The following is a 141,316-nucleotide window of genomic DNA, read 5'->3' on the forward strand; positions in this document are numbered from 1 at the left end:
TCCAGAAGCCCAAAAGTGCTGGTTGCTTTGTTGTCTTAGGTGAAGGAGAACTGGCGGTTTTCTGCCCCTTGCTTTTATAGTCCAGTGAAACTGTGAAATGGATTCTTCTGAAGGCTCCCCCTCAAAGTAAAGTTTACTCAAGCTGCGAGGAAGGTGACGTGGAGTCAGGTGGTGATGGAGGCTCCATGCTGTCTTCCCCCCCTCCCCCCGCGCTGCTGTTTGCTAAAATGCAAATTGTTCAGTTTCCTGCAGTCTCCACCCCCTGTTGTCTCGATGGTCCAGTTTACTGCCTATATGCAAATTGAGGCAAACCCACTTCCCTTTGTTTATGTTAGACCTGTTTAACAACTTTACTTAGGCAAGGCTGGCAGGTCTTAAACATGTGCAAATAGCATCCTACAGGGAGTAACCATAACATTACAGATAATGGTGCTACATACATTGTACCATGATGTTATTGACCAGTGAGTGAGTTATTAGTTTTCCAACCACACCTCACAAGGCCTATTTTATACAATTATTACAATGGTGTGTAGGGTGTGAATACAGGGTGCCTAGCTCACAGTCACTCAGAGAACTGCCAGGTCTAGAACCTGATGACTGTTCGTGTTAAATCAGATGGAGAAAAAGGATGGAGAACTCCAGCTGTCGCAAAGACAAAGAATTCAGTGCCCAGCTCTTATGTGATTGAGACCAGCAGTGGAGAGTTCAACAGAAACCATCAACATCTACAGTTTGTTCCTCAGAAAGAGCAATTAATGGTTTAAACTCTCTACAGCTGGCAGATGGAGAACAAGAAGATTCCAGGATTCCATACTGACCACAGCCGTGCATCACAGCTAATGGACAACCCGACGAGCGAGTTGTTCCATGTTTGGGTGTCTAGTTAGAAAACAAATGTCTCTGAATCGTACATAAGAACATAAGAATGGCCATACTGGGTCAGACCAAAGGTCCATCCAGCCCAATATCCTGTCTGCCAACAGTGGCCAATGCCAGGTACCCCAGAGGGAGTGAACCTAACAGGTAATGATCCTCTCGCCTGCCATCCATCTCCACCCTCTGACAAACAGAGGCTAGGGACACCATTCCTTACCCATCCTGACTAATAGCCATTAATGGACGTAACCTCCATGAATTTATCTAGTTCTCTTTTAAACCCTGTTATAGTCCTAGCCTTCACAATCTCCTCAGGCAAGGGGTTCCACAAGTTGACTGTGCGCAGTGTGAAGAAGAACTTCCTTTTATTTGTTCTAAACCTGCTGCCCATTCATTTCATTTGGTGGCCCCTAGTTCTTATGGGAACAAGTAAATACCTGATAGCGATTGTGAGGGGCAGGAATGTAGAACTTAAAGGGGGAGATGGAATGGGATGTAAGATGTATTGTACAGTTCAGCAGGTGCTGTGTTGAAAACACCTTAGTTAAGCTAACGCCAGCCAAGCCTGGCAGCACAGCAAAGGATCTGATACTGATCAGAGCTGGTGTGTATCCCACTTAGAAGTAGGCTCTGTAGCCAGCCCCTAGCTGGGACGGGACCATGACATCATCCCCCCAGCTGAGTAAACACAGGGAGTTCTCTTTATATTTCCCCTAACCCAGCCCCTGCTCATTCATCATACATCGTTTGATCTGTCAGGATCTCAGGACAGACATTAAGTAGTTAATCCTCCTGGGAGGTAGGTGGGTCCATGTCATTAGCCTCATTAGGAATAGGGAGTGGGAGGAACAGACCGAGGGGATGTTACCGGCCTGTGATTACACACTCAGGGTAGATTCAGCCCCAAAGTAACTCCATTAAATGAGAAGGGGTACGTGTGGTCTCCAGTTGGGAGCAGAGCCAGCATCAGCACACTCGGCCTCTGGCCCCAGCCCTCTGAACCCCCTGCTCTTTGTAGCAGCTTTCCTGTACGGAGGCACCACTGACGAACTCACTCTTACAGGCACAGGTGCCAGCCCCGCCCTGCCCTGTCTCTTCCCGCCCCATTCCACCCCCAAGCGTGCTCTGCCCCCCCAGCACCTCCTGCACGCACTGAACAGGGGAGCTCTGCGATGGGGGGAGGGGAGCTGATGGGTGGGGGCTGCTGGTGGGTGCTCAGCACCCACTGTTTTTTTCCTGTGGGTGCTCCAGGCCCAGAGCCCCCACGGAGTCAGCACCTCTGCTTGCAGGCTTGGTCACCTTGGCAAGGATCCCTCCCCTCCCCGTCCATACCTGAGGCCTCTGCGAGATCTCCCAATTGCACTGGCCTTTTTAGCTGCCATGCACCGCTGTGCACTCCTGTCAAATCTCCCCCCCTCGGCCATGCCTGCTGCCCAGGTCTGCAGCTGGAGTCTTCCCCCAGCTGCCATAGGTGCATTTCTCCAGGGTGACTTGCTGAGGCCAGGCACTCAGCGTGGGAGAGCTGTCCTGCCCTGCCGTCTGTGGTTAAGCAAGACTTCTCCAGCCCTGCTGGTTGGGGCCTGGAGGCTTTGGGTCCCTGACACCCAGCACCAGAGAGAGCGTGCAGACTTGGGTGGGGAGGGCAGGAGCAGCCCAGCCTGGTGCAGAGACCCCAGCAGCAGGAGGAGTCCGAAGAATGTAGAGGTGTCTCCACAGGCTCCGGGGGACGGAAAGAAGCTGCGTTAGACAGACAGAGAAGTGACTGGGAAAAGAGACAGATGCTTTTATCCAGGGGAAATAGTGCTTGGTCCTTCCTTGGGCTCCGGGCAGGCCACAGCAGCACTAAGGGGGTGACCAGGCTCCGTCTCCAGCCAGGCCTCAGCCTCTCGTTCCCCCCGTCACAGACACGTGCAGGAGGGAGGGAGCCTGGACCACGAATGTGACGTTTCCCGCCGAGCCGACGGCGTTTCCGGTCAATGGCACGGTGGAGGTGACATGCACCGAGAAGCCTGAATCCGGGCCGTTCCCTGCAAAATGCACAGAGCTGAAGGACCGCGGGGCAGTCTGGGATATCAGCGGAGTCCAGTGTCTCAGTGAGTGTGCGGAGCCTGGTACACCCCCCGTGCCCACCCCCCAGGCATGGGGCCAAACCTCCCCAGCCAGCCCGGGCATGGGGCTGCCGCCAGTTGCGGGCAGGAAATGGCCAGGGAAACCGGGCCGGTGATAACCAGCCCCTGGAGATCAGTGACGTGATGCCGGGGCTGGGAGACCTGGGGGTGGGAGATCTGGGAAGCGTGACAATGGGCAGAGAAAAGGGGAACCCACTCCCTCAGCCTGCTGAGAAACCCGTCACAGGGCTGTCACCGTGGGCCCTCCCCACAAACACAGGCTTCCTCCCCCCGGTGCACACGGCTCCCCACCAGGCCCTGAGGCGGCTGCTGGCGGCTGTGGCCGCAGCCTGGCAGGAGTCTCCGCTGGGCACTGCTGGGCAGCTCTGCGAGGAGCGAAGCCCTGAGGCCTGGGAACAGATCTCAGCATTTCTCAGGGTGCTTCTTCCAGCACCGCTTCTGAGAGCGGCCAGGCCCGGGCCTCCCGGACACGCGGTCCCCTCCCTGCCCCAGACTCGCTCCCCGAGCCTTCCCCGTGGTCACAGGCCCCTTCGTGCAGGGCCGGCCCCCGCACCTGTGCGATCCTGGGGCCAGCTCCCCAGGGCCAGGGGCTGTCAGACCGTAGGGCAGACGCCCCCATGGCCGCTCTCCTGTTCCTTTCCCAGGGATGTGCAATGATTGGGTGAGGCAGGTGGATTTTGACCCTGCACAGACGGAGTTCGGCGTCGGGGCCGAGGGTCGGGTGACCTGTCGTCAGCAGTTCCAGCAGAACTCGTTCAACGTGACGTGCAGAGAGACGGCGTCGGGGCTCTTCGAGTGGGAATTGGGTGCACACAAGTGTCTCAGTGAGTGCGGGGAGCCGGCCCTGGGGCTGGCCGGGCGCCGTCTGGCCAGGGGAGGCTCCAGCCAGGCTGCTGAGAGGCCGTGGGGAGAGTCCTGCTGCAATGAACAGCTTCCCCCCCATGGTGTCCCCGGGGGGGCAGGCGCGTGGGTCTGATGCCGGCTCCTGGCCCTGCTCCCTGTGCAGGAGTAGCAGAGACCAGGAACACCGTTCTCCCCACGGCCCAGTGGGGCTGACTGGTCTGCACTCGCCCTGCCCACGGCGGCCCTGAGCGTGTGAACGGAGTAAATGTACCTGAGCACGTGGGGCCCAAGGATCTGGGGGGGTGGGGGTTGTGGGAGTATTTTCAAGCTGCAGGAGTGGGTCCCAGGAGCCACCTGGCCCACGCCCTCCAGGAGCCACTCGACCACGCCCCCTGGGAGCTACCTGCCCCCCAGGCCCCGCAGGGTCCACCAGCCGTACCTAGCAGAGCAGGAGCCCTGGCCGGGCGCCTCGGAGCCCCCTCGTTGCCTTGCAGCCGGGCTCAGAGAGCGCCCCGCGTTTGCTGGTGGTGCGCAGGGGCCTACAGCCACGCGAGGTGCCCACCAGTGCACCCCCAGGAGCCTGGCGTGGCCCTGTGCCCTTCCGCGGCTCTTCCCGGCCGGCCCCGCAGGGCAGGCTGCGTCTGGGGGACGTGCTGCTGTTCTCCGCTGTGGGGCCCTGGTGTCAGCGAGGCCAGTCTGGCCAGCCTGGCGACAACCTGGCAAGGAGCATCTGTCCCGCTCCAGCCTCTGGCACCCGCTCTAACTCCTGTGACCCCGCGGCAGCATAGGGCCCTGGGGGGGGCCTGCCCTAGCGTGCACAGCAGTCTGGCCCTGGGGAAAGCGGCCAGCGAGTGCTGGGACCTGGCTCCAAAGTCGAGGCCGGCTGCGAGCCCATGGGCTAGATGGGCTGCCCTGCCCTAGCTAGCGTGGCCGTGGGCGGTGGGGCTGGGTCCCAAGCCACAGCAGACCCCGCTCTGCCTCCGCGTGGGCAGGGAGCTCTCTGCAGCACCCCGGGGACGCAGACCGATCCTCACTCCCCCGGCAGAGGGCACCGCCCCCCAGACAGACCCACGCTGCCAGCACTGCTGGGGGCACAGGGCTGTGGCTGGCGCAGGGACCGGATCCTATTTTCTTTCTGACCCTGCCGGCTCTCGTTCTGTTGCTTGCAGGAGAGGCCCAGGCTCCCCAGCGCGGGGGCCGGGCAGTGGCCGTGGCGGTGCCCGTGGTCCTGGTGCTGCTGGCCGCAGGGGCCCTGCTGCTGTGGTTCCTGCTCTCCAGGTCAGTGTGACTGAGTGGGTCCCAGCCTGCCCGGCCTCCCGCTCCCTCCCCGCCCTCCCGCCTGCGGGTTTCCTCCGCCCTGGGAGGGGCTTTCCCAAACGGCTCACTGTGCCCACAGTTCATCTGTGTAGCCCGCCCTGCCCCCGGCTTGCCTCGCCTGCCCCCCGCCTTGCCTAGCCTGCCCCCCTCCCACCCTGCCCCTGCCTTGCCTAGCCTGCCCCCCGCCTTGCCTAGCCTGCCCCCCTCCCACCCTGCCCCCCGCCTTGCCTAGCCTGCCCCCTTCCCACCCTGTCCCTGCCTTGCCTAGCCTGCCCCCTTCCTACTCTGCCCCTGCCTTGCCTAGCCTGCCCCCCGCCTTGCCTACCCTGTCCCCTTCCTACTCTGCCCCCGCCTTCCCTAGCCTGCCCCCCACCCACCCTGCCCCCTGCCCAGTCTGCCCAGCCTGCCCTGGGCATTGTTACACCCACTGGCCCCTCTGGTTTCCGCAGGCGTTGGGAGCTCTCTGGGGCCGGCCGCGTCTCCTGCAGGCTGTGCCCGCGCGAGGAGCTCGGCAAGGAATCCCTGCAGGCGCGGCTAGCGGCTCAGCTCCCCCCGCCGGGCCGGAGCCAGCCCTGGTGTAGACGGGTGTTGGGATTTCGACCTCTGACGCCTCCAGCTCTGTGCACAATGGGCCCAACTGCAGCACGGGTATTTGATGAGCAAGGGGCTTGGCAGGGTCTGTCCCTGTCCTCCACCACAGCCCCTGGGACTCCCGGCTGCCCAGCCCAGCACAGGGACCCCCGACGCCCCAGCATGGAGCTGTCACAAGGTGTAGAAAGCCAGCTGGGCCCTTTGCCCAGAGGCTCCCCCTCCCCCAGTGCTCCTTTTCAGCCGGGTGCATGGGGGGGCCGCAACGGCCCCGTCCCATCAGCTCAGGACGTCCCTCCCGCTGTCCCCAGGAAACGCCAGGCTTCGGCGAGCTGCCCTGCCAAGGACACCGGGGAGGCGCTGTACACAGGTAGGAGCCATCCGCACCCACCCGTCCCCTGCTCCTGGGCTCCACCCATGGGGCTGAGCTGCGTGGGGAAGGAGCGCGAGTCCCTCCCAGCCAGACTGACGGAGTCCCCGGGCGATGCTCTGGAACTGCTCCCCATGAAGCCAGTCAGGACGCTGGGGAAGTCTCCTCTCTGTGAGCAGCCTGTCTGCAGGACACACAGCTCCCCCGGCTTCCCCCTTCCTGGGTCTGACCTGGGAGCATTCAGCCTCCTCTGCCCCTCTGTGTGCTTCCCACAGCGAGTCCGCTCAGGCAGGGTCCTGGGGCAGCCAGAGGGTCCTGCCCCTCAACTCCGCAGTCAGACGGGACTCTCAGCCAGCCAGTAAAACAGAAGGTTTATTAGACGACAGGAACATGGTCTAACACAGAGCTTGCAGGTGCAGAGAATAGGACCCCTCAGCTGGGTCCATTTTGGGGGGCAGTGAGCCAAACAACCACATCTGCCCTTCACTCCATGTCCCAGCCAGCCCCAAACTGAAACTCCCTCCAGCCCCTCCTTCTCTGGGCTTTGTCCCCTTCCCGGGCCAGGAGGTCACCGGATTCCTTTGTTCTCCAACCCTTTAGCTCTCACCTTGCAGGGGGGAAGGGCCCAGGCCATCAGTTGCCAGGAAACAGGGTGTCGGCCATTCTCTGTGTCCAGACCCCTGCACACACCTGCCCTCTAGGGCTCTGCAAGGATCATACACCCTTACCCCACCCTCTAGATACTTAAGAACTGCCTAGGGGAAACTGAGGCACCCCCACACTATTCAGAGGAAACATTAAGAACAGTCCCACTTCGTCACACACACTTCCTCCTTTCCCAGACACACAGCTTGGGACCTCTTTCTCCTTGTCCCAGCACACAAGGCTGGTCACAGACAACTGCTTGGAGATCAGGGTAGCTCCCTCCATAGGCAAGTCAATACCCCTGACAGACACAGGCACGTTTCCTTCACTGTCCCAATTCTCCACCCAGCTAACAGGTAAGGTCCAGGGACACTCATCTTCCGCTCTCCTCGCCTTCCCACCCTGCTGACTAGACACAGCCATCAGCTCACGAGGCTGCCTAGGCTCATCCAGACTTTCCTTACCCAGCACCTTGCCACTCCCCACAGATCCCCTGCCCTGCCCGTGTCTCCCCCACCTCAGCTGGGGTCTCAGCTCCCATTGTGCTCAGTGCTGCCCTTGCTGTCCCAGTGGGGGTAGGCAGCGAGCTCTCTGCTTTCCTCACTGCATCAGAGCCAGCGTGAGCCCCCTCTCTGGTGTGCAAGGGGGGTGGGGAGCCCCAGGGGTCTGGTTACAGGCAGGCAGGTATCCTGAGCTTAGCAGCTCCTCCCCGCTGCCAGCCAGGTCATCTGCATTTTCACTGACCATTTCCCTGTCCACCGATTGGATCCCTGGATTCAAATTCAAACCCTCAGCAGTTACAGGAGCAGGGCCTGGATCCTGTCCCAAAAAGACACCATCACCCCATAACAGGGTCTCGCAGCTGGTATCCTGGAGAACCCCAACGACCAGCCAGCCCCACCCCTCCTGGATCTGCACAGGGATCTGGGCCATAGGCAGGGCGAGGGGCTTCATCCCTGGGACCCTCACCCAGCTCACACAGCCCCTCTGCATCTGAGGCTGCACCACCCAGGGCCTGACACCAGTTCTCTGTCCCAGGAACTCGCCACCCCAGGAAAGTCTCCCCATTGACCATCACCTTCTGCTCCCACTGTGGGTCCGAGGGGCCCGACCCCAGGAGACTCTACACAGACCTATAGGTCGGGGTCAGGAGTGGGAGCCTGTCCACCTCCCCACCCATCTGGCTGATGGAGTGTGTGGCCTTGGGACCCAGCAAGGGAGCTAGACACCAGGGCTTTTCTGCAGGGTACCCCTGGTTCAAATGGCCAGCCTGCTCAAAGGCAGTGAGGTGGGCATCCACATCCCCCTCTCCTTAACCAGGGCAGCAATTTAGTCTCGAGGTTCCCTGCGGAACTGGCCCCCCGGGATCTATCCCCACTCACCCCCGGGGAGGTCCCCTAGGCCTCTCCGCTCCCCACCGCCAGTTCATGCTGCTGCTGCTTCTGCAGCTCTTTCTCGGGCTCTCGCTGTCTCCCATGGTCCTCTTGCTCTCTCGGACTCAGCTCCAATCCCGTCCGTCTCCGATCCCCGAATGGGGAACCCGATCGTGAAGACCCCCGTCTGGTCGGGGACAGGAGTCTTGGCGATGCCTGGCTCCCACTCCAGCTGCTCCCAGATCCTGTTATAGCCCCATTTGGGGTCAGGAATCTGTTCCTTAGAGTGGTCATCCTCCTCCAGCTGCACGATGAACTGTGCTTTGGTGAACTTTCCAATGCTCAACCCTCTCTTTCTGCACAGGGTTACAATGTCCTTCTTCAGGAGATGGTGACAGGCCGTCACTCCACTTTTCCCAAATTGTTGTGGACTCACAGGCCTGTGTGCTCTCAGCTCCCCACGGTCTCCAGGGAGAACCCCTAGTGTGCCAGCCCTTCTCGAGGTCACCACCTCTTTGCCAGGGTCGAGCTGCAGACTCCTCCGCCCCTTGGACTGCTCACTGCAATCCCCAGGGGAACCCTGTTACTGCAAAAGTCCTTCTTTCTCCCAGGGCCAAGCCGCAGGCTCCTCCGCCGGTGACTCACCACAGTGCCCAGGGGGACCCCATTACTGCACAGCCCTTCTCGCTGGTCACACACTCCCAGGGGTTAACCGCCCCCCGAAACCGCTCCTCTCTGAGCCTTCAGCACGCCTGGTCCTCGTCAATCCCTCTTCGTTTTACTGCTCCCCAGTCATTTACTGCAGGAAGCGCTGTCCATGGGGTGCAGTAGATCCCACCGCTCCCACCAGTTGTCACGGAGTCCCCAGGCGATGCTCTGGAACTGCTCCCCATGAAGCCAGGCAGGACTCTGGGGCAGTCGCCTTTCTGTGAGCAGCCTGTCTTCAGGACACACAGCTCACACAGCTTCCCCCTTCCTGGGTCTGACCTCGGAGCATTCAGCCTCCTCTGCCCCTCCGTGCGCTTCCCACAGCAAGTCCGCCCAGGTGGGGTCCTGGGGAAGCCAGAGGGTCCTGACCCCCAACTCCGCAGTCAGACGGGACTCTCAGGCAGCCAGTAAAACAGAGGTTTATTAGACGACAGGAACATGGTCTAACACAGAGCTTGTAGGTGCAGAGAACAGGACCCCTCAGCTGGGTCCATTTTGGGGGGCAGTGAGCCAGACAACCCCATCTGCCCTTCACTCCATGTCCCAGCCAGCCCCAAACTGAAACTCCCTCCAGCCCATCCTCCTCCTCTGGGCTTTGTCCCTTTCCGGGCCAGGAGGGCACCTGATTCCTTTGTTCTCCAACCCTTTAGCTCTCACCTTGGGAGGGGGGAAGGGCCCAGGCCATCAGTTGCCAGGAAACAGGAAAGGAAACAGGGTGTCGGCCATTGTGAGGCAGCAGGGAGGGGGGAGTGTTGACCTGGGAATGTGCCCTGGGGATGGGAGACCTGAGAGCCTGTCCCCTGAGCCAGGAGGGGGAGGGGGAGGTGACACCTCTGCCCAGGAATGTGAACAGAGGCTGCAGCAGGGAACCTGCTGAGTGGGTTTAGTTTCAGTTTGGGGCTGGGTGGAGGAACACAGGGAACCCCAAGGCTGGGGTCTAAGCTCCCTGCCCCCCAGAAGGACTTGACTGAGGGGTCCTGGGGGTACCCACAAGCTCTATTTTAGTTTGTGTTCCTATTGTCCAATAAACCTTCCGTTTTACTGGCTGGCTGAGAGTCACGGTGAATCCCAGGAGGAGGGGTGCAGGGCCTGGACTCCCCCACACTCCGTGACAGCCATTCTGTGTGTCCAGACCCCTGCACACACCTGCCCTCTAGGGCTCTGCAAGGATCATACACCCTTACCCCACCACCTAGATACTTAAGAACTGCCTAGGGGAAACTGAGGCACCCCCACACTATTCAGAGGAAACATTGAGAACAGTCCTGCTTCATCACACCTCCCACCTGCCCTGGGCCGGGAGTCCAGCCCCCCATAAGGAGGGGGAGTCAGGGGAGGTTACAGCTACCCCTGAGCCATCTGGCGCTGGCCGGTGCCCTAAGGAGCAGCTCCGGAGCATGTCAGCCGCGGTGCGGCTCCGTCAGCCTGCCTGAGCTCTCCCGGCTCCTGCCCCAGGATTTAGTAACATGGGGCTCCTCGGGAGGAGCTCTTCCAGGGTCGTTCCCCTCCCTCCCCGGGGGGAGCTCTGCCAGGGGTATTCCCACCCCACACCTCTCTGGAGGGACCTTTGCCCAGCCCCGGGGCTCAGATTCCTGCCTCGGGCCAGGGTCTCCACAGCCCTCCTCCCTGAGCCCTGGCTGGTGTCGCCAGCCCGCTGCACCCAGGGTCTATCGCGGGCTCTTCCCTGAAGTTCCCTGCTCCAGGCTTCCTGACTGAGCGTTATAACCCACAGTGCATGGTCCCCTGGCTTCGGTGCCTGGCCCCGGTGCCAGCTGGGTCTGGGTATCCTTCCCTGAACTCCCTGCTTAGGGGCCAGGCCTTGGAGCAGGGCGGGCTGGCCCGGGCCTCCTCCTGCCCCGACAGGGGACAGTCTGCCCTGGTCCGCCGGATTACTGGGCGTGGGTGGTGGCTAAGGGCCAGACCCAGGCCGCAGATCCTCTGAAGACCCCTGTACCCTGCTGCATCTGGAGGGCACCTGCTGGAGCATGCCCTGGCAGCACATGGCTAACGCTGACTAGCACTTGGCCACCCTCGGCGCCTCTCCCTGGGGCAGGCGGCTGGTCGATGCTCCTGGCAGGAGCTCTGGGCGTCTCCACTGGGCCGGGAGCTGGCTGCCAGGGTCGCTGTGCTCCAGGCAGCTCCTCTCCCCAGGCTTCTCCCAGTGCCACCGGTATTAGCCCCCAGGAACACCAGGGACCATGGGGAGCAGGGTGATGCCCCCCCACCCCCCCAAGGATGGCACCAGCCACACGCTGCCACCGAATCTCGCCTCTCCTGTCTGCGTCCTGCTCCGGCCCCTCCTGCCCGCTCAGCGCAGTGAGCGTGCTTCTGCGTCTCCCGCCCCCAGAGCTCCAGCCCCGGGACACGCCAGACGTTTACTGCACGATCCAGACGCCGGCACGCGGAGCTGCAGGTAGGACCAGCACAGCCTCTGGCTGGCACGCCGCACCCAGGGCCCCGCCTGCAGGGTCCCCAGCTGTCGGGGGTTGGGGGACGGGTGCCGACTACGACTCTGCTGGTCCCACTAAGTGCCCCAAGTCCCAGAACACCCCCCGCTGCCCCACACGTGGCAGAGACATGGCGCAGCGCCATGCTGCAAGGAGTCCCCCCTTTGGGCTCCGCGAGAGGGGCCAGGGCAGGGCGCGGGGTGGAGGCGAGGCCCTGTATTTACCTGAACAGCTGTAGTGGGGAGGAGGGCTGTGCAGGTGTGAGGCTCCCCAGGAGTCCCGACCAGGGGGACGCGCTGCAGGGAGCTCCTGGGGTGACCAGGACAGGTGCCTGGTGGGAGACGCTGGCCCAGAGTCGTCTAACTTCATCCAGAGCCGTTCCGCTGTGACTCCGTGACACCCAGACCTGGCTCTGCACACGCAGCCCCCAGCACGGCTGCCCGTTGCAGAGCAGCGCCAGGACCCCGCTCCCCTCGGCACCGTTGGCAGAGCAGCCGGGGCCCACCCCGGGGATCGGAGGATGAACAGAGGCCCCTGAGCTCCAGGGGATGGGGAGGTTCTGCTCACCCTGAAGGGCCCACAGCTCAGTGCTGGTGCTTCCTCACGCCAGGCCGGGCGCCGAGGAACACGTCTGAGTAAAGAGAGGAAATGCAGGAGCTGAGGGATCTGGGAAGGGGCTACGGGGCCTTTCCCCTCCAGGGCGCTGGCCCCAGCTGTGTGCCCACTTCCTCACCAGCCAGCCCCTTGCGCCACTGTACACCCTGTGCAGAGGGGCAGGAAACGCTGCCACATCCCCGGGCCCAGGCGGTGCCGAAGCAGGCCCCAGCCCCTCTGTGCCGGAGCCAGCCCGTGGGGAAGGGCTGCTGCCCTTGCAGCAGGATCTGGCTGGGCAGTTCCCGCCCCTGCCAGCAGCAATGACCGTGTCTGGCCGTCTGCTGCAGTGTCATGCTGCCGAGCGCGAGAGGCCGGCCTCTCGTGTGGCTGCACCCAGGCTACGGCGCCCGGTGCGGGGACCGGCTACTGGGGCGAGCTGGGGGCAGTCAGGAGAAGCAGCGAGATGCCCGGGGAGCTGGAGCGATGGCTAACAGAGTGAGAGGGACCCAGCGTGTGCGAAGGGGAGATGTCAGAACCGCTACCGCTGCCCGTCTGGCTGGCCGTAGCGACGACGCTTGCCAGCAAACCCACCCCCCGCCCCCATGCACGACCCAAACCCTTCGCTGCCCCTGGAGCTCGAGCCCATGAGGTTCCACAGGCCCATCCCGCCAGGCGGGCGTCTCGCGTGGGAGCGTTGACTGCGCTAAGGTTCAAACACACCGTTCCCTGGTCCCGTCTGGGGATCCCCCAGCTGTGAGCTCCTCCCTCCACAGCTTCCATAAGTCACTTGTGGGGCAGCCTCCCGTCTCTCTTGGGCCAGCTCCTGAGCAGCCCTGCCGGCCCCAGGCAAGGCTAACTGCCCCTTTTCCTGGGCCAGGTGCCCTGTTGTCTCCCGTGCGCGAACGCGGGGCCAGGGCTGCGCATGGGAGCTGTGGGCGTTAACCCAACTAGCAAGAGCTTGCTATGAGACCCAGAAAAGTGAATGTCAAATGGGGCAAATCCCCGTTACCCCAAGAAATCCAACGCCCCCCCCCCCCCTTCACTCAACCCCTGCGTCGGGCTGTCTTGTGAATCAGCGCTCCAGCACTCCCTCTGGCTCGGCTCTTGGTCCTCCCCCGTCCTGTGTGGCCCCCGGGGAGTGTGAAATTAAACGTACTGGATGTAATTGGGGTAGGAACTAGAGGGGATCTGTGTCTGGTGTCTCGCGCAGCGATTGGTGCACAAGAGCAGAGGTAGGAATTGTTCGGCACCCGAGGGGAAAAAACAATTACCTGGGTCTAGAAGGGACCTTCTGGCTCACTGAGCATCGAAGAATCTCAGCACCGAACCAGGGTGGAACTTTGGAGCATTAAAAGACACTGCTGAAAAGGGGGGTCCCAGGTGCTGGTCTGGTGAATTCTGACCCACAGCCCAGGGAAGGAGCTGACCCTCCCGGCAACAAGACACAGCGAGGAGAGTCGTTACCCACCGACACCTTCCACTGCACCCACGCGAAGCAGCAGAGAACCCGTGCACTGAAAGCTGCACGCCAGCTGGTCAGTGCCCAGTGCAGAGCTGCCTCCTCCCGGCCCGGAGACAGGCTAGAGCCCTGCTGGCACTAGGCAGATCTCTGAGCTTTGCTGACGCCCTGCAGGGAGCCTCTCCCCTGCCCCAGCTCACAGGCCAAAGGACGGGTGGTGAGATTTCAGGTCAGAACTTGGATTTCTCTGGCTTGTTCCTAGCAATAACTGAAGGTTCACTTGTTCAGGCGACACTTTAGCGAGACCCCAAGCTGGAGCCAGGTGTGGGCTCACCCTGTAAGCCCAGGAAACGTGGCGCAAGAGAGCTTTAAACTGAGCTTTAATCGGCTGCTTTTGATGTTTAAACTTGTCCCATTTATACCAAGTTGTTCAAATGGCAGCGCCCAGCCTCTGGGCAGTGCCTGAAGACAAGTGCAACCTTAGTCCCTAGCGCGGCCTGGAAGCGTATTAATGCGTCTGAGCTTTGACAGAATTGATAACTAAGGACAATAAGGCAAGAAACAGGGCTCTGGGGGACTGGGTTTTCCTTGGAACAGCTGCTGCCCCAGCACTGGACCGTGTTCCTTGCTTACAAGACGACAGGCTGGGCTACACCCACAATGTGGGTTGAACTGAGGTGAAGCTGGTAAAGCGAGGGCACCGTTCCACAAGGCAGCAGATCGGTGTGTGTTGCTGGTGTCCAGGAGACACGGGATCAGGCCTGTGAGTGTAACAGGGCAGGGTGTGTGAATTACCAGCCTGCAGAGGGAAAGCACAGGGCTCGCGGAGCCCAGAGTGGAGTGCTCGTGTTGACAGCAGCCGGGACTTTGGGAGAGTTTTCCTGGTGGGCATGGCCAGGGCTCCCTCCCACTGTGAGCAGTGGTACTGATTCCCCCCGGACACCTCGGCTACCCCTGAGAAGTCACAATGCACATGCACTCTGGCTCCAGGTAAGTTACCACCCAAGTCCCTGGCTGGACAAAGTCTGGGATAACAGATTCAGAGCATCCAACCCACTCCCTGGAAATGAGCCCCAGAGGAAACCGTCTGCTTCAGCCAGCAGCGTGGGCTCCAGGGTACGGCGTGTCAGGAGTCCAGAGCGTCCCAGCTGGCACCACCAGGGCCCTTCTCATCTCTGCCAGTTTCCATGGCCCTGGCTCGCTCCCCAGGACACGGGCTTCTGCCCGGGCACAGAGCAGTACAGAGGTGCCACGAGAAGCAGCAGCAGCAGAAGGTTGCGACTCGAGAAGGTCCCGACTCGAGAAGGTCCCTCGCTCGCCTCTATTTGAAATTCCCATAGATTTTGAATGAGTCCAGGTAGCTCAGGGCTAACTCGTAGCAGAACGTGTATTGTTCCTGGGGAGAGAAGGCTGCACGTCAGCACCCCAGGTGACAGGCCCAGACCCACCCGCACATGCCCCTGCTCTCGCTCCTCACTGTGCAGGGCTGGCTGCGGGTCTCGCAGCTCCTAGTGACCCATGCTCAGGTGTGTCCCCCACTGCCAGATCTAGGGTCAGAAACCCAGCCTCCATCAGGAGCCCGGTCCCCAGCCGCAGCCTCCCTGAGCCAGCCGCGGCAGGAGCCCGGCCCCCAGCCGCAGCCTCCCCGAGCCTGAGCCTGCAGGAGCTCCCACTCCTGCCGTGCTGTCTTGGCTCTAACAGAGCCCATCACCGTAGCCTCTGACGTGAAGCACAATCCCAAGAGGCCGCAGGTCTCTCTCCCCCCGCCACGCCGAGGCAGCTGGGGCTGGGGTTTGTTTCCCGCTCTGGGAGCTCTGGAATCAGCCTGGGCCCAAGGAGCTGGGGAGGGAGCGACTGAGAGCAGCGCACGGGACGCCAGGGGCGGCAGGACTGTTGATTGTGTGACTGTCCCCGGGTCGATTGGGGCAGTCCCCGGGGCTGACTGAGCTGTGGCTCCTGGCCTTGAGGCTGGCAGCAGGAGCACCGGCCTCTCTGGGCCAGGCTGGGGCACTTACCACGTCCTTGATCATCTGCCGTCGCCGGCGCTTCAGCATTCTCACCGCCTGCGAGACGTCCAGCAGCCCCTCGCTGCGGATCTGCTCGCACAGGAAGGTGGCAGCACAGAAGAGCCCGCAGCGGCTGGCACCGTCCCTGCGGGGGAGAAGGGAAGTGCAGATCGGTGCAGGCCAGGAGTCGCCCAATGGCACCGAGCTGCCAGTGGCCAGACTTGTGACTGTTCTACATGGCTGGTGCACCAGGGAGCTGCAGCCCGGGCTGTGGCTGGGGCGGGGCAGCCTGGGCTGCCACGTCTTGGGCAGGGGTGCCCGGTTTGCATGCTCCCGCCAGCCAGCCAGCCAGGGGGCTCGCAGAAGGCAGCCCTGGGCACTGTGCTGGATGGTTTGGGTGCGAGTCCTAGGGGCGGGAGCAGAGATGGGTCTGCTGTAGAGAGGCCATTCCAGCTGACGAGGACCTGGAAGCTCAAGGGTCTATCAACTATAAGGAGGATCTGAATGAATTCTCCCCTGACAGATGGCTGGGGGTGGGTGCGGGGGAGAGACCTCAGGACCAGACTGTATTTACATGAACACCCTACTCTTCCTAGGTATCCAGCTGTGATGTTATTGACATGAATCGTGGCCATATAGATCATTGTTGCAACCAAGGTCCTGTCGTGGCACCAAATCTTGTACAAAGGAGGTCAAGTAAGGTGTCTAAGACACGGTTATGGTTTGCTGGTTATGATGATGCTATCTGGGTGCAGGTATCATTTTTGTATTTAAAGTTATAAGTATTGGCTCTGTACTGTCTGTATTTCAAACTTGTGCTGTGCTTCTGGGGGACACCCCAGACACGTTGGTGTCAGCTCTGCCCAGCCTGCTGGATGGCCCATTAAGGACCATCAGCTACACACCTGACCCATTCAGAGAAGGCAGACACGCCTTGGGACTCAGCGAGGCATGCAGGGACCTGCCGATGGACAGAACTCTGAGGCTTTCAAGCCATGTGCTGGGCAGCTTGTGTTTGGAATAAAGGAAGCATAGGCCGCATGGCAAGAGACTATACAAGGCAGCTGCATCTTCTCCATTTTGTCTTCAGTCCTGCTTCTTACCTCTGGAGGGACTTTGCTACAAACTGAAGCTCTGAACAAAGGACTAAATGACCCATCCCAGCTGTGGATGTTCTCCAGAGACTTGGTTTGAACCTGAAGTTTATTCCATCCCTGCTACAAGCCTGAACCAAGAACTTTGCCATTATTGTATGTCATTGATTCCATTTAGCCAATTCTAGCTCTCATCTATATTTCTTTCTTTTTATGAATAAACCTTTAGATTTTAGATTCTAAAGGATTGGCAACAGTGTGATTTGTGGGTAAGATCTGATTTGTATATTGACCTGGGTCTGGGGCTTGGTCCTTTAGGATCCTTTTTTCTTTTACTGGGGTATTGGTTTTCATAATCATTCATCCCCATACGAAGTGGTGCTGGTGGTGATACTGGGGAACTGGAGTGTCTGAAGGAATTGCATGTATGACTTTTGCTTAGCCAGTGGGGTAAAACTGAAGTCCGCTCTGTTTGGCTGGTTTGGTGTGCCTTAGAGGTGGAGAAACCCCAGCCAAACAGAGCGGACTTCATTTTTTTGGCTATAACTGCCCTGCTCCAAGCAATTTGTCCTGAATTGATACTCTCAGTAGTGTCCCGCCAAAGGCCGCATCGTCATACTAGCAGACAGAGGTACGTTGCTCAAAGTGATCAACGATGGCTTTTGTTGGGTTACAAATCACTTTAGTACTGAATGCAGCGGGAGTGAAATGCTGTTATCCATGTTGTTGTCTTTATTGTATGAGTAAAGGGGAGCAGGGCTGTGCTCAGCCTGCCCCAAATGAGGGGGTCGCCCTCAGCTGAAAGGACCTTGTTAAGCCAGGGGCTCGAATGCCAGATCCCCATGAAAGTAAGAGGGGTGGGCACATGTGTCCCAGCCAGGGGGGGTTGGATTCTCCCTAAAGGTCCCTGGACTGGTTTAACCTGTTCCCTCCACTGTTCAAAGAATAGAGCTAAATAGGCTTTGTTAGGCGCCTCTTTGTTCTGTTAAATGCCCAGTCAGAACTGGAACGGGTTGCGGTAGGACTGTGTTTCTGCCCTGCCTGCTAAGAGCTAAAACCACTGAGAGCTGGAATCCCTTGAGATGGGGCAGCCTGCACAGAGCTGGCAATCACTCAGAGACGGATGTGCCAAGGTCACAGCCGAGAGGCAGGTGGCAGCAGAAGGCGACTGACAGAATCATAGAATCATAGAATATCAGGGTTGGAAGGGACCTCAGGAGGTCATCTAGTCCAACCCCCTGCTCAAAGCAGGACCAGTCCCCAATTAAATCATCCCAGCCAGGGCTTTGTCAAGCCTGACCTTAAAAACATCTAAGGAAGGAGATTCCACCACCTCCCTAGGCAACGCATTCCAGTGTTTCACCACCCTCCTAGTGAAAAAGTTTTTCCAAATATCCAACCTGAACCTCCCCCACTGCAACTTGAGACCATTACTCCTCGTTCTGTCATCTGCTACCATTGAGAACAGTCTAGAGCCATCCTCTTTGGAACCCCCTTTCAGGTAGTTGAAAGCAGCTATCAAATCCCCCCTCATTCTTCTCTTCTGCAGACTAAACAATCCCAGCTCCCTCAGCCTCTCCTCATAACTCATGTGTTCCAGTCCCCTAATCATTTTTGTTGCCCTTCGCTGGACTCTCTCCAATTTATCCACATCCTTCTTGTAGTGTGGGGCCCAAAACTGGACACAGTACTCCAGATGAGGCCTCACCAATGTCAAATAGAGGGGAACGATCACGTCCCTCGATCTGCTGGCAATGCCCCTACTTATACATCCCAAAATGCCATTGGCCTTCTTGGCAACAAGGGCACACTGCTGACTCATATCCAGCTTCTCGTCCACTGTAACCCCTAGGTCCTTTACTGCAGAACTGCTGCCTAGCCATTCGGTCCCTAGTCTGTAGCTGTGCATTGGGTTCTTCCGTCCTAAGTGCAGGACCCTGCACTTATCCTTATTGAACCTCATCAGATTTCTTTTGGCCCAATCCTCCAATTTGTCTAGGTCCCTCTGTATCCTATCCCTGCCCTCCAGTGTATCAACCACTCCTCCCAGTTTAGTATCATCCACAGTCAGCTGGTGACCGAGTGGCTGGTGCAGCGGTGAGCAGAACGAGCAGCTGGCAGGGCAGCCAACTAGAGCATGTGCTCAGAGGCCAGAGCAAGCCAGATGCCTTCTTCCCCGGGTGGCAGGGGAACTCAAACAGCTGCGCCTCTGAACCCTGGGTCCTCACTGACCCAGGAGAACCCCTGTAAGTGGGGTGTGGTGAGGGAGCAGAGGGGGGCATAGAAAGGGAACTGTTGGTTGTAGATCTCAAGAACATGAGGCGGAAGCTCTGCCCCACGCACTCTGGGTGGGTGTCCTGCTCACAGTTTATGTTTATGAATCTTGTTTGTGGCATTTTCCCTAATTAATGTCGGGTGACTTCCCTCCTTTCTTTAAAAGTTTCTTTGCTACACTCAGACTCTGTGCTTGCGAGAGGGGAAGTTTTGCCTCTCAGAGGTGCCTGGGGTGGAGTGTAATTGTCCCAGGTCACTGCGTGGGGGCTCGAGCCGGTTCTGTGTTGTATCGATGGAAAGGAACCCCCAGGTATTGAACCCAGCCCTGCTTATGGTTGCTGCCAGCTGCACCTGGCAGAAGGGTTCCACAGCCATCAACGGTCCCAGTCTACGCCAGCCTCCCCCCGGGAGAGTCCGTGCCAAGCGCCCGCTGTGTTGAGCCACCTCCTGCTGCAGGGCTTGGGAGTGAGCTCCTGCTATGCTCGCCGACTCCGCACTGGGCAGAGCCAGCCTGTCGCACCAGGGCTGCCCGGCCCAGAGCCCTCACTCACCAGCAAGTGACAAGAACGTGGCTGTCCTGGCTTGTCCGCTGGCTCCGCTCCACCTCCCCCAGCAAGCTGATGATGGTGCCAGGGCATGGGGGGAGTCGCTGCTGCATGGGCCAGTCGTCTACTTGCCAGAACCTGATCTCCAGCGCGGCCTTCTTGGGCTAGTGAGGAGACAGGTGAGGAGGGGAGGAACCGCAGCAGAGTCAGCCTCGGGCAGAAAGGAAAGCCTCACAGTGAGGCTGGTGGGAAATTCAGGGAAGGCTAATGGGCAGAAAGGGGGCAGCCCCAGAGAGGGGAGGGGGCTACATGCCAACAGACCTTTCCACAAGCTCAGCCATTGGCCCCCCAGCCCGAGGACGAGCTATGGGACTGGGACAGGGCCTAAGTCGTGTCAGACCCTCATGCAAACCTGGGGGAGCGACCTTCCCAATGGTGACAGCCTGCGTCTCTGAACAGCCTGGCTCCGGCCCACCACAGAGCCACAAACCAGACTCCAGGAAATGTGGGGCTGGAAGGGACCTTGAGAGGCCGCCAAGTCCAGCCCCCTGCGCTGAGGCAGGGCCGAGTTACCCTAGACCATCCCTGAGAGGGGTTTATCCGACCTGGCCTAGGACCTTCCAGTGACGGGATCCCACAACCTCCCTTGGGAGCCTCTTCCAGAGCTTAACTACCCTGAGAGTCCGAAAGATTTTCCTAATAGCTAATGGACAGCTCCCTTGCTGCAGATCACGCCCATCACTTCCTGTCCTACCTCCAGTGGCCATGGAGAACAATTCATCCCCATCCTCTGTATAACAGCCCATAGCATTTGAAAACTGTTCTCAGGTCCCCCCAGTTTTCTTTCCCCAGCCCTGAACATGCCCAGTTATTCGAACCTTCCCGCACCGGTCAGGTTTTCTCAACTGTCTCTCATGTGTGTTGCTCTCCTCTGGCCTCTCTCCAGCTTGCCCCCCCCTTTCCCAAAGCGTGGGGTGCCCAGACTTGGGCACAGGACTGCAGCCAAGGCCTCCCCTGGCCAAGTAGAGCAGGACAGCTGGAAGTTACGATACTGTCTGTGGGCCCTGCCTTCTCTCCAGCCTGGCTGCCGGGCTGCCCTTCGCAGAGGACGGTTCTGAAAGGCGGGACTCACCAACACCCTCCCCGCCCAGTCCCATCCTCTGAGGGGCAGTGATTGCTCTCTAGGCAGGCGAGGGCCCAGCCCTGCTCCGAGGGTCCCACCTGGAGTCCCTCAGGGCCCTGGCCATGCGAGGGTCACCCTCTCAGGGCAGCGATAGCGTCTCTGATCTCGGTGGTCGGATCAGTAGCTAGCCCTGAATCTCAGCTCTGAGCTGGGTCTCCATTGACCTGGGAGCCCTGCTTGGCCACCTCGGGCTCTTCCGGGGACCAGGGCCCTGAGGGCTGATCTCAGAGGAAGACCCAGGACCATCCCAGGGGCAGGGCCTACCTGTTGCCTGTTGGTTACAGCGAGTGTGCGAATGGTGAAGCCAGCTCCCGGCTCCTCTGAGATCAGCTCGACGTGGAAACGGCCGTAAGAGGCCTCTCCGTGCACAGGCCAGAACGCCAGGTATGTCTGGGGAGTGAACACACGGACCTGCTCACAGACGTGTGCTCACGGGGCACGCACGGACCATGTACACGCAGTCACACGCCTAATGCCGGCACACAGAGCAGTGTTCTGATGCACAAAGCATCCCCCACCCCCACATGTGCCCACAGACTGGCCCGGCCAGAGACAGGGCACACACAGCCTGGTGTCCTCACGCATGTACACTCAGACAGCTACAGGAACCTCTGGCGGCTCTAGCCAGGGTCCACAGGTGCAACTGCAACCTCAGCAATCCGGCCAAGATGTGCACCACCATGGATCCCACTCCACGGGCCGGGACCGCGCAGCTCCACTCGGGGCTGGGGACTGGCGGGCGCCCCGGGCGGGGCTCAGGTTACACAGGGCAGCGGGGAGGCGAGCCGGGCTCTTCTACGTGGCTGGCAGGCCGGGGAGCTGCAGCATGGGCTATGGATGGCGGGGGAGCCTGGGCTGCCACAGCTGCATGCCAGGCACCCTGCCGGCAGGGGGGAGCAGAGCGGGAGGTAGCCACCCGACACGCATAGACACACGGCGTATCCCCATCTCTCTGCAGACGGTGCCAGTGTGTGATGGTGAGAGGGGAGTAAGCAACAGAGCCCCAGAGCCAGCCAGACAGACAGACACCATCCCCCATCCCCAACCCCACTCCACACACGACTGCCCCCGCCCTCCCGGAAGCACCCAAGCATCCCTGGCACCCTCCGTTGCCTGGCCTGGATCTGTCCCACCGGGAGTCAGAAAGGCAGCTCTGGGGGCTACAGTGTGGGCAGACAGCCCCACAGCAGGGAGGGACACCCCGTCACTGTGGTGAGGAAGGGAGGTGGGGGTTCTCCTGCAAGCTCCAGCAACTAAGCTGCTCGGATCAGGACCCCTTGTGACGAAGCGGGACTGTTCTTAATGTGTCCTCTGAATACTGCAGGGGTGCCTCAGTTTCCCCTAGGCAGTTCTTAAGTCTCTAGGTGGTGGGATAAGGGGGTGAAATTGTTGCAGAGCAAAGGGCCAGGCTACATAAATGTCCGACACTCTGTCTCCTGGCAACTGATGGCCTGGCCCTTCCCCCCTGCAAGGTGAGAGCTAAAGGGCTGGAGAACAAAGGAATCCGGTGCCCTCCTGGCCCGGAAAAGGAACAAAGCCCAGAGGAGGGGGGGCTGGAGGGAGTTTCAGTTTGGGTCTGGCTGGGGATGTGGAGTGAAGTGCAGACGTGGTTGTCTTGCTCACTGCCCCCAAAATGGACCCAGCTGAGGGGTCCTGTTCTCTGCACCTACAAGCTCTGTGTTAGACCATGTTCCTGTCGTCTAATAAACCTCTGTTTTACTGGCTGGCTGAGAGTCCCGTCTGACTGCGGAGTTGGGGGGCAGGACCCTCTGGCTTCCCCAGGACCCCGCCTGAGCGGACTCGCTGTGGGAAGCGCATGGAGGGGCAGAGGAGGCTGAATGCTCCGAGGTCAGACCCAGGAAGGGGGAAGCTGGGTGAGCTGTGTGTCCTGCAGACAGGCTGCTCACAGAGAGGAGACTTCCCCGGAGTCCTGCCTGGCTTCGTAGGGAGCAGTTCCAGAGCATTGCCCGGGGATGCCGTGACACCCCTCCAACCCCCGTTTGTGCTACGAGCCCTCAGCTGGCTACCCCGACCCTCAGCAGGGTGTGCCAGGGCCCTGCTCCGAGATGCTCATGCCCCAGGGCTGGCAGAGCCCAGAGGAGGCCCCGTGTGTGCAGGGGAGATCGCAGCAGGGCGCACAGGGCTGACCTGGTCCAACTCCTCGATGCAGTTCAGCATGACCAGCGCGGTGCAGGTGTAGTCCCAGAGCAGGGCCCAGAAATCCACCAGCGTTTCCCTGAGCGGTAGCTGGGTGACGATGACGTTGTCTTCTTCCGCGTAGGTCTGCAAGACAGACAGACCCGGTGGGAGCCACCAGCCATCTCCCCTGCTTCAGGCACTACCCAAAGCCTTCACCCCTCCAGCCATGCTGCTGGTCCCAGCCCTGCCATGGAGGGGACTGGCCAGGGGCTCTGCCGAGAGGAAGCGTGACCCAAACCCAGGAACACACAGGCTGCCATGCTGCCCCGGACCATCTCCCCCCAGCCCAAGGGGGCCAGCCCAGCTTCAGGCTCTGAGTCCCTCCTGCCCCCAGCCAGAGCCGCCAGGGTCCCCAGCCCAGACACAACGACAGGGCTCACGCTGTGGGGCAGGGCCGCTCCAGGAAGCCAAGGGCAAAGGGGTGGATGCGGCACAGCTCGGCTGTGGGGGGGAGGGCATGAGGCACAGCTGGGCTGGGGGGAGGGGATGCCGCAGAACTGGGCTGTGGTGGGATGGGGGGATGCCGCACAGTTGGGCTGGGGGAGGGCGAGCGGGGAGGGGATGCGGCACAGCTGGGCTGGGGGAAAGGAAAGGGGGAGGGGAAGCAGCACAGCTGGGCTGGGGGAGGGGAAGGGGGAGGGGATGCAGCACAGCTGGGCTGGGGGAGGGGAAAGGGGGAGGGGATGCGGCACAGCTGGGCTGGGGGAGGGAAAGGGGGAGGGGATGCAGCAGCTGGGCTGGGAAGGGAAAGGGGGAGGGGATGCAGCACAGCTGGGCTGGGGGAGGGGAAAGGGGGAGGGGATGCGGCACAGCTGGGCTGGGGGAGGGAAAGGGGGAGGGGATGCAGCAGCTGGGCTGGGAAGGGAAAGGGGGAGGGGATGCGGCACAGCTGGGCTGGGGGAGGGGAAAGGGGGAGGGGATGCAGTACAGCTGGGCTGGGGAAGGGGAAAGGGGGAGGGGATGCAGCACCTGGGCTGGGAAGGGAAAGGGGGAGGTGATGCAGCACAGCTGGGCTGGGGGAGGGGAAAGGGGGAGGGGATGCAGCACAGCTGGGCTGGGGGAAGGGAAAGGGGGAGGGGATGCGGCACAGCTGGGCTGGGGGAGGGGAAAGGGGGAGGGGATGTGGCACAGCTGGGCTGGGGGAGGGGAAGGGGGAGGGGATGTGGCACAGCTGGGCTGGGGAGGGGAAGGGGGAGGGGATGCGGCACAGCTGGGGGAGGGGAAAGGGGGAGGGGATGCGGCACAGCTGGGCTGGGGGAGGGGAAGGGGGAGGGGATGTGGCACAGCTGGGCTGGGGGAGGGGAAGGGGGAGGGGATGCGGCACAGCTGGGCTGGGGGAGGAAAAGGGGCAGGGGATGCGGCACAGCTGGGGGAGGGGAAAGGGGGAGGGGATGCGGCACAGCTGGGCTGGGGGAGGGGAAGGGGAGGGGATGCAGCACAGCTGGGCTGGGGGAGGGGAAAGGGGGAGGGGATGCGGCACAGCTGGGCTGGGGGAGGAGAAGGGGGAGGGGATGCGGCACAGCTGGGCTGGGGGAGGGGAAGGGGGAGCAGATGCGGCACAGCTGGGCTGGGGGAGGGGAAAGGGGGAGGGGATGCGGCACAGCTGGGCTGGGGGAGGGGAAGGGGAGGGGATGCAGCACAGCTGGGCTGGGGGAGGGGAAAGGGGGAGGGGATGCGGCACAGCTGGGCTGGGGGAGGAGAAGGGGGAGGGGATGCGGCACAGCTGGGCTGGGGGAGGGGAAGGGGGAGCAGATGCGGCACAGCTGGGCTGGGGGAGGGGAAAGGGGGAGGGGATGCGGCACAGCTGGGCTGGGGGAAGGGAAAGGGGGAGGGGATGCGGCACAGCTGGGCTGGGGGAGGGGAAGGGGGAGGGTATGCGGCACAGCTGGGCTGGGGGAGGGGAAGGGGGCGGGGATGCGGCACAGCTGGGCTGGGGGAGGGGAAGGGGAGGGGATGCGGCACAGCTGGGCTGGGGGAGGGGAAGGGGAGGGGATGCGGCACAGCTGGGCTGGGGGAGGAGAAGGGGGAAGGGATGCAGCACAGCTGGGCTGGGGGAGGGGAAGGGGGAGAGGATGCGGCACAGCTGGGCTGGGGGAGGGGATGCGGCACAGCTGGGCTGGGGGAGGGGAAGGGGGAGGGGATGTGGCACAGCTGGGCTGGGGGAGGGGAAGGGGGAGGGGATGCGGCACAGCTGGGCTGGGGGAAGGGAAATGGGGTGGGGATGTGGCACAGCTGGGCTGGGGGAGGGGATGCGGCACAGCTGGGCTGGGGGAGGGGAAGGGGGAGGGGATGCGGCACAGCTGGGCTGGGGGCGGGAAAGGGTGGAGGGGATGCAGCACAGCTGGGCTGGGGGAGGGGAAGGGGGAGGGGATGTGGCACAGGTGGGCTGGGGGAGGGGAAGGGGGAGGGGATGTGGCACAGCTGGGCTGGGGGAGGGGAAAGGGGCAGGGGATGCGGCACAGCTGGGCTGGGGGAGGGGATGCGGCACAGCTGGGCTGGGGGAAGGGAAAGGGGGGAGGGGATGCGGCACAGCTGGGCTGGGGGAGCGGATGCGGCACAGCTGGGCTGGGGGAGGGGAAGGGGGAGGGGATGCGGCACAGCTGGGCTGGGGGAGGGGAAGGGGAGGGGATGCGGCACAGCTGGGCTGGGGGAGGGGAAGGGGGGGGTGCGGCAATGCTGGGCTGGGGGAGGGGAAGGGGAGGGGATGCGGCACAGCTGGGCTGGGGGAGGGGATGGGGGAGGGGATGCGGCACAGCTGGGCTGGGGGCGGGAAAGGGTGGAGGGGATGCAGCACAGCTGGGCTGGGGGAGGGGAAGGGGGAGGGGATGTGGCACAGGTGGGCTGGGGGAGGGGAAGGGGGAGGGGATGTGGCACAGCTGGGCTGGGGGAGGGGAAAGGGGCAGGGGATGCGGCACAGCTGGGCTGGGGGAGGGGATGCGGCACAGCTGGGCTGGGGGAAGGGAAAGGGGGAGGGGATGCGGCACAGCTGGGCTGGGGGAAGGGAAATGGGGTGGGGATGTGGCACAGCTGGGCTGGGGGAGGGGATGCGGCACAGCTGGGCTGGGGGAGGGGAAGGGGGAGGGGATGCGGCACAGCTGGGCTGGGGGCGGGAAAGGGTGGAGGGGATGCAGCACAGCTGGGCTGGGGGAGGGGAAGGGGGAGGGGATGTGGCACAGGTGGGCTGGGGGAGGGGAAGGGGGAGGGGATGTGGCACAGCTGGGCTGGGGGAGGGGAAAGGGGCAGGGGATGCGGCACAGCTGGGCTGGGGGAGGGGATGCGGCACAGCTGGGCTGGGGGAAGGGAAAGGGGGAGGGGATGCGGCACAGCTGGGCTGGGGGAGCGGATGCGGCACAGCTGGGCTGGGGGAGGGGAAGGGGGAGGGGATGCGGCACAGCTGGGCTGGGGGAGGGGAAGGGGAGGGGATGCGGCACAGCTGGGCTGGGGGAGGGGAAGGGGGGGGGGTGCGGCAATGCTGGGCTGGGGGAGGGGAAGGGGAGGGGATGCGGCACAGCTGGGCTGGGGGAGGGGAAGGGGGAGGGGATGCGGTGCAGGGGACTGAAGCTGATCCGTGGGGACCATCTCCTGGTGCCGAGGCCGGTGTGTGGGGGAGTCCCAAGGGAAGCCTGGTGCTCAGCAGCCCCAACGGTTGCAGGTGGTGCCCTGGCACACAGTCTGAAGGGCTGGGGCTGGGGCGCTCCGGGGGCTCGCTGCTCGCGCCCACGCTCGGGCCAGACGGAGCCTTACGCCAACAAAGACTGCGTTGATGTAGCCGGGCGAGCCGTCCGCTTTCAGGGAGGACATCAGGATGGGGCGGCTGCAATCCGCTGGGAGGGGAAGGAAGGAGAGAGGGCGTGTCTGAGCCAGGCGGTCTGCACACAGGTACCTCACCCGGGCGGGAGCCCCCGGCGGGGGCCGAGAAGCACCGTGTGCAGCTGCGCCCAGCCCCCCAAAGCTCACAGGGCCTGTGCCTGGGGCCTGGCCCAGCGGCGCTGCGGAGGAGCAGACCCCTTCCGCTTCCAGTGTCACGGCCTCAGCGCTCGCCGCACACCGTGCAGGGGCAGGATGCTGGTGGCACGGGGTGAGGGTCTCAGCTGGTGGATGCTGGGCGGGGCTGGGCCATGAACGCAGAGATCTGGCCGGCGCCCTTGGCAGAGGACTGCCTGGGAGCTCTCCCAGCCGGGGACAGGGGCTGGGAGGGCTGAGAGGCACAGCACTCCCTGGGCTGCGAGTCTCCACAGACACCTGCCAGGGCCTCGGGAAAGCCAGGTCCCTGCGGGCTCCCGGGCCATGGTGCCCACACAGTGCCCCAGGCTAGGCCTGGCCCCACCGTGTTACCTGGCAGGATCGCCGCCTTGCGGTTCTTGGGCTGGTTTCTGGGCTGCTGGGCCTCCTTGCATGGGGAGAGCTGGAACAGTTCGGAAAACTTCTGCAAGGCCTGCAGAGCAGGAGGGTGCAGCAGCGTCAGCTCCCAGCCGTGGCTCCCTGCTCCCACCCGAGACCCGACAGCACCATGCCCACGGCCTGCCTCCACGCTGCAACTCAGTTGCCCCGGGCCTGACAGGGCGGACTGAGGGGTCATGCCACGGAGTGGATCCCACCCGACTCTCCAGGGGCCGGGCCCCGTGGGCCAACGTGGAGCAGCAAGCATGAGGGGGACTCTGCTGTTCAACACGTCAGCAGAGGGGCTGGCAGAGTGGTCCCTCCTCACTGCACACAGCTGCCTCCCAGGCAGCCCAGAGAAGTGCAAGGCAAGTCCATCTCAGGCAGAGCTGGGTTCCGGTGCTTGGCCTGCACCAGGATCGTCAGCACCAATCCCATTGCAGGATCCTTGTAATAAGCAACAGCCTGGGATGCTGAGCCCCCGACACGTCCCACGGAGCTACCGACACGTCCCACAGCCCGGGAAACGCTGCTCCCGGACGACACGGAGCAACCGACACGTCCCACGGCCCGGGAAACACTGCTCCCGGACGACACGGAGCAACCGACACGTCCCACAGCCCGGGACACGTTGCTCCGGGACGACACGGAGCAACCGACATGTCCCACGGCCTCGGAAATGCTGCTCCCGGACAACACGGAGCAACCGACACATCCCACAGCCCGGGAAACGCTGCTCCCGGACGACACGGAGCAACCGACACGTCCCACAGCCCGGGAAACGCTGCTCCCGGACGACACGGAGCAACGGACACGTCCCACGGCCCGGGACACGCTGCTCCCGGACGACACGGAGCAACCGACATGTCCCACAGCCCGGGAAACGCTGCTGCCGGACGACACGGAGCAACCGACACGTCCCACAGCCCGGGAAATGCTGCTCCCGGACGACACGGAGCAACTGACACGTCCCACGCCCCGGGACACGCTGCTCCCGGACGACACGGAGCAACCGACACGTCCCACGGCCCGCGAAACGCTGCTCCCGGACGACACGGAGCAACCGACACGTCCCACGGCCCGGGAAACGCTGCTGCCGGACGACACGGAGCTACCGACACGTCCCATGGCCCGGGAAACGCTGCTCCCGGACGACACGGAGCAACCGACACGTCCCACGGCCCGGGAAACGCTGCTCCCGGACGACACGGAGCAACCGACATGTCCCACGGCCCGGGAAACGCTGCTCCCGGACGACACGGAGCAACCGACACGTCCCACTGCCCGGGAAACGCTGCTCCCGGATGACACGGAGCAACCGACACGTCCCACGTCCCGGGAAACACTGCTCCCGGATGACACGGAGCAACCGACATGTCCCACGGCCCGGGAAATGCTGCTCCCGGAGGACACGGAGCAACCGACACATCCCACAGCCTAGGAAACGCTGCTCCCGGACGACACGGAGCAACCGACACGTCCCACAGCCCGGGAAACGCTGCTCCCGGACGACACGGAGCAACCGACACGTCCCACAGCCCGGGAAACGCTGCTCCCGGACGACACGGAGCAACCGACACGTCCCACAGCCCAAGAAACGCTGCTCCCGGACGACACGGAGCAACCGACACGTCCCACAGCCCGGGAAACACTGCTCCCGGACGACACGGAGCAACCGACATGTCCCACGGCCCGGGAAATGCTGCTCCCGGATGACACGGAGCAACCGACACGTCCCACGGCCCGGGACACGCTGCTGCCGGACGACACGGAGCAACCGACATGTCCCACGGCCCGGGAAATGCTGCTCCCGGACGACACGGAGCAACCGACACGTCCCACGGTCCGGAAAACGCTGCTCCCGGACGACACGGAGCAACCGACACGTCCCATGGCCAGGGAAACGCTGCTCCCGGACGACACGGAGCTACCGACACATCCCACAGCCTGGGAAATGCTGCTCCCGGACGACACGGAGCAACCGAGACGTCCCATGGTCCGGAAAAGGCTGCTCCCGGACGACACGGAGAAACTGACACGTCCCACGGCCAGGGAAACACTGCTCCCGGACGACACGGCGCAACTGACATGTCCCACGGCCCGGGAAACCTGCTCCCGGACGACACGGAGCAACCGACACGTCCCACGGCCCGGGAAACGCTGCTCCCAAACAACACGGAGCAACCAACACGTCCCACAGCCCGGGAAACGCTGCTCCCGGACGACACGGAGCTACCGACACGTCCCACGGCCCGGGAAACGCTGCTTCTGGATGACACGGAGCAACCGACACGTCCCACGGCCCGGGAAACGCTGCTTCCGGATGACACGGAGCAACTGACACGTCCCACGGCCAGGGAAACGCTGCTCCCGGACAACACGGAGCAACCGACACGTCCCACGGCCCGGGAAACGCTGCTCCCGGACGACACGGAGCAACCGACACGTCCCACGGCCCGGGAAACGCTGCTCCCGGATGACACGGAGCTACCGACACGTCCCACGGCCCGGGAAACGCTGCTCCCGGACGACACGGAGCAACCGACGCATCCCACAGCCTGGGAAACGCTGCTCCCAAACGACACGGAGAAACCGACACGTCCCACGGCCCGGGAAACGCTGCTCCCGGACGACACGGAGCAACCGACACGTCCCACAACCCGGGAAACGCTGCTCCCAAACAACACGGAGCAACCGACACGTCCCACAGCCCGGAAAACGCTGCTCCCAGACGACACGGAGCAACCGACATGTCCCACAGCCCGGGAAACGCTGCTCCCGGACGACACGGAGCAACCGACATGTCCCACGGCCCGGGAAACCTGCTCCCGGATGACACGGAGCAACCGACACGTCCCACGGCCCGGGAAACGCTGCTCCCAAACAACACGGAGCAACCAACACGTCCCACAGCCCGGGAAACGCTGCTCCCGGACGACACGGAGCTACCGACACGTCCCACAGCCTGGGAAACGCTGCTCCCAAACGACACGGAGAAACCGACACGTCCCACGGCCCGGGAAACGCTGCTCCCGGACGACACGGAGCAACCGACACGTCCCACAACCCGGGAAACGCTGCTCCCAAACAACACGGAGCAACCGACACGTCCCACAGCCCGGAAAACGCTGCTCCCAGACGACACGGAGCAACCGACATGTCCCACAGCCCGGGAAACGCTGCTCCCGGACGACACGGAGCAACCGACACGTCCCACGGCCCGGGAAACCTGCTCCCGGATGACACGGAGCAACCGACACGTCCCACGGCCCGGGAAACGCTGCTCCCAAACAACACGGAGCAACCAACACGTCCCACAGCCCGGGAAACGCTGCTCCCGGACGACACGGAGCTACCGACATGTCCCACGGCCCGGGAAACGCTGCTTCTGGATGACACGGAGCAACTGACACGTCCCACGGCCCGGGAAACGCTGCTTCCGGATGACACGGAGCAACCGACACGTCCCACGGCCAGGGAAACGCTGCTCCCGGACAACACGGAGCAACCGACACGTCCCACGGCCCGGGAAACGCTGCTCCTGGACGACACGGAGCAACCGACATGTCCCACGGCCTCGGAAATGCTGCTCCCGGACGACACGGAGCAACCGACACATCCCACAGCCCGGGAAACGCTGCTCCCGGACGACACGGAGCAACCGACACGTCCCACAGCCCGGGAAACGCTGCTCCCGGACGACACGGAGCAACCGACACGTCCCACAGCCCGGGAAACACTGCTCCCGGACGACACGGAGCAACGGACACGTCCCACGGCCCGGGACACGCTGCTCCCGGACGACACGGAGCAACCGACATGTCCCACAGCCCGGGAAACCTGCTCCCGGACGACACGGAGCAACCGACACGTCCCACAACCCGGGAAACGCTGCTTCCGGATGACACGGAGCAACCGACACGTCCCACAGCCCGGGAAACGCTGCTCCCAGACGACACGGAGCAACCAACAGGTCCCACAGCCCGGGAAACGCTGCTCCCGGATGACACGGAGCAACTGACACGTCCCACGGCCCGGGAAACGCTGCTCCCGGACGACACGGAGCAACCGACATTTCCCACAGCCCGGGAAACGCTGCTCCCGGATGACACGGAGCAACTGACACGTCCCACGGCCCGGGAAACGCTGCTCCCGGACGACACGGAGCAACCGACACGTACCACGGCCCGGGAAACGCTGCTCCCGGACGACACGGAGCAACCGACACGTCCCATGGCCCGGGAAACGCTGCTCCCGGACAACACGGAGCAACCGACACGTACCACGGCCCGGGAAACGCTGCTCCCGGACGACACGGAGCAACCGACACGTCCCACGGCCCGGGAAATGCTGCTCCCAAACGACACGGCGCAACCGACACGTCCCACGGCCCGGGAAACGCTGCTTGCGGACGACACAGAGCAACCGACACGTCCCACGGCCCGGGAAACGCTGCTGCCGGACGACACGGAGCAACCGACACGTCCCACGGCCCGGGAAACGCTGCTCCCAAACAACACGGAGCAACCGATACGTCCCACAGCCTGGGAAACGCTGCTCCCGGACGACACGGAGCTACCGACACGTCCCACAGCCCGGGAAACGCTGCTCCCGGACGACACGGAGCAACCGACACGTCCCACGGCCCGGGAAACGCTGCTGCCGGACGACACGGAGCAACCGACACGTCCCACGGTCTGGGAAACGCTGCTTCCAGATGACACGGAGCAACCGACACGTCCCACGGCCAGGGAAACGCTGCTCCCGGACAACACGGAGCAACCGACACGTCCCACGGCCCGGGAAACGGTGTTCCCGGATGACACGGAGCAACTGACACGTCCCACGGCCCGGGAAATGCTGCTCCCAAACGACACGGCACAACCGACACGTCCCACAGCCCAGGAAATGCTGCTTCTGGACGACACGGAGCAACCGACACGTCCCACGGCCCAGGAAACGCTGCTCCCGGACGACACGGAGCAACCGACACGTCCCACGGCCCGGGAAACGCTGCTCCCAAACGACACGGAGAAACCGACACGTCCCACGGCCCAGGAAACGCTGCTTCCGGACAACACGGAGCACTAAGGCACAAATGGGGGGTGACTTGTACAATGTCACAAAGCAAGTTCAGGGCGGCGCAGGACCCAGGAGCCCTGGCTCCCAGCCCCCTGCTTTCCTGGAGCAGGGGAGAAGGCAGAGTCCTAGACCCTGGGCCAGCCCCGTGGTTCCTCCCACAGGTACCTTGAACTCCCGCGAGAACCCGTTGCTCTGCGTCTGGGCGTCGGGCTGGCGCAGTAGGCTGACGTGGCTAGGGACGCTCTCCACCAGGACCCCGGTGTTCCCGCACAGCAGCCCCTCCAGCAGCACCTCGTAGAGGAAAGTGTACTGCTCCTGGGGAGGAGAACGCAGGCGTCGGCCCCAGAGCCCAGCCCACCGCAGGGGGCCGGCGCATGGGGCCAGAAGGTGATGCCTGGTGCTGCGGGGAGCCCAGATACCATGTGCCATCAATTGCACCCTGAGGGCAGGCTGGAGACTCACCCCTACACCAGGCACGCTCGCGCCAACAGAACAGACTCTTGGCACATTTCTCTTGAAGGGGGAGAGTCCCCATTTTCTGTCCCCACCCCCAGCCCATCCTTTGGCCCCACATGGTGGAAATCCTCCCTTTGGTACCAGTGGCCTGAGCGCAGCCCCCCTGAGCCTGCCAGTGCTGCCCCAGATGCCAGACAGACCCTACAGTGATGGGTGCCCCAGACAAAGCAGTTAGAGGGATGGGTTACTGCCACATTCTCACCACCCAGGCCACATGCAGCCAGGGCGCCCTGTGTCACGGAGTCCCTGGGTGATGCTCTGGAACTGCTCCCCATGAAGCCAGTCAGGACTCTGGGGTAGTCGCCTTTCTGTGAGCAGCCTGTCTGCAGGACACACAGCTCACCCGGCTTCCCCCTTCCTGGGTCTGACCTCGGAGCATTCAGCCTCCTCTGCCCCTCCGTGCGCTTCCCCCCAGCGAGTCCACTCAGGTGGGGCTCCTGGGGAAGCCAGAGGGTCCTGCACCCCAACTCCGCAGTCAGACGTGACTCTCAGCCAGCCAGTAAAACAGAAGGTTTATTAGACGACAGGAACATGGTCTAAAACAGAGCTTGCAGGTGCAGAGAACGGGACCCCTCAGCTGGGTCCATTTTGGGGGGCAGTGAGCCAGACAACCACGTCTGCACTTCACTCCATGTCCCAGCCAGCCCCAAACTGAAACTCTCTCCAGCCCCTCCTCCTCTGGGCTTTGTTCCTTTCCTGGGCCAGGTGGTCACCTGATTCCTTTGTTCTCCAACCCTTCAGCTTTCACCTTGCAGGGGGGGAAGGGCCCAGGCCATCAGTTGCCAGGAAACAGGGTGTTGGCCATTCTCTGTGTCCAGACCCCTGCACACACCTGCCCTCTAGGGCTCTGCAATGATCATACACCCTTACCCCACCACCTAGATACTTAAGAACTGCATAGGGGAAACTGAGGCACCCCCACAATATTCGGAGGAAACATTAAGAACAGGCCCACTTCGTCACACCCTGCTCACCCTGCAGCCCCTCCGGCAGAGCGACACCATCTGGGGGACAGTCCCACCTGCAGCCGTGCCCCCTCCAGGGAGCCGTACCAGCAGAGCCGTGGGACATGCTCATCCTCATGCTCCAGAGGAAGGTGTGGGGAGCAGGGAGTGGGGCAGATTTGACCTGGGGATGTGTCAGGGGAGTTTCATTGGGAATGGGAGACTTCCCTTGAGGGAAGAAACATGAGTCTGTAACCTGAGCCAGGAGTGGGGGTTGGGGCGAGGTGACACCTTCTGCCTGGGAAACTGGACAAAGGCTGGAGGAGGAGCTGTGGGGAGGCTGGGGGAGATGGCTGGAGGGGTTTCCAGTTTTGGGGGAGTTGGCTGGGGAAGAGGAGGGAGCCCCAAGGCTGGGGTCTAATCTCCTGTCCCCCAGAAGGGCCTGACTAAGGGATCCTGTTTATGCCTGCAAGCTCTGGTTTGAACTGTGTTCCTGTCGTCTCCAATAAACCTTCTGTTCTACTGGCTGGCTGAGAGTCACGGTGAATCGCCAAAAGTGGCGGTGCAGGGCCCTGACTCCCTCTAATGCCATGACAGAAGGAGACAATCCCCCTGGATCCTGCCCTGGGTGCAGGCCCCCGTAACCCCAGCCAGGTGATCAGTTCCCTGCAGGCACATGTGTGAGGATTCCCATCCCAGGAGAACCTGTGGGAGCTGGGTACCTGCCCAGGATGCTCTCAGATCCCAGCTTGGGGGTTCCGCCAGCACCTAAGTGACCCAGAACTCTCCTCAGAGACAGGGTCCCAAAATCTAGTCTCTAGGCAGCCTCAGTGCTGGCTCCCTGCAGCTGGGCCACATGCCGCGTGGTCGGGCTGGCTTTGCAGGGCCATATCATAGAATCATAGAATATCAGGGTTGGAAGGGACCTCAGGAGGTCATCTAGTCCAACCCCCTGCTCAAAACACGACCAATCCCCAATTAAATCATCCCAGCCAGAGCTTTGTCAAGCCTGACCTTAAAAACTTCTAAGGAAGGAGATTCCACCACCTCCCTAGGTAACGCATTCCAGTGTTTCACCACCCTCCTAGTGAAAAAGTTTTTCCTAATATCCAACCTAAACCTCCCGCACTGCAACTTGAGACCATTACTCCTTGTTCTGTCATCTGCTACCACTGAGAATAGTCTAGAACCCTCCTCTCTGGAACCACCTCTCAGGTAGTTGAAAGCAGCTATCAAATCCCCCCTCATTCTTCTCGTCTGCAGACTAAACAATCCCAGTTCCCTCAGCCTCTCCTCATAAGTCATGTGTTCCAGACCCCTAATCATTTTTGTTGCCCTTCACTGGACTCTCTCCAATTTATCCACATCCTTCTTGTAGTGTGGGGCCCAAAACTAGACACAGTACTCCAGATGAGGCCTCACCTATGTCGAATAGAGGGGGACGATCACGTCCCTCGATCTGCTCGCTATGCCCCTACTTATACATCCCAAAATGCCATTGGCCTTCTTGGCAACAAGGGCACACTGCTGACTCATATCCAGCTTCTCGTCCACTGTCACCCCTAGGTCCTTTTCCGCACAACTGCTGCCTAGCCATTCGGTCCCTAGTCTGTAGCTGTGCAATCCATGCAGAGGGTCCCTTGTGGGGGGAGTGTGACAAAGTGGGACTGTTCTTAATGGTTCCTCTGAATAGTGTGGGGGTGCCTCAGTTTCTCCTAGGCAGTTCTTAAGTATCTAGGGGATGGGGTAAGGGTGTATGATCGTTGCAGAGCCCTAGAGGGCAGGTGTGTGCAGGGGTCTGGACACAGAGAATGGCCAACACCCTGTTTCCTGGCAACTGATGGCCTGGGCCCTTCCCCCCTCCCAAGGTGAGAGCTAAAGGGTTGGAGAACAAAGGAATCAGATGACCTCCTGGTCTGGGAAAGGGACAAAGCCCAGAGGAGGGGCTGGAGGGAGTTTTCAGTTTGGGGCTGGCTGGGACATGGAGTGAAGGGCAGACGTGGTTGTTTGGCTCCCTGCCACCCAAAATGGACCCAGCTGCACCTGTCCTGTTCTCTGCACCTACAAGCTCTGTTTTAGACCATGTTCCTGTCGTTTAATAAACCTCTGTTTTACTGGCTGGCTGAGAGTCACATCTGACTGCGAAGTTCGGGGGCAGGACCGTCTGGCTTCCCCAGGACCCCGCCTGGGCGGACTCGCTGTGGGAAGTGCACGGAGGGGCAGAGGAGGCTGAATGCTCCGAGGTCAGACCCAGGAAGGTGGAAGCCGTGTGAGCTTTGTGTCCTGAAGACAGTCTGCTCCCAGAGTGGAGACTTCCCCAGAGTCCTGACTGGCTTCATGGGGAGCAGTTCCAGAGCATAGCCCAGGGACTCTGTGACAACTGGTGGTAGCGGTGGGATCTACTGCACCCCGCGGATGGCGCTTTCTGCAGTAAGTGACTGGCGAGCAGTAAAACGAAACGGGATTGACGGGGACCAGGCGTGCTGAAGATTCAGAGAGAGACGGTTTCAGGGGCTGGTTAAACCCTGGGAGTGTGTGACCAGAGAGAATGATTTTTGCAGTAACAGGGTCCCCCGGGGGATTGCAGCGAGCGGTCCCAGGGGCGGAGGAGTCTGCAGCTCGACCCTGGCAAAGAAGTGGTGACCTCAAGAAGGGCTGGCACTCTAGGGGTTCTCCCTGGAAACCGTGGGGAGCTGAACGCACACAGGCCTGTGAGTCCACAACAACTTGGGAAGAGTGGAGTGACGGCCTGTCACCGTCTCCTTAAGAAGGACATTGTAACCCTGTGCAAAAAGAGAGGGTTGAGCATTGGAAAGTTCACCAAGGCACAGTTCATCGTGCAGCTGGAGGAGGATGACCGCTCTAAGGAACAGATTCCTGACCCCAAATAGGGCTATAGCAGGATCTGGGAGCAGCTGGAGTGGGAGCCAGGCATCCCCAAGACTCCTATCCCCAACCAGACGGGGGTCTTCATGATTGGGTTCCCCATTCGGGGATTGGAGACGGACGGGATTGGAGCTGAGTCCGAGAGAGCCAGAGGACCGTGGGAGACAGCGAGAGCCCGAGAAAGAGCTGCAGAAGCAGCAGCAGCATGAACTGGCAGTGGGGAGCGGAGAGGCCTAGGGGACCTCCCCGGGGTGAGTGGGGATAGACCCCGGGGGGCCAGTTCCGCAGGGAACCTTGAGACTAAATTGCTGCCCCTGGTTAAGGAGGGGGGGATGTGGATGCCCACCTCACTGCCTTTGAGCAGGCTGGCGATTTGAACCAGGGGGACCCTACGGAAAAGCCCCGGTGTCTAGCTCCCTTGCTGGGTCCCAAGGCCACAGACTCCAGTCAGCTAGATGCGTGGGGAGGTGGACAGGCTCCCACTCCTGACCCCACCCTCTATGTCTGTGTGGAGTTTCCTGGGGCCAGGCCCCTCGGACCCCCAGTGGGAGCGGAAGGGGATGGTCAATGGGGAGACATTCCTGGGGTGGCGAGATCCTGGGACAGAGAGAACTGGTGTCAGGCCCTGGGTGGTGCAGCCTCAGAGGCTGAGGGCCTGTGTGAGCTGGGTGAGGGTCCCAGGGACGAAGCCCCTCGCCTTGCCTATGGCCCAGATCCCTGTGCAGACCCAGGAGGGGTCGGGCTGGCTGGTCGTTTGGGTTCTCCGGGATATCGGCTGCGAGACCCTGTTGCGGGGTGACTGTGTCTCTTTGGGACAGGATCCAGGCCCTGCTCCTGTAACTGCCAAGGGTTTGAATTTGAATCCAGGGAACCAATCGGTGGAGAGGGAAATGGTCAGTGAAAATGCAGATGACCTGGCTGGCATGGGGGAGGAGCGGCTAAGCTCAGGCTACTGGCCTGCCTGTAACCAGACCCCTGGGGCTGGGTGGGAAAGAGAGATGCTCCCTGCCCCCTTGCACACTGGAGAAGGGGCTCAGGCTGGCTCTGATGCAGTGAGGAAAGCATCGAGCTCGCTGCCTGCCCCACTGGGACAGCAAGGGCAGCGCTGAGCACAATGGGAGCTGAGACCCCAGCTGAGTGGGGGGAGACACAGGCAGGGCAGGGGATCTGTTGGGAGTGGCAAGGTGCTTAGTAAGGAAAGTTTGGATGAGCCTAGGCAGCCTCGTGAGCTGTGGCTTTGTCTAGTCAGCAGGGTGGGAAGGCGAGGAGAGTGGGAGATGAGTGTCCCTGGATCTTACCTGTTAGCTGGGTGGAGAATTGGGACAGTGAAGGAAACGTGCCTGTGTCTGTCAGGGGTATTGACTTGCCTATGGAGGGAGCTACCCTGGTCTCCAAGCAGTTGTCTGTGACCAGCCTTGTGTGCTGGGACAAAGAGAGAGAGGTCCCAAGCTGTGTGTCTGGGAAAGGAGAAAGTGTGTCCAGCTCTTCTTTGTCTGTGGAGCAGACAGAAGGGGCCTTTCAGCCTTTGATGGTTGAGGAGAGTGCAGTTGTCTCAGAGCTGGTTCTGGATTCAGCTAAAGCCCAGGAAGGGAAGGGTCCTAAGTTTGTATCTGCTCGGGAGAATGGCCCTGTAACTAGGTCACATCCAGTTAGTGTCTATGTGAAATCCCAGAGACCAGACAATTCTGGTGCTTGTATTTTGCCTGTTGCTCGTGTGTGGCTGGGAAAGGGTGTCGCAACTCTGTCTAATCAGGGTGAGATCCTAGCCAGGGCACAAGGAGAGCATGAAGGTGATGTGATTGTCTTACCTACTGAGGGTGTGGAAACCTATAGCAAGAAGGAAAAGATTCCTGAACTTGTGTGTGGCAAAGGGAAGGAGAATGCTTCTGACCTTTTATCTAGGAAGTCTGTAAGTTTGCCTGAAAGGGGATTGTGTAGGAATCCGCCGGATGGGCCAGAGGTAATTCTGGATGTAAGGGAGACCCAGAAAGAGTCTGTTGTTGCTCAGGAAAGTGTTCCTCTAGAGCAAGCCCTAGGTAAAGAGGGTAAGAGCAGAATTTCTGTGAGGGATGAATTGTTGCACAGAAAAGCCCTCCGGAAAGGAATTCTCATGGAGTCTTTGCAAGCAGTTTACTGCAACTGAAGAGTGTGAAAGTGATTTAATCAAGAAAGTTTCAGTTCCTAACGGCCAGAAATTTTCTGTTGTGAATGGATCCACTGACTTTCCTGTTGAAGGATCCAGTGTGGAGAGCTTTGAGAAGGTCTCAGATGAAGTGAAAGCTGTTAAGAAAGTTAAACAGTCCTATAACCAAGTGGCTGTGTTTGGCCAGCTTGTTGGGGAGAAGACCCAATCCCAGTTTGACCCCCTGGGTTTTGGGGTGGCCAAAGGGCACGGGCCGCATAAACCTTCCCACATGCGGCCTGCGAGTGCTATCGATCATCCCTGACCTAAGGGAGGGCGTGAAACTGGAAGGGCCTGGTGTAACTCCTACCAAGGAATGGGAGAGATGATGGGGCATCCATGGGAACGTTGGTGGCTTCGAACTTCCCCAGGCCACCAGCTAATGTGACTCTGCTCAGTTCGATCTCAAAGGGGGGAGAGATGTGACAAAGTGGGACTGTTCTTAATGTTTCCTCTGAATAGTGTGCTGGTGCCTCAGTTTCCCCTAGGCAGTTCTTAAGTATCTAGGTGGTGGGGTAAGGGTGTATGATCCTTGCAGAGCCCTAGAGGGCAGGTGTGTGCAGGGGTCTGGACACAGAGAATGGCCAACACTCTGTTTCCTGGCAACTGATGGCCTGGGCCCTTCTCCCCTGCAAGGTGAGAGCTAAAGGGTTGGAGAACAAAGGAATCAGGTGACCTCCAGGCCCAGGAAAGGGACAAAGCCCAGAGTAGGAGGGGCTGGAGAGAGTTTCAGTTGGGGGCTGGCTGGGACATGGAGTGAAGTGCAGACGTGGTTGTCTGCCTCACTGCCCCCCAAAATGGACCCAGCTGAGGGGTCCTGTTTTCTGCACCTGCAAGCTCTGTTTTAGACCATGTTCCTGTCATTTAATAAACCTCTGTTTTACTGGCTGGTTGAGAGTCCCGTCTGACTGCGAAGTTGGGGGGCAGGACCCTCTGGCTTCCCCAGGACCCCACCTGGGTGGACTCGCTGGGGGAAGCGCAGGGAGGGGCAGAGGATGTTGAATGCTCCAAGGTCAGACCCAGGAAGGTGGAAGCCGGGTGAGCTGTGTGTCCTGCAGACAGGCTGCTCACAGAGAGGAGATTTCCCCAGAGTCCTGACTGGCTTCAAGAGGAGCAGTTCCAGAGCATCGCCTGGGGACTCCGTGACAACCGGCCTGAGCCCAGACCCAGGAGCTGAGCTCAGCAGTAAGGGGGTGGAACCCTGAAAGTACCTGCCCTTTGAATTGGGCACTACGGGCGGGGCAGGCAGCAAACCCCGGCTCGGCGGCACAGGGAACTCGACTGAGCTCCTCACCTTTGTTTGCACCATGCTGACCCGCTGCTCCCGCAGCCGCTGCACGCAGCGGAAAACATCCACGCTGCCCTCGGCCCGCGCCATCTTCAGGAGGACGTCCAGGGCGATGAAGGTGCCTGTGCGGCCGATCCCTGCGCTGGGGACAGGGGAAGGGAGTGAGGCGCTCGCCGGGCCCTGGGCCTGTGCCCCACCCCCAGCCCTCTCTGCCCAGTACCTGCAGTGCACAAGCACGGGGCCGGCAGGCGCCTCCGACAGCCTCTCGTTCACCATCTCCACCAGCTGCAGAAGCCGGGCCGGGTTGCTGGGGACCCCGTGGTCTGGCCACAACAGGTAGTGAAAGTGCTGCACGTTTCTCGGGAGCGGAGAACCTGCCTGAGGAGAGGGCAGACGGGAGAGGGGAGGACGGAGGGTTGTCGAAAGGGCAGCGGGGGCGGGGAACTGAGCAGGGGCTCCCAGCACTCAGAACTCCCTCCAGCACCAGCAGCCCCCGAGGCCAGGCTGCTGGGAGCCCCGGAGCCCTGGGAACAGGGAGCTGCAGGGGAGTCCCTGCACCAGGAGGGCTGGGGCGATGGAGTGGGGCTGGCTGGCGGGTGCAGGCTAGTTTCAGGGCCCAGCCAGGCTACGCTCCACAGGCTGTTTGGATCTAGAGCCACCAGGGCCCAGCCATACTGCAGGGGCCGGTGCGCTCGCCTTTGGGATTTGCCCACAAGCAGCTCTCCCATCTGCGCAGGCCAGAGACAGGGCAACAGCTGGAGCTGGCTGCTGGACGGGCTAACGCACAGGGTGTTATTCTCCAGGGGCCTGCCTGCATCTCCCGGGCACAACAGCAACACAGGGCATGCCCCGCATCCAGGATGGGCCAGGTCCCCAGGTGAGTGACGGGTCAGCAGCTCCTCCCAGCCAGCTGCTGGGCCCCGGGAAATGCCCACACCCCTGGAAATGCCTGCTCTCCAGCACTGAGTTTATACATGCTGCAACAGCTGCTCTGGGTTAGGTTTGCTTGTGCATCCGATGAAGTGAGCTGTAGCTCACGAAAGCTCATGCTCAAATAAATGGGTTAGTCTCTAAGGTGCCACAAGTCCTCCTTTTCTTTTTGCTTGTGAGTGTATCATGGGCCTGCAGAGGGCGCTCCCGGCCCCTGGAACCTTCCCCCATGCCCCCCCCCCCCCCGACACATTGCCGTCCACCCCCAGCTCTGCGGAGTCCCTGGGACCCTGGAGGGGCAGGACTGCCAGGCTGTCGGTAAAGCCCAAGGAGGCTCTGCCCCTTGCCCGCCGCCTTACCCTCTGCAGGCGGAAGGTGCGTGTGACCAGGCTCGTGGTTGTCCAGGTGTTGCTGAGAGTCACAGTGAAGTCCCCGCAGACCTGCTCGCCCTCCGGCCAGTACTGCTCACACTTGGTCTGTTAACAGCGGACGACTCCTGAGCACTGACAAACCCCCACTGTGTGCCCCCCACCCTGCGCAAGGTCTGTGCTGGTGAGTGGGGATGGGAGCCCCTGGCAGGGAACAACCCTGGCCTGCCCTGGCCTGGGCATGCCCAGGACACCAGCCAGGGGAAATGTCTGGCATCACCATGGTGTCACAGGTGCTCCCTACACTGCCCACACCTGCAATCCCACTGTACTCCTCCCGGCATGCCGGCCAGCCTCCTAATAGCTCCCCAGCCATGCTGAGAGTCGGGAGGGGAATGGCCCCATCCCCTTCCCATCCACGGGCGCAGGGATCACCCCATGCCAGGCCCAAGGATCGCTGGCCCCTGACTGGCAGGCAGATGTGCTGGGAAGTTGGTCTGCAATTTCTTCCCCTCTCCCCGCAGCTGCCGGAGGCACTCTCTCTTTCTCCACCCCCATCTCCATCTCTCCACCCAGGACCGGGGTTCCTCTCAGTGCACCGTTCCCTTAGCCTCCCCCTCTCGTGTCTCTGCTAAGCTCCCCCTTGGTGCCCCAGGACAGGGACCCCTCCCAGAGTGCATCTCACCCTGGGCTGGCCTTCCCCTGCCGCGTGGGGACAGCTATGCAGAAGGGAAAGCAGCAGCCGGGGTCCCCAACAGCCTGGCTGGGCTGGGCGAGACCTGGCTGGCTGAGGCCCCAGCGGAGCGTGGACCCCGGCTGGGAGGGGCTGGGGTGTCTGAGGACCTGGGCCCCAAAGAAAGCTGGGTTCTCTACCTTGTTTTGCTCCACCAGGCCCGTTAACATCACAATGACCGAGACCTTCTCCTGCCAGATCATCTGCCAGAAATCCCCCACGGTGCCAGGCAGCGGGCCTGGGGGAGAGGAACATACCACGTCAGTATCCCCATGCTCCTGAGCCAGGGCGGGGGCGCCATGCCCGTCCTAGGGGTCAGGGAGGGACTGAGTGAGTGCACCGCCGGGACCCGGGCAGCTGGCATGCTAATGGACCAGGAAGCCCAGTTACGCAGCCCATGAGCCTGTCCCCGAGGACTCCAGCTCAGAGCAATGCACAGCAGCCGGGCAGCCCAGAGAGCACAGTGGCTGAGGTCAGAGATGCCAGGGCCCAGTGTGGGGGCTGCCCAGCCGCTGGGCACAAGGGGGTAGGGCGGGGGTGAGGATGAGCCGGGGGGGGGTGTCAAGGCAGGTGCTGCTCTCAGCTGTTTCCCACAGTCCAGTGACCAAAGGGGTAAGTACGTTCTCTGCAGTAGCACGTGATTTGGCTCTGAGCTCAGTACCAGGCGGATTCCGTGGGCGCGGGGGCTCACGCTGGGGCATCTCCTATCTGCATGGGAGCCTGGAGACCAGGACCCGGGCGCTGCACAGAGCCAGGGGGCTGGGGGCTGCAGGGGGTGGCATCTGGAGGGGGAAGCTCCCAGCACTTTCAGTGACTAGCGCCGTGAGCCCCTGGGCACATGGCAGCTGTCTGCGCGCCTGTCTGTGCCTGTCTGCGCCTGTCTGCACGCCTGTCTGCGCACAGGTCTGCGCCTGTCTGTGCCTGTCTGCGCCTGTCTGCACGCCTGTCTGCGCGCAGGTCTGCGCCTGTCTGTGCCTGCCTGCACCTGTCTGTGCCTGTCTGCACGCCTGTCTGCGCGCAGGTCTGTGTCTGTCTGCGCCTGTCTGCGTGCCTGTCTGTGTCTGTGTCTGTCTGCGTGCCTGTCTGCACCTGTCTGCGCCTGCCTCTGTCTGTCTGTGTCCCTGTCTGCGCTTGTCTGTGCGCCTGACTGTGCCTGCCTGCGCTTGTCTGTGTCTCTCTGTGTGCCTGTCTATGCCTGTGTGACGAAGTGGGACTGTTCTTAATGTTTCCTCTGAATAGTGTGGGGGTGCCTCAGTTTCCCCTAGGCAGTTTTTAAGTATCTAGGTGGTGGGATAAGGGTGTATGATGGTTGCAGAGCCCTAGAGGGATGTGACAAAGCGGGACTGTTCTTAATGTTTCCTCTGAATATTGTGGGGGTGCCTCAGTTTCCCCTACGCAGTTCTTAAGTATCTAGGTGGTATGTGCAGGGGTCTGGACACAGAGAATGGCCGACACCCTGTTTCCTGGCAACTGATGGCCTGGGCCCTTCCCCCCCTGCAAGGTGAGAGCTAAAGGGTTGGAGAACAAAGGAATCAGGTGACCTCCTGGCCCGGGAAACGGACAAAGCCCAGGGGAGGAGGGGCTGGAGGGAGTTTCAGTTTTGGGTCTGGCTGGGACATGGAGTGAAGGGCAGATGGGGTTGTCTGGCTCACTGACCCCCGCAAAATGGACCCGGCTGAGGGGTCCTGTTCTCTGCACCTACAAGCTCTGTTTTAGACCATGTTCCTGTCGTCTAATAAACCTTCTGTTTTACTGGCTGGCTGAGAGTCACGTCTGACTGCGGAGTTGGGGGGCAGGACCCTCTGGCTTCCCCAGGACCCCACCTGAGCGGACTCGCTGTGGGAAGCGCACGGAGGGGCAGAGGAGGCTGAATGCTCCGAGGTCAGACCCAGGAAGGTGGAAGCTGTGTGAGCTGTGTGTCCTGCAGACAGGCTGCTCACAGAAAGGCAACTGCCCCAGAGTCCTGCCTGGCTTTGTAGGGAGCAGTTCCAGAGCATCGCCCGGGGACTCTGTGACTGCCTGTCTGTGTCTGTCTGCGCCTGTCTGTGTTTCTGTCTGCACCTGTCTGTGTGCCTGTCTGCTGTTAGAAGGGATCAGGGCTCTGACTGCACGGTCAGGGAAGGAGCGGTTCAGTCTCTGTTGCTTAGTGCATCACCCTCCCTCTCCTCCAAACTCCTCCGGAGCCTTCCAGCTGCGGTGCTGTAGCTGCTGATGCCCGGTCGCCCCACTGAGCAGAGAATGACTGGGACAGAGGGGCTCAGACAGAGGCCCCCATTCGCCCTGTCTCAGAACCAGGAGCAGGGCCATGGCCCCTGGAAGTGATCAAAGAAAACCCTTTTTGTGCACAGCACGTAATGATCATGTGGAACTCACTGCTACAAGGTGTCACTGAGTGCAGCACTTAACAGCAGTCACCAGGGCTCGGCGCGGCGCGGAGGGTGAGAACCGCCAGCATTGCCTCAGAGGGGATAATGAAATAGCAGGGTCTAACACCAGCTGCCTTGGGCAGGAGCCAACCCCAGTGGATGCAGGTTAGGAAGAGACTTCTCCAGCAGCTGGCCACTCCAGAGCTGGCCACTCAGCATTGTCCACTGCAAGAGGTAGGAGCCCAGGCTGGATGGACCCTGGGCTAGGCTGGCTTGCAGTCCATCTGTCAGCTCCACACGTCTTGGGAATGGCTGGACTGGGCATGCCCCAGAGTTGGGACTGACTGCCCTGGCCCTGGACAGGGCTACACGCTGGACAAAGCTACCCGCCCCCCAGAGCATCCCCCCATTGTCCCCAGCCAGGAGCACTCACCTTGAGCAGCAATGAAGAAGTGGGGGCTCCGGTAGCTCTGAGAGGGAGGGGAGACAGCAACAGCGTTAGTCACATGATCTCAACACTTAACAAATCAGAAGTATGAGATGAAATACCCAGGCCAGCCCTGAGCTGGGCCATGTGCCTGGGTCACAGGGCAGGGCCAGTTCCCACAGCCCCCACCCCCCACATGGTAGCCAAGTCCTCCGCCCGCTGGGAGCTACGCAGGGCTCTCTGGGCCCACATGCGCTTCTCTTTGACAAGGAGATCTCTGCTCCGGGGCCCCTCGGACGCAGGTGCTCAGGCAGAGCGCAGGTGTGAGACTATCCAGCTCCTGCCGTATCTGGCATCCCCAGAGGAAACCACCTGGGCCTGGTGTCACCAGAGTATGCGAGTAGGGTGACCGGCCGTCGCAATAGCAGGGGCTTTGTCTTACATATGCAGCTATACATGCCCCCCCCACACACACATATCCCCTGGAAAAAAAAATCCCCATTTTTCACCCTTGCTACTCGGTCACCCTCTGTGAGAGACGCTGCCCAGCCCCGGTGCACTCTGGAGGGCCTCGTGTATGCAGCCTCTGCCCAGGACCTATGTGACCTGGGGCAGGGCTGAGGGAGGGTGGCTGTTGCTTTGAGCAGGGGGGTGTGTGTGTTCCTGTGGTGCCAGGAGGGGGGGGCTGCCCGTGTTCCCCGGAGCTTCCCCTGCCCCCTTTCCCCGCACTGAGCAGCAGCAGCGTGCCCGTCGCTGCCCGGGTACCTACATCGACGTAGCTGGCATTGATGTAGTCAGCGCCCACGTTGGCGGACTGCAGCACCACGCGGCAGTGATCATCTGAAAGACAAAGGGGGGCCGATCACTGATCAGAGAAGCCCAGTCGAGGGGCTGTGACCATGCTCCTGCCCATGCTTCCTCCAGACTGACAGACATGGCCAGACCCACAGCCTCGAGCCAGGGCCCCTGGCAGCGCCGTGCCCAGCTTCGCCGTGACCCTGGAGTTCTCAGGTGAGGAAGGACAGCCCTGCTTTGACTCCCTGTGCGATCTTGGGCAAGTCCCATAGCCTCTCTGTGCCTCAATTCCCCACCTGCACAGTGGGGACAGCAGCCCTGCCCCACCACACAGAGCAGCCACCTCTGGCAGGAGAGGTGGCAGCTGCTTAGCTACATTGCAAATCTACTCCGGGGAAGAATGAAGAGAGACTCATACGTGCAAGGAAAGGCGCCAGCGGGGGAATGTCGGGAGGCAGAACAGAATTATCTGAGTTGACATTTGATCAGGACGGCAGGTTGACCCCCCGACTCTGGAGAAATGAGCCATGAGATCTAGAACGACCACGAGAGGTGAGGGGCTCCATTTTACGTAGCAGCCAAATGATGGCACCTCCAGCAACACAGGGCCCTCAGTGCCACTTGGGGGTCAGCATGGACTTGGAGGGGACGAGTCCTACTGAGTCACCCACCCCGGTCCCTGCTGCACAGCGCCCCCTAGCACCATGCCGGGGCATTGCAGTCAGCACTCACTCCTAAGGGAGAGCACCCCACTGAGTCACCCACCCTGGTTCCTGCTGCACAGCGCCCCCTAGCACCATGCCGGGGCATTGCAGTCAGCACTCACTCCTAAGGGAGAGCACCCCACTGAGTCACCCACCCCGGTTCCTGCTGCACAGCGCCCCCTAGCACCATGCTGGGGCATTGCAGTCAGCACTCACTCCTAAGGGAGAGCACCCCACTGAGTCACCCACCCCAGTTCCTGCTGGACAGCGCCCCCTAGCACCATGCCGGGGCATTGCAGTCAGCACTCACTCCTAAGGGAGAGCACTTAGTCACCCACCCCGGTCCCTGCTGCACAGCGCCCCCTAGCACCATGCCGGGGCATTGCAGTCAGCACTCACTCCTAAGGGAGAGCACCCCACTGAGTCACCCGCCCCACTCCCTGCTGCACCTAGGTTTCGTTGGCAGTCTCCCATCTGCAGCAGCACCCAGGCCCAGCATTGCTTGGCTTCTAAGCTCCGCTGGGATCCCAGCCCAGGTGGCCTGGCTGCAGCTTCTCCTTTGTAAAACGAAGCGTTTACAGAGTGCTCAGCAAAGATGCGAGAAGAGGCTCCACTCACATGGGATGACACTCTTGTAGCGGTTCTTGGCCTGGTTCCAGGGCTCCTTGCCGGCATGGCCTGGGTGCAGCAAACCTGAGACCAGTTTCTGCAGGGGAAGAGAAGGGACTTAGGTTAGGCACACCCAGTTGCCAGCCCTATCAGCACAGGATCCAGCTTGAGGGCACCACACCTGCCTGGGCGCTGGGGCCAGAGCGTGACCAAAGCGGCCTGCACAGCTCAGCCAGCATGGCTGATAGCGGCTTGTCTACACGGGGAGTCATTCCAGAATAAGGTGGGGTCGAGCACTATAGCTGATAGCTCCAGCTAGTCTGGAACGGCGCCCCCTGAGGCCATTCTGGAACTGCGCTCCTTGAGGCCATTCTGGAATGGCACCCCATGTTGCTGGGATGTGTATATATGTCTATCTCCATATATCCATGTAATAGGTTATAGGCTATTAAGGCCTAGTGTAAATGAAGTATGCTTAACGTAAGTACGTGTATTACGTGTTAAAAACAAAAACTAATGACATCACAAAGTAAATTATAAATGAAGGCTTCACACATTGGCAATTTAAAGTCATTTATTAATCCAACGCCCGGTTTAAATAAGGTGCAGTATTTGTGAACTTCCTGCACCTTGTAATTAAAAAACCCTCAACTAACCATCGGAACTTCTAACTACGAACTCTGGGGTAGTATGCTTGGGATATAAATGTAAAGTAAGTAAGGTTTATTTTATAAACAATAAAAAGTACATAAAGTATTATATACCAGCACTGTGTCCGGTATCTGCCTGCTCCCCCATCCTGTAGGGAGGCCCCTGCTGTGGGTCTAACAATGTGGCCACTCTGGAACAGTGCCCCATAGGGCCATTCTGGAATCAGAGTGTCCCAAAGGGGAGCTATTTCCCCATGTAGCTGTGCCCTACAGCCTCACTGCAGCGTAGTGAGACTGAAATGTGCAGTGAGTTCTGGCACTGACCTGGTACTCCGCATCGCGCCCCACTGGGGGCCGTTCAGGATTTGCGTCGTCCTCTGCCCCCTCCTCCTCCATTTCTGCTCTCTTAAACCGCTTCAGAGACTCTAGCAGTTCAGCCACCGGGATCTGTGTGCGCAGCCTGCTTGCACCTGCTGGGATCCGGAAACCAGGAGTTAGCCTGTCCCTGAGGCCTGGGAGCTCTGCCATTTGAACTGGGCTGGCGTCACCAACTCTGCTGGCCAGGGCCCCCCATTCCTGGGAGGGTGTCAGCATCCCCTTCTGGCCAGGGCCCCCCATCCCTGTGAGAGTGTCCCTCCCCCCGCCGGTCAGGGCAGGCCCTGGTCCCAGGGAGGGCATCCCCATCCCCTGCCAGCCAGGGCACCCAACCCCTGTAAGGGCATCACCCTCCCCGCCGGCCAGATCCCCATCCCAGGGAGGGCATTAGGAGCCCTCAGCCTGTGTACTGATCTGCCAGCACATCCAGACAGGGCCAGGGTTGGCCTCGCTCTGCCCACACCTCCTCGGTTCCTCTTCAGGGGGATTGCCCCGTTGCTCTTGTCCTTTGGCTCGTCCCGCTTCTTCCTGCAGATTAGCAAGATGAGACCCGGATGAGCAGTGGAGAGCCTGAGAGGGGAGAGCATGTCCCCCGACGCCCTGGGAATGCCCCCCAGCTGGCTATGGCTTCTCCTGGGGCCTGCAGGCCAAAGGCAGCCCATGTAACCGCCCCTGCTGTCATCGGCATCAATCAGCCTGGCCAGTCCACCTCAGCCCCCAGGATGCAGTGCTCTGCCTTGCTCCAGAGAGCCTGGCCCATGGCACGCTGGGATGTGCAGGTGCCCAAGCCTCACCCCCAAGACCCCGCTATGCAGCATACGGGGCTAGGCCACACTCCCCGGAGTTGCTTGGGCCTTCAGGTGGCTCTGGCTCTGCTGCCCAGGCAGGGGCCGTTCCAGTGGGCAGGGCAGGCAGTCTGGAACCGCAGGGGAGCCGTGCCCAGGGAGGGGCTGTACTTTGTGAATTACAGTCGCTCTGGTGCTGCTGAAAGCAGCCAGCTCACAGCCCTGCAGCCGAACTGGCAGCCTTGTTCATGCCCAGCTCCGCAAGACATGCGTCCCCCACAGTCCCTGCCAATGTGGTTTGGGATGTCGCTGTCTGTGCATTAGGCAGGGCTTCATTTGTGCCACGGCTGAGCCCTGGCACCTCTGGGCCTGGGAGGGCTGGGCCCCGGCACCTCTGCACCTGGCAGTTCAGAGCCCCGACACCTCTGGGCCTGGCAGGGCTGGGCCTCCATACCTCTGGGCCTAGGGTGACCAGATAGCAAGTGTGAAAAATCGGGACAGGAGGTGGGGGTAATAGGAGCCCATATTAAAAAAAGGCCCAAATATCAGGACTGTCCCTATAAAATTGGGACATCTGGTCACTCTATCTGCGCCTGGCAGGACTGAGCCCCGGCATCTCTGGGCCTGGCAGTTCAGAGCCCCGGCACCTCTGTGTTTGCCCCATCAGTTGAGCCCTGGCACTGCTTTCATTACAAATTAAACTCTGGCACTAGGAAGTGGGCTGCCACCCCCACTAGGTTTCCCACACCATGGAGAGGTCACTGAAGGGCCAGGGAACACCGGTGACTCAGTCACTTCCATCTGTGGCTGGATTGCATCTGGAGTTTATTCAATACCAGAGGCTCTGTCCCACTGCCCAGCCAGCAGTGCCGGGTGCTCTGTCCTCAGGCACATCAAGGCCAGTTCGGAGGGCATGTTACCAGGCCAATGACCCGGGTGCCAACTAGGAGGCGTGTCTGGCTCAGCCATGGACCAGGTGAAAAGAAATGTACTGACCCCGATGCCCCTTAGCTGCTTTCTGGTGAGCAAGAGGGTCGAGGTGTGACGAAGTGGGACTGTTCTTAATGTATCCTCTGAATAGTGTGGGGGGTGCCTCAGTTTCCCTTAGGCAGCTCCTAAGTATCTAGGGGGTGGGGTAAGGGTGTATGATCATTGCAGAGCCCTAGAGGGCAGGTGTGTGCAGGGGTCTGGACACAGAGAATGGCCGACACCCTGTTTCCTGGCAACTGATGGCCTGGGCCCTTCCCCCCTGCAAGGTGAGAGCTAAAGAGTTGGAGAACAAAGGAATCAGGTGACCTCCTGGCCCGGGAAAGGGACAAAGCCCAGAGGAGGAGGGGCTGGAGGGAGTTTCAGTTTGGGGCTGGCTGGGACATGGAGTGAAGGACAGACGTGGTTGTCTGGCTCCCTGCCCCCAAAATGGACCCAGCTGAGGGGTCCTGTTCTCTGCACCTACAAGCTCTGTGTTAGACCATGTTCCTGTTGTCTAATAAACCTTCTGTTGTACTGGCTGGCTGAGAGTCACGTCTGATTGCGGAGTTGGGGGCAGGACCCTCTGGCTTCCCCAGGACCCCGCCTGAGCGGACTCGCTGTGGGAAGCGCACGGAGGGGCAGAGGAGGCTGAATGCTCCGAGGTCAGACCCAGGAAGGGGGAAGCTGTGTGAGCTGTGTGTCCTGCAGACAGGCTGCTGCCAGAGAGGAGACTTCCCCAGAGTCCTGGCTGGCTTCATGGGGAGCAGTTCCAGAGCATCGCCCGGGGACTCCGTGACACCCCTGGACTCAGGGACAAGCTACCCCAGGCACTGTCCGTCACACCCCATGGGATTCGCCGCCTGGCACTACCAGCCCTACAGCTTGAGGAGCCGGGTTCCCAGCTGTCGAGCAGGAGGGGTGCAGGATGTGACCCCTGGGACCCACTCAGTCACACTGACCTGGAGAGCAGGAACCACAGCAGCAGGGCCCCTGCGGCCAGCAGCACCAGGACCATGGGCACCGCCACGGCCACCGCCAGGCCCCCGCGCTGGGGAGCCTGGGCCTCTCCTGCAAGCAACAGAATCAGAACCAGTGGGCATGTGGCAGACTCCTGGCTGAGCCAGCCTGCATCTTGCGGGTCCCTGGCAGAACCACGGCACGCACAGTGCACAGCTGCCATGGGACATCAGCCAGGCACAGAGCGTAGCCAGGTGCCCAGGACAGCACTGGCACCTGCTAGGGCAGGGACCCCACGTGTGACCCATATGGCCACTCCCAGCCCCTTGCGACTGGGTGTGGGTCATTTGATGGTGGTGCCCAGAGGGCCCAGCCAGGCTCCGGGCCCCGCTGCACTGGGGGCTGCAGACACATGCAGGGAGGCAGCCCCTGCCCCGAAGCGCTTGCGCTGGAATAGACAAGGACGACGAGGGGGAGGGGGAGAGAAGTGAAGTCATTTGCCCGAGGTCACACAGATGGTCCACGGCAGATCTGGGCCTAAACCCAGCTCAATCTGCGAGCTGGTGCAGTGCCCTGTCCCCTGGACCGCCCAGCGCCATGTGACCCAGCATGCAATGCTTCACCTTGGACCACACAGCCAGGCTGAAGCCAGTGCTGGGACGGGTGGTCTCTGTGGTATGACCCTCAGATCAAGCCTGAGCACAGCATGCTGGAACAACTGGTCGCTGCGGGCAGAAGCTCCCTGCTCAAGGTGAGGGTGGCTGCAGTCGGCCCCCTTGTGCCCAGCTGAGTGGCCCTCAGGTTCCAGGTGATTTCCACACTGCTGGGTGCCCAGGCTAAGTGTCACGGTGGGGCTGGCTCTACCCACCCCTGGGGCGCTGATCTCGTCTTTCAGGTTCGGGGGTGAGCCGTCTGCCCCCAGCATGGCACAGCCCGTTTGTCGGGGTCCAAGCTAGTTCTACTGAGCTGTAAACAAGAGTTCCTAATAAAAGGAAGGGTGTGGAGGGGATTTCTCCCTGGCACTGGGTCAAAGCCAAGCCACAACGGGCTGCTTACCGACGGAGAAGTCATAGTGCACACAGCTGGATTTCTCCATCTATGGAAGAGACAGAGAGGGATGAGTCCAAACTAGCCATTTCTATCAATGCCTTGTGATCCCTGAGATAAGGGCTCCAGGCACGGATCGCTGCGTGCTTCACAAACATCATTTCTAGGGCTGTCAAGCCGTTAATCGCGCTGTTAAACAACAACAGAATACCATTTATTTAAATATTTTTGGATGTTTTCTACATTTTCAAATACATTGATTTCAATTACAACACAGAATACAAAGTGTTCACTGCTCATTTTAGATTTATTTTTATTACAAATATTTGCACATAAAAAAACGAAAGAAATAGTATTTTTCAATTCACCTCATACAAATACTGTAGTCATGAAAGTTGAATTTACAAATGTAGAATTAGGTACAAAAAATAACTGCATTCAAAAATAAAACAATATAAAACTTTAGAGCCTACAAGTCCAGTCAGTCCTGTTTCTTGTTCAGCCAATCGGTCAGACAAACAAGTTTGTTTACATTTGCAGGAGATAATGTTGCCTGCTTCTTGTTTACAATGTCATCTGAAAGTGAGAACAGACATTCACATGGCACTGTTACAGCTGGCGTTGCAAACATTTACATGCCAGATGCACTAATTGCCAGATTCATATGCCAGATTCATATGTCTCTTCATGCTTCAACCACCATTCCAGGGACATGCTTCCATGCTGATGATGGGTTCTGCTTGATAACGATCCAAAGCAGTGCGGACTGACGTATGTTCATTTTCATCATCTGAGTCAGATGCCACCAGCAGAAGGTTGATTTTCTTTTGTGGTGGTTTGGGTTCTGTAGTTTCTGCACCAGAGTGTTGCTCTTTTAAGACTTCTGAAAGCATGCTCCACACCTCGTCCCTCTCAGATTTTGGAAGGCACTTCAGATTCTTAAACCTTGGGTCGAGTGCTGTAGCTGTCTTTAGAAATCTCACATCTGTACCATCTTTGCGTTTTGTCAAGTCTGCAGTGAAAGTGTTCTTAAAATGAACAACATGTGCTGGGTCACCATCCCAGGCTGCTACAACATGAAATATATGGCAGAATGCAAATAAAACAGAGCAGGGAACATACAATTCTCCTGCAAGGAAGTCAGTCACAAATTTAATTAACGCATTTTTTTTAAACGAGCATCATCAGCAGGGAAGCATGTCCTCTGGAATGGTGGCCAAAGCATGAAGGGGCACACGAATGTTTAGCAGATCTGGCATGTAAGTATCTTACAATGCTGGCTACAAAAGTGCCATGCGAACGCCTGTTGTCACTTTCAGGTGACACTGTAAATAAGAAGCAGGCAGCATTATTTCCCGTAAATGTAAACAAACTTGTTTGTCTGAGCGATTGGCTGAACAAGAAGTAGGACTGAGTGGACTTGTAGGCTCTAAAGTTTTGCATTGTTTAGTTTTTGAGTGCAGTTATGTAACAAAAAATATCTACATTTGTAAGTTGTTTTCATGATAAAGAGATGGCACTACAGTGCTTGTAGGAGGTGAACTGAAAAATACAATTTCTTTTGTTTATCATTTTTACAGTGCAAATATTTGTAATAAAAATAATAATATAAAGTGAGCAGTGTACACTTTGTATTCTGCGTTGTAATTGAAATCAATATATTTGAAAATGTAGAAAAACATCCAAAACTATTTAATACATTTCAATTAGTATTCTATTGTTTAACAGTGCGATTAAAACGGTGATTAATCGTGACTAATTTTTTTAAACATGATTCATTTTTTGAGTTAATTGGGTGAGTTAACTGCAATTAATCGACAGCCCTTATTATCTCCCTATAAGATACTGTCCTGACTTTACAGATGGGGAAACCGAGGCAGAGCTGGGCTCAGTGACTTTGCACCTGGATATTACAGGGGTTGATGCCCTAAAATCCTAAAGATTAGTTCAAATTAGAGAAAATAAATTCTATTACTTCAGTTTTGCCCAGGTCACACAGCAAACCATCAGCATGGCCTGAAATAGAACCCAGGAGTCCTGGGTGCCAGCCTCTTCCTCTAACCATTAGATAACACTCCCTGCAATGTCTCGGCCTGTGGATGGGCTCCCAAGGGCAAATGTTGGAAGCCCCATCTCAGGAGTGTTGGCTTTGGGCTGGACAAATCCTAACAAAAGGGACCAATGGAGCTTGTGGGGTGGGCGAAGGACGGACTAGATGTGGCCCAACAGGCCGTTCCCAGCCTCCACGGTGCGAAGGGGCGGGAGCAGTATCCCACCCACAGGGGCCATCCCGCTGCACTGCTTGGAGACGGGCATGGGGTGGCCAGCCAGGTCCTCCCCGTCTCTGATACCCCAGCCCTCAGCTGCCACCTCCCAGCCTGCCCGCTGCAGCATGGGCAGCCCCTGGCCTGGGAACCCCAGAGGAGTGGTCAGCGTGCCAGGGGAATCGAGAGCTACCTGGTGCCAGCGGCTGACGACGCGGACGACAGCCGTGTAGTTCCTGTGGGGGCGGAGGGGAGCATTGTAGTACCCATGGTGACGGGCCCCGTCGCCCAGCACAAAGTCAGTCGGGCCTGTGAGGTTGTGCGCGGGGAGCACGGCAGCCAGGTACATGTCGCGCTCCAGGCTGGAGTTGAAGGGCTGCAGATCTGGTGAGCAGCAGGCGTCCGCTTCGCTGCCATTCTGCATCGCAGACACAATGATCTGATACTCCCTGCAAGGGAGGGGTTAGCCAGGTGGGGGCTGAGGGGGAATGGGGGAACTGAACAGGGCGGGGAGGGGTTAGCCAGGCGGGGGCTGAGGGGGGAATGGGGGAACTGAACGGGGCGGGGAGGGGTTAGCCAGGTGGAGTCTGAGGGGGGAATGGGGGAACTGAACGGGGTGGGGAGGGGTTAGCCAGGTGGGGGCTGAGGGGGAATGGGGGAACTGAACAGGGCGGGGAGGGGTTAGCCAGGTGGGGGCTGAGGGGGAACTGAAAGGGGCGGGGAGGGGTTAGCCAGGTGGAGGCTGAGGGGGAATGGGGGAACTGAACGGGGCAGAGGAGGGGTTAGCCAGATGGGGGCTGAGGGGGGAATGGGGGAACTGAACGGGGCAGGGGAATGGGGTTAGCCAGATGTGGGCTGAGGGGGAGGGAAGAAACTGAAAGGGGCAGGGAGGGGTTAGCTAGATAGGGGCTGAGGGGTGATGGGGGAACTGAACCGGGCAGGGGAATGGGGTTAGCCAGATGGGGGCTGAGGGATGTGACGAAGCGGGACTGTTCTTAATGTTTCCTCTAAATATTGTGGGGGTGCCTCAATTTCCCCTATGCAGTTCTTAAGTATCTAGGTGGTGGGGTAAGGGTGTATGATCATTGGAGAGCCCTAGAGGGCAGGTGTGTGCAGGGGTCTGGACACAGACAATGGCCAACACCCTGTTTCCTGGCCACTGGTGGCCTGGGCCCTTCCCCCCTGCAAGGTGAGATCTAAAAGGTTGGAGAACAAAGGAATCAGGTGACCTCCTGGCCCGGGAAAGCCCAGAGGAGGAGGGGCTGGGGGGAGTTTCAGTTTGGGGGCTGGCTGGGACATGGAGTGAAAGGCAGATGTGATTGTCTGGTTCACTGCCCCCCAAAATGGACCCGGCTGAGGGGTCCTGTTCTCTGCACCTACAAGCTCTGGTTTAGACCATGTTCCTGTCGTCTAATAAACCTTCTGTTTTACTGGCTGGCTGAGAGTCCCGTCTGACTGCAGAGTTGGGAGGCAGGACCCTCTGGCTTCCCCAGGACCCCACCTGGGCGGACTTGCTGTGGGAAGCGCACGGAGGGGCAGAGGAGGCTGAATGTTCCGAGGTCAGACCCAGGAAGGTGGAGCCGGGTGAGCTGTGTGTCCTGCAGACAGGCTGCTCACAGAGAGGAGACTGCCCCAGAGTCCTGCCTGGCTTCGCAGGGAGCAGTTCCAGAGCATCGCCTGGGGACGCCGTGACAAGGGGTGACAGGGGAAACGCAGGGTGATTGTCAGGGAAAATTCCTGCCGCAGGCTAATCCAGGTTGGGAAACCCTCTGGGAATGGGGGAGCCCATCGCTGGGTGTTTACACCAGACTGGACAAAGCCGTGGAGAGCAAACCTCCCCAGCTCATCCCCCTACTGTTAGTCACCCCATGTACGGGGGCTGATCTGAGGTTTAGGTGAAAGCTCCTTGGGGAAGGGGCCTGGGCGTCCCGTTCCCTCTACGAAGTGCCCAGCACCCCTTTGGGCGCTATATGACACTCACATACTAATAATGACCAGCAACACCTCCGGACACCGTCCAGCCACGTGGCCGCAGCCAGGCGCTGCTGGCACCCAGGCCGGGGTGATCTAAGCGCACCCCTGGGCGTGGTGACGTGCTGTGTGTGGCTGGGGCCTCTGGCTGCGAAGACCTCTCGCTGATTCCAGGGGTGGGTTTCCTGCGGGTAGGAGCAATACTCCCTGCCTGAGCTGCGTGTACCTGATGGGTCCATGGAGCCCAGGGAGGGGCTGCAGCGGGAGCAGAGCCGTCCCGCTCGACGGGGAGATGCTGTAGACGCTCAGGGTGGTGACACTGGGGGGGATGGCCGGCTCTGCAGGGATTAACCGACAGGCAAAGCGTCAGCGGGCAGCATCGCATGCTGTCTGGGGAGACAGGAAGGGCCCATCTGACAGCCAGAAGCACAGAACTGCCCTGGAGTCAACGCCGGGTCTCAGTCCGCACCGATCCATTTTGGGGGTGCTGCCAGGCATGGCTCAGGAGCACTGCCAGGCTGTCTGGGCATAAACACCCCTGCTCCTGCCATGCTGTGCCTGCCCTGGGGGTAAGGGAGTGCACAGCATGGAGGGGTGCACCATGCGGGCCCAGCCTGTAACGCCGCATCCTGCTCAGCTGGGCACGCTGGGCCTATGCTCTCCCTGGGACACAGCGCCGTGGGAAAGGAGAGGGGCCGGGAGCCACGCCAGAGAGCTCAGGGAGTTGCTTTTGGTCCGTGCCCTGGTCCTCGGCCCCCTCAGACTCATCCTAGAGCAGGGAGGCCCCTACCAGAGATGTTGGTTTCAAAGTCCCAGCGCGACTCCTGCCCAAGGCCGGCAGCCGTCAGGCCCTGGATTGTCACCGTGTAGTTGGTCCCATGTCTCCAGGGGTGCAGCAGGTACTTGGTGACCGACTGATTCACTCGCAGCTTCTCGACCTCGAGGAAACTGCTGTTGTACTCTCTCCTGGCCGTGATGTTCAGCTAGAGAAAGGAACGCGGCTCTGGAGAGGAGCGGTTCTGACCCCCAGCCCCACCTGACAATGGGCACAAGCCCCACGCTGCAGGGAATTGTCTGAGCAGGGACTTCACCTGTGCCAGCAGGGACTTCACCCTCCTTCTCTCCCTCCCCCCGCAGCACGGCAGAGCTGCCCAGCAGCACCGGGAGTTTCTTCTTCCTCTGCGGCAGCCAGCATGGCCACCTGGGCAGCAAGAGGGGCATTGCTCAGGTAGGGGGAATGCCCAGGGCCGCTCCCCCTCACAGGGGTCCCCCATTTGTCAGTGTCCCCCGGGGAAGTGCTGGGGCACGGAGCTGCATGCTGTGCCAGGCAGGGGACGGGCGAGAGCCCGCAGCACAGGGGCACAGAGCTGCATGTTGCATTCGCAGGATCTGGGTCAGAGCCCGCAGCACAGGGGCTCGCAGCAAGATGGATGCAATGCTGGAGACAGGAGGGATTGGGTAGTTTTAAACTCCCAACTGGCCATAAAGGGGGAAAGCCTAGGGAGGGCCATGGAGCAGCTGGAGAGTGGGGGCGAGATGTCCCTCACTCTGGGGCAGGGCTCGGCGCTGCGGGAAGGGCAGCAGAAATGGATAATGACACCTGGACGATGCCCCCTGAATCTCCCTCCCTCTCTCGCTGTCCCTGCCCACTCAGACCGTGCCCCGGGCTGAGACACCCTCCAGAGGCATCCCAGCGAGTCGCTTGCCCCGGTACCTGGTACCCGACGATCACCCCTTTGCAGGGCGGCAGCTGTTTCCACCTGAAGGTTTTGGTGCTGGGATCCAGCGGCTCAATCTTGGGTTGGTCTGGGGCTGAAAGCGAAGGAATCCCAGGTCACTGACCGGGCCCAAGGATGAGGCACCCTGTGCAGAGCACTGTGGGGTCGGGGGCTCCCGGCACAGGGATCACCGTTCTGGGTGGTCCCTGCTGCAGGAGGGCGAGGGCCAGGCCCTGCCACTTCTCCTGGGCAATGCTGGCTGGCTGGGCATGAGGAGCTGGCAGCGTCCTACAGCTCCTCCCTGACAGCCCCTGGCAGCAGACACACAGAGCTCCTGCCCCTGCCCTGGCTGCACGAGGGGCTCAGACACCACAGTGAGGGGCGTGGTACCGGGACTGGACTGGATGGACGGACTGCTGGGAAGGTGGGCAGCCGACCAGCTGGGCTAGGGCAGCTAGTGGCTCTTCTTCCAACCGTCCCACGCCTGGGCCTTCAGAGCCCCGAACACACCGTGGGATCCCCCCACACCGAGCCTCAGGTTCCAGGCTCACCCCACAGGGCTGTTCTGGGGAGATGGGGAGGGAGATGCGGTTGGGGGACTCTGTTTACTGTAATGAGCCCCACACCCCTTTCTCCTGAGCCCCCCCTCCAACCTCCAGGCAGGGCCCCGATCACCAGCTAAGCCTGCTCAGTTCGTCGGACAGGGGGGTTGAGTTGCAGAGCGACTGAGGCCCGTCTGCCCCCATGCTCAGCAGCGAGCCCAGGATTCACAGCCACGGGGTGACTTCCCCACCTCCCCTACCTGTTTCACTCGTGTGGACCTGCTGGCTATAAAGGACGGTCACTGGGTAGCCCCCAGAGATGGTGACTCTGTAGGAGGTGAAGGGGTGCAGGGAGCTGCACGTTACTGTTCCTTCCAGTCCCTGTAATGGCTGCTCGCTGGTGGTGTGCTGTGGTCTCCGGCAGAGGCCTGACAGGGGTCCAACCAGCCAGCATTGGGCCCGTATCTTCCAGCTGCCGTGGCAGGATTCGGGGGGTTCACAAGTCCAGTGCAGTTTGATGGTGGCGGGTGAAATCTCCAGGGCCCCTGGGATGATCCGGGGGGTCACTAGAGAATAAGCACCAGCATGAGGGTTACTTTCCTGCCCCTTCCGCATGCACAGAGCTCTGCAAAGGCATTCCAGTCAAATAGCCCCTGCTCCCCACCCACAGCGGGGTGAGAGGCCAAACCCACCAACATCTCAGCTCCTCGGGTGGAAGGCACCACAGAGGACACAGGATTACCATCAGTATCGCCTAACTGAGCCCCAGAGGGGGTTCTGATCCAAGCCTGATTTCCTTTTCTTCCAGGAAACCTCACCCCCTTTGCAAACACCCCCGGTGCTCCCGTCCGTACCTCCGTCGCTCGGCAGCCAAGCAGGACACAGCCCTTTGAGGGAGCTGGAAGCTGGAGCTCCCTGCCCCAGGGCACATGCAGGCTGCAGTGGGACAGGGACGCAGCCCATGGAGACTACAGGCCTTGCGCCATGCGGTCCCGAGCGGCAGCAGAGTGCATGCTGGGATTGCCAGACCTGCTGACCGGACACGCAAAGTCCAGTTACTGCGGGTGGGGGCAGCAGGGAGGTGCTGAGTCACCACCCGCGCCAGCCCCTCCTCAGCCGGGGCTGCCTCCTACCTGTGTCGGGCGCTGCAGCTCCCAGCGGTGGCTCCGCAGGCGAGTCCCTCCCCACCCGGGCAGGGGAGACAGGGGAATAGCAGCGAGCGAACGGGGCTGGGTCTTGGGGGGAAGGGGCAGAGCGGGGGTGGTTCCAGCACTCCTGCTGGAGTCTGTGGTTTTTAAATATTACCCGAGAGGCCACTCACAGTGGCTTGAGGGGCTGTTGAAAACAGGGGGTGCTGCTGGGCTCCCAGGGCACGGCTCCGTGTCAGAGGAGCCGGACATGCCCCGGGCAGGGCTGGTTTATGGCCCAGACACTGCAGGCGCGTGCCTAAGGCCCTGTCACGGATAACGACAATCCCAACGCTCATTAAAACACTGCTTCAAGCTCGGTGGGCTGCAAAGAAGAACTTGAAAAGTGCCCTGAGTGTGAGTGATGCGGTGATGTCTGCCTGAGTCTGCAGACAGCCTTGATCTGGGGGGACTGTAGCTGGGCGCACCGGGTGGAACGAGGAGAGCTTAGACTGAACAGCAGGAGAAATGTTTGGGAGCAGACCTGCCCCTCCTGCTCCAGGGCATGAGCCGACCTCTGACTGGGGGGTGGGGACTCTCCCTGGGGCAGGTGACCCCATCGCTCCCTCCTGGGGGGTTCCTACGTCTCTGTCTGAAGCTGCTAGTTTGGACCCAGGATCCGGGGCTCGATGGAGCACAGCTCCGGTCCAGCCTGGCGTCGCCTGTTTCTGTGACAGACGTCCTGACAGGGACACCCTCGCCCCCCAGGAGTGGCATCCTCTCTGGGGGTGTGAAGGGAGCAGTTAACACTGGGCCGCTCAGAACGCTGGGGAACTCCCTGTTGGGAACAATCCTGCCCTGGCCTGGGGATGGGCTGGCTGGGCCCAAGGGGGCTTTGCTGGCTTCAAGTGCTACAAGTCTTTAAAAAATACCCTTAAAGCCCCCCCCCGCCATCCCCCCCAATGTGCCTTGGCCTCGTGGCCTCCTCTCACAGGCACTGACCCCTGACCTCAGGCCTTCCCCGCTCCCCTGCTCTGTGTGCGCCCAGACGGTTCTCAGTTACCCCACGCCCCAGCTGGGTTTCCAGCCGCGTGAGCAGGGAGCTGGCCAGGGCCGAGAGCCGCTGTGTCCTCACTTACCTGGACAGGTAACATTCCCTGTGGTAGGGCGCCATGTGCCCCGGTCCCACCTAGCCCAGTCACTCCAGGTCTGACCCTGTCTCACACATCTGATCACAGAGGGCGAAGGCTGGGACCCCCCAGGGCAGCTCAGTGTCGTCTGTTCATTTTGGCCATAAAACGGCCGGTCTGGCACAAACCGGAGTCTGGGGTCCCACTGGGGCCTGGGGCATTTCTCTGCCAGAGGAAAGGGGTGTGGTGTTAGTGAGGGCTGGGGCAGCCCGGCTGGGAGACGTCTGACGCTGGGGGATAATCACCCAGGGACGGGCTGGCGCCCCCTCGCCTGGGCCATTTAGAACGAGGGCCGGAGCACGAGGCCTGGTCTGTGGAGCCCTGCGGGGGTGGGGGTCTAACCGGGCTTTCCCGGCTCTCACTGGTCCGACCCATGGGCTCACTTGCCCCCTCTGTGGGGCAGGTCCGTGAACGAACTCAGCCGCTTCTGGAAGCACCAGGGGTCTGAACACAGTGGAAGAGCCCGGCAGGGACGGGGGCTGACCCAGGCAGCTCATGGTGCGGGCGGTGAGGGCACGATTCAGCCACAAGGCTCTTTTGGGAAGGTTTATGTCCTTGGGGCATTGCCCTCTGCCCAGCCTGGGGCTTCTCCTGCCTCAGGCATACGTCCCCCGCAGGGCGCGACCAGGGCCCGAGGGGTCAGGCAGGGCAAACGCCCACCCCGATGGTTGGGGTCCTGAGATGGGAACTGGCCCCTGGGTGCTGCTCTCCTGACAGCGGGGTAATGTCACGAGAGCAGAGACCTCCACCCCATCCAGATCCCTGAGCTCCATGGGCCTCGCACCTGCGCAGAGCCTCGCAGGGGACCTCAGGTCTTGGGTTCGAATCCCGCCAGCCCATCCTGCAGCCCGTCTGTGCAGAACTCACCCACACAGCTCACATGGCTCGTGTCCCACTGCACGCGCCCAGCCGTCTCCGTACACTGCATCCAAGCCGGGCGCCCCTCATACTGCTCCGGGCGACAGGTCACCCAAACCCTCTCGCCAACGACAAACTCTGTCCGTGCGGACGCAGCAGAGACCGACGGGGGCCAGTTTTCTGCCGTCGTACAAACCCCTGGAGGGAAAGAAATGCCCAGTCTCCGCAAATCCCTCCCTCATGACGACTGCATCCTCCCCTCCCAGCAGAGCGACCCGGACTGCGCCCCACCCTGGGAGGGGGGCACCCAGTGCTGATACCGCTCCCGCCCCATAATGTTGTGAGAGGGGCTGTCAGCCCATCTGCCCAGGCCGAGCCCCACCCCCGTCACCTGAGGGATGCTGACAGCTGTTGGCCGGTGCCCCATATCCCACCGCGTCTCCTCCCCCCGTTAGCCAATGTCCCTCCCCCACACCCCAGACCGCGAACACCCCCAATACGCCCCAATACGCCCGTCTGGGTCCCCGCGCTGCACACATCACTATGGCAACTGAGCTCCTGCCCCAGTGTCCCCATAGCAGCTTAGTGTCTCCTGAGCCGCCCACCTGCCCCTGGCACCCAGCCCCGGCACACCTGCCTGGGCAAGATCTGCTCCCTCAGAGGCAAATGCCACCTGTGTCCCCCAGACAGATCCCAGCCCCCCGAGCGCCCCTCCCCACAGCCCTCTGCCCGCTCCTGGGAGCTGCTCCTCGAGGACCCTCCCCCTTGAGCAGCCCCTCACTTGGGCCGAGGAGCTGGGGTCACGGTCACACCAGGGCTGAATTCAGATTCTCCACTCTCTGAACCCTGCCCCGGAGCATCTCGGTCTCCCACGTCCCTCCGGGCCCAGCCTCTCGGTGCTTTGCCGCTGCCTCCTTTGCCCGAGCCTGCCATGCTCTCACCTGGGCCCACAGAGCCCGGCTGGGTCTGGCCACTCTCCCTGCCTCCCTCCTCCGCCAGTGACCCCGGATCCTGCGCTCACACCCCGCTGGGTCTGGACCCTCACCCTCCTCCCTCCTCCGCCAGTGACCCTGGATCCTGTGCTCACACCCCGCTGGGTCTGGACCCTCACCCTCCTCCCTCCTCCGCCAGTCACCCCGGATCCTGCGCTCACACCTCCCTGGGTCTGGACCCTCACCCTCCACCCTCCTCCGCCAGTGACCCCGGATCCTGCGCACACACCCCGCTGGGTCTGGACCCTCACCCTCCTCCCTCCTCCGCCAGTCACCCCGGATCCTGCGCTCACACCTCCCTGGGTCTGGACCCTCACCCTCCACCCTCCTCCGCCAGTGACCCCGGATCCTGCGCACACACCCTGCTGGGTCTGGACCCTCACCCTCCTCCCTCCTCCGCCAGTCACCCCGGATCCTGCACTCACACCCCGCTGGGTCTGGACCCTCACCCTCCTCCCTCCTCCGCCAGTCACCCCGGATCCTGCGCTCACACCTCCCTGGGTCTGGACCCTCACCCTCCACCCTCCTCCGCCAGTGACCCCGGATCCTGCGCACACACCCCGCTGGGTCTGGACCCTCACCCTCCTCCCTCCTCCGCCAGTCACCCCGGATCCTGCACTCACACCCCGCTGGGTCTGGACCCTCACCCTCCTCCCTCCTCCGCCAGTCACCCCGGATCCTGCGCTCACACCCCGCTGGGTCTGGACCCTCACCCTCCTCCCTCCTCCGCCAGTCACCCTGGATCCTGAGCTCACACCTCGCTGGGTCTGGCCCATGGTTTACACCGCAGGGGGTGTTCGCGGAGGGAGCCTCATATCAGGTTGCCAGGTCCAGAGACAAGGGGACACCTGTCACTAGGTGTGACGAAGCGGGACTGTTCTTAATGTTTCCTCTGAATAGTGTGGGGGTGCCTCAGTTTCCCTTAGGCAGTTCTTAAGTATCTAGGGGGTGGGATACGGGTGTATGATCGTTGCAGAGCCCTAGAGGGCAGGTGTGTGCAGGGGTCTGGACACAGAGAATGGCCGACACCCTGTTTCCTGGCAACTGATGGCCTGGGCCCTTCCCCCCTGCAAGGTGAGAGCTAAAGGGTTGGAGAACAAAGGAATCAGGTGCCCTCCTGGCCTGGAAAAGGGACAAAGCCCAGAGGAGGAGGGGCTGGAGAGAGTTTCAGTTTGGGGCTGGCTGGGACATGGAGTGAAGTGCAGATGGGGTTGTCTGGCTCACTGCCCCCCAAAATGGACCCAGCTGAGGGGTCCTGTTCTCTGCACCTGCAAGCTCTGTGTTAGACCATGTTCCTATCGTCTAATAAACCTCTGTTTTACTGGCTGGCTGAGAGTCACGTCTGACTGCAGAGTTGGGAGGCAGGACCCTCTGGCTTCCCCAGGACCCCGCCTGAGCGGACTCGCTGTGGGAAGCGCACGGAGGGGCAGAGGAGGCTGAATGCTCTGAGGTCAGACCCAGGAAGGTGGAAGCCGTGTGAGCTGTGTGTCCTGCAGACAGGCTGCTCCCAGAGAGGAGACTTCCCCAGAGTCCTGCCTGGCTTCGTAGGGAGCAGTTCCAGAGCATCGCCCGGGGACTCCGTGACACTAGGACATAGGCTGAGCCGCCAACATGGACACCAGGGGCTAGTGCCGGGAGAGCGGCAGGGGGGCGCGAAGGCCGGTCGCTCGGGAGCTGTGAGGTGCTCGAGGGTGGGATGCCGGAGCCCTGTGATCGCGGTGACTCCAGGGGCTCACACTCACCAGTGCAGGCAGCAGTCCCACTCCAGACACTCTGGTTTCTCCGTCTAGTGCATCTGATCACAGGTGGTGAGGGCTGGTACCCCGCAGGGCAGCTCCATTTCACCGAGTCCCCTTGGCTGTAAAACTGCTGCTCAAGTGCGAACTGGACTCTGGTGTCCTTGGTTTCTGGAGCTTTACACTTTTCTGTTCACAGGAGTAAGACGATGGGGGTGAGGGGTCTGAGACACGGTTTGAACAGAGGTCTCTTGGGGCACCTTGGCTGAGCCATGTGCGCTGTTGACACGCCACAGGCTGCCAGCTGTCACGTCCGCAGGGCTCTGGGCCCTGGGCTGGGCTGGCTGGTCTCCGACAGATTTCACATCCATGGGCTGTTATTATCCTGACTAGTGCATTCATCACCCACCCCAGGATTCAACACCCCGCGCTCGACTGGGGAACTCAGTGGGGGGGTGGGGGAGGCTGGCGGGCTCCCACTGTGTGTCGTCAGCCCTTAGACACAACTTCCCTGCTTGGCAGAGAGAATACTTCATGGCCTGGCTGTGCATTAACTTTGAATGTGGATCCAGCTCATGATCTAACCTCACTTTGGAGGTCCGGGGGGCGGAGGACTGGGAGGAAGGAAGGGAGTTAGACAAATAATAACGGAGTTAATATTTCTCTCATTCTGTACTCTGTTTGCAGTGCTGCTGTAGCCGTGTTGGTCCCAGGAGATTAGAGAGACAAGGTGGGTGAGGTAATCTCTTTTACTGGCCCAATAAAAGGACCTCAACCACCTGGTCTCTATCATTCTATCGAGCTTCACCCCCAGGATCCCAGGCTCTACCCCACCTACACACAGGGACCACTTCAGCCAGCAGCCAAGTGCAGCTACCGTGGGAGGAGCAGGGTGGGGCTTCTTCTTGGCAACAGCCCCTAGGACCTAGTGTCACAGCGTGAGGGGGAGTCAGGACCCTGCACCCCCACTTCCTGTGATTCACCGTGACTCTCAGCCAGCCAGTAGAACAGAAGGTTTATTGGAGACGACAGGAACACAGTTCAAACCAGAGCTTGCAGGCATAAACAGGATCCCTTAGTCAGGCCCTTCTGGGGGGCAGGGAGATTAGACCCCAGCCTTGGGGCTCCCTCCGCTTCCCCAGCCAACTCCCCAAAACTGGAAACCCCTCCAGCCATCTCCCCCAACCTTCCCCCAGCTCCTCCTCCAGCTTTTGTCCAGTTTCCTGGGCAGAAGGTGTCACCTCGCCCCAACTCCCCTCCTGGCTCAGGTTACAGGCTCAGGTTTCTTCCCTCAAGGGAAGCCTCCCATCCCAATGAAACTCCCCTGCCACATCCCCAGGTCAAATCTGCCCCACTCCCTGCTGCATCACACCTAGGACCTCAGCATGATTCACCCTGGGGTAACTAAGGAACTGGCTGAAGCGGTCTCCAAACCGTTAGCAATTATCTCACAGAGCTCCAGGAGGATGGGGTCAGTGTGTTCCTGTTCTCCTTGAGGAATATTTTTGTACCATCCTTGATCCTGGGATGTTCTGGTACCACACTTCTGGAACGTGTCTATGTGAATGCGCTGTGCCGAGCATGTCTTAGGAATGTGCGTTTCTGCAAGATCAGCCCTATTCTTGCTGCAGTCTGTGAACTTGATCGCAGGCAGAGCCTAGCGTTTGCTCACAGCCCGACTTTTGCCAACTTTGCTTCATATCAGCAAAGCTTGGCCACTACTTTAGCTCCGGCCTCATACCAGGCCTCTGATACAAAGGCTTATCTCTTAGGCTCTCTTCCTACAAAAGCTGGGGGAAGCAGTAGACTTGATATATCTTGGATTTAGTAAGGCTTTGTTACAGTCCCACCTGACAGTCTCATTTGTAAACTAGGGGAACGTGGTCTACATGAAGTTATTATATGGTGGGTGCAGAACAGGTGGGAAGGGCATACTCAAAGAGGAGTTATCAATGGTTCACTGTCAAACTGGGAAGCTGTATCTAGTGGGGTCCCGTGGGGTCAGTCCTGGGTCTGGTACTACTCAATATTTTCATAAATGACGTGGATAATGGAGTGGAAAGTACGTTTATAAAGTTTGTAAATGACACCAGGCCGGGAGGGGTTGGAAGCCCTTGGAGGACAGGATTAGAGTTCAAAACAACGCTGGCACATTGGAAACTGCTGTGAATCCAGCAAGATGAAATTTCCTAAAGACAGGTTTCAGAGTAGCAGCCGTGTTAGTCTGTATTCGCAAAAAGAAAAGGAGGACTTGTGGCACCTTAGAGACTAACCAATTTATTTGAGCATAAGCTTTCGTGAGCTATAGCTCACTTCATCGGATGTATACTGTGGAAACTGCAGACGCAGAAGGGAGAGGGGAGTGTTGACCTGGGAATGTGGCAGGGGAGTTTCACTGGGAGACCTGAGAGCCTGTCACCTGAGCCAGGAGGGGGAGGGGGAGGGGGAGGTGACACCTCTGCCTGGGAAACTGGTCAAAAACTGCAGGAGGGAGCCTGCTGGGGGTGGGGGGGTTAGTTTCAGTTGGGTGCTGGGTGGTGGAACGCAGGGAACCCCAGGGCTGAGGTCTAAGCTCCCTGCTCCCTCAGAAGGACTTGACTGAGGGGTCCTGGTTGTACCCACAAGCTCTGGTTTGGGACTGTGCTCCTGTGGTCCAATAAACCTTCCACTTTACTGGCTGGCTGAGAGTCTCCGTGAATCCGAGGAAGAGGGCTGCAGGACCTGGACTCCCCCACACTCTGTGACACAGGACAAAACACTTGAAATGGGAAGGAAAAATCAAAACAATGGGGAATACCTGGTGTGAGGATGTGACTCAGCAGGGAGGGGGGAGTGTTGACCTGGGAATGTGCCCTGGGGATGGGAGACCTGAGAGCCTGTAACCTGAGCCAGGAGGGGGAGGGGGAGGTGACACCTCTGCCCAGGAATGTGAACAGAGGCTGCAGGAGGGGGCCTGCTGTGGGGGAGTTTAGTTTCAGTTTGGGGTTGGGTGGAGGAACGCAGGGAACCCCAGGGCTGGGGTCTAAGCTCCCTGCCCCCCAGAAGGACTTGACTGAGGGGTCCTGGTTGTACCCACAAGCTCTATTTTAGTTTGTGTTCCTATTGTCCAATAAACCTTCTGTTTTACTCGCTGGCTGAGAGTCTCAGTGAATCCCAGGAAGGGGGATGCAGGGCTCAGACTCCCCCACACTCCGTGACAACTGGTGACAGCGGTGGGATCTACTGCACCCCGTGAACGGCACTTCCTTCAGTAAGTGACTGGGGAGCAGTAAAACGAAGGGGGATTGACGGGGACCAGGCGTGCTGAAAATTCAGAGAGAGATGGTTTCTGGGGGCGGTTAACCCCTAGGAGTGTGTGACCAGAGAGAAGAACTTTTGCACTAACAGGGTTCCCCGGGGGATTGCAGCGAGCGGTCCCAGGGGCGGAGGAGTCTGCAGCTCGACCCTGGCAAAGAGTCGGTGACCTCAAGAAGGACTGGCACACGAGGGGCTTTTCCTGGAAACCGTGGGAAGCTGCCCGGCCTGCGAGTGGCCAGCAGGGAGATGTACGCTAAACGCCTAAAGAGCGACCTGGTGGAGCTGTGCAGGCAGAGGGGGCTGCGCATTGGGAGGTCCACCAAGGAACAGCTGATTGCCCAGTTGGAGGAGAGGGATCGCTTGGATGACCCGGACGCAGCGTGGGCCCTGGGGCCTGACCGAGCTGGGAGGGGTCAGACTGCTGCTGAGGACATCCCAAGACCGTTCCTACCTAGGCCTGGGGGAGGGGTTGGGGGAAGCCCGGTGAATACTGAGGGCACCTTGACCCCGGCAGCCAGCGGGGGATCCTCCCGGCGGAGCTCCCCATCCCTGGAGCGGATGTGGCTGGAATGGGAGAGGGAGATGAAAATGAGGGAGCTGGAGGATCATGAAAAACAACATAAGCATGAGCAGCAGAACGAGAGGGAACGTCAGGAGAAGGAGAAACAAAGACAGCATGAACTGGAGCTGGCCAGGCTGAGGAGCAGTGGGGCCCCGGCTGCGGTGAGTGAGGGGGGACCCAAGACTGCAAGGAGCTTTGATAAGTGCTTCCTGGCCCAGCGGAAGGAGGGGGAGGACATAGATAGCTTCCTGACGGCCTTTGAGAATGCCTGCGAGATGCACAGGGTTGACCCTGCTGACAGGCTCCAGTTTCTCACCCCCTTATTGGACCCCAAAGCCGTGGAGGTGGACAGTCGAATGACAGGGGCAGAGGCAGGGGACTACGAACTGTTCAAAAGGGCCTTGCTCCGTGAGTTTGGGCTGACCCCCGAGATGTACCAGAGAAGGTTCCGGAGTCAGCGTAAAACACCTGAGGTCACCTACCTACAACTGGTCAACCGGATGCAGGGGTATGCCCGCAAGTGGACAGCTGGGGCCCAAGCAAAAGAGGACCTGCTTGACCTAATCATACTGGAGCAACTGTGTGAACAGTGTCCTTCACTGTTCACACAGTTGCTCCAGTATGATTAGGTCAAGTATGGGCTGGATGAATGCACTATAAGGTGGGTAGAAAGCTGGCTAGATTCTCAGGCTCAACGGGTAGTGATCAATGGCTCCATGTCTAGTTGGCAGCCGGTATCAAGTGGAGTGCCCCAAGGGTCGGTCCTGGGGCCGGTTTTGTTCAATATCTTCATAAATGATCTGGAGGATGGTGTGGATTGCACTCTCAGCAAATTTGCGGATGATACTAAACTGGGAGGAGTGGTAGATACGCTGGAGGGGAGGGATAGGATACAGAAGGACCTAGACAAATTGGAGGATTGGGCCAAAAGAAATCTGATGAGGTTCAATAAGGATAAGTGCAGGGTCCTGCACTTAGGACGGAAGAACCCAATGCACAGCTACAGACTAGGGACCGAATGGCTAGGCAGCAGTTCTGTGGAAAAGGACCTAGGGGTGACAGTGGACGAGAAGCTGGATATGAGTCAGCAGTGTGCCCTTGTTGCCAAGAAGGCCAATGGCATTTTGGGATGTATAAGTAGGGGCATAGCGAGCAGATCGAGGGACGTGATCGTTCCCCTCTATTCGACATTGGTGAGGCCTCATCTGGAGTACTGGGTCCAGTTTTGGGCCCCACACTACAGGAAGGATGTGGATAGATTGGAGAGAGTCCAGCAAAGGGCAACAAAAATGATTAGGGGTCTGGAACACATGAGTTATGAGGAGAGGCTGAGGGAGCTGGGATTGTTTAGCCTGCAGAAGAGAAGAATGAGGGGGGATTTGATAGCTGCTTTCAACTACCTGAAAGGGGGTTCCAAAGAGGATGGCTCTAGACTGTTCTCAATGGTAGCAGATGACAGAACTAGGAGTAATGGTCTCAAGTTGCAGTGGGGGAGGTTTAGATTGGATATTAGGAAAAACTTTTTCACTAAGAGGGTGGTGAAACACTGGAATGCGTTACCTAGGGAGGTGGTAGAATCTCCTTCCTTAGAGGTTTTTAAGGTCAGGCTTGACAAAGCCCTGGCTGGGATGATTTAACTGGGAATTGGTCCTGCTTCAAGCAGGGGGTTGGACTAGATGACCTTCTGGGGTCCCTTCCAACCCTGATATTCTATGATTCTATGATTCTTCCGACCTGAGGCTGTGGCTGGTGGACAAAAAGCTAGAGAACACCCAGCACGCAGTGCAGCTGGCCGACGAGTTTGTGAACAGTCGGTCAGGGGGTAGCAGGGAGGAGTCCCAAAAGAACAGGCCCCCCCCAATGCAGAGAGAGGGTCACCATGGGACCTCCCAGTGGGGAAATAGGGAGAACCCCCTTCCAAGGGGAACTCCTGGCGTCAGGACCGTCCGACCCGCTCGAGGGGACCAACGTGACCTGAGCTGCTATCACTGTGGCCAGAGAGACCACGTACGGACCCAGTGCCCCAGGCTCAGGGACAGACTGAGCAGACCCAACCTACCCAGGGTTAACTGGGTAGGGATCCAGCTGGGTGAGGGGCAGATGACACAGGCAAGGGGGGCTGCCAGTTTACCACCTGCTCAGGAGGGAAGAGTACCCCAGGCCAGCTCCGCCAGAGGGCTGGAGGCTCTGGACTCAGGGTGCTCGGTTTACAGGGTGGGCGCGGGGCTGTCCCTCCGGAGAGAGTGCCTTGTTCCCCTGGAGGTGGATGGGAGGAAGGTCAATGGATACTGGGATACAGTCGCGGAGGTGACGCTGGCCCGGCCCGAGGTGGTGGCCCCAGATCGGGTGGTGCCCAACACCTACCTGACCCTGACAGGGGTGGGCGGGACCCCATTTAAGGTGCCCGTGGCAAGGGTACACCTGAAATGGGGGGTCAAAGAGGGCCCCAAGGACGTGGGGGTGCACCTCCATTTGCCCACTGAGGTTTTGATGGGGGGAGACCTAGAGGACTGGCCAAGCAACCCCCAGAGCGCCCTGGTTGTGACCCGTAGCTAGAGCCGGCGACGGGCATTACGCCCTGACCTTGGGTAGGGTACCACACCGGAGGCACAGGACCCTACCCTGGTGGGGAGGGAGCACCGAGGGGCACGGCTCAGAGAGGCTGTGGCCTCAGACCCGGCCAGTGAGAGGGAACCGGTCCCCATCCCTTCCCCAGCCGCTGAGTTCCAGGCCGAGTTGAGGAAAGATCCCTCCTTGCGGAAGCTCAGGGACCTGGCTGACCTCAGGGTGGTACGGACCATGAGGAGAGGCTGCCAGGAGAGGTTCCTGTGGGAGAAGGGGTTCCTGTACCGAGAATGGGCTCCCACAAGGGAAGTAGAGTCCTGTGGGATCAGGAGGCAGCTGGTGGTCCCCCAGAAGTATTGCCGCAAGCTCCTGTACCTGGCCCATGACATCCCCCTCGCAGGGCACCAGGGAATCCGGCGCACCCGGCAGAGGTTGCTACAGAACTTTTACTGGCCCGGGATCTTTACCACAGTCCGGCAGTATTGCCGATCCTGTGACCCCTGTCAGAGGGTGGGGAAGGCCTGGGACAAGGGGAAAGCGGCTTTGAGACCTTTGCCCATCATAGAGGAGCCTTTCCAGAAGGTGGCCATGGACATCGTGGGGCCTCTCAGGAAGACGACCCGGTCGGGGAAGAAATACATTCTGGTGGTGGTAGATTTTGCCACCCGCTACCCCGAGGCAGTGCCCGTACCTTCCATTGAAGCAGACACCGTGGCCGATGCGCTCCTGACCATTTTCAGCCGAGTGGGGTTCCCCAAGGAAGTCTTGACAGACCAAGGCTCCAACTTCATGTCGGCCCTGCTCCGGTGCTTGTGGGAGAAATGTGGGGTCCAGCACGACTGGGCCTCAGCTTATCACCCCCAGTCCAATGGGCTGGTGGAGAGGTTCAATGGGACGCTAAAGATGATGCTGAAAACCTTTATGAACCAGCACCCGCAGGATTGGGACAAGTACTTAGCTCACCTGCTGTTCATGTACAGGGAGGTGCCCCAGGAGTCTACCGGATTTTCGCCTTTCGAACTGTTATATGGAAGGAGGGTGAGGGGCCCCCTGGACCTGATGAGAGACGAGTGGGAGGGGAAGGCCACTCCCGATGGAGAGTCAGTGGTGGAGTATGTCCTGATCTTCCGAGAGAGACTTGCTGAACTCATGGGCCTGGCCAGGGAGAATCTGGCCAGAGCCCAGAAGAAGCAGAAGGTCTGGTATGACTGCACGGCGCGGGCCTGTGCCTATGCCACCGGGAATCAGGTGATGGTTCTCATCCCTGTGAGAAAGAACAAACTACAGGCCCTGGGAGGGCCCTTTCAAGGTTGTAAAGCAGCTCAATGAGGTAAAATATGTGGTGGAGCTGTCGAACCGGGCGCACCACCGCCGGGTGTACCATGTGAATACGATGAAGCCATATTATGCCAGGGGGAATGTGGTGTTGGCCGTGTGTGGACACTGGGAGGAGCAGGGAGATGACCCTTTAGAAGATCTATTCCCTGGGACCAGAGCTGGTTCCCCCCTGGAAACAATTCCCCTCTCGGATCAGCTAACCCCTGCCCAGCAAGCTGAGATCAGGGGGGTGCTGCATCCATACCGACAGCTGTTTTCTAACCAGCCTGGATGCACTAATCTAACTGTTCACCGGGTGCAGACAGGGTTGCACCTGCCGATAAGATGCTCCCCCTTCTGAGTCACAGGGAAAACTGCTCAGGACCTGGAAAGAGAGGTCCGGGACATGCTGGACAAGTGCTGGACCAACTCCACGGGGCTGGGCTGACTGTAAAAACAGAGAAGTGCAAGGTGGGGATGGCGGAAGTATCTTACCTGGGCCATCAGGTGGGGAGCGGCCGCCTAAAGCCGGAACCAGCTAAGGTGGAGGTGATCAGAGACTGGCCTGCTCCCCACACCAAAAAGCACCATGGACCTTACAAAGGGCTACTGGCAAGTGCCGCTGGATGCAGATGCCCAGCTGAAATCGGCCTTTATCACCCCTCTGGGGCTCTAGGAGTTCCTGACCCTGCCTTTCGGCCTCAAGGGAGAGCCGGCCACCTTCTAGCGCCTGGTGGATCAGCTACTGAAGGGGATGGAGAGTTTTGCCGTGGCGTATATTGATGACATCTGTGTGTTTAGCCAGACCTGGGAGGACCACGTGTCCCAGGTTAGACAAGTGCTGGACCGACTCCAGGGGGCTGGGCTTACCATAAAAGCTGAGAAGTGCAAGGTGAGGATGGCGGAAGTATCTTACCTGGGCCATCGGGTGGGGAGCGGCCATCTAAAGCCGGAACCAGCCAAGGTGGAGGTGATCAGAGACTGGCCCGCTCCCCACACCAAAAAGCAGGTCCAAGCCTTTATTGGGATGGCAGGATACTACCGAAGGTTTGTGCCCCGCTTTTGCGCCATAGCCACCCCCATCACCGAGCTATGCAAGAAGCGGAAGCCAGACAAGGTGGTCTGGACCGAGCAGTGCCAGGAGGCTTTCCGGGCGCTGAAGGAGGCTCTGGTCAGTGGCCCGGTTCTGGCAAACCCAGACTTTGAGAAGACCTTTGTGGTGTTCACTGACGCCTCCGACACGGGACTGGGGGCGGTGTCAATGCAGGAGGATGAAAAGGGGGAGAGACACCCCATCGTGTACCTGAGCAAGAAGTTGCTACCCTGGGAGCAACACTACGCGGCCATCGAGAAGGAGTGCCTGGCCATGGTGTGGGCCCTCAAGAAACTAGAGCCCTACCTCCTCGGGCGACACTTCACCGTGTACACCGACCACTCTCCCCTGACCTGGCTGCACCAGATGAAAGGAGCCAACGCCAAACTCCTGAGGTGGAGCCTGCTCCTGCAGGATTACGACATGGACATGGTCCACGTGAAGGGAAGTGCCAACCTGATAGCGGATGCGCTGTCCCGGAGAGGGGGCCCTGAACTTCCCCAGGTCACTGGTCAGAGTGACCCCGCTCCGTTCAGTCTCGAAGGGGGGAGAGATGGGACGCCGCAGGGAGGGGGGAGTGTTGACCTGGGAATGTGGCAGGGGAGTTTCATGGGGATGGGAGACCTGAGAGCCTGTCACCTGAGCCAGGAGGGGGAGGGGGAGGTGACACCTCTGCCCGGAAAACTGGACAAAGGCTGCAGGAGGGAGCCTGCTGGGGCGGGGGGAGGGGGGTTGGTTTCAGTTTTGATGCTGGGTGGTGGAACGGGACGCAGGAAACCCCAGGGCTGGGGTCTAAGCTCCCTGCCCCCCAGAAGGACTTGACTGAGGGGTCCTGATTGTACCCACAAGCTCTCTTTTAGACTGTGTTCCTATTGTCCAATAAACCTTCTGTTTTACTGGCTGGCTGAGAGTCACGGTGAATCCCAGGAAGAGGGGTGCAGGGCCCAGACTCCCCCACACTCCGTGACAGCTTGTCATTAAATCAAATGAAAGATCGTTAGATGATCCTGAAAGCATTCCCAGGCACTCCAGTTAAAAGATAGGAAACAAAGGGTCGGAATAAATGGTCTGTTTTCAGAAGGGAGAGAGGTAAATAGTGGTGTCCCCCAGGGGTCTGTACTGGGCCCAGTCCTAGTCAACATACTCCTCAATGATCTGGAGAAAGGAGTAAACAGTGAGGTGGCAAAGTTTGCAGTTTCCTTTCAGAAAAGATGTGCACAAGTTGGAGGGAGTCCAGAGGAGAGCAACAAACCGATAAAGGGTTAGAGAACCTGACCTGCGAGGAGGTCAAAATACTGGGCATGGCTATTCTTCAGGAAAGGAGACTGGGGGGGACCTGGTAACAGCCTTCAGATATGCTAAGGGCTGTTAGAAAGAGGACAGTGATCAAGTGTTCTCCATGGCCACGGGAGGTAGGACAGGAAGTCATGGATGTAACCTGCAGGAAGGAAGATTTCGGTTAGCTATCAGGAAAAACTTTCTAACTCTCAGGGCAGTTAAGCTCTGGAACAGGCTTCCAAGGGAGGGTGTGAGATCACCCTCACTGGAGGTTTTTAAGACCAGGTTGGACAAACCCCTGTCAGGGCTGGTCCAGGGTTACTTGGCCCTGCCTCAGCACAGGGGGCTGTACTAAATGGCCTCTCGAGGTCCCTTACAGCCCCACATTTCTATGATGCTGCGACAGAGAAATCAGTGCTGGTCTGGGCTGCGGCTGCAGGATTCTCTCTGTAGGTAGTGACAGAGTCTCCTGTAGGTAGTGACACTGGGCACTACTCTAGGTAACTCGGAAAAATAAAAAACCACAAGTGTCAAGTGTCACACAAACAGACAGGTTTGCACACGGCTCGCTAGCCAAGGCCAGCTTCGGCCTAAAAAACATATAAATAAGGCAAAAATGTTTCGCAAAAACTAGTAACAAATAAACCCAAATGAGGCAAGGCTCGGGCAATGCTACTAAAAAAAAACACAACTGACTGCTTTAGCTAATTGGCTACGGTATTGTACGGGGCAACAGGCAATTAGTTGGATAAGCTTATGTAATAAAATAAGCAAAGGTATAAATGTATACTGTAATCTGCATTCGGGGCTGCAGGATTTGAGACAGCTCAGTCTCCCTGCGCCCTATTTAAAGCTTCAAATAAATCTCTCTGCTTCTCCACCCTGTTGTGGTCATTGGCGCGACGCACACCGGGCAACAAACTCAGCTTTTGCTTGCCTCGGGCACTTTGTGCCGGCAACAGTTCTTGGCGACCACGAAGGGACTCGAGGCTGCTATTTAGCCTTGCCCTGACCCCTCCTGGCGGTCAATGGATTGCAGCGACAACCGACGCCCAGCTCGCACCGGTGAGTTCATCGGGAGGCCTCGGAGGAGATGCGATTTGCTTGACCCCGGAGGGCACAACGGTGCAATGCACCCCTATAGTGGAGAAGCAACTGCAGGCGATGGTGAGGAACCGGTCCCTTGAAAAAGGTAGGAACAGTCCAGTGGTCTGGACTTTCTTTGTTAAGACCTGGGGATGCCCAAAGTCATCCGGAAATATGGGACAGGGACAGAGTACTATAGGCAGGGCACAGTGCACGCCCCTAGAATGCATTCTAGCAAACTAAAAAGTGTTTAAATCAAATCCAATAACAAAAAGCAAATTAAAAAGGTTTTGTACAGTAAACTGGCCTCAATATCAGCTAAAGGACCAGGAATGGTGGCCATCGGGAGGGTCAATCAAGTATAATACGATCCTCCAATTAGTTCTGTTTTGTCAGCAAACAACTAAATGGAATAAACATCTGTATGCACAAGCATTTATGGCTTTAAAAAATAAAACAGACATTCTACAGAGCTGTAATTTAACTCCAACAGGACCAGTAGTAGCTAATGTTAGCCCCCAGAACCCCCCTGTCATAAATATAAAGGGAAGGGTAAACCCCTTTAAAATCCCTCCTGGCCAGAGGAAAACTCCTCTCACCTGTAAAGGGTTAAGAAGCTAAAGGTAACCTCGCTGGCACCTGGCCAAAATGACCAATGAGGAGACAAGATACTTTCAAAAGCTGGGAGGAGGGAGAGAAACAAAGGGTCTCTGTCTGTCTATATGCTGCTTTTGTCGGGGATAGAACAGGAATGGAGTCTTAGAACTTTTAGTAAGTAATCTAGCTAGGTATGCGTTAGATTATGATTTCTTTAAATGGCTGAGAAAAGAATTGTGCTGAATAGAATAACTATTTCTGTCTGTGTATCTTTTTTGTAACTTGAGGTTTTGCCTAGAGGGATTCTCTATGTTTTGAATCTAATTACCCTGTAAGGTATCTACCATCCTGATTTTACAGAGGGGATTTCTTTACTTCTATTTACTCCTATTTCTATTAAAAGTCTTCTTGTAAGAAAACTGAATGCTTTTTCATTGTTCTCAGATCCAAGGGTTTGGGTCTGTGGTCACCTATGCAAATTGGTGAGGCTTTTTACCAAACCTTGTCCAGGAAGTGGGGTGCAAGGTTTTGGGAAGTATTTGAGGGGAAAGACGTTTCCAAACAGCTCTTCCCCAGTAACCAGTATTTGTTTGGTGGTGGTAGCGGCCAATCCAAGGACAAAGGGTGGAATATTTTGTACCTTGGGGAAGTTTTGACCTAAGCTGGTAAAGATAAGCTTAGGAGGTTTTCATGCAGGTCCCCACATCTGTACCCTAGCGTTCAGAGTGGGGGAGGAACCTTGACACCCCCCAATGTTGTAATGGCAGATTCGGTGTCCCCTTCGGCCCCCACACCCCCACCTTATAAGGGTAGGAGGCCTCAGGTTACAGAGATTGCCCCCTCAGTGGGACTCTATCCTTTAATTACCAAGACTGTTGTCAGAGTAGCAGCCGTGTTAGTCTGTATTCGCAAAAAGAAAAGGAGTACTTGTGGCACCTTAGAGACTAACCAATTTATTTGAGCATAAGCTTTCGTGAGCTACAGCTCACTTCATCGGATGCATTCAGTGGAAAATACAGTGGGGAGATTTATATACACATAAACACCCATTTTTTCATGTTTTATCATGCACACTGTAAGGAGAGTGATCACTTAAGATGAGCTATTACCAGCAGGAGAGTGGGGGGGGGAAGAAAACCTTTTATAGTGATAATCAAGGTGGGCTATTTCCAGCAGTTAACAAGAACGTCTAAGGAACAGTGGGGGGGGGGGGAGAGGAATAAACAAGGGGAAATAGTTTTACTTTGTATAATGACTCAACCACTCCCAGTCTCTATTCAAGCCTAAGTTAATTGTATCCAATTTGCAAATTAATTCCAATTCAGCAGTCTCTCGTTGGAGTCTGTTTCTGAAGTCTTTTTGTTGAAGAATAGCCTCTTTTAGGTCAGAAATCGAGTGACCAGAGAGATTGAAGTGTTCTCCGACTGGTTTATGAATGTTATAATTCTTGACATCTGATTTGTGTCCATTTATTCTTTTACGTAGAGACTGTCCAGTTTGCCCAATGTACATGGCAGAGGGGCATTGCTGGCACATGATGGCATAGATCACATTGGTAGATGTGCAGGTGAACCAGCCTCACCCATTTTTTCATGTTCTGTGTGTATATAAATCTCCTCACTATATTTTCCACTGAATGCATCTGATGAAGTGAGCTGTAGCTCACGAAAGCTTATGCTCAAATAAATTGGTTAGTCTCTAAGGTGCCACAAGTACTCCTTTTCTTTTTTCAAGACTGTTGTGGCTCGCCCAGGGGCAGACGGACGCCAGGCTACCACCGTGCAAGTTTACACCCATGTGCCCTTCAATCCAATAAACTTAGCAGCTTTTAAAACACAGGCTGGAAAATTCTCAACGAACCCAAGCCGCTTTATTTCAGCCTTTGAGGGGTGCCTCAGTAGTCACAAGCCGGATTGGGACAACTGTAATATCCTCCTAAAAACCTTGTTGTCTAAGGTGGAGCGGAATCAGGTTACAGCTAAGGCAAGGGAGGAGGCACGGCAGAGACCTGAAAAAGGAAGCTAATAAAAGCTCCAGCCCTGGGTCTGCCGGATCTCTCTAAGCCATTTCAATTGTATATACATAAACAAAAAGGGATAGCCCTGGAAGTGCTAACCCAGTTGTTGGGGACCTGGAAACGTCCCGTGGCTTATTTTTCCAAACAACTGGATCAGGTTGCAAAGGGTTGCCCGGCATGTTTACGGGCGGTTGCAGCTACTGCCCTAGTACTAAAAAAAGCTAAAAAGCTAACATCAAAAAAGATTATGCAAATCTATACTCCCCATATGGTCTGAGCCCTGCTAAACACAAAGGGTGGGCTCTGGCTCACCCAGGCTCGGATTGCTCGGTATCAGGCTAAGCTGTTAGAGAACCCCGAGGTCACCCTGCAGTCTTGCTCCTCCCTTAACCCAGCCACCCTCTTGCCAGAAACAGAGGAACAAGAACACAACTGTTTAAAAATCATAGATGCCCAATACTCCAGCCGCCGGGACCTAAAGGATCAGCCGCTCCCAAATGCGAATTCTGAGTGGTAAACTAATAGTAGCAGCATTGTCATAAAAAGGCAAAGCAGGGCGGGTTATGCTGTCGTAACCCTCCATGATACCGTAGAGGCCGAGAGGTTGCCCACCGGGACCTCTGCCCAGCTGGCTGAGCTAGTAGCCCTGACCCGTGCACTCGAACTGTCAAAGGGGAAGTGGGTCAACATTTTCACCAATTCAAAGTATGCTTTTGGGGTACTGCATGCTCATGCTGGCCTGTAAAAGCAAAGGGGAATGCTAACGGCCCAAGGCTCCCCAGTCAAGTACGGGCCCCAAATTCTCCGGCTCCTAAAAGCCGTACAACTCCCCTCGGAAGTAGCGGTGGTGCACTGTAAAGCCCATCAAAGGAAAAATGAAGACGTGGCCAGGGGCAATGCCAGGGCGGATAGAAAAGCCAAGCATGCCACCACCTTGACTCCATCGGAAGCTGAGGATGCCCACAGGCATACCCTCATCCCATCAGTGGGGGAGCTTCCAACCCCTCGGTACTCTAAAAAAAAACAAAAAAAAAACTAGCTAACAAACTCAGTCTTCAAAAAAAAAAAAAAATGGCTTCATTCCCCGGAAGGGAAGATCCTCCTACTGAAGGGCTTGATCCGGCCAGTACTGCAGCAGCTACACCAAACCACTCACGCTGGCAGGAAGGCCCTTATCCAGCTAATAAAAAAATACTTCTTGACTTCTGGACTCCGACCCCTGGCTACCCAAATACAAGCTGACTGTTTAGTCTGCCAAAAGAATAACCCCCGGCCAAGACATCCAATAACACCAGCTACCCTGAAACCCACTCCAGGCCCTGAACTGGTGTAGCAAATAAATTTTACTGAGTTTCCCCGAACTCAAGGGTTCAAATATCTCCTCGTCTTGGTAAACCAATTTAGCGGATGGCGTGAAGCCTTCCCATGCCGTAATTGCACTGCCAAAACAGTGGCCCTCAAGTTCATTAAGAAAATTATTTCCCGCTTCAGACTCCCCCAATAAATAAAATCTAACAATGAGACGCACTTCACATCAAAAATCGTTCAAAATATCTCAAATGCCTTACAGATACCCTGGAAACTCCACACAGCCTAAAGACCGCAGGCCAGCGGTGTAGTAAAGCGTACCAATCAAACCCTTAAGCAACACCTCTCAAAAGTGCGCTAAAAAGCCCCCCTGCGATGGCCCAATGCTCTACCCCTTGTCCTGCTCCGCGTCCGCGCTCTCCCAAAGGGTAAACTAGGGCTTAGTCCCTTTAAAATTATGTTTAAAAGGGCACGGCCTATAAATGGGACACCGGTTCTAACAAAAAAATAAAAAATAAAGTGTGTTTTTTTTGTCTCAGTATATGTGCTCTCTGTCTGCTGTTCTCTCTTCTCTCCACAGGTATATCAAAGACTTCCAGCCTCTTCCATTGGATGCCCCTGTCCACTCCTTGCAGCCAGGTAACTCCCTGCTTGTTCATACCTAAAAAAACAAGCCTCTCCAAAAAAGGTAAAAGGGACCCCACACCGTCCTGCTGGTTTCCCACACGGCGGCAAAGGTCAAAAACCACAAAAACTGAATCCATCACTCTCGCCTGAACACGGTGCCTACTGCTTCCCCAGCGGAACAGTGAACCGTCCAGCCCATCACCACGTCACCCTCCGACAATCTTAAACTCAAATTATTATTTAAAAAAACATAAGCACCGGGGGGGGGGGCAGGACTACAAGGGCATAAGGTCCCTCATAGTAAATGTCATTTGCCTAGTAGTCCCCATATCTCTCTCTCTAAAAAAAAAAAAAAACATTAATCTAAATATAAATATCTATAAAGGCCTCAAAATAGCCTTTGCCCGGAAATTTAATCTTTCCAACTGCTAAATATGTTCCCAGATCCCCTACCATGTGGCCAGCTTCCCATGAAGGGTGACCCCCCCCCACAACTGGTCAAACCTCTATAACAAATAAATAAAAGCAAACGCCACTCAGTTGCAAACGCAGCCCACCTTAATAAAAAACTGTTCTAAAAAGGCCAAGTTTAGCAGCAACATTAATCCCTAAAAACCCTACTGAAATTCGACCCATAACCCCCTCCCATCCAACTACGCTCCATCCCCTTAAGTCTCCTTTATAAATGCCAGGAAGCCACTGCTAACCATACCTGGTTTGCTAAAAACAGCACCTGTCAATTTTATCTCTCCTCTAGTAACAATGTTACTATTCCCCTGTACAATAAAATGGCCTAAAACCAAAAAATAAAACAAATATATTATCCTCCCTCTCTGGCCTCTCAAATCAAAGCGGGTCTTAATGGCCAGGTGGCCAACAGCCAGTCCTTTTATATCTGTAGTAACTCTGCCTATAAATGGCTACCCCACCACTGGCATGAAAGCTGTTATGTGGGATACCTTATCCCTCCCCTTTGGGTCATGACCCAACTCCTGTCTGGCCGTCCCCGGCATCGGCGGTCTCTGTATGCCACCCCTGTACCCATTAGTGAAGGGGACAAATTCAGTATAATTCTTATCCCAGGCTATGGAATAGGTAAATTGGCCAACCGCTATCGTCAGCTTTCTGTATTTCTCACTAAGTTTGCCAATAATACCTTAGCCATAAAAAAAAGCCTTAATTCAGAGCTTTACCAATTCCGGTTGCTGTCCCTGCAAAACTGCCAGGCCTTAAATTACCTTCTAGCTGCACAGGGCAAAGTGTGTGCCCTGATTAAAAATAAATGCTGTACGTATGTCCCAAAAAATGCACAAAATATTAACAAGCACATCCTGTCAGCTGAACAGGCCCTTAACCAATAAAAAGCCCCCAAAAAAGAGCCCACTCTTTTTGACTCACTCTAAAAATGGCTGCCTGACCTGGGGGAAGGCATTGTTCGTCTTCTGCTCACAAATGCTGTGCTGTGTATTATCATTCTCCTCGTGCTTGCCTATTATAAAGCACTCATATATAAAATATCTGCCTCCCACTCCACAAAAAACCCATTATATGCTCTTGCTTAGGATTCTAACTCCTCAGCACTTAATCACTTATTGTCCTTAAAATATAAAAAAACTCAGTTGCAAGCTTGTTAAGTGTTCTCAGAAAAGGGAGTTGCTGGTGACACTGGGCACTACTCTAGATAACTCGGAAAAATAAAAAACCACGAGTGTCAGTGAAGCCCTCTTGCTCTAGGCCCAGGCAAACTGAAGCCCCTCTGCTGCTTGAACTTTCGGTGACCCTGCCCAACTCTGAGGAAGCTAGCACACAAACAGACAGGTCTGCACATGGCTCGCTAGCCAAGGCCAGCTTCGGCCTGGGAAACGTATAGATAAGGCAAAAATGTTTCGCAAAAACTAGTAACAAATAAACCCAAATAAGGCAAGGCTCGGGCAATGCTACTAAAAAAAAAACACAACTGGCTGCTTTAGCTAATTGGCTACGGTATTGTACAGGACAACAAATAATTAATTGCATAAGCTTATATAATAAAATAAGCAAAAATATAAACGTATACCATAATCTGCATTCAGAGCTGCAAAATTTAAAACAGCTCAGTCTCCCTGCGCCCTATTTAAAGCTTCAAATAAATCTCTCTGCTTCTCCACCCCGTTGTGGTCATTGGCACGACGCACACCGGGCAACAAACCCAGCTGCTGCTTGCCTCGGGCACTCTGTGCCAGCAACAATAGGTATCAAGGCCAGAAGGGCCCATTCTGACCATCCCGTCTGACCTATTGCCTAGCCCAGGCCAGAGACCCGCCCCGGGGTCCCTGCAGGGGGGATCTTCTCCTCTTCTGCCAGCGACTCTGTAGCACTCAGTAACTGGTGGCTGAATGAGAGCGAATCTTTAGAAAGGCAGCAGCCACCCTTGATGTAAACGCTCCATGTGTCAGAGACTCCACCCTGTCCCTGGGGCAGCTGTTCCCCTGGGGAATGACCCTCACTGTTAAAAGGTTGCACCAGAAATGGCCCCACCCCATCGTGTCCGAGGGACTGGCACAGTGACAGAGGCTGCAGCTCCGGCTCCTGGGGGCAGCTCTAGGAGTCTCAGTAGAACAGACTCCCCTGCCCCCTGAGCTCTGTCTATCTGCCTCGGGCCCTGTACGGCACATCCCCGAATGCCTGAGCTGGACCATTGCTCTGATCTGGGACAGCAATTCCTTCCTCCCTACAGTATCGAAGGGTCACGGAGCATCCGGCACCAGTCCAGGCCCTTGGAATCACGGTGACCCACGTAGGGGGCCCACACTTACCCAGGCAGGCAGCAATCTCATTCCAGATGCTCCGGTTCCCCTGTCCGGTACATGTGATCACGGGATGCGAGGGCTCGAACCCCTCAGGGCAGCTCAGGGTCACTGGTTCCTCCCTGCTATAATACATCTTGTCTGGTTCGAACCGCAGAGCTGAGGCCCAGCTGGGTTTGGGGCACTTTTCTGTTGGGAGAACAATCAGGTTTGGTGTCAGTAGAAAAAGGCGAGATTCCAGTCCCCACATTAGACTGTCAGTCCCTGCCGCAAGGAGCTGTCTGTCTGTCCAGCGTTTGTACAGCACCGAGCGCCAGGGGGTCCTGGGCCATGGCTGGGGTTCCTAAGGACGACTGGTAATACAAATAAATAATCACAACAGGCCTTACCCATGAACCCACACATTGATATGCACCCTCACGTACAGGCGCCAACATCCCCACACACTGATACGCACCCTCACGTGCAGGCGCCGACTCCGTGGGCGCTCTGGGGCTGCTCAGCACCCACCGACATCCCCGTGGATCAGCCCCTCTCCCTCCCCCACAGCGCCTCCCGCCCGCCGCTATCCGCTGTTCAGCGGTGTGCAGGAGGCCCTGCGGGGGAGGGGAAGGAGCAGGCGCTGGAAGAGCCGGGGGAGGGGTGCAGCGGGGGCAGGAAGAGGCAGGGCAGGGGTGGGGGTATGGGGGAAGCGGTGGAGTGGGGGTGGGGACTAGGGCAGAGCAGGGGTCAAGCACCCCCCCAGGGAACTGAGGAAGTCGATGCCTATGCCCTGATGCACAGTGACACACCCTAACACCTCCTACATCCCACAGACACAGCAATACACACCGTTACTAGCTAACACACGTCTCCCACACCATTACAGACACCTGATATATCAGGGTTGGCAACCTATGGCACGGGTGCCAAGGGCGGCATGCGAGCTGATCTTCAGTGGCACTCACTCTGCCTGGGTCCTGGCCACCGGTCCGGGGGGCTCTGCATTTTAATTTAGTTTTAAATGAAGCTTCTTAAACATTTTTAAAACCTTATTTACTTTACATACAACAATAGTTGAGTTATACATTATAGACTTCTAGAGAGAGACCTTCTAAAAATGTTAACATGTCTGACTGGCACGTGAAACCTTAAATTAGAGTGAATACATGAAGGCACGGCACACCACCTCTGAAAGGTTGCCGACCCCTGTGATACGTCCTCAAACCCCTATACACACAAGAACACCCCCCGACACCCTATACACAACCCCATAGACGCCCCCCTGTAATACTTGGCCACACAACCCCCCCCCCACACACACACAAATACACCCCACAGACATCCCCTCACACCCCTCCAACACAGGCCTATAACCTCACCACACTCCCCCCACGCAGGCTGCTTTGCCCCACACACTCGCTGTCACTGTCACTTCACACCCTTCAGAAGGTCTGAGCTGAACACTCAAGACATAAATACGCCCCCAGGAAGTCGCGGGGCCTCCTTGGAGGCTCCTGGTGTCACAGGGTTTGGATCCTGCAGCCCGTCTGTGCAGAACTCACCCACACAGCTCACATTGCTCGTGTCCCACTCCACGCGCCCAGCCGTCTCCGTACACTGCATCCAAGCCGGGCGCCCCTCGTACTGCTCCTGGCGACAGGTCACCAAAAGCTTCTCGCCAACAACAAACTCTGTCTGTGCGGAGGCAGCAGAGACCGACGGGGGCCAGTTTCCTGCCGTCGGACAAACCCCTTGAGGGAAACAAATGTCTGAGTCTTGGCAAATCCTGTTCTGGTGAAAGGTGCAGCTGGCTGCCACTGGGTGATCCCGTGGCAGAGCTGAGCCAAAGGGAGCCCTGGAGAAACCAGCACAGCAAAGGGCTGGGGGAGAAGCGAGGAAGATGGACACACTGGTGACAGGGAGTCTCTGGGCTGATCCTGCCCTTCATTATTGGCCTGCGGGCGGGGCGGGGGGGGTCTGACTGAGGCCCCCTGCAATTCCAGCAGGATTTAGGGTCCCCATACTAGAGGCTGAGAGGCCAAAATGAACCAGAGGGTTTATGGGGCGAGCTTCCACCTGGCTCCGGAGATACCAAAGTGTCACAGAGAGTCTGGCTGCTGGCCCGGCCCCTGTGACTGCAGTGACTCGGGGGGGTCTCACACTTACCCTGGCAGGTGGGTGTCTCACTCCAGACAGACAGGCTCCCGTTTCTGACACATTCGATCACAAGTGGTGATGGCCGATACCCCTCAGAGCAGCTCAGTGTCACCGATTCACCCGGGCAGTAGAACTGCCCCTTGGGGGAAAACTGCAATCTGGAGTCCCAGCGTTTTGGTATTTCACATTTTGCTGCGTATCAAAGAAATAAGGGGAGACTCTTGAGGGTTATTGAATCATGCGGCTTTCCCCAGCCATCATGGGCCCGATCTTGAGCCACGCTGGGCACCCACACTATAGTAGGGGTTGCCGGGATCAGCTCCTCTGTGATCAGGTCTATCTACCCCATTTCTCTCCACAGGATTCACATTGCTCAGGGCCTCAGTGGGGTGGAGCGAGTGAGGGTGAGTGCAGGCGAGTCAGCCCCACTGAGTCGTGGGGGGAGAACATATTTCCCTGGGTGTCAAGGCCATTCTGACCATCCTGTCTGACCTATTGCCTAGCCCAGGCCAGAAACCCGCCCTGGGGTCCCTGCAGGGGAGATCTTCTCCCCTTCTGCCAGCGACTCTGTAGCACTCAGTAACTGGTGGCTGAATGAGAGCAAATCTTTAGAAAGGCAGCAGCCACCCTCGATGTAAACGCTCCATGTGGCTCCATGTGTCAGAGACTCCACCCTGTCCCTGGGGCAGCTGTTCCCCTGGGGAATGACCCTCACTGTTAAAAGGTTGCACCAGAAATGGCCCCACCCCATCGTGTCCGAGGGACTGGCACAGTGACAGAGGCTCCTGGGGGCGGGTCCAGGAGTCTCAGTAGAACAGAGCCTCAGCTCCCCTTGCCCCCTGAGCTCTGTCTGTCTGCCTCGGGCCCTGTACGGCACATCCCCGATGCCTGAGCCCCTGCTGATGAAGGGATCTGACCTCAACGGCACATTGTGGAGACCTGACTGGTGGAGTCTGAGCAGTTTCTGTGGGGCTAGAAGGCAGGAGCGGAGCGTGCCCCGTTAAAAATGCCCATCCAAACCCCCCTACACTAATCACCACCACTACCCAGCCCCCTCCTACAAACACAGGAATACACATCCCAGACACCCTCACCCCGACATCCCTACAGACACTCCGACACAGCACCTCCACACACACGGTATGTGCACTGCCAACCCAAACCCCGACACACACGCACACCCCCAGATGGACTGCTTTACACCTGCTGCCCGTACACTGGCTGTCACCGTCATTTAACACTTTTCAGAACATTCAGGACATAAATACCCCCCGTGACCACAGTGACTCGGGGGGGGTCTCACACTTACCCTGGCAGGTGGGTGTCTCACTCCAGACAGGCAGGCTCCCATTGCTGACACATTTGATCACAGCTGGTGACGGCCAATACCCCTCAGAGCAGCTCAATGTCACCGATTCACCCGGGGAGTAGAACTGCCCCTTGGGGGAAAACTGCAATCTGGAGTCCCAGGTTTTGAGTATTTTACATTTTCCTATGGGCATGGAATGAGAGCACTGTATTGGGGGTCACTGGAACCAGGCAGACTCCACTGAGTATTATGGGCTGACCCTGAACCATGCTGGGCGCCCACAAGAGCAGGAGGTGGGGGGCTGCGAGGATCAGCCCCTCTCAGGATCAGGCCCCACGTATTCAGGTACATTTACTCCGTTCACACGCTCAGGGCCGCCGTGGGCAGGGCGAGTGCAGACCAGTCAGCCCCACTGGGCCGTGGGGAAAACGGTGTTCCTGGTCTCTGCTACTCCTGCACAGGGAGCAGGGCCAGGAGCCGGCATCAGACCCACGCGCCTGCCCCCCCCCCGGGGACACCATGGGGGGGAAGCTGTTCATTGCAGCAGGACTCTCCCCACGGCCTCTCAGCAGCCTGGCTGGAGCCTCCCCTGGCCAGACGGCGCCCGGCCAGCCCCAGGGCCGGCTCCCCGCACTCACTGAGACACTTGTGTGCACCCAATTCCCACTCGAAGAGCCCCGACGCCGTCTCTCTGCACGTCACGTTGAACGAGTTCTGCTGGAACTGCTGACGACAGGTCACCCGACCCTCGGCCCCGACGCCGAACTCCGTCTGTGCAGGGTCAAAATCCACCTGCCTCACCCAATCATTGCACATCCCTGGGAAAGGAACAGGAGAGCGGCCATGGGGGCGTCTGCCCTACGGTCTGACAGCCCCTGGCCCTGGGGAGCTGGCCCCAGGATCGCACAGGTGCGGGGGCCGGCCCTGCACGAAGGGGCCTGTGACCACGGGGAAGGCTCGGGGAGCGAGTCTGGGGCAGGGAGGGGACCGCGTGTCCGGGAGGCCCGGGCCTGGCCGCTCTCAGAAGCGGTGCTGGAAGAAGCACCCTGAGAAATGCTGAGATCTGTTCCCAGGCCTCAGGCTTCGCTCCTCGCAGAGCTGCCCAGCAGTGCCCAGCGGAGACTCCTGCCAGGCTGCGGCCACAGCCGCCAGCAGCCGCCTCAGGGCCTGGTGGGGAGCCGTGTGCACCGGGGGGAGGAAGCCTGTGTTTGTGGGGAGGGCCCACGGTGACAGCCCTGTGACGGGTTTCTCAGCAGGCTGAGGGAGTGGGGTCCCCCTTTCTCTGCCCATTGTCACGGCTTCCCAGATCTCCCACCCCCTGGTCTCCCAGCCCCGGCATCACGTCACTGATCTCCAGGGGCTGGTTATCACCGGCCCGGTTTCCCTGGCCATTTCCTGCCCGCAACTGGCGGCAGCCCCATGCCCGGGCTGGCTGGGGAGGTTTGGCCCCATGCCTGGGGGGTGGGCACGGGGGGTGTACCAGGCTCTGCACACTCACTGAGACACTGGACTCCGCTGATATCCCAGACTGCCCCGCGGTCCTTCAGCTCTGTGCATTTTGCAGGGAACGGCCCGGATTCAGGCTTCTCGGTGCATGTCACCTCCACCGTGCCATTGACCGGAAACGCCGTGGGCTCGGCGGGAAACGTCACCTTCGTGGTCCAGGCTCCCTCCCTCCTGCATGTGTCTGTGACGGGGGGAACGAGAGGCTGAGGCCTGGCTGGAGATGGAGCCTGGTCACCCCCTTAGCACCGCTGTGGCCTGCCCGGAGCCCGAGGAAACACCCCAGGAAGGGCCCAAGCGGCAGCACCTGCTCCCAGTGCCCCCAGAGGGGCAGTCACACTAAGCCAGGGGGCAGGACTTTCTCTCCTACCACCACAGCACACACTGAGCAAACCGCGGGGTGGGAGGGGCAGTGGCAGGAGGGTGTGGGGGGCCCCAGAGCTCAGGAAAATTAGCAGCAACAAGAGATCCTAAAACTTCACATGAAAAAATAATGTCGTGGAGTCCAAGGCAAGTCTGCCATGTGAGCAGATCCCCTGCCTCCACCCCTGCCTCTTTCTGACACTCACCTCTGCTCCGCTGAGCACGGGAACAGCGTCAATGGGGGGGGAACCACGAGGGGACGTAGGCACTGCAATGCTGAGCGTCACCGCACTTAACTTTTGGGCGCTTAGAAAATCACAGGAGCACCCTGGGATCCACAGAGCAGAGTTAGGCACCTGGGCAGAGACAGGCGCCCGTGATCCACAAAGCCAGCACGAGCGGTGGTGAGCCACGAAAGCCAGCCAATGGGCGATGCCAAGGACCGGGTGGGGGTGCTAAGCCCTGCCCCCTCTCAGAGCTGGGTGTCTCAGGCCTGGTCTAGGTCCCGTGAGCTGCCAGCTGCGGGCACAGTGACTGCACGCGTGCGGGCAGGTGTAACAAGCTTGGACGCCAATCATGCACACACCTATTTTCATGCACTGCTATGCACGGGCTGCTCCGAAACGTGGTCCTGTAACTTCATGGAATTTTTGAAATGGCGCCTCCATTTCTATTGGCCTCATCTTCCTTCTTCTCCAGCCCGCTCTCTCTGCCAGCCCCCGAGCAATGTGCGACTGCCTTCGCCAATGAAGCTAGCCGGACTTGGGCTGTCCTTGCCTCTGCTAGTGGCGCCCGGAGTGCGGTGTCCTGTTTTCTCTGATATTTGAAGGGGGCTTTGCGGGTGATATTTCTGCACTAGGACCTTATGGAGGTCTGCCAGCAGGAGCTAGTAAAGTGACGGGTGCTATTCAAAAAAGACAGAGAGAACCTCTTCCGACCCCACTGCTATGATAATGCAGGTGTGTTCGGATCTCAGCCCTCGGCTTTCTCATTTCTCTGAGCCGTGTGGTTTACTGGGGTGTTCTAACAGCGTGTTGGACAGGTGTTCTGTAGGTCTGTGCAGAGTTGGTGGGACACTGAAGAGACCCAGCAGGGGACTGAACAGAGAGGGGCCTAGAGGGAATTCTCTGGACCCAGCCAGCTGCCAGCCTAAGGGGCAGGAGCCTGCTGACAGCTATTGCAGCTAAGGTGCCCCAGACACAGGGGATGAGCCTGGGAAGTTGGCAGCATCCTCAGTCGGGGGTTGAGCCCAAGAGAAGGGGCTGCTGTACAAGTTATATACACCCAGCAGGGACTGTGAGGGGGCTTGCAGCCTAACTGCCTCCCACAGTTGGGGCATCCTGCTAGCCGGAGCTAGGCAGGGACAACACAGGGGGGCCCATAATGGTGCACACATGGACTGATCCCAGTCAGGAGACCCGCTGCCAGCTGATGGCCTGTAATAGGGGACCCAGCGAGGGCTCCCCAGGCACGAGGCTGGAGAAGCCAAACCCCTCTGTTGGACAGCCCTAGGGGCCAAGATGGGAACTGCAGTGCTTGACCTTGAGGTGTAGGCGATTGGCAACCTTTCCTTTGGGCCAGCCCTAGCCAAGGCCTCTTCGCTTTAGCTGGGTGTCCGAGGGGTCACCGGAACCCAGCAGGGTGAGCTCCCAGGGGGCCCAGCAGCTGAAGCACCTTCAGCTCTTGCCTCCACGCTGTGGGGTGCTTGGTGCTGCTGGGCACCGGAAGAGAGCTGGTGTAGCACAGCACAGAGCAGCCAGGCGAACCACCCGACCTTCACCCCCAGGTGCCCATGGGTGTTGCTATGGTTCCGATAGGCACTGAGGGCAGAGGCTATGGAAATCTCTTGCTTCCCTTGCTGCAGGGCTGGGAGGTCTCAGACTTCGTCTCTCTTTGGGTAGGTCTACACTGGAGTAATTTTCAGCTTGAGCAGACGTACCTGCACTAGGTATGATGGCATACTGGGCTAAAAACAGGAGTGTAGTCATGGTGGCACAACCAGTGGGACAGCTGAGCCACCCCAAGTGGTCTCCCACCTGCCTGAGACCCGGGGCATGTACCCAGGCGGCTAGCTCCTACTGCTGCTGCTACTTTGCTACTTTTAGCCTGCCAGCTTGATCAGATCTAGCACAGGTATGTCTGCTTGAGCTGAAAATTACACCTCAGCCCCAGTGTAGCCGGCCTCAGAGTCTCAGTGGCATCCCTGAACAGAGCCAGGCGGCCCACCCTTCATTCATTGTTAAAGCTGGGGAAATGGAAACGCCATTTTTGGCCCTCTCACTTGCCTTTGGACCCAAGATTCCATGTCTATTAATATTATTATTTGTATTGCTGCAGCACCTAGCACCCTTCATCACGGACCAGGAGCCCGTCGCATGAGGCCCTGTACAAACACTGAACACAAAGATGGTCCCTGCCCAAGGAGCTTCCAGTCCAAGTTGTACGACAAGTGACAGTGGATGGATGGATGGATACAATGATGACAGGTCTAGAAAACATGACCTGTGAGGGAAGATTGAAAAAATTGGGTTTGTTTAGTCTGGAGAAGAGACAACTGAGAGGGGACATGATAACAGTTTTCAAGTACATAAAAGGTTGTTACAAGGAGGAGGGAGAAAAATTGTTCTTCTTAACCTCTGAAGACAGGACAAGAAGCAATGGGCTTAAATTGCAGCAAGGGCAGTTTAGGTTGGACATTAGGAAAAACTTCCTAACTGTCAGGGTGGTTGAGCACTGGAATAAATTGCCTAGGGAGGTTGTGGAATCTCCGTCATTGGAGATTTTTAAGAGCAGGTTGGACAAACACCTGTCAGGGACAGTCTAGATAATACTTAGTCCTTGCTCAAGTGCAGGGGACTGGACTAGAGACCTCTTGAGGTCCCTTCCAGTTCTATGATTCTATGATTCAAAGACTGCATTTGTCAAGGTCCGAGAGAAGGATGTTGCAATACTGAGATGATGAGACCCCTGAGGAGAGGTGTAGCTGGGTGGAAGGCCTATCGTAGAGATGCTATTCAGAAAGAATTGGCAAGTTTTCTCCCTGGGCCTAGATCCTCACATCCAGGCTGAGTCAATGATGACGTCCCGGTTATAGGCCTGCGTGACAGGCAGGATGTGGTGTTGACCCCAGTGATAGAGAAGAGAGGGAGCAGGGAGGGCAGATTAGGAGCTGGGGTTTAGCCATGCTGAGGTCAGGCTGCTGGCTCGACCGCCATGAGGAGATGTCAGAGAGACAGGTTGAGGTTCTAGGTTGGAGAGAAGGAGACAGGTCTGGAGCACAGAGGCAGATCTGTGAGTTGTCAGCATAGAGATGGTAGCTGAATATGTGTTTGCAGAGGAGATTACTCAATGTAAACGGCCGGGAAATGTGCACACAGGGTCTAAGTTAGTCAGACTGTAACTGGCAGGGTCATCTCAGTGTCAGCCATCTGGAATTCACCAGTCAGGCAAGAGGAGATGGACTCCCCTTGGTCTGCAACTGTCGGTGTAGCTGGAGCAGGAACTGTGCTCAGTCAGAACAGGGAAAGTCACAACGAGGCATTCAGCAGGGCTGGGCACAGCAGTGACTAACAGAAGCTAGGGGAGGGAGAAAACTGCCCCCAGCTCTCTTTCGGTTACCCTTGCACCATGGCAGAAATCTCTACCATCCTCAGCAGCACATGCCAAGCCCCCCACAACCAGCTGTGGGAAAGAGGTTGTCAGACCCAAGGGCTTTTCAGCACTGAAAACAGGTTTTAGATATGATGAAACAGGCAGATTTTATAATATGGAAGTAGGGGAGGTAAATTGAAAATGCTGACTGCTACATTCCTAGCCAGGGATTATTGTAAAATGTATTTTACATTTGCCTGATGCAATCAGAGATTGTTATATTTTCCCTTATTTAATTTTATTATTATTATTCTGTAGTACTCTCAGCTGGGCTAAGAACTTGACAGAAAACGTATGGAGCTTTGGGCCCTGTCCCCAAGAACATAGAGTCTAAATGATGGGCTTAGTCAGGCTCTAACCTAGCCTAAGACCAGGAGGCAAGGAAGGGTAACAGAAATCGGATGTCCTTGCTACTCATCTTAGGTGCCTGAGAGTCTTGGGCCCTGTCCTCACTAAGAAAAGAGGCGCGTTCTTACCTGGTGTTAGCTGACACGTGGTAACTGACATGAGAGAAAATGCTAGTGAAGACCAGGTAATTTGTAGCTTTAACCTAAGGGATCAGGTCGCGATAAACTCTGCTTCCCCCCGCTTTACCCTTCTAGCACAGCACGCTCCCCATCACTGAAGTGCAATGCCCTGTACTTCCCTCCCCTGGGGCACGTGCACACTCCCAGGCAGTGTGAACAGAGAAGGGCCTCTGCAGTTCACAAATGCATCATGCACAGAGACCACATCCTGTCCCTGCAGCTGCTCTTCATTCTCCAGCAGCCTCACCCTCGGAGCAAAACACCTCCCCGCACTTGGCACAGGCAGCACATGGCACCCCCAGCACTGTGCAGATGTCACGCTGGGCTGCACCTTGTGCTTTTCAGGGAGAGCAGAGCTCCTCTGGCCCCAGCTACGCTGCCCCAGAGCCTCACCCCAGGGGGCACAGTGACCTGAATGGCTGTCCAAGAATCAATATCGATAACAACCAGGACTGGGATGAAAGACCCGTGGGACTACAAGCCCCCCACTCCCACCCCCAAAGCCAGGGGAGGGTCCCCCCTAGGGATCCTAGGCACAGTTTGCTTCAAGAAAGACTAAGGCAGCAGCCACACTCAGGAAGTGCCCCTGGATTAAGAAACGGCATCTTCCATGGCTGACCCTGGCCAGGGCCTGCTTCACCAGTGCTGAAAAGGGTCTGGCCCCAGACTGCCCAACACCCATTACAGAAAGGCTGTGAGAGCCTCATTCCACGATCACGCTGCCAGAGGTCCTGCCCAGTGCCCTCTGAAGCCATGTCCCACATGGGACCCATCATGGTTGGGTGGGCGGGGACGGCACTTGTCTGCCCGCCCACTGCCCTACATGGGTCCAGCCCTCTTGCCAACGTCAGTCTGGCCTGGGGGAAAACCCTCTCTGCCTGCCCCAGCTGCCTGCCCCACTGCATACCTCACAACAGTCCTGACTTTTGCTGGACTGTCCTGCTTTGGCCCCCAAACCCGCTGGCTTGGTTGAAGAATAACATTTCCCACATTAACCTTGCTACCTTAAAGGCAAATCAATTACCATGGGTGAACAAAAATACCGTTACAACTGAGTGTGCACACGTAGCCACAAAACTGTATTTCATTTGTTGTGCAGAGTAACAACTCCGTATGTCTCTCTCGGGTGATTACTCTCACTGTCTGTTTAAATGACTCTCACCCTCCTTGTTATTAAAAACCCCACACCCAGCTTGAACATCATGTCCAGCAGTAGTTGTGTGAGTTGTAACTAAAGAAGTAGTTCAGAAGGGGCAATCAGCCACAAGACCCGAGTGTTAAACGAGGAACGGTAGGCATAGGCCTATCGTAGTGGCCGTGCCGTCTCCAACAACTAAAAATTCAAGTTGCCTATAGTTGAGAAATTGAAAGATTACGAAGAAAAGCAAAGACTCAACGGCAGCCATGGTGGATGACGACACCCAGGCTCCACCAAAAAAAACCATGAAAAGTCTTTATCAGTTTAAAGACTCGTGGCAGGTGCAAGACCGTTTCCTACAAAAATCAAGGCGAGGGCTCACACTGATTTTTGTGAGCTGGTCGTCCTGGCGGACACAAGGGTCTTTCACGCTAAATTGCTACAGAGAAACGTGCAAGCTGTGTCATGGCTGCCACAGTCAAAATCAGCAGCAGCTTTTTTCCCACCCGCTGGATCAACCATGCGTGATGGTGTAACCGAAGCTGAAGTTTCAGAGGATTTCTTCAGGAGTGCAACATCCCTTGTGCTAGCAGTGATCATGTTAGACCTTTAATCAAGAAATGTTCCCAGTCTCCAAAATTCCCAAGAGCTATGAGCATGCTTCCCCCAAAACAACTCATGTTACACAAGGGGAAATCGCACCTAAAACCTGAAAATGTACAGTGTGGGACTGAAGGCCATGAACGTCGGTTTGGCACTGGATGCTGGTTCGGACAAGTCTGAGAAACATTTTCCATTCTTGGTTACATATACACACCCAGAAATTGGCTGTACAGTGACAGAGTTTTTAGCTATGGTTTCTTAGAATCACAGAATATTAGGGTTGGAAGAGACCTCAGGAGGTATCTAGTCCAACCCCCTGCTCAAAGCAGGACCAACATCAACTAAATCATCCCAGCCAGGGCTTTGTCAAGCTGGGCCTTAAAAACCTCTAAGGATGGAGATTCCACCACCTCCGTGGGAAACCCATTCCAATGCTTCACCACCCTCCTAGTGAAATAGTGTTTCCTAATATCCAACCTAGACCTCCCCCACTGCAACTTGAGACCATTACTCCTTGTTCTGTCATCTGCCACCACGGAGAACAGCCGAGCTCCATCCTCTTTGGAACCCCCCTTCAGGTAGTTGAAGGCTGCTATCAAATCCCCCCTCACTCTTCTCTTCTGCAGACTAAATAACGCCAGTTCCCTCAGCCTCTCCTCGTAAGTCATGTGCCCCAGCCCCCTAATCATTTTTGTTGCCCTCCGCTGGACTCTTTCCAATTTGTCCACATCCCTTCTGTAGTGGGGGCCCCAAAACTGGACGTAATACCCCAGGTGTGGCCTCACCAGTCCTGAATAGAGGGGAATAATCACTTCCCTCAATCTGCTGGCAATGTTCCTACTAATACAGCCCAATATCTATTGGCCTTCTTGGCAACAAGGGCACACTGCTGATTCATATCCAGCTTCTCCTCCATGGTAATCCCCAGGTCCTTTTCTGCAGAACTGCTGCTTAGCCATTCGGTCCCTAGTCTGTAGCGATGCATGGGATTCTTCCGTCCTAAGTGCAGGACTCTGCGCTTGTCCTTGTTGAACCTCATCAGATTTCTTTTGGCCCAATCCTTTATTGCACACTGAACAAATCTCAGGAATTGTTTGATGGAACCAGCGTGCTACCAAAACACAATGCTGACTGGATTAAATGTGCTACATTTCAGCGGATAATGCTGCAAATCATGCAGGGTAAGCACAACAGTATATTGCCTCAAATTAAAGCCAAGCAAACAACGAACGAGGGAGTGTGTATGCAGAGGGGTGCCTCTGCCACCCTGTGCACCTAATGGCCAAGCATGCCTCAACATCACTGCAGATGCGTGGCGAGCATACAATACTGACATTTACTACCACTTTCAGAGCAGTGTCAAAAGAGTGACATCCCTGAATGGACACAGGGCATTTTGCAGTACTAGTGTGAAGAAAATTGAAGCATATGAAAAAGCGCGGGCTGCCTTTGGAGGGATCTGCTGAATGCACCTTGGCTACTCGGGATGGGCTCTACTCCTACTTTGTCAGTGGTTTTGACGAGGAAGAGCAAAGAGCTGCTGCTGGACCATGGGAACTAAGGTGTATTTAGTGGTTTTGCATGCAGTGCTACCCACGTTTAACAAGTTAAACGCACTCCAAACTGAAGCACCAGTGAGTCACCTTTTGAACTCAGCAATGATGACGCTACACAAAGTTATTATTTTGAGATTTGTGTGGTCCTCTGTGCTAGCTGCAAGTGAAAATGTTATGGAACTAAACGTCAAAGACTCTTCTGTGCGGTTAGGGGCACCTGAACTATTTGTAGGCTTTGAGATATGTAACTGTCAAGAAAGGAAAACATGATGAACACAAAGCCATGTAAAAACATTCTTGGCTGAAGCTGTGGAGTTTGCGTTCTTTTTTTCTTCTTCTTCTTCTTTTTTCTTTTTTTGCAAAAAGACTGGATTACACTGTCAAGGCGTCCCCAGGCGATGCTCTGGAACTACTCCATATGAAACCAGACAGCACTCTGGGGGAGCCTCCTCTCTGTGAGTAGACTGTCCCCAGGGCAAAAAGCTTACACAGCTTCGACCTTCCTGGGTCTGACCTCGGAGCATTCAGCATCCCCTTCCACACCATGCATTTCCCACAGCAAGTCCAGCCAGGCAGGGCTCCTGGGGAAGCCAGAGGGCCCTGCACCCCAGCTCCACAGTCAGACGTGACTCTCAGCCAGACAATAAAACAGAAGGTTTAATAGACAACAGGAACATTGTCTAAAACAGAGCTTGTAGTTACAGAGAACAGGACCCCTCAATCAGGCCCATCTTGGGGGGCAGGGAGGCCAGAAGTCCATCTGGCCTACCTCCATTTCCCCAGCCAGCTCCAAACTGAAAACTCAAAACTGAAAACTCTCCAGCCCCTCCTCTCGCCTTTGTCTCTTTCCTGGGCCAGGAGGTCACCTGATCTCTTTGTTCTCCAACACCTTCAGTCCGCACCTTTGCAGGGGAGGGGCCCAGGCCATCAGTTGCCAGGAGACAGGGTGTTGGCCATTCTCTGTGTAGATGCCATCACACTGGCCCTCTGGGGCTCTGCAACAATCACACACCCTTATCCCACCACCTAGATACTTAAGAAACATAGGGGAAACTGAGGCACCCACACAGTATTTAGAGAAAGCATAAAGAACATTCCCACTTTGTCACATCCATGAAAAAGTCAATGCGTCTAGAAGACCCTGTACGTAAGAGCCTGATTTTGTTAACCCAACCAGTTGTTTATAAGTATCTTTCTGTGATATGGAGCTGACGATTAATTCCCTGGACCTGATGTGATCAGCATGCAAGAAATGGATCCTCTGCTTTCCAAATTTAGGGATTATCAATCTGCGAGGCACTTCCTGAATATGACAGCCCTATGAGAACTGATGGGTTTTGGCATACAAGATCTCAAATGAACAACCCAGTAAAGGGACAGGCAAGATTCTCTGTACTTTGAAAACTTGTAACATTCAAACGTTTAATCTCCCACAGCAACGCTTTATGTTAAAGACTATTCAGCATAGTTCAGAAAACAATAATCAGCATGAGAAGTTCTTTGGGGGCAGGAGGGGAGAAAACACAACTCCCCCAGCAACCAGTGCCCAATGTGTATGACGAGGCAACAGTGGGACACACTACATGCTACGCTGGCAGCAAAACTCAATATCTTTTCCCGTATGAAGTGTCACCGGTGGCAGCCTTCACCTGAACTGTGCAAAAAGGCAAAGTCTGCCACATATACCAGTTTGTTCAGACAAAAGGAAACACTCTGCAGAGTAACGGACGAAGGCACTTTTATGTACATAAGACTTACTTTTGTTATCTCCAAAACCAGCGGTAAAAATGAAAAAAATCCGATTGCTCACAGTCTTTTCAAAAGTTGTCTGTCAGTCATGAGGACAGATAAAGAAACATTTACCTGTCTTAGTTTCTTCCATTATTTTGAACATGTCATTGTTACAGGCGTTACACCAAACCTTCCCCAGGAATGTCATCATTGTATGGATTTGATTGCACTGCACCCCCTTTGGCCACCTGAAATGTTGGGAGGTACGCCACTGCCCCGCCTCCTGAGGAAGAGCAGCCAATCAGGGCTGCTGCAGGAGGCAGGCAGAACTGCCCCCACTTCCCCACAGGAGACAGCACTGTTCTCATAGGAAGGGTGGGAGGAGCAGAAAGAGCCCAGCAGCTCGGGATGACTCCACTACCCCCTCTGCCCCATGAGCAATAGGGACAGCTCCTCTGTTCCTCCCCTCCCCACTGTCACAACTGGGTCTTGGGCAGTCTGACCCAATGGTCAGAGCAAGAGCCAGGTGTGACATTATTGACATAATCTGGGACCGTATAGATCATCGTTGCAACCAAGGTCCTGTCGTGGCACCAAATCTTGTATAAAGGGGGTCAAATAAGGTGTCTAAGACAAGGTTACGGTTTGCTGCTTATGATTATGCTGTCTGTATGTGTGTATCATTTTTGTAGTTAAAGTTATGAATACTGGCTCTATACTGTCTGCATTTCAAACTTATGCTATGCTTCTGGGTGACACCCCAGACAAGTTGGTGTCAGCTCTGCCTAGCCTGCTGGATGGCCCATTAAGGACCTATACAACTGACCCACTGAGAGAAGGCAGATACGCCTTGTGACTCAGTAAAGTATGCAGGGACTTGCCCATGTGACTCCAAACTCCATTTTGCTGTAATGTTCCACAGTAAGAACAAAGAGGAGTTCTTACACCTGGAAAAGACTATAAAAGGCTGATACCTCATCTCCATCTTGTCTTCAATCCTGCTTCTTACCTCTGGAGGGACTTTGCTACACTGAAGCTTTGAACCAAGGACTGAAAGACCCATCCCAGTTGGGGATGTTCTCCAGAGACTTGATTTGAACCTGCAGCTTATTCCATCCCTGCTACAAGCCTGAACCAAGAACTTTGCCATCACTGTATGTCATTGATTCTATTTAACCAATTCTAGCTCTCATCTATATGTTTTTCCTTTTATGAATAAACCTTTAGATTTTAGATTCTAAAGGATTGGCGACAGCGTGATTTGTGGGTAAGATCTGATTTGTATATTGACCTGAGTCTGGGGCTTGGTCCTTTGGGATTGAGAGAACCTTTTCTCTTTTGCTGGGGTATTGGTTTTCATAACCATTTGTCCCCATAACGAGTGGCACTGGTGGAGATCCTGGGAAACTGGAGTGTCTAAGGGAATTGCTTGTGTGACGTGTGGTTAGCCAGTGGGGTAAAACCAAAGTCCTCTCTGTCTGTCTGGTTTGGTTTGCCTTGGTGTGCATATGTAAGGGGACTGTTGCCCCCTTACTAACATTCAGTGGGGTGTTTTGGTTGGCTAGCTCCCAGTACTAAAAGGGGAAGGGTCGATGGGAAATCAGGACCCTGAGACTGACAGCCCCCAGGAACAATGGGGAGAGACCAATGCTCCAGGTCAGCCTGAATGACAGGGCGGGCAGGCTAATCAGGGAGGCAGGAGGCCAGGGAGGTTCCGTCCGCCGTGTGAGCTGGAATTGCCTGGGTCAGACAGAGTGGGGCCGAGCTAAGGAGAAAGCAGGGGCCTGAGCTGAGCTGGGAGCAGAGCTGGGCCAGATCCAGAGAGCGCAGACCCTGTCCTGGGAGCAGAGCTGCAGCCCCAAAGCCAGAGGCAGGGCCCAGAGAGAGCAGACTTGCCCTGGGAGCAGAGCTGCAGCCCCAAAGCCAGAGGCAGGGCCCAGAGAGAGCAGACTTGCCCTGGGAGCAGAGCTGCAGCCCCAAAGCCAGAGGCAGGGCCCAGAGAGAGCAGACTTGCCCTGGGAGCAGAGCTGCAGCCCCAAAGCCAGAGGCACAGCCCAGAGAGAGCAGACTTGCCCTGGGAGCAGAGCTGCAGCCCCAAAGCCAGAGGCAGGGCCCAGAGAGAGCAGACTTGCCCTGGGAGCAGAGCTGCAGCAACCAGAGCCAGAGGGGCCAGAGAAGCAGCCCAGGGAGCTGGGGCTGGGGCTGGGGCTGGGGCTGGAGCAGTCCGGAGCCAGGTGTCGTGAGCAGCTGGGGAGAGCTGGGGAGAGCTCATCAGGTGGAATTCCTGAGGCGGAGGCTGAGTGTATCAGTCTGAGAAAATCCTGGTGACGAGTGGCACTGAGAAAGTTATGGGATTGGAGAATGTGGGTTGTTCCTGGCTGAGGCCTCATGAGTTGATAATGTGTCTTCGGAGCAGGGCGTCGGCCTTGCCATTTTTGGATCCAGGGAGGAATGTGATAATGAAATCGAATCATCAGAAGAACAGGGCCCACTGAAGCTGCCATTGATCGAAGGCTTTTTCCCTACATAGGTATTCCAGTTTTTTATGATCAGCGAATAACTGGACTGGGTTGCGAGCTCCTTCCAGGTAGTGCTGCCATTCTGCAAAGGTGGTTTGTGTCGCCAGGAGTTCCAGTCTAGTTCTGCAGGAGTGAGCTTCCTTGAATAACAAGCGCATGGGTGTAACAATTGTTTGGGATCAAGCCGCTGGGAGAGGACAGCCCAAGTCACCTTGCTCTATACACTTGGGAGCGCTGGTGACACGACTTGCCACCCAGACACTGGGGAAGGGGGAGTCCCCAGTTAAGAGACCGAACGAAACAACCACTTCATCCTTAAAACGTCTCATGATTTTTGGGTCTGGCTTGTGATTTTTGAACCTTTGGGGTTGGCGATGCTGCAAGTGTGTGTGGGCAACAGGGCCGCGTCCGCTCTCTGCCCTTCTGGGTGGGGGGGACCCTATCTGCTCTCTCGCCCCTCTGAGTGAGGGGCTCCTGTCTGCTCTCTCACCCCTCTGGGTGGGGGGTATCCCTGTCCATTCTCCCACCCCTCTGGGCAGGGGGACCCTGTCTGCTCGCCCATCCCTCCGGGGGTTCCTCCTCTTTCTCCTCAGGAGACACCCCATTTAAAATTGCCCTCAGCCTTCCCTCCTTGAGGCCCTATTGGAGGAGCAGGATCCTGTGTTGGCCTCCCCACCAATTAGATTCCTCCTGCACCAAGGGGGCGGGGCTTACAGGGCCCAGCATTCTATGGGGTGACCGTTGGAGCCCAACTGCCATGGAGCCTTCTCACCCCAGAATCCCCCTGCCCCATTGGCTCTGGTGGGGCTGCACTGGGCCCCTGGGCAGCTATTGGGATGGGCTTGGCCGGGCCCCAGGGGGGATGGTTGGTGTCTCCGAGGGGGCCTGGCCACGTCTCTTGCCTGGGCCCCGGGGGGATGGTTGGTGTCTCCGAGGGGGCCTGGCCACGTCTCTCGGCCGGGCCCCGGGGGGGGATGGTTGGTGTCTCCGAGGGGGCCTGGCCACGTCTCTCGGCCGGGCCCCGGGGGGGGATGGTTGGTGTCTCCGAGGGGGCCTGGCCACGTCTCTTGGCCGGGCCCCGGGGGGGATGGCTGGTGTCTCCGAGGGGGCCTGGCCATGTCTCTCGGCCGGGCCCCAGGGGGGATGGTTGGTGTCTCCGAGGGGGCCTGGCCACGTCTCTCGGCCGGACCCCGGGGGGGATAGTTGGTGTCTCCGAGGGGGCCTGGCCACGTCTCTCGGCCGGGCCCCGGGCGGGATAGTTGATGTCTCCGAGGGGGCCTGGCCACGTCTCACGGCCGGGCCCCGGGGGGATGGTTGGTGTCTCCGAGGGGGCCTGGCCACGTCTCTCGGCCGGGCCCCGGGGGGGGATGGTTGGTGTCTCCGAGGGGGCCAGGCCACGTCTCTCGGCCGGGCCCCGGGGAGGGATGGTTGGTGTCTCCGAGGGGGCCTGGCCACGTCTCTCGGCCGGGCCCCAGGCAGGATGGTTGGTGTCTCCGAGGGGGCCTGGCCACGTCTCTCGGCCGGGCCCCGGGGGGGGATGATTGGTGTCTCCGAGGGGGCCTGGCCACGTCTCTTGGCCGGGCCCCGGGGGGGGATGGTTGGTGTCTCCGAGGGGGCCTGGCCACGTCTCTCGGCCGGGCCCCAGGGGGGATAGTTGGTGTCTCCGAGGGGGCCTGGCCACGTCTCTCGGCCGGGCCCCGGGGGGGATGGCTGGTGTCTCCGAGGGGGCCTGGCCACGTCTCTCGGCCGGGCCCCGGGGGGGGATGGTTGGTGTCTCCGAGGGGGCCTGGCCACGTCTCTCGGCCGGGCCCCGGGGGGGATGGTTGGTGTCTCCGAGGGGGCCTGGCCACGTCTCTCGGCCGGGCCCCGGGGAGGGATGGTTGGTGTCTCCGAGGGGGCCTGGCCACGTCTCTCGGCCGGGCCCCGGGGGGGATGGTTGGTGTCTCCGAGGGGGCCTGGCCACGTCTCTCGGCCGGGCCCCGGGGAGGGATGGTTGGTGTCTCCGAGGGGGCCTGGCCACGTCTCTCGGCCGGGCCCCAGGGGGGATGGTTGGTGTCTCCGAGGGGGCCAGGCCACGTCTCTCGGCCGGGCCCCGGGGGGGATAGTTGGTGTCTCCGAGGGGGCCTGGCCACGTCTCACGGCCGGGCCCCCAGGGGGGGATGGTTGGTGTCTCCGAGGGGGCCTGGCCACATCTCTTGGCCGGGCCCCGGGGGGGGGGATGGTTGGTGTCTCCGAGGGGGCCTGGCCACGTCTCTCGGCCGGGCCGCGGGGGGGGGGGGGGGGATGGTTGGTGTCTCCGAGGGGGCCAGGCCACGTCTCTCGGCCGGGCCCCGGGGGGGATAGTTGGTGTCTCCGAGGGGGCCTGGCCACGTCTCTCGGCCGGGCCCCCAGGGGGATGGTTGGTGTCTCCGAGGGGGCCAGGCCACGTCTCTCGGCCGGGCCCCGGGGGGGGGGATGGTTGGTGTCTCCGAGGGGGCCTGGCCACGTCTCTCGGCCGGGCCCCGGGGGGGGATGGTTGGTGTCTCCGAGGGGGCCTGGCCACGTCTCTCGGCCGGGCCCCGGGGGGGATGGTTGGTGTCTCCGAGGGGGCCTGGGAGTTGTTTATGGCATGGTTCCTCTTTTCGCGCACAGCTCAACTTTCAGTTCAGCCTCAGCATGAGAGTTCGAGGCAGCCCCTCCCGCTTCTGCCTGGGCACCATTCACGCCAGCAGCCCCTCATGACACACCCAAAGGGAGATGGTCCTGACTGCTGGGGTGCTGGGATGGGACCTGCCCAGCTCCCTCAGGCTCCTGGCCCGCTCACTGGCGTGAGTCTGCTGCCCTCTCTGAGGGAGTCGGTGCCACCATGGGTACCAAGGCCCCGGCTGGGAGCCATCTCACAGGCTGCGCAAGTGGTTTTACTCAATATAGCACTGCCAGCCTGAAGCCCCAGGGACAGGAAGCCTCTGTTTCTCCTCGGGGCAACGTCAGCCCAGGCAGCGCCAGCTTCCCCGAACGCAGCCTGGCCTGCCCTGAGCTAGCGGAAGCTACATCGCGGGAGGGGAGCTGAGCCTCCATGGCGCAGCCAGTTGGGCTCCCTGCTGGGTGCTGTAGTGTGGACACCTGTCCACTCGGAACCTGACTGAGACACACCAGCTCGTTTCACAGCAGCCCGAGACAGCCATCAGGTCAGGACTGTGCCTCCTCTTTGGCCGAATGAAAGCCAGCAGCCTGCGGGTCACGGGCCCATCTCCATTCTCCTGAGCCAACCTGCAGGGCCCTTAGAGCACCAGCGCTTTTAAACGGGCCCAGCCCAGAGCCAACTCTGCTAGCGGTGCCCACGATGCAAACTGCTCCTAATTTACCGAGCTTGTCAGCTCTTTCCAGACAGACCCATTTCAAGAAACAACTGATTTAAGAAAGATCCTGCCAAAAGGCGTTGAGCTGCAGGGCAGGGTGCTACAGCCTCCATGGGAGTGGCTGGGTCATTCCACATATTGAATGTATTTCCCCAGGTTCAGTATCCTCCCACCTTCTTGTCCACTGTCTAAATGGGCCAGCTTGATGATCGAGACAAAAGTTTTTTTCTCCTGCTGATAACAGCTCATCTTAATTAATTAGCCTCTTACAGTTTGTATGGCAACTTCCCCCTTCTCTGTATGTATATCTATATCTTCTTACTGTATGTTCCGTTCTATGCATCGGATGAAGTGAGCTGTAGCCCACGAAAGCTCATGCTCTAATAAATTGGTTAGTCTCTAAGGTGCCACAAGTCCTCCTGTTCTTTTTTCATGGAAACAAACTCAACTAAGGAACAGGTTGAGGCAGTCCCACTCTGCTCAAACCCAAACACCCTCTCAGAGCCATGTTTCCACTGACCAATGACTGGGCTGGCAAAACAATGCAGGACACAAGCCTGTGCTCCCTGCACATCTTCCTCTCACCCGGGTTCATGCCTGCAGTCACTCTGCCCTGCTGAGGGGAAGATGAAAGTTGCACCTTGGCAGAAGGGGTGGGTCCCCACTGTGAACAGAGATGCGTATTGTAGGCCATGTGATGCAGGGGAATTGTTATGGCAAGACACTTCTGTACCACATTTTCCACCACAGACAATGACTCATAGTTCAGGCTCCCCCGGCAGAGAGGGGTGCTTACTGGGGCACTCCCAGGCGCTCCGTACAGAAAGCTGCCAGCCCCACAGTACAGCGCCGGTGTCAACGTGCATCTGCTATGGAAACGAATCCCTGCTGCATGGTCCCATCACTCATACCAGGTACACCCCCCCTCTCCAGTGGGCACTGAGAATGCAATGAACTTGTTACAGGAATGAGCCCACTGTGCTGGGGGCTCCAGGAGGGTCTGCATGGCTCAGAGGGAGCAGGGAGCTCAGGGTGGCTGGCTGGACTCCTGCTCCTGGTACCAGAGTTGTTCCCGGAAAAGAAACAGAGCCCCACAGGTTCTCCCCCACCCACGCGTGGGACTCACACCTGCCCCGCAGGGAACTGGTGATACTATTTGTAGGGTAGCGTGAAGGCCACTTCCCCGGGCTTCTTATCCCCAGTCCAGAGACAGACGCTGACCTGTCTGCTGCTCCCAGGGGGGGACCTGCTTCCCCGAGGGGCGCACAGCTGCAGCTCTCACTTGGGCCCCCCCAGGGGAACATGGTTTCCTGCCCCAGCATCACCCTCAGCTGCCTTTCACCCCAGCTCTCTGAGCGGTGCTTGGCGCTGAGCCCCTCAGGCTCTGGCATGGACGCAGAGGGCAGCCCCCTCCCGGGACAACTGCAGCAAGACTGACAGGCAAAGCCCAGCAGCCACTTGCAGCCAGGGGAGCAGCAAAGCCTGAGTCGGGTCCTACCTGGAGTCTTGGGGCGGCTGGAACTGGGCAGTCCTGCTCCCTGGGCAGACAGCAGTGGGGGAAGGGCCAGGAGAAGGGCCAGAGCCGACACCTGCAGGGCCATGTTCCAAGACAGCCCCAGGGCAGAACTCAGCCCCAGGCGCTCTGCCTCTCTGCTCAGCTCCCGTGTGAGCTCAGCGTGGCAGAGACCAGCGAAGAAAGGAAACAGCCAGACACACAGAAATTGCATGTGGTGCAAGAGCTTCCTCCTTGGAGATGGAAACTCCTGTCAGAGCTGCTCTTGTTTCTCTCCGGGTCTGCTGGGGCACCATGTGGCTCCAGGCCTGTTCTGTAACCTCGCTGCTCTGTGAGCTGTCAGGGGAACATACAATCTGCTGCTTCCCCTCATCACTGGGCCAGGACTCCTAGGTCCCTTTGGCCCATGCCTAGCTTGCAGTGGCAGGCAGTCAGGGAACTTGAGAGCAGCTGGGCCTCAGCATAATAATGCAAGCCATGGACCAGAGTTCCAGGAAGGATGTGGGCTTCCAGGGTGCCAGCGGCTGTCAGGTCATGGTACAGCTCGTGAATCCTGGAATTCCTAGGGCAGGACTGACAAGGGTTTTTGAACCCTCCCCTCATGAGACGAGATGGCTAGGTTGTGCTAGGGCTGTGATAGGGAGAAGGTTTAGGATGGGTGCTCTGGAGAGCCCCATGGAGTCACTGCTCAGATGGTGTGGTGCCCTCGGAGTAAAGTGTCTCCCTCCTGCCCTAGAGCTCATAGAAAGAACCCCATGATTTAGGGGCATAAAGCCCTCCAAACTCAGGAACAAAGTTCCCCACCTTTTTACTGCCACCAAGTGCTGGGCCGAGGATACTCCTTCCCCCTTGCATGGATGATGGTCTTCATCAGGGTGGTAAGATCTGGAAGCAGTGGCAAACCTGACCCCTTGGAACCAACCTATGCCAGAGGTGGAGTAACTCATCCTGTGTCTGTTGTGCACTCCCTCCCCCTCTCTCCCTCTCACATGCCACTGCAATGTGCAGCTGGGACTCGGGGAGGAAGTGAAACTCTTCAGCATTTGGACCGCCTCCCTGTCATTCCCAGCACAGACTCTGTGCCTTGCACTTGGCTTCCCCTTTTCTGTGCCATTGGGGACTGGCCTGGGACCCCCCAGCCTGGAGCCTGACCTTGCTTTCCGTTGATTCACATGTCCTCTTTGCTGTGCATTCCCTGACATAGAATCATAGAATCATAGAATATCAGGGTTGGAAGGGACCCCAGAAGGTCATCTAGTCCAACCCCCTGCTCGAAGCAGGACCAATTCCCAGTTAAATCATGCAGCTGCCTCCATATGATCGAGGCCAGGGAGGGGAGGGAACTCGACTTGCCTGACAAAAATCGACTTTTCCATAAAAAAATTGAACAAAAATAGTTTTATTTGGACATGCTGCCACAATGCCTCATGGGAGTTGTTCTCATAGATTCATGGATTCCAAGGCCAGAAAGGACCATTGTGATCATCTAGTCTGACCTCCTGCATAGCACATGCTTCTCTATAGGCTGGGCTCCCTAGTCATATTGCGTGTCTCATGATTAAGGCTCTGTGTTTGTCATGAAGGTCATGGATTCCGTGACTTTCCATGACTTCTGCAGCGGCCCATGTGCCTGGCCCGGGAGCCAACAGAGCAGCTTGGGCAGCCCCTGAGCCAGTTGCACCGGCTGCTGCTGGGACAGTCTAGGGCCCCCCAAACCCCCAGCAGCAGGAGTTTGGGTGTGAGGGGACTCAGGACTGGGGGTTGGTGGGGGTAGTGCTTACCTGCAGGGGGGCTCCCCGGAAGAGCAACAGGAACTCACCTCCCCAGCACCTAGCTGCACATGCTGCCTCCGCCCACATGCCAGCTCTGCCAGCTGTCTCTTCATGCTGGTGGCTGAGTGATCACAGCGCCTGGAGGGTTTTGCTGCTTGTCACTGGCAAAACATTATGCGTGACAGCCCAGTTAAGGGGGCACAGTGATTCCACAGTTCCAGATTGTACTCTGGAGATCCCATCACACTTATAAGTTAAAAAGTGTGTTTTATCTGGGTACTTAGAAACCATCTCTTTGTACCTCTGCATTCCTGTTAACACTTCTGCTCTCCCAACTTGTATAAACTCAGTGTAGATATTAATGTTTTCCAGTATGTAGGTATCTTGACATCCAGCCATCAAAGCAATGAGATGGTGTGCCTCAGTTTCGCCTTCCACACAGCACACCACGTTTATTATCATTTCTCTGTTTTGACAAGCTTTAAGTCCGTTTACAGGTGATAGCTGAGAAGCAGCATTACCATAAGGCTCCTTGACATTACATGTGTTCCGAGTTACCTTCACAGCATGTCCAAAGACTTTTTCCAAAAATTGTACATAATGTGTCTTATCACAAGGTTTAATATTAATACCATTTTTTTATAACAGGTTGGCATTTTACAAGTATCTTTATCATACCACACCTTCTGTTCAGGCAGTTTGGTTTTGAGGTTGGTTTGGTCATGTAGTGGGGCAGCTGCCCCACTCCGATAGGCAGGGGTTAAAAGCAGTCAAGCTAGGCTGATTGGGGAAGCTAGGCCCGCTGGCCCTGGTAAGAGGGCTGTGGGCTAGAAACTGGAAGAGTCTTTCTCCAGCCCTGGAGGGAGAAGGGCTAGCTGCCTGAGAGGAAGGTCCCTGAAGCAGAGCAGAGCAGAGCAGAGCTGGGGAGCTCTAGCCTGGTTGAAGGCCTACAAAAGGTGCTGGGGCAGCCCAGGGATAGGCAAAGGCAGCAGGTCCTACCCCACTGTCAGGGATGAGTGGCCATTAGACTGCAGTCTGCCCCTGTGAGTGGTGGCTAGATGATGACTGGCAATAGCCACTGAGGCAAGGTGGGTTTAGAGGGTTGGGGGTTCCCCTGGGAGGGGAGACCCAGAGAGTGTGGGTACCGTGGGGCAGAAGCCTGAGGTAAAAGGTTACCGGGGTCTGGGAGGGACATGGGGCCAGTGGCAGGAGAGAGCCCGGCCTGCAGAGGACGTTCTGTATGTTGGAAAAGAGCTAATTCCAAGATGACGAGCAGGAGGTGCTGCACTGGTGAGGCTTTGCTTTGCTACAGGTCAATACCCATTGTCTTTTCCTTCTTCTTGAACCTTTGCATGTAATGTATTGGCTTTCCTTTCACTACAGTGTACCCTTCTGTTTGGGTTCTTAATCTAGTCTTGTCTCTGGGATTCTGGTACCTCGGGGTCTGGTGAGATAAGGGGATCCTACATATTGGCTGGCACTTTGTGGAGCTGTCTCCCAGTGCCAGGACTGCACATATGCAAACACTCCATCTCCTCTCTTGAGGTTACCCTGTGTTCCCCACTCCCAGCACTGGGTCCTTTCCTGCCCCTTTTTCCTAGAGGGTTGTGGTCTCTGCGTTAAGAGTGCTTGCTCTTTCACTGAATGCTTCTGTTCCCAGCAGCTCTCCCTCAGCAGGGTTCTGTGTCTTACCAGCCTGGGGGAAGTCCCCTTCCACTCTGCCAGCTGGGTCATTTGCATGCTTACAGACAACTGCTTCCTGGAAGCCTCCTGGACTCAACTTCTTGGCTATTACAGGGGTGTGACCTGCATCTTGACTTAGACAGTTATTTTCCACAAGTGTCAGGACCAGTGTTATGACAAGGTTATGGTTTGCTGGTTATGATTATGCTATCTGGGTGCATGTATCACTTTTGTATTTAAAAGTGTAAGTATTGGCTCTAGACTGTCTGTAGTTCAAACTTGTGCTGTGCTTCTGGGGGACACCCCAGACATAGAATCATAGAATATCAGGGTTGGAAGGGACCTCAGGAGGTCATCTAGTCCAACCCCCTGCTCAAAGCAGGACCAATCCCCAATTTTTGCTCCACATCCCTAAATGGCCCCTTCAAGGATTGAACTCACAACCCTGGGTTTAGCAGGCCAATGCTCAAACCGCTGAGCTACATGTTGGTGTCAGCTCTGCCTAGCCTGCTGGATGGGACATTAAGGACCATCAGCTACACACCTGACCCGTTGAGAGAAGGCAGATACACTTGGGACTCAGCAAGGCATGCAGGGACCTGCCTACGGACAGAACTCTGAGGTGTTTCCAGTCTGTGTTGGATAGCCTGTCCTTTGGACAAAGAGCAGGGGCCACATGGCAAGAGACTATAAAAGGCTGCTGCAGCTCCCTCCATCTTACCTCTGGAGGAACCTTGCTACAGACTGAAGCTCTGAACAAAGGACTGAATGACCCATCCCAGCTGGGGATGTTCTCCAGAGACTTGATTTGAACCAGAAGTTTATTCCATCCCTGCTACAAGCCTGAACCAAGAACTTTGCCATTACTGTATGTCATTGATTCCATTTAACCCATTCTAGCTCTCATCTCTTTTTTCCTTTTATGAATAAACCTTTAGATTTCCAATTCTAAAGGATTGGCAACAGCGTGATTTGTGGGTAAGATCTGATTTGTATATTGATCTGGGTCTGGGGCTTGGGCCTTTGGGACCGAGAACCTTTTCTCTCTTTTTTACACTGGGGTATTGGTTTTCATACTCATTTGTCCACATAATGAGTGGCGCTGGTGGTGATACTAGGAAACTGGAGTGTCTAGAGGGAATTGCTTGTGACTGTTTTTACCCCACTGGGTACCCATAAGTCCTGTCTGGTTTGATGCCTTAGAAGTGGAGAAACCCCAGCTTTGGTCTGTAACTACCCTGCTCTAAGCAATTTGTCCTGAACTGGTCCCCTCAAAGTGTCCCACCAAAGGCAGCATCATTACATCCCCTACTAATAAAAGCTCTGTGCTTTGTCCTGGCAATAGTTCACCTTCTTGAACTAAAAAGAAAAGGAGGACGTGTGGCACCTTAGAGACTAACCCATTTATTTGAGCATGAGCTTTCGTGAGCTGCAGCTCACTTCAGCGGATGCATACCGTGGAAACTGCAGCAGACTTTATATATCTAAAGCTATTACCAGCAGGACAGTGGGGTGGGAGGAGGTATTGTTTTATGATCTCTGTGTGTATATAAAGTCTGCTGCAGTTTCCACGGCATGCATCCGATGAAGTGGGCTGTAGCTCACGAAAGCTCATGCTCAAATAAATTGGTTAGTCTCTAAGGTGCCACAAGTACTCCTTTTCTTTTTGCAAATACAGACTAACACGGCTGTTACTCTGAAACCTTCTTGAACTACACTCTGCTGAGCCACTGAGATCCCTGCACCTTTATCTTCCCATCCTAAGGAGTCCCTGCCATTCATTTTGACAAGCTTGATTTGCTCCAGGTCTGGCTCTGTGGAGTCCAATCCTACAAAAAGCAATACAAGTTTCAGAGGCTTTTGTGCTGAGAACAGCAGTAGTAAGATTCCTTCCTGCACGGGGCATTTATTCCTCGGGTGATCGGGGGCATTGCAGCGATGGCACCGTTTAGGCTCTTCTGCTCCTACAGTAGGTTGGGGATGGGAACTAGACGAATGGCTCTAGGGCGGTGAGTGCCCCACCTCCCAGCCACCCTCCTTTCTCCCAGGAGTAAAACGGGAACCTCCCTTCCCCCAGGTTCAAACGCCTTTGTGTGGTTTACTTTCCAGAGAGGCCAGGGTCTACTCAAAGGCATCAGCTAGAGATGCCGTTTCCTCCAGTCTTCACATTTCTATCCCACAAATGCTGTTTTACATCATCTTAGTTTAAGAAATATACTTGACCAATGAGATCACTCACTGGCTCAAGGTTTTCAATGATTTTTTTTTTCCCCCTCACCCACTTTCTTATCAGGTCATTCATCCTGTTTACATACTCACCATTACTACTCCCAGCACCCCTCTTAAGATTCCTAAATTTCACCCTATACCTATCAGAGGTCATTTGAAACCTTTGCAAAAAACAGTATTTTTAAATTTACAGTGGTTTAAAGCATCCTCAAGTGTCATTTCACGGAATATAGTTTGTTTTACCACTTAACAAGAAAGTCCCTGATTGCAAAGTTAGCAGGAATTTTGTGTACTGCACACACAGCCTTGCAAAAGTAGCAAAATATTCTGTGATATCATCTGTTTCCTTGTATGTAACTGGTCCCAATTGTGCCTTCATCAGTGATGGGAACCTTTGGGCTTGGTGGTTCCTGGTTCTGCTTCTCTAGCAAGTCCAGGTGGTGTGTTTGCTCTCTTTGTTTCTCAGCTTCTTTGGCTTTCAGCTCTAGGACCCACTGATATGCTGCCTCCTCTCTGTCTCCTTGAGCTCCAGTTCTTTCATTTCCAGCTACTACTCATGGTCTCTCTTTTTCTGCTGCCTGTAATTGCAACATCTCTAACATTGCAACTGTTTAGCTCTCACTCATCTTTATGCCTTTCTGTCCCTATTTCCTTTCCCCTAAAATAAGCAAACAGAAAATAACACACTTGTCCCCTCCTCTGCCTATTCTCAGCCACCACACTTAAAATCATTACACCAGTGCATAAAGTGTAAATCTCGCTCAGCACGACAGGTTGTGTAATCCTGCTTGCTGGGCCACTCTGGTGGGATCCCTGGGGTACAACCTGTGTCCCCTAACTCTCCAGCCTGGGCTGTCTCTCACAAAGCTATGCCAGCAGCAAACTGCTGTGATCATTCAGCCCCCAGCGTGCAGAGGCACACCCAGCTACGTCGCATGAATACTCTCCAAGCCACTCATGGGACTGGATTCTGTGAACTATACACAGGGAAACCCCAGCAAATCTATACTGTAATATACTGTCTTACAGTGCAGGCTTATTAATTGGCTCACCACTTCAAAGGAAAAGGGACATGCACCAGCCTTTGTAACTGGAGCAGATTTCCCAAGCATTTTAGACAAACTCACTGGTAAAGATAAAACATTAAAATCATAGAATATCAGGGTTGGAAGGGACCTCAGGAGGTCATCTAGTCCAATCCCCTGCTCAAAGCAGGACCGATCCCCGACTAAATCATCCCAGTCAGGGCTTTGTCAAGTCTCACCTTAAAAACTTCTAGGGAAGGAGATTCCACCATCTCCCTAGGTAACGCATTCCAGTGTTTCACCACCCTCCTAGTGAAAAAGTTTTTCCTAATATCCAACCTAAATCTCTCCCACTGCAACTTGAGACCATTACTCCTTGTCCTGTCCTCTTCTACCACTGAGAATAGTCTAGAACCATCCTCTCTGCAACCACCTCTCAGGTAGTTGAAAGCAGCTATCAAATTCCCCCTCATTCTTCTCTTCTGCAGACCAAACATCCCCAGTTCCCTCAGCCTCTCCTCATAAGTCATGTGTTCCAGACCCCTAATCATTTTTGTTGCCCTCCGCTGGACTCTGTCCAATTTTTCGACATCCTTCTTGTAGTGTGGGGTCCAAAACTGGACACAGTTTTCCAGATGAGGCCTCACCAATGTCGAATAGAGGGGAACGATCACGTCCCTCAATCTGCTGGCAATGCTGCTACTTAAACATCCCAAAATGCCATTGGCCTTCTTGGCAACAAGGGCACACTGTTGACTCCTATCCAGCTTCTCGTCCACTGTAATCCCTAGGTCCTTTTCTGCAGAACTGCTGCCAAGCCATTCAGTCCCTAGTCTGTAGCGGTGCATTGGATTCTTCCGTCCTAAGTGCAGGACTCTGCACTTGTCCTTGTTGAACCCCATCAGATTTCTTTTGGCCCAATCCTCCAATTTGTCTAGGTCCCTCTGTATCCTATCTCTACCCTCCAGTGTATCTACCATTCCTCCCAGTTTAGTGTCATCTGCAAACTTGCTGAGGGTGCAATGCACACCATCCTCCAGATCATTTATGAAGATATTGAACAAAACCAGCCCCAGGACCGACCCTTGGGGCACTCCACTTGATACTGGCTGCCAACTAGACATGGAGCCATTGATCACTACCCGTTGAGCCCGACAATCTAGCCAGCTTTCTATCCACCTTATGGTCCATTCATCCAGCCCATATTTCTTTAACTTGCTGGCAAGAATACTGTGGGAGACCGTGTCAAAAGCTTTGCTACAGTCAAGGAAGAACACGTGCACTGCTTTCCCTTCATCCCTTCATCCAAAATAAGCTTATTAACTACAGAGATTTTTTTTTAAGTGATTATATGTGGTAGTTACCTTTAAAGTAAAACATAAACACGCATTCTAAATCCTCAACTTTTAGACTAAGCAAGTGTTGAATCAAACAGCTTTTCTCACTCCACTGGACGTTGCAGGTAGGTGACAGTTCTTAATGCATGGGCTGAATTTCCTTCTCGGCCTGGGAGCAGTCTCCTCAGTTCAAGTCTTTGTCTTGCAGCATTCTTGTTGCCTTCAGCATAGGTGGGAGAGGAGAACGATGTTCTCAGGCTGCCACTGTTCCTTATTTTATACTCTCAATCCCTGCTCCTGGAGAGATACTGGCCCAGGCATGTCCTGGTGGGCCTCCCTGAGTCACACAGTTGAGCAATAAAAGTCTCTTGTAGATCTCTTGTTTATAGTCCCCCTGCTGGCTAATGGTTGTTTAACACCTGCCTCGGGGCGGGTCACCTTCTTCCCACCCATGTCCCTTTTCCCATCTCTCTCTCTACTCCCCCATCCTGGTGGCTTTGTCTAGTGCCTGGCCTGCCTATGCACTCAAAGCACAGAGCAGGCTCCCCCTCCTTGGGGTAGGAAGGGTGGCCTACCGGCTAAGTCAAATAGCCAAAGCTCCGCGGACCAGCTGAGCGGCGGCGGACCAGCTGAGCAGCAGGGAACAGCAGAGCAGCACACAGCAGGAGTTTGCCTGGGAGTTCGCCTGGGGTGAGCCCAGTGAGGCTTACATCTTGCCAGCTTCTCTGAGGAAGCTCATAGTAGGAAGGTGATATGGATGGGGGGTGTTCAGCTATTGTGACCTGCACTGGATGTGCCATGTTTGTCTTTCTTCCACAGGACAGAAGCGACTTTGTACAAAGTGCAAGCTAGTCTCCATATTGGAAGAGAAGATTGAAGGTCTGGAGCAACAGATATCGACCCTGCGTTGTATACGAGAAACGGAGGATTTCCTGGACAAAAGTCAGGCTATGCTTCTACGGGCACAAAGCTCTAAAGATATAGAGCAGGTTGCACAGAGGAGCCAAGAGGCCAGTGAAGAAGCTTGGCAACATGTGACCTCCAGAAGAAGAAGGGGGAATGTCCGGGTTCCAGCAACACGGACATAGGTAACTAACCGTTTTCATGCTCTCTCCACAGGTACCGTTGCGGAGAGTGGACCAGATGATATGTCTGGGGGGAGAAAGCAGAAGGAGACTCCGCTGGTTGGAAGGCATGAGATGCACTGTCCTGAGATGTTTCAGAGTAGCAGCCGTGTTAGTCTGTATTCGCAAAAAGAAAAGGAGGACTTGTGGCACCTTAGAGACTAACCAATTTATTAGAGCATAAGCTTTCGTGAGCTACAGCTCACTTCCTCAGATGCGACCACCACTCCCAAGAGAAGGAGACGGGTGGTGGTGGTCGGGGACTCTCTCCTCAGGGGGACTGAGTCATCTATCTGTCTCCCTGACCGGGAAAACAGAGACGTCTGCTGCTTGCCAGGGGCTAAGATTCGCGATGTGATGGAGAGACTGCCAAGACTCATCAAGCCCTCGGATCGCTACCCCTTCCTGCTTCTTCACGTGGGCACCAATGATACTGCCAAGAATGACCTTGAGCAGATCACTGCAGACTACGTGGCTCTGGGAAGGAGGATAAAGGAGTTTGAGGCGCAAGTGGTCTTCTTGTCCATCCTCCCCGTGGAAGGAAAAGGCCGGGGTAGGGACCGTCGAATCATGGAAGACAACGAATGGCTACGCAGGTGGTGTCGGAGAGAAGGCTTTGGATTCTTTGACCATGGGATGGTGTTCCAAGAAGGAGGAGTGCTAGGCAGAGACGGGCTCCACCTAACGAAGAGAGGGAAGAGCATCTTTGCGAGCAGGCTGGCTAACCTAGTGAGGAGGGCTTTAAACTAGGTTCACCGGGGGAAGGAGACCAAAGCCCTGAGGTAAGTGGAAAAGCAGGATACCGGGAGGAAGCACAGGCAGGAACATCTGTGAGGGGAGGGCTCCTACCTCATACTGAGAATGAGGGGCGATCAGCAGGTTATTTCAAGTGCCTATATACAAATGCACAAAGCCTTGGAAACAAGCAGGGAGAACTGGAGGTCCTGGTGATGTCAAGGAATTATGACATGATTGGAATAACAGAGACTTGGTGGGATAACTCACATGACTGGAGTACTGTCATGGATGGTTATAAACTGTTCAGGAAGGACAGGCAGGGCAGAAAAGGTGGGGGAGTAGCACTGTATGTAAGGGAGCAGTATGATTGCTCAGAGCTCTGGTATGAAACTGCAGAAAAACCTGGGTGTCTCTGGATTAAGTTTAGAAGTGTGAGCAACAAGACGGATGTAGTGGTGGGAGTCTGCTATAGACCACCAGACCAGGGGAATGAGGTGGATGAGGCTTTCTTCCAGCAGCTCGCAGAAGCTACTAGATCGCACGCCCTGGTTCTCGTGGGTGACTTTAATTTTCCTGATATCATAAAATCATAGAATCATAGAATCTCAGGGTTGGAAGGGACCCCTGAAGGTCATCCAGTCCAACCCCCTGCTCGAAGCAGGACCAATTCCCAGTTAAATCATCCCAGCCAGGGCTTTGTCAAGCCCCCTTTGTCAAGATATCTGCTGGGAGAGCAATACAGCGGTGCATAGACAATCCAGGAAGTTTTTGGAAAACGTAGGGGACAATTTCCTGGTGCAAGTGCTAGAGGAGCCAACTGGGGGGGAGCTTTTCTTGACCTGCTGCTCACAAACTGGGAAGAATTAATAGGGGAAGCAAAAGTGGATGGGAATCTGGGAGGCAGTGACCATGAGTTGGTTGAGTTCAGGATCCTGACACAGGGAAGAAAGGTAAGCAGCAGGATACGGACCCTGGACTTCAGGAAAGCAGACTTCGACTCCCTCAGGGAACGGATGGGTAGGATCCCCTGGGGGACTAACATGAAAGGGAAAGGAGTCCAGGAGAGCTGGCTGTATTTCAAGGAATCCCTGTTGAGGTTACAGGGACAAACCATCCCAATGTGTCGAAAGAATAGTAAATATGGCAGGCGACCAGCTTGGCTTAAAGGTGAAATCCTAGAGGATCTTAAACATAAAAAAGAAGCCTACAAGAAGTGGAAGGTTGGACATATGACCAGGGAAGAGTATAAAAATATTGCCCGGGCATGTAGGAATGAAATCAGGAGGGCCAAATCGCACCTGGAGCTGCAGCTAGCAAGAGATGTTAAGAGTAACAAGAAGGGCTTCTTCAGGTATGTTGGCAACAAGAAGAAAGCCAAGGAAAGTGTGGGCCCCTTAATGAATGAGGGAGGCAACCTAGTGACAGAGGATGTGGAAAAAGCTAATGTACTCAATGCTTTTTTTGCCTCTGTCTTCACTAACAAGGTCAGCTCCCAGACTGCTGCGCTGGGCATCACAACATGGAGAGTAGGTGGCCAGCCCTCTGTGGAGAAAGAAGTGGTTAGGGACTGTTAAGAAAAGCTGGACGAGCACAAGTCCATGGGGCTGGATGCGCTGCAGCCGAGAGTGCTAAAGGAATTGGCGGCTGTGATTGCAGAGCCATTGGCCATTATCTTTGAAAACTCATGGCGATCGGGGGAGGTCCCAGATGACTGGAAAAAGGCTAATGTAGTGCCAATCTTTAAAAAAGGGAAGAAGGAGGATCCTGGGAACTACAGGCCAGTCAGCCTCACCTCGGTCCCCAGAAAAATCATGGAGCAGGTCCTCAAGGAATCAATCCTGAAGCACTTGCATGAGAGGAAGGTGATCAGGAACAGCCAGCATGGATTCACCAAGGGAAGGTCATGCCTGACTAATCTAATCGCCTTCTATGATGAGATTACTGGTTCTGTGGATGAAGGGAAAGCAGTGGATGTATTGTTTCTTGACTTTAGCAAAGCTTTTGACACGGTCTCCCACAGTATTCTTGTCAGCAAGTTAAGGAAGTATGGGCTGGATGAATGCACTATAAGGTGGGTAGAAAGCTGGCTAAATTGTCGGGCTCAACGGGTAGTGATCAATGGCTCCATGTCTAGTTGGCAGCCGGTGTCAAGTGGAGTGCCCCAGGGGTCGGTCCTGGGGCCGGTTTTGTTCAATATCTTCATAAATGATCTGGAGGATGGTGTGGATTGCACTCTCAGCAAATTTGCGGATGATACTAAACTGGGAGGAGTGGTAGATACGCTGGAGGGGAGGGATAGGATACAGAAGGACCTAGACAAATTGGAGGATTGGGCCAAAAGAAATCTGATGCGGTTCAATAAGGATAAGTGCAAGGTCCTGCACTTAGGACGGAAGAACCCAATGCACAGCTACAGACTATGGACCGAATGGCTAGGCAGCAGTTCTGCGGAAAAGGACCTAGGGGTGACACTGGACGAGAAGCTGGATATGAGTCAGCAGTATGCCCTTGTTGCCAAGAAGGCTAATGGCATTTTGGGATGTATAAGTAGGGGCATAGCGAGCAGATTGAGGGACGTGATCGTCCCCCTCTATTCGACATTGGTGAAGCCTCATCTGGAGTACTGTGTCCAGTTTTGGGCCCCACACTACAAGAAGGATATGGATAAAATGGAGAGAGTCCAGCGGAGGGCAACAAAAATGATTAGGGGTCTGGAACACATGACTTATGAGGAGAGGCTGAGGGAACTGGGGATGTTTGGTCTGCGGAAGAGAAGAGTGAGGGGGGATTTGATAGCTGCTTTCAACTACCTGAGAGGTGGTTGCAGAGAGGATGGTTCTAGACTATTCTCAGTGGTAGAAGAGGACAGGACAAGGAGTAATGGTCTCAAGTTGCAGTGGGGGAGATTTAGGTTGGATATTAGGAAAAACTTTTTCACTAGGACGGTGGTGAAACACTGGAATGCGTTACCTAGGGAGGTGGTGGAATCTCCTTCCTTAGAAGTTTTTAAGGTCAGGCTTGACAAAGCCCTGGCTGGGATGATTTAATTGGGGATTGGTCCTGCTTTGAGCAGGGGATTGGACTAGATGACGTCCTGAGGTGTCTTTCAACCCTGGTATTCTATGCTGCTGGCCCGGTGGCATGCTGGGCTCGGGTTTCCCAGGACGGGGAGGACTAATGGTGAGCTGGCTGAGGCAGATCAGCAAGGAGCCAGAGTGGCTGTTGGGCGCCCAAGGCGGAGAGCAGCTGGTGAGTCTCATGTTTACAGCCAGCTCCAGCCTCTCAGGCATGGGTAGGGCTGCCGGTTTGTGACAGAGATCACAGCTCAGGCCTGGTAAACTGAGTGGAGTCAGGGGCTTTCAGGGGATAGGGTGTGTGTGAAGTCTCGGGTGTGAATTCATGAGGGGATCCCCCAGCAGGCCTTCTGCACTGCCACCTCCTCCTTGTCTCACCGTGGGGCCCCAACCACCCATCAGCCCTAATCCAAACCTGGGGAGGGTGGCTCCCGGAAAGGGGGTGCTGGAGAGCAAGCTCACTCCACAGCGGGGGCTCCTGTCCGCGGGGCTGGGCCCGGCTCCCCGTCCTGGCTTTGCGACTTTGTGCTGGGGGTCGCAGCATGGCTCAGGTTTGACCCGGCCACCCCTCTGTCTTGATGGGTGGGGAGAAGACGGGATGGCCAGGCCCAATTTGAGTGAGTGGCACTGCGCCAGGTTCCCTCCCTCAAATTTGGCTCGGCCGTCCCCTGTCATGGCAGAGGAGCAACCAGGCCAAACCCGAGCAGTGCTGCAACCCCATGTGCCACGCCACAATGTCTGGAGCTGGGGACTGGGCCTGGCCTTGCAGGCCAGAAGCTGCTATGGTGGAGTAGGCTCACTCTCCAACAACCCCCTCCTGGAGCTTCCACTCAGCACTGGACTGGAAACCCACAGAGAACCTTCTCTTGGAGAAGCTGAATAGATGAAACTTCCTAGACCTATCACTGGAAAGCAGGTTTCCAGCCCTTCTTGTCGCTCTCTTCTGAACCCTTTTGAATTTGTCCACGTCCTTTTGAAGTGTGGACACTGGAAGGAAGCACTGTATTCCAGAAGCAGCCTCACCACCGCCATGTAGAGCGGTGATGTCACCTCCCTACTCCTGCTTGACGTTCCCTCGTTTACCCATCCAGCAATCACATTAGCTCTCTTAAGCACAACAGCCCACTGGCAGCTCATGTTCATTTGGATTCCTCCATGATCCCTCAGTCTGTTTCAGTCACTGCTTTCCAGGATACAGTCCCCCACCCTGGAAATGTGGCCTCCATTCTTTGTCCCTAGACATATAATGATGCATAGATGTTTGGGCTGTTAATTAAGAACATAAAAAAGGCCATTCTGGGTCAGACCAAAGGTCCATCTAGCCCAGTATTCTGTCTTCTGACAGTGGCCAATGCCAGATGCTTCAGAGGAATGAACAGAACAGGGAATCATCAAGTGATCCATCCCCTGTTGTCCAGTCCCATCTTCTGGCAGTCAGAAGCTAGCGACACCCAGAGCATAGGGTTGCATCCCTGCCCATCCTGGCTAATAGCCATTGATGGACCTATCCTCTACCTGGCTAATAGCCATTGATGGACCTATCCTCCATGAATTTATCTAATTCTTTTTTGAACCCTGTTATACTTGTGGACTTCACAACATCCCCGGCAACGATTTCCTCAAGTTCACTGTGTGTTGTGTTAAGAAATACTTCCTTTTGTTTGCTTTAAACCTGCTGCCTGTTAATTTCATTGGGTGACCCCTGGCTCTTGTGTTATGAGGAGTAAATAACACTTCCTTATTTACTTTCTCCCCACCAATCACGATTTTATAGACCTCGATCATATCCCCCCTTAGTCGTCTCTTTTCCAAGCTGAAAAGTCCCAGTCTCATTAATCTCTCCTCATAAGGAAGCCGTTCCTAACCCCTCATCATTTTTGTTGCCCTTTTCTGAACCTTTTCCAATTCCAACAGATCTTTTTTGAGGTGGGGCGATCAGATCTGCACGCAGCATTCAAGGTGTGGGCGTCCCATGGATTCATATAGTGCCGTTATGATATTTACTGTCGTCTTATCTCTCCCTTTCCTAATGGTTCCTAACATTCTGTTCGCTTTTTTAACGGCCACTGCACATCGAGTGGATGTTTTCAGAGAACTCTCCACAATGACTCCAAGATCTCTTTCTTGAGTGGTAACAGCTAATTTAGATCCCATGATTGTATATGTACAGCTGGGATTATGTTTTCAAATGTGCATTACTTCACATTTATCAACATTGAAATTCATCTGCCAGTTTGTTGCCCAGTTGCCCAGTTTTGTGAAATTCCTTTGTAACTAGTCGCAGTCTCCTTTGGACTTAACTACCCTGAGTAATTTTGTATTGTCGGCAAATTTTGCCAACTGACTGTTTACCCCTTTTTCAGCTCGTCGATGAATATGTTGAATAGGACTGGCCCAGTACGGATACCTGAGGGATACCACTATTTAATTCTCCATTCTAAAAACTGACCATTTATTCCTACCCTTTTTTTCCCATCTTTTAACCAGTGGGAGGACCTTCCCTCTTATCCCATGGCAGCTTACTTTGCTTAAGAGCCTTTGGTGAGGAACCTTGTCAAAGGCTTTCTGAAAATCTAAGGACACTGGATCCCTCTTGTCCACGTCTGCTGACACCCTCAAAGAATTCCAGTAGATTGATGAGGCCTGAGTTCCCTTTATAGAAGCCGTGTTGACTCTGTCAGAAAGGAGTTTAAAATTCAGCCAGCAGAAAAGACTGAAACTGCTAAGAAGCAAGGACATAGTTTCTGTCAATACCTGATACCTTATCTCAGCTTATTGGTAAGAAAGAACAATGCGGGCCACCCTCAAGGCCCCCCGCTATCTGTAAGCACTCATCCCTACCTACCCCACCCCGCCTCTTCACCCCGAAAGTAGTCACAGATAACAGATGTAATTAGGATGGGCCAAAACGTAGGTATTGCGTTTACTGGTATTTTTGTTAAGAGTTGTGGGTTTTTGGTAACAAATGTTTGCCCCTGTAAGTACAAAATAAATGTAAATGTATAAATAAAAAATTGTATATAACTGGCCACTATGACACCATACTTTTTGAAGCTACTTGTCAGTCTTCCCGGTACCGTGAATAAACCCCCTTCAGTATTGTCTGTGCCTGCCTGATCCTTGGGGAAAATTATCTTTGTTGTCTAACAACTCTTCCCTAATATATCGTGTTCATCTATGAGTTGAGACAATTCTGTTGTTTACCATAATTTCAACCAATTTGCCTGGTACTGAAGTCAGGCTTCCTGGCTTGTAATTGCCAGGATCGCCTCTGGAGCCTTTTTAAAAATTGGCGTCGCATTAGCTCTCCTCCAGTCATCCGGTCCAGAGGCGGTTTACATACCACACCTAATGGTTCTCCAGTTTCATGTCTGCGTTCCTTCAGAACTCTTGGGTGATACCATCTGGGCCTGGTGACTTCTTATTGCTTAATTTATCAATTTGTTCCAAATTCTCCACTACTGATTGACATGATTTTGGAGACAATCTGGGACAGTTCCTCAGATCTGTCACCTAAAAAGAATGGCTCAGCTTTGGGAATCTCCCTCACATCCTCAGCCGTGAAGACTGATGCAAAGAATTGATTTAGCTGCTCTGCAGTGGCCTTATCGTCCTTGTAGCATCTCGATCATCCAGGGGCCCCACTGATTGTTTGGCAGGCTTCCTGCTTCTGCTGTACTGTGATGGGGTGTGCTCTCCACACTGGCCATGCAAGAACTGAATTAGGCCAGGGGGCCCCAATCAGCTAATTAGGCTGCAAACAGGGGAGCTTTAGGCTGTAGGCAGCTAATCAGATAGATGCTCACCTACAAGAGACAGGAGGGGTTTCTACAAAAGCCAGGAGGCTGGCAACGGAGGAGGCAGCTGGGAAAGGCTGCAGTCACTCCCTGGGAGGAGTGTTTGGAGGCTGCAGAGATGAGTTCCCTAAAGTTAGTCCCTGGGCAGAGGGAGGGAAGAGAGTGGCAAGCCCAGAGGAGTGGGGAAGGCCAGGAGGTACAGAAGCAGCTCAGGGAAAGGCAGCAAGGTGCAGGGAACGGACCTTGGCTGCTGTGTTGAGGGTCCCTGAGCCGGGACCCGGAGTAGAAGGTGGCCCAGGTTCCCCTGTGGAAGTGGCACTGTGAGGCAGAAGACTGCCCGATACTGCTGGAGAGCAGGAACCTTGATGCGCTCCCCCAGAAAGGGAAATCACAGCAGTGACCTGCCCGGAGGGCTGAGTCCCGAAGAGGACGCTGCAGCTCCTGAGAGCGAGAGGGGGGCTGCAGGGGGGAGACTGACGGGGTGTAAACCGCTGGAAGGGGCTCTGGCCTGACCAAGTGAATCCCCAGGAGGCAGCACCATCCAGCGGTGAGTAGAGCAAGCCTGTCACATGCACTTACATTTTTTTGCTATTAGGTTTTGAGTCTTTTGCTAGTTGCAAACTTAACTTAAACTTCCAACGGCAAGCCAAGTGGGATGCCAGCAAGCCAGGGGACTCCCCTCAAGACAGAGGTGGTGGAAGGTAGAGGGCCTGAGGGCAGGAGCAGTGTTGCAATGTGAGAAATCCTGACTCTGAGGGGCCCCCCAATCCCTTCTACAGCAGGGCTCAGGCTGTCACCTCGAGCCGAGAGTAGAGGCGGTGGAGGGGCGGGACGCCTCAGGCTCCTGGGCCCCCTGCCGCTCCAGCTCAGCGGGCTCGTCTTGGGGCGGTGGGTCTGTTCTCTCTGGGTCTGGTTTGCACGCTCCTGAAATGCTTTGCCTTGGCACGCTGCCCACCGTGTACAGCAGCTTCCTGCGGCTGCCAGCACTCTGCTGAGCAGTCTGTGCAACTAACCTTCCTTCCCGTTCTAACCCGGGCCCTGAGGGGCCGTCACACCCGGACGCACAGCACAGACAGCGGGAAGGAGGGGTGCTGGTACGTCACGGAGCACACCATGGAAGTGGAGTCTGGAGCCAGCCCGGTGAGGTTGGGGGAAGGACTCGAGTGAGCAGCACAACATTCCCCCATCGCCCAGATCTCCTTTGAACAATGAGCAGCACCTGAGGCCCAGCTGAGTTCGGGGCCCCACTGCGCTCGGAGCTGCATGCATACTTTGTCCTATACAGGGCCTTACCCTACCCTGGTGGTCACTCAAGTAGCCGAGCGCCCTCCAGGAGGGTGCTAAACATCCACCATGTGTGGTTTGTTCTTCCTCTCCCACGGGGAGAAGTGTGTGCAGTGCGGTGGTTGGGGGTTTTGCTCTGGGTTTACACAGCAGGCCCGAGGGAGAAGTGAACATGGCCTGTGCAGTGGAAGGTGGTGATGTCTGTGGTTGCCCTTAGTTCCTTTGGGAAATCGTTCCACATCCTGGGACTGACCCGCTCTGCACAGGCGAGCTTTACCCTTGTGTCGGAGGAGCACAGCTGTCCGCCGCGCTCTGCACCCCAGAGCCTTCGGCTGCTTAGATGTGCTGGGACCCAGACCACCGAGTAGCACTGAGACCTTGGAAATGGAGTGACCAACGGACAGCATCAAGGGAGGCTGCCAGCAGGCTGAGCAGGTGAGCTCCGTGTGGCGATGCCGCAGGAGAGGGGGCCGGGATAGGAACCGCCTGGGGACTCAGCTGGTCTCTTGCCTGGGACTAGCCAAAGGGACAGAGACAGAGAAGAGGAGCCCAGATGGTTCCCACAGGAGCAATGGCTTGGCTTCTGTGTACTGACCTACGGCTGTCCCCGTGCTGGGTACCAGCTGATGAATAAAACCCAACTCAAAAGACTGCAGGGGGTCGCTGAAGCTCCCCAAGGGAGTAGAAATCTCTGAGCAGGGATCTGCCTCGTAGGACGGAGCTCATGGGGAGAAGAGCTGGAGCTCAAGGGTCAGACACATGGCAGGGTGTGACCCTTTGGGGGTGTGGCCCACTGACGGGCTCCTCCCAAGGGACTGTTTAAAGGGCAGGGCACAGCACGGAGCCTGTCCAACTGAGGGGAGGGAAGGGACAAGGCAGGAGAAGGGTAGGGAAAGGAATTCATGTGCTCCCCACTGAGACAGTGCACCCAGGGAGTCCATGGCAGGGCCTGAGGAGGAGCCCAGATCTCCTGAGCCCCATCTTGTGCCTGCCCCCCAAGGCCACCCTTCCTCTCTGAGCAGCTGAAAAGGAACTTGCAACCATTCAGCGTGCGCTGGTTTCCAAGCACACCCCGCTGTGTTCCCGTTGTGCAATCCCACGTGACGGGCTCGTACAATAAGCAATAGCAACGCTCCCAGTGACGTGGGCTGTCTTTGCTTCAGCACGTTCCTAGGCTGGGTTAGACTGGAGCTGGAGTTACCTCTGAGAAACTGGTGGGGGGCGGTGGCGGGGGAGTCAGTTACTGCAGAGCCCAGCAGCCCAACGGCAAGGGCATCCTCCTGTGCTCCATGCCATGCCTGGGCTCTGTCACCCCTTCCATGGCACGGAGCCCCAGGCTGTCCCGGGGCTGGTATCTGCGCACTCTGGGTATAATCTCAGGAGGGTGGCAGTGGGGCCATCGCCCAGAGAGCCTGTGACCGGCATTCTCTCCCGGTCCGGCTACACCCGCCTGTCTGGGGCATCCTCCCACGCAAAGCTCGGGACACTGTTGCCTTGTGAGCTATTTGCGGGGGTGCAGGTAGTTTCTGCTCTTGCTCTGACGCTGCTGGGCCACACAGCATTGGGTTCTGTGCTGTCAGGTGCACAGAGGGCCAAACCCTCCGGGCCAGAGCCTAGCAGCTGTCCACACTGGGCTTCAACTTTCCAAACTCCAGCCATGCCCTAATAAAGCACCCGAGACTCATCGCTGTACAGACCTCCCGGGGAGCGCCTGCTGTCCTGCCCCCCAGAGGCCAGTGTCCTGCAGGCAGCCGACAGACAGACACCCAGAGGCTGAGCAGCTTGGGGAAGGGATAGGAGTGCAGTGGCGGGGGGCTACCCAAGGGGTGGGCCAGCAGCAGGGAGTAAGCTGCTTGGAGGACCCAGGACAAACCTAACAGAGGGGGCTGCAGGTTGGGATTGAGGAGCAGCAGCCGAACCACCTGGGGAGCCCAGCACTGCGCGTGTCTCGCTTGTCATGCCAGTGACGTCTCCGGGTCCTGAACGGGCTGGACTAGCGGGGGGCTGGCTGGGGCTCAGGGCAGGGGCTCAGAGGTCTGTATGGCTTGTTTCTATTGGAGCCGCTCCGCTCCCCTTGCCGGCCACGAGTTTATCAGCAGAGTGCTCTATGTGGCTGGCTCCTCGGGCCTGGGAAGAACCAGCTAACGAGTCACGTCACACAAGGTGACCCTCTCATTTACATCGTTCTTGTAAATACTTAAAGTGCAGGTGGCCCTTTAAGTATTTCTCTGGGCTGTCCACAAGTGGCTATTTTCAAGCTGGGTGGATCAGAAATCCCAGGTGGGCGGTAGCTGGGTTTGGTTTATGATGGGCTAAGAGAGCATCTGTGACCGGAGCAGGCAACACGGAGGCAACGTCATGTCTCACCCTATGACACCCCCTCCTTCCGGTTGCCTTGACTCTGTGCACCAGCACAGGCCAGAGCTCTGGGGAATGCTTTCTGGACAGACTGAGTTAAACCTTGGGGCTCTTGGGTGTAAAACCCTGATAAGTAGACGGTAATCGCTCCCCACTGATGTCCAGGAGAGAGCACTGTCTGCTTTCTTGGAAAACAAACCTTGACTCCCCTCAGAAAACACAGGAAAGAGTCTGAACCACTGGCAGTAGTACTGGGAATACTGTGGGTAACTGTTAAAGAAAAGTTCCCTGCACAGACCCCCTCCCTTTGTGTCTGTTCCATACATTCAAATCTGAGGGGTCAACATGACTGTGTTCTTCAGCGCACACATCAGAACCGCTTCCCCCCGATCTGCTCTCGGAGATCGTTTCGCAGCCTTAGGGCGTGGCCGTAGTGTGTCACCCAGGGCGTGACAAGGGCAGCAGCATCTCTGTCTCTTCCCGTGCTTTAGAAGCGTGTCAGCAAACCCACAGCCTGGGGCTCTGCAGCTAGCCGCAGGGCAGCCCTGGGGTTAACGGCTGACTGGGCCCACCTCAGCTGCTGGTGCATCAGGAACCTAGAGTCTGTATCCCGGCTAGACTGGGACCCAGCCTCAGCAGCAAGCACAGTTATTGCTCCTACATCCGTCAGCCAAGCCCACTCCTGCGCTTATCGCCTTCTCCCACTTGTGCTCTGATTGAGTCAGCTCTCAAAGCGTGACTAGGGGCTGACCTGCCAGGCAGGTTGCCCACAATGAAAATTTCCTGGGCTGGGCTGTACACTATAGCTTCGGAAACAGCTACTCAGTGTTAGAGAGCTTATTCCTTCACTCTCCCACTTCCCTGGTCCTTCTCGCATGAACAGAGAGCAACAATACCCAAAGTCCGAAGGTGCAAACAATTAGATGTTTATTGGGATGAACTTCCAGCAAGCTTAAATCCAAGTTCCTTTTTCCTTATTTTCGAATCCCAACTTACTTCCTGTTTGCCCCTAATTTATATAGTAATATTCTTAGCTATACCTTAACCAATCATTCTACTGAAATTTAACTAACCAATCCTAACATATTGTAACATGATTAGCTAACCAATTATATCCCACCACCTTCATTAGTTTACACCCAGCAAAATTAATTATACAGCAGACAGGAACAATCACAGAACCAGACAGAGATTATACAGACAAACAACAGCAAAGTAGGAACTATAATGACAAAACAATACAGAAGTGAGGATTTCACATCCCAGCTACTGATAAGTGAGTTCTTGCAGACAGGATGCTATCAAACTAAGTTTCCTTTTACATTTTCTAGGCACTTCCCTTTCTCTGGAGGTGATAGGAATACAATCCTGTCCTGATAGTGCCTAACAGCCCAATAGCACCTTATTTCAATTTGACTAGTTTGGAATGTGAGGATCTGACCATTCGCTTCCCAGCTTATGGCTGCCTCTGCTGCTTAGCCAAAGGCCTTAGCCTAAGAACAGGGCCTCAAACTGTCACAGTAAGAGAAGGCCCTTACACCGGCAGACAGTGATTTTGATTCTTTCTTTTGTACCTCTATAACTAGCCAAGTGATAAGAATACACCTAAATTCTTAGAGGCCTTTGCAGACAGGCCTAAATATCTATATCCTAACACTCAGCATGGCCAGTGACTGTCACACCCTCTTCTGGATGTTCCTGGGGCCATCTGGCTAAGTTGCCCTGCCCTGCCCTCTGCACCTGTGCAAAGACACAGAGTATCCACTCCACCCATGTCTCTGCCCCACAGTGGAGACATGCAGTGAAATGCTGCAGGATACCGCAGGTGAGTTACGCCTGTGGCAGGTGGACCACAGCTCTGTGGAGATGGGGGTCAGATTCGGGGCTTTGCATTCGGCAGCTGGGGGAGGTCCCTTCACTTAAAAGCCCGCACCAGCCTAATGTCACTTCAACTAACAGGCCTGGTTCCCCTAGCTGCTCACTCCCAGCCCACAGCAGGGGCTCTCCTGAACTTGCACCGTTTGTCCCAGCTCCAGACGGCAAAGTGCGAGCCTGCTCCAAAGCTGCTGTGGTGATAGGAGATGCCAGCTGCTCCTGATGGAAAGGGAGAGTCCAAAGGCTTTAGATTTGCTCTCCTCTCTTGGCACTAATTACACCCAGGCCGATTCTTTGCCAGCCTTGCAAACCACAGACGAGCCCCTGCTAGAGCCCAGTGGCCCTTTCATGAGCGTCCCACGTTGCAGCTGCGTGTCCAGTACCACAACGGACAGCTGCAATGTGGCACCCAGTTTCCCCAAGTATCATCTCACACAAAACTACCACATCTCTGTGTAACCCTTCTGCCAGGCGGAGCCAGCAGCAACCAGGGCCGGGTTCAATAGCTGCGGATTCCTTTCCATTGATACAACACAGAACTGGCTCGAGCCCCCACCCAGTGACCTGGAACAATTACACCCCACCCCTGGGCGCCTCTCACAATCACAGAGTTTGGGTGTAGAAAAGAAACTTTTAATAAAAGGAGGGAAGTAACTCAGCGTTAATTTGGGAAAACACCACACACAGGGTTCATAAACCTAAACCCTGAGTAAAGACCCACCCCCAAGTAGGTCTGGCAGTGCCCTTTTCCCCTCAGGGTCTTAGCTCCAGCAACCTAAAAGTCCCTTTCACATGCCCGACCTGACCCTTCTCTGCACCCCCCTCACAGTTGCTGTCCTTGGTCAGTGCAGACCCAGAGGTGCATCTGCAGAGTTCACATTCCAGCCTGGCTGCCAGCAGGGGTTGGGCCCTGTTTCCCTTTGGAACCACAAATGCGGGCGGAGCAGGAAGGTGGTGGGGCTTGGGCTTCAGACCTGGGGTGGCGGGTGGCAGGCTCCTGCTAGCTAGCAAGTCTGCTGCTGTGAAAAGTGATATTAACAAAATGCAAATATCACTTTTCACAGAAACAGACTTACTAGCTACCAAGTCTTAAAAAAGAAAAGCAACCAAAAGAAACAAAAGAAACAACAACAAAAAGGGACAAGAACATGCAAAGCACCTTATTTGTTTCTATTCTGTTTAGGTCCAGTAAAGAATAGAGACAACTGTACATTATTTTTATTATTGAGTCTGTGAAAACCCTACATAGATAAATTACAATGATTTGGACGTGGCTATGTGCATGTTTATTTGTTTTTCCTAAAGTTAATTGAGTATTTTAGGAAAAATTGTCAGAGCAGCCACCAGTAAGAGTTGGTGGCCACACTCTGAGGCCACCAAAAAATGTCTTGTGAGAAGCCCTGGGCTAGAGTGTGTGGGCTTGCTCTGCAAACAGGGAGTGAAGTACACGGTCTCATTACTGCCAGTCAGTGGAAGCGGTGAATCTAGGAGCTTGTCTCCACAGGGAAACTCGTGCACACTAAGCAAGCGGGGAACTGAAAGCACACTACTGACTCTGAACTAATTCTCCATGTGAACACTCAGACCGTGCACTAAAAGTGCCCGCAGGCAATGTAACTTCCAAAGTGCATTATGCTACCGTGGTGACCTGGCGAGGTGAAGCTAACTGTGAGGAGAGGCCGAGGCAAACCGAGACAACAGGGATCATTTCAAATGTTTAGAACTTTATAAGGGAAAATCCCAAAATTGTACCAGGAGCATAAATAATACAGAACATTACCAAAGACTCACTATTTAAAAGAAATGATACGTTACCACCTCACTAGCCTTTGGGAGCTTATACATGCTACTCTGTGCACTTAGTTACTAAACGCATTGTTAACAAGAACAAAGGAAAAAGAACAGGAGGACTTGTGGCACCTTAGAGACTAACCAATTTATTTGAGCATGAGCTTTCGTGAGCTACAGCTCACTTCATCGGATGCATCACAAAGGAAGTTACTTACCAGTCTGCAAGCAGAGTCAGGATGAGCTCCACCCTGACATCTGGTGGTGAGGTGTGTCAAGTTGTGGAAAAGAACTTCAGGGGCCGATCGCATTTGCATAGGCACACCCACCCTGCCTAGCATGAGCCCGTAGCTGCCCAAATGGTCAGTTTGGCTGCTGTGGGATCCCCAGTGTCTCTGCTATTGGGGCAGGAAGAATAAATTGTTATTACCCTGATTATGGGAATCAAGGACAGTGGAACTGCACTTGGTCTTTTGTTATGATGGAGGGACTCGCCATCAACCAAGTAGCACTCGGTAGGCAAGGGACATGGGTTCCAAAACTCTGTGACTTGAGAGAGGTTAGGGACAGGTATTAATACTTAGTGGTATACCCCCCCAGGTGAGGGCCTTACATGCTAATTACACTTCCTCCTCTCTCCACTGTGGAATATCAGAGCTAATTTTGATTCCATTAGGAGTCTAGTTACAGGCTGCTGAGCTGAATTCACTTTGGGCTAATGGTGCACCAGCACTGAGGCTCCCCTGCTACAAGTTGGAATCACCAAAGAGCTAAACTTACTAAGAGCTGAAATCGCTGAGCGTTGTGTTAAGTAGTGGGGGAGCCTGAAGATCTATGGTGGAACAGTTTGCAGGACGGTGAGCGGAGCGGCTGGTGGAGCAGAGCTGTTTGTTGGATGCCTAGAGCAGCTCATGGGGCGGCTGGCAGAGCGGAGCCCCATGGAGAGGTGGGGCCATCAGCTTTGGACCACATAAGGTGTCCCTTAACCCCTCCCCTGCCCCCAATCTCCACCCAGGTTGGGAGGTAAAACTCTGCCGATAAACTTTTGAACTCTGGGGCTGCCCTGACCAGGGATAGAGACTTTTGGTCATTGGACTTTTGGGACTTTGGGTGATTTTGGGTTGCTGGACTCAAGAACCAAAGGGAAAGGACATGCCCCAATTTGCTTGGGGTGGGTTTTTTTTGCTCATGGGTTGTGTTACGAATCCTGTTGGTGGTGTTTCCCCAACATAATGCCGCATTGTTTCTCTCTGTTATTAAAAGTCTTTTTGCTACACTCAGACTATGTGCTTGCGAGACGGGAAGTATTGCCTCTTGGAGGGGCCCAGCGGGGGTGGTATAGATTTGTCCCAGGTCACTGGGGGAGGGGGGTTCGAGCCAGTTTTGCATTGTGTTATTGGAATGGATCCCCTAGATACTGAACCCGGCCCTTGTTGCTGCCAACTCTGACAGGCAGAAGGGTTACAAGTCTATCGTGTCACCTCAGAGACGAATCAGCTTTGCCTCTTCATGGCTCTATGTCCAGCTCCACTCTTGCTGTCCTGTTCGTTGCTTCTCTCCCACTGGAAGTGCTCTCTTGATTTGCTGTTCCTGTGGCCGGACCTCTCTTCACCAAGTTCTGGAGGTCCTGGTGATGTCAAGGAACTATGACGTGATCGGAATAACAGAGACTTGGTGGGATAACTCATATGACTGGAGTACTGTCATGGATGGTTATAAACTGTTCAGGAAGGACAGGCAGGGCAGAAAAGGTGGGGGAGTAGCACTGTATGTAAGGGAGCAGTATGACTGCTCAGAGCTCCGGTACGAAACTGCAGAAAAACCTGAGTGTCTCTGGATTAAGTTTAGAAGTGTGTGCAACAAGAGTGATGTAGTGGTGGGAGTCTGCTATAGACCACCGGACCAGGGGGATGAGGTGGATGAGGCTTTCTTCCGGCAGCTCACGGAAGCTACTAGATCGCATGCCCTGATTCTCATGGGTGACTTTAATTTTCCTGATATCTGCTGGGAGAGCAATACAGCGGTGCATCGACAATCCAGGAAGTTTTTGGAAAGCGTAGGGGACAATTTCCTGGCGCAAGTGCTAGAGGAGCCAACTAGGGGGGGTGCTTTTCTTGACCTGCTGCTCACAAACCGGGTAGAATTAGTGGGGGAAGCAAAAGTGGATGGGAATCTGGGAGGCAGTGACCATGAGTTGGTTGAGTTCAGGATCCTGACGCAGGGAACAAAGGTAAGCAGCAGGATACGGACCCTGGACTTCAGGAAAGCAGACTTCGACTCCCTCAGGGAACGGATGGCCAGGATCCCCTGGGGGACTAACTTGAAGGGGAAAGGAGTCCAGGAGAGCTGGCTGTATTTCAAGGAATCCCTGTTGAGGTTACAGGGACAAACCATCCCGATGAGTCGAAAGAATAGTAAATATGGCAGGCGACCAGCTTGGCTTAATGGTGAAATCCTAGCGGATCTTAAACATAAAAAAGAAGCTTACAAGAAGTGGAAGGTTGGACATATGACCAGGGAAGAGTATAAAAATATTGCTCGGACATGTAGGAATGTTATCAGGAGGGCCAAATCGCACCTGGAGCTGCAGCTAGCCAGAGATGTCAAGAGTAACAAGAAGGGTTTCTTCAGGTATGTTGGCAACAAGAAGAAAGCCAAGGAATGTGTGGGCCCCTTACTGAATGAGGGAGGCAACCTAGTGACAGAGGATGTGGAAAAAGCTAATGTACTCAATGCTTTTTTTGCCTCTGTTTTCACTAACAAGGTCAGCTCCCAGACTGCTGCGCTGGGCATCACAAAATGCGGAAGAGATGGCCAGCCCTCTGTGGAGATAGAGGCGGTTAGGGACTATTTAGAAAAGCTGGACGTGCACAAGTCCATGGGGCCGGACGAGTTGCATCCGAGAGTGCTGAAGGAATTGGCGGCTGTGATTGCAGAGCCACTGGCCATTATCTTTGAAAACTCGTGGCGAACCGGGGAAGTCCCGGATGACTGGAAAAAGGCTAATGTAGTGCCAATCTTATAAAAGGGAAGAAGGAAGATCCTGGGAACTACAGGCCAGTCAGCCTCACCTCAGTCCCTGGAAAAATCATGGAGCAGGTCCTCAAAGAATCAATCCTGAAGCACTTGCATGAGAGGAAAGTGATCAGGAACAGCCAGCATGGATTCACCAAGGGAAGGTCATGCCTGACTAATCTAATCGCCTTTTATGATGAGATTACTGGTTCTGTGGATGAAGGGAAAGCAGTGGATGTATTGTTTCTTGACTTTAGCAAAGCTTTTGACACGGTCTCCCATAGTATTCTTGTCAGCAAGTTAAGGAAGTATGGGCTGGATGAATGCACTATAAGGTGGGTAGAAAGCTGGCTAAATTGTCGGGCTCAACGGGTAGTGATCAATGGCTCCATGTCTAGTTGGCAGCCGGTATCAAGTGGAGTGCCCCAAGGGTCGGTCCTGGGGCCGGTTTTGTTCAATATCTTCATAAATGATCTGGAGGATGGTGTGGATTGCACTCTCAGCAAATTTGCGGATGATACTAAACTGGGAGGAGTGGTAGATACGCTGGAGGGGAGGGATAGGATACAGAAGGACCTAGACCAATTGGAAGATTGGGCCAAAAGGAATCTGATGAGGTTCAATAAGGATAAGTGCAGGGTCCTGCACTTAGGACGGAAGAACCCAATGCACAGCTACAGACTAGGGACCGAATGGCTAGGCAGCAGTTCTGCAGAAAAGGACCTAGGGGTGACAGTGGACGAGAAGCTGGATATGAGTCAGCAGTGTGCCCTTGTTGCCAAGAAGGCCAATGGCATTTTGGGATGTATAAGTAGGGGCATAGCGAGCAGATCGAGGGACGTGATCGTTCCCCTCTATTCGACATTGGTGAGGCCTCATCTGGAGTACTGTGTCCAGTTTTGGGCCCCACACTTCAAGAAGGATGTGGATAAATTGGAGAGAGTCCAGCGAAGGGCAACAAAAATGATTAGGGGACTGGAACACATGAGTTATGAGGAGAGGCTGAGGGAGCTGGGATTGTTTAGCCTGCAGAAGAGAAGAATGAGGGGGGATTTGATAGCTGCTTTCAACTACCTGAAAGGGGGTTCCAAAGAGGATGGCTCTAGACTGTTCTCAATGGTAGCAGATGACAGAACGAGGAGTAATGGTCTCAAGTTGCAGTGGGGGAGGTTTAGATTGGATATTAGGAAAAACTTTTTCACTAAGAGGGTGGTGAAACACTGGAATGCGTTACCTAGGGAGGTGGTAGAATCTCCTTCCTTAGAGGTTTTTAAGGTCAGGCTTGACAAAGCCCTGGCTGGGATGATTTAACTGGGAATTGGTCCTGCTTCGAGCAGGGGGTTGGACTAGATGACCTTCAGGGGTCCCTTCCAACCCTGATATTCTATGATTCTATGATTCTAAGTTTGTCCTCAAGTGGGAGTTGTTCGCCTCGGGGCCCTCACTTGTCCAGGAGGCGCCTCTGACCTCTATCCTGTCACTAGATGTTCAGACACCCTCTCTCTGTTCATGTACTTCAGGTCCTTGGTGGGTGGGCTCCTCACGTACTGTTCTCAGAATCTGTTTTCACCTAACACAGCTCTTGGATCAATTCCCTTTCCCCATCCAGACAAGCTCTAAAACTCATGGTCTCCTGATTCCCAGCCCTTTGCACCTTCCCCTAGTTTAAGGGGCTTTTTGTTGGGGGGGGGGGGGGGGCTCTCTCTCTCTCCCAAACCCTCAGGAATTTGCACACCATGCCAGTGATATACAAGTGGAGTCTCAGCACTGTGTCGTGGCACTTGATTGTTTCAAAGAGAGTCTAATAACTGTCTGTATTTTACATTATGGACCTTTCAGTGCCAAGCATAGATTTCTGCTAATAGAGCTTAATGCCCCAAATTTTGTGGGAAAAGAAGAATTTTTACACCCTAAAAATGAGCTCTTGGTGAAATTGCTTCAAATTTCCCCACTAACCGTACTCAGGACCCTAAACTGAGCTACCAATTTTCAGGTGGATCTGATAGTTCGGTTTCAGAGTAGCAGCCGTGTTAGTCTGTATTCGCAAAAAGAAAAGGAGGACTTGGGGCACCTTAGAGACTAACCCATTTATCTGAGCATGAGCTTTCGTGTTCGAGTAGTTCGGGTGGGTTTAGAGAGGATGCAAAATCCAGCTTTAAACAGAAATTTAGCAGCAGCTTAACTACGGAGTGACGAGTGTCTTCCGAATGAAAGCAAGTTGGCCAGCAAAACAGGCTCCCCAGAGGGCACTTCCAATCTTCCTTCTCTCTCCAGATACAAAAAGAAAAGGAGTACTTGTGGCACCTTAGAGACCAGCAGGACAGTGGGGTGGGAGGAGGTATTGTTTCATGGTCTCTGTGTGTATATAATGTCTGCTGCAGTTTCCACGATATGCATCTGATGAAGTGAGCTGTAGCTCACGAAAGCTCATGCTCTAATAAATTGGTTCGTCTCTAATGTGCCACAAGTCCTCCTTTTCTTTTTGCCAATACAGACTAACACGGCTGTTTCTCCAGATACACTCCTCCTTCCGGAGCCTGGCAGCACGGCAAGCAGACACGGGATACAGCTGGCCCAGGTGCAGCTCTCGAGGTCAGCATTGTCAGTGGCGTTAGTTATCTCGGAAAGCACTTTCCTGAGTGCAAACAGGGTGTGTGCAGTTAGCAGGTCTCCCTGAACTCAGAGCTGTGCTCCTGGCCTTGCAACGCCAGCTGCTTTGACACATTTAAAGCCGATCAGTGAACAGGGATAAAGAATCAGCATCACCAGACCGGCCTGGCTGAAATAATGCCCACAAGAGTTACTAGCCTTCCCCCCAGCCCACGTACATGGAAAGCTCTGCCGGACGCCCTAAAGGTTAAAAATCTGGGCTCCGGCCAACCAAGGCAGAGCATCTTCCTAACGGCCCTCATTTGGCCCTGCTGGGAAGGAGCGTTTCTGGGACTTAGAGCAGGTTCCTGGGCTCTTGGCCATGCCCAGGGAGGAGGGGGGGATCCAGCTTGCTCCAGAGAACAGTGCCTTGGCTCTAGTGCCTATTCTTCGCAGTCGGGGATACCCCCTGAACACCCCCCACCCCATCCACGGGACCCGTCGGCGCCGCGAGAAAGGCACGACCGCCGGAGGAGATCCGCTCTGCTATGACGCCACAGACGTGACCGTTGTCCCTCTGAGCGAAGGGCCCAGCCCCCTCCTGCTCACCGCCTAGCGCCACTTATGAGATCCAGGGCTAGTGAAGGTTTGAGCACGTGGAGTAAACTCAGCAGCACGCGGGAAAGTGCAGCAGAAGCCATTCCTGCATGCAGCAGGAGGTGGGCCCAGTGGGGATGGGCAATTGCTGGGCTCTAGAGTTCACTCACTCCCTGTATCAGGGTGATTCCCCAGGGGGGCGGGTTTGAGGTGACGTGGGGCAGTTTCTTTTGAAGAAACATCCAGGCTTGATTGTACAACAATTGCCAGTGATGGAGAATCCACCAGGACTTTTGATAAATTATTCCTATGGTTAATTACCTGCACGGTGAAAAAATTGCACCTCATGTCCAGTCTGAATGTGCCTGGCTTCAAGCGTCTACCTTGGGATCTTCTTTTACCTTTGTCTGCTAGACTGAAGAGCCTCTAATTTATCTCTGTTCCGTGCTGAGGGACTCACACGCTGTTCAAATCACCCCTTAGCTTTCGCTTTGTTAAGTTAAATATAGTGGACTCCTGGTGTCTCGCACTGCAGGGCCGGTTTTCCAAGCCTTTCGTCATTCTCATGGCTCTTCTCTGAGCCTGCTCCAGTTTTTCAATGTCCTTCTGGAAGTGCTGACTCCAGAACTGGACACGGGATCCCAGCAGAGGTCGCCCCAGTGCCAGATACAGAGGAAATATAACTTCCCTACTCCTCGTCAAGATTCCCCTGCTTATACGTCCCATATTAGCCCTTTTGGCCTCAGCATCGCACTGGGAGCGCAAGTTCTGACGATTATTGATGACCCCCAAGTCGTCTTCTTCAGAGGAACCATGGCCGGCATTCTTTGGTCCCAGCTGTATGACCCTACATTTGGCTATACTGAAATACACATTGTTAGCTTGTGGCCAGCTTACCCAGGGACCCCGATCACTCGTCTGAGTGGCATGTTCCCTTCATTATTTTCCACTACGCACCCTTTGCATCATCTGCCAGCCTGGTCAGTGACGGCTTTACATTTTCTTCCAGCTCCTGGATAAAAATGGTAACTCGTGTAGGGTTAAGAGCACCAGCACTCCCACTTGAGGCGGATTCCCTGCCGGCACTTCCGTCGTGAGGCCTTCGGTTAGCCAGATTTCAATCCATGGAACGTGGGCCGTGTTCGTTTTGTATCATTCTAGTAAATGTCTTGCGCTACCAGAGTGAACGCCTTACAGGAGTCTAAGACTGTTACATCAGTGCTAATATCTTTATCAACCAGATTTGACGTATTTTTATGAGCTCACAAGTTATCTTGACAAGATCTAGCGTCCATAAACCCATGGTGACTGGCTTTAATTCCATTACTCTCCTTTAATTCTTTTCAGAGTAGCAGCCGTGTTAGTCTGTATCCGCAAAAAGAACAGGAGGACTTGTGGCACCTTAGAGACTAACCAATTTATTACAGCATAAGCTTTCGTGAGCTACAGCCCACTTCATCGGATGCATAGAGTGGAACATACAGTAAGAAGATAGATAGATAGATACATACATACATACATACAGAGAAGGGGGAAGTTACCATACAAACTGTGAGAGGCTAATTAGTTAAGATGAGCTGTTATCAGCAGGAGAAAAAAACTTTTGTTGTGATCATCAAGCTGGCCCATTTAGACAGTTGACAAGAAAGTGGGAGGATACTTAACATGGGGAAATAGATTCAATATGTGGAATGACCCAGCCACTCCCAGTCTCCATTCAAACCCAAGTTCATGGGATCTAGTTTGCATATTAATTCAAGCTCAGCTGTTTCTCCTTGGAGTCTGTTTTTGAAGCTTTTCTGTTGCAATGAGCTGTAGCTCATGAAAGCTTATGCTCAAATAAATTGGTTAGTCTCTAAGGTGCCACAAGTACTCCTTTTCTTGTTGCAAAATTGCCACCCTTAAATCTTTTACTGAGGGGCCAGACAGGTTGAAATGTTCTCCTCCTGGTTTTTGAATGTTCTGATTCCTGATGTCAGATTTGTGTCCATTTATTCTTTTGCATAGAGACTGTCCGGTTTGGCCAATGTACATGGCAGAGGGGCATTGCTGGCACAGGATGGCATAGATCACATTGGTAGATGTGCAGGTGAACGAGCCCCTGATAGTGTGGCTGATGTGATTAGGCCCTGTGATGGTGTCCCCTGAATAGATATGTGGACAGAGTTGGCATCGGGCTTTGTTGCAAGGATAGGTTCCTGGGTTAGTGTTTTTGTTGTGTGGTGTGTGGTTGCTGGTGAGTATTTGCTTCAGGTTGTGGGGCTGTCTAAGCGAGGACTGGCCTGTCTCCCAAGATCTGTGAGAGTGAGGCATCATTTTTCAGGATAGGTTGAAAATCTTTGATGATGCGCTGGAAAGGTTTTAGTTGGGGGCTGAAGGTGACGGCCAGTGGCGTTCTGTTATTTTCTTTGTTGGGCCTGTCCTCTAGTAGGTGACTTCTGGGTACTCTTCTGGCTCTGTCAATCTGTTTCTTCACTTCAGCAGATGGGTATTGTAGTTGTAAGAACCCTTGATAGAGATCTTGTAGGTGTTTGTCTCTGTCTGAGGGATTGGAGCAAATGCGGGTTTCAGAGTAACAGCCATGTTAGTCTGTATTCGCAAAAAGAAAAGGAGGACTTGTGGCACCTTAGAGACTAACCAATTTATTTGAGCATGAGCTTTCGTGAGCTACAGCCCACTTCATTGGATGCATAAAAGTGGAAAATGCAGTAAGGATATTTTTATACACACAAATCATGAAAAAATGGGTGTTAATCACTACAAAAGGTTTTCTCTCTCCCCACCCCACTCTCCTGCTGGTAATAGCTTATCTAAAGTGACCACTCTCCTTACAATGTGTATGATAATCAAGGTGGGGCATTTCCAGCACAAATCCAGGGTTTAACAAGAACATCTGAGGAAGGGGGGGCCGTTAGGAAAACAAGGGGAAAGAGAAAAGGAGTACTTGTGGCACCTTAGAGACTAACCAATTTATTTGAGCATGAGCTTTGGTGAGCTACAGCTCACTTCATCGGATGCATCGGAAAGAGGTTACCTTGCATAATGACTTGGCCACTCCCAGTCTCTATTCAAGCCTAAGTTAATTGTATCCAATTTGCAAATGAATTCCAATTCAGCAGTCTCTTGCTGGAGTCTGGATTTGAAGTTTTTCTGTTGTAATATCACAACTTTCATGTCTGTAATCGCGTGACCAGAGAGATTGAAATGTTTTCCGACTGGTTTATGAATGTTATAATTCTTGACATCTGATTTGTGTTCCTTTTCATAGAGACTGTCCAGTTTGACCAATGTACATGGCAGAGGGGCATTGAAATGGCCCACCTTGATTATCATACACATTGTAAGGAGAGTGATCACTTTAGATAAGCTATTACCAGCAGGAGAGTGGGGTGGGGGGAGAGAAAACCTTTCGTAGTGATTAACACCCATTTTTTCATGATTTGTGTGTATAAAAACATCTCCTGTATTTTCCACAGTATGCATCCGATGAAGTGAGCTGTAGCTCACAAAAGCTTATGCTCAAATAAATTGGTTAGTCTCTAAGTTGCCACGAGGAAATGTGGTTGTATCTTAGAGCTTGGCTGTAGACAATGGATGTGTGGTGTGTCCTGGATGGAAGCTGGAGGCATGTAGGTAAGTATAGCGGTCAGTAGGTTTCCGGTACAGGGTGGTGTTTATGCGACCATCGTTTATTAGCACAGTAGTGTCCAGGAAATGGACCGCTTGTGTGGACTGGTCCAGGCTGAGGTTGATGGTGGGATGGAAATTGTTGAAATCATGGTGGAATTCCTCAAGGGCTTCTTTTCCATGGGTCCAGACGATGAAGATGTCATCAATATAGCGCAAGTAGAGTAGGGGCGTTAGGGGATGAGACCTAAGTCAGATTTAAGGGTGGCAATTTTGCAACAGAAAAGCTTCAAAAACAGACTCCAAGGAGAAACTGCTGAGCTTGAATTAATATGCAAACTAGATCCCATGAATTTGGGTTTGAATAGAGACTGGGCATGGCCGGGTCATTCCACATATTGAATCTATTTCCCCAGGTTCAGTATCCTCCCACCTTCTTGTCCACTGTCTAAATGGGCCAGCTTGATGATCACGACAAAAGTTTTTTTCTCCTGCCGATAATAGCTCATCTTAACTAATTAGCCTCTCACAGTTTGTATGGCAACTTCCACCTTCTCTGTATGTATATCTATATCTTCTTACTGTATGTTCCATTCTATGCATCCGATGAAGTGGGCTGTAGCCCACGAAATTTATGCTGAAATAAATTTGTTAGTCTCTAAGGTGCCACAAGTCCTCCTGTTCTTTAATTCTTTGTTAAGCGAGTGCTACACCAGCTGGTTTTTGCCCAGCTTCCATGTCAGACTGACAAGCCTGTTATTACCCAGGTCATCCCATTCACCAGGCTCATTGACCTAAGCAAAAGAAAGAGGTGAAATCAGAGAAACGGCCCCTGAGGGCCAGCTGGAGGTGTCATCGTGCCAGGGTCAATTGAAGGGAATGTGATGTTTAACTGGTGGCACCTGTGATGGGCAGCTGCCCCTCACTGGCAGAAAAGGGGTTAAGAGCAGCCAATCAGAAGAGGGCTGAAAAGAGCTGCCAATCAGGGCCAAGCAGGCCCATATAAAAAGGGAGCTGCAGGGCAGAAGAGGGTAGTTCTCTGCTAGGAGTCCAGGAAGGAAGGACGGACTGTGTCTTTGGAGGGCTAAGAGAACTGCCAGCATCCTGGACCGAGCCGTGCTGCAAACAGGGGCCGAGGGAGCCAGCGACAGCTCCTGGCTGGCTGCGGGGGGTTGCAGACTGAGGCCGTGATACAAGGGTAAAGAGGGTGCCGGAGCCATGCGGGAAGTGGCTAGACCATGGACCACAGTTTTCCACTGGCGGGAAGTGGCTGAACAGGGGACTGCAGCTCCCCCAGAAGGGGGGAGCACAGTGTGTGGCGGCCGGGGGGCTGTGTCACTGAAGAGGACGCCACGGTCCTTGGAGAGACGTGGGTCCAAGAGCGGGAGTCACGGCGGCAAGGCACCACCCAAAGGGGGCGCACTCAGCTGCAGAGCTAATTCCCAAGACAGGCTGGGGAGGTGCCAGAGTGGTGAGCGGACCCCGTTACACACCTCTGTAAATCGCCCTGCCGCAGTCCGAGTCGTGCTGTCCCTCAGTGTGTTTTTCCCTCTCGTCTCTCGGAGCCTTCTGACCCCTAGGCCTGGGGCTGTCCCCTAAGTGCCCCCCGCCCCCGGATCAATGGGTCCTGGGCTAGGTTCCCTATAAGCTGCACGGCCTCGCAGCCGGCTATTTAGGGCCGCACAGGTGTCCCGGCCCAGGCCCCGCCGGAGCTGCCGGGGAGAGGAGCCCCTCTCCCTCGGCCCAGGTGCTGCTGCAGGGAGAGAGAGCTGGGGGGAGTCCTCTCTCCCCGCCATAGCCCCATGGCAGCCTGCATCCCAAACCCCTCATCCCTGGCCCCACCCCAGAGCCCGCACCCCCAGCCAGAGCCCTCACCCCACCCCAACCCTCTGCCCCAGCCCTGAGCCCCTCATCCCTGGCCCCACCCCAGAGCCCGCACCCCCAGCCAGAGCCCCCACCCCGCCCCAACCCTCTGCCCCAGCCCTGAGCCCCCGCCCATGCCCCAAACCCCTCATCCCTGGCCCCACCCCAGAGCCCGCACCCCCAGCCAGAGCCCGCACCCCCCCACCCCAACCCTCTGCCCCAGCCCTGAGCCCCCGCCCATGCCCCAAACCCCTCATCCCTGGCCCCACCCCAGAGCCCGCACCCCCAGCCAGAGCCCGCACCCCCCCACCCCAACCCTCTGCCCCAGCTCTGAGCCCCCTCCCACACTCCGAACCCCTCGGCCCCACCTCCGCCACATGAATTTTGTTATGTGCACCAATATGGAGGTGAGGTGTCACACGGTATGTGGGTGGGAGAGACTAGTGGGAATGCTGCTCCTGGGTTCTTTGTGCACTTGGCACTGACGGCCGGTCGCCCCTTAGCTCGCTGATGTTCTGAGCACACACCGCCTCCCCCAGCAGGCGGGGGAATGAACATCCAGCCCCTACAGCCTCGCTTACATTAATCTTACATTTAAAAGGAACCAAGGACTAACCAGTTGTGAGAAGAAACAAACCCTTTATAGGGACCAGGATAGGGTTACACTGACGGAAGGGGCATAGTTAGGACCCAGTGCTCAAAGGAACAGGCCTGGGAATCAATGAATAAACTAACCCCAGCAATGCCCAGACCCTGCCTCCTGCAAAGAATCACACACCCGCTAAGAAAGGGCAGCTGGGCTGGTGGCTAGGCTCTGGCCTAGGGGCCCCAGAAATGTGAGGGCAGTTCTCTGCCATTGACTTCCCGCCCAGCGGGGCCACTTCAGAATTTGGTCGAGGGGGGAACTTTACTCATGATTCCCGGGGCTACTTTTTACTGAGTCAATAGTCTCCAGTCACTTAAAAACTAGCCCCACATAGCCCAATCTCTTTATTTAACAATCTTTTTATTAACACTAGGGTCTATACCCTTCCAAAGAATCACTATCTAGAGTGTAATTAAACGATGGATGTT

At 56.3% G+C, this 141,316-nt stretch overlaps 1 protein-coding gene across 2 annotated transcripts; it reads right to left on the reverse strand.

Annotated features, from left to right (window-relative positions):
• Positions 1 to 13,716: 13,716 nt before the first annotated feature.
• Positions 13,717 to 104,661, reverse strand: LOC140911060 (receptor-type tyrosine-protein phosphatase T-like). 2 transcript variants are annotated; one of them, XM_073343286.1, is made up of 34 exons: positions 104,453 to 104,661; positions 87,524 to 87,712; positions 86,664 to 86,843; positions 86,026 to 86,208; positions 84,726 to 84,908; positions 84,122 to 84,310; positions 82,587 to 82,766; positions 64,051 to 64,233; positions 61,326 to 61,514; positions 60,408 to 60,623; positions 58,402 to 58,707; positions 57,596 to 57,693; positions 56,672 to 56,864; positions 56,108 to 56,219; positions 54,104 to 54,359; positions 51,656 to 51,695; positions 50,602 to 50,710; positions 48,352 to 48,416; positions 47,838 to 47,986; positions 46,873 to 46,960; positions 45,525 to 45,595; positions 44,762 to 44,798; positions 42,103 to 42,200; positions 41,221 to 41,337; positions 40,152 to 40,309; positions 39,938 to 40,073; positions 32,281 to 32,430; positions 26,989 to 27,088; positions 26,398 to 26,477; positions 22,603 to 22,737; positions 20,719 to 20,844; positions 19,278 to 19,435; positions 15,368 to 15,503; positions 13,717 to 14,748 (listed from the first exon to the last, which is right to left on the reverse strand). In XM_073343286.1, exons 1-34 carry the CDS (start codon positions 104,553 to 104,555, stop codon positions 14,674 to 14,676), a joined length of 4,788 nt encoding a protein of 1,595 aa, XP_073199387.1. In that variant the 5' UTR covers positions 104,556 to 104,661; the 3' UTR covers positions 13,717 to 14,673. The 2 variants fall into 2 exon arrangements, with proteins under 2 accessions (XP_073199387.1, XP_073199388.1); XM_073343287.1 differs by lacking the exon at positions 64,051 to 64,233.
• Positions 104,662 to 141,316: the final 36,655 nt, after the last annotated feature.

Source organism: Lepidochelys kempii, chromosome 5 (genome assembly GCF_965140265.1).
Source record: "Lepidochelys kempii isolate rLepKem1 chromosome 5, rLepKem1.hap2, whole genome shotgun sequence".
Lineage (NCBI taxonomy): Eukaryota > Metazoa > Chordata > Testudines > Cheloniidae > Lepidochelys > Lepidochelys kempii.

Excerpts from the sequence above, each read along its gene's own strand:
- LOC140911060 (XM_073343286.1), bottom strand. The coding sequence starts at position 104,555 with ATGGCCCTGCAGGTGTCGGCTCTGGCCCTTCTCCTGGCCCTTCCCCCA. Across the intron at positions 84,909-86,025 it reads TGAGACACCCACCTGCCAGG|CAAAATGTGAAATACCAAAA; the intron begins GTAAGTGTGAGA and ends TTTGATACGCAG. Across the intron at positions 45,596-46,872 it reads CTACAAGAGTGTCATCCCAT|ATGATCACTGCCGCGTGGTG; the intron begins GTGAGTGGAGCC and ends TTTGTCTTTCAG.